The sequence below is a fragment of the Staurois parvus genome, unplaced genomic scaffold (genome assembly GCF_062004578.1).
Source record: "Staurois parvus isolate SC_StPar_1 unplaced genomic scaffold, SC_StPar_1.0 ptg000362l, whole genome shotgun sequence".
NCBI lineage: Eukaryota > Metazoa > Chordata > Amphibia > Anura > Ranidae > Staurois > Staurois parvus.
This window is the reverse complement of record NW_028318158.1, coordinates 8,356,433-8,500,611: the sequence shown is the minus strand read 5'-3', so window position 1 is coordinate 8,500,611 and position 144,179 is coordinate 8,356,433. Positions and strand designations below refer to the sequence as shown.

Here is a 144,179-nt window from a genome sequence, read left to right as displayed (position 1 = left end):
CCTCTATAGGACAGGAGGACATGGAGCGCTCCGCACTGTCAGCTTCCAGTGACGTCACATGGGGCGCAGAGCTAATGTGTGTTCATCTACTGCCATCTAGTGACAGAAAGGAGAACAACACCTGCTATAATGTATCAGTTATTGTAGTGTAACTAAACCCACAACAGTAACATCAGTCTGTATATACAGTAAAGCATGCTTGTTATACTCACTGTGGGACCTAAGGGGTTAATCCTCTGCATTGTGTAAAAAGGATGTTTGATCCTGACTTCTCTGATCAGGGCTTTTTTTCTCACAGGTGAAGGAATTCCCCCTTTCTGAATGACCCCTTGTCTCCGCCCCCTACCCACCAACGAGCACTGTCCCTTGTCTCCGCCCCCTACCCACCTCCGAGCACTGTCCCTTGTCTCTGCCCCCTACCCACCTCCAAGGAATGTCCCCTGTTTACGTCCCCTACCCACCTCCAAGGAATGTCCCCTGTTTACGCCCCCTACCCACCTCCAAGCAATGTCCCTTAAAATGTCCCCCACCCATTAAAAAAAAAATCCTGAGTTTCAACAATAATGTCCCTAATCTCCGCCCCCTACCCACCTCTGAGCAATGCCCCTTATCTCTGCCCCCTACTCACCTCTGAGCAATGTCCCTTATCTCTGCCCCCTACTCACCTCTGAGCAATGTCCCTTATCTCTGCCCCCTACTCACCTCTGAGCAATGTCCCTTATCTCTGCCCCCTACTCACCTCTGAGCAATGTCCCTTATCTCTGCCCCTACCCACCTCCGGGGAATTGTCCCCTGGTTACGCCCCCTACCCACCTCCGAGCAATGCCCTTATCTCTGCCCCCTACCCACCTCCGAGCATTGTCCCCTGGGGTTACGCCCCCTACTCACCTCTCAGCAATGTCCCTTATCTCTGCCCCCTACCCACCTCCGAGCATTGTCCCTTATATCTGCCCCCTATCCACCTTCGAGCAATGTCCCTTATCTCTGCCCCCTACCCACCTCTAAGCAATGTCCCTTATCTCTGCCCCCTAGCCACCTCCGAGCAATGTCCCTTATCTCTGCCCCCTACCCACCTCCAAGCAATGTCCCTTATCTCTGCCCCCTACCCACCTCCGAGCATTGTCCTCTGGTTACGCCCCCTACTCACCTCTGAGCAATGTCCCTTTTCTCTGCCCCCTATCCACCTCCGAGTAATGTCCCTTATCTCTGCCCCCTACCCACCTCCGAGTAATGTCCCTTATCTCTGCCCCCTAACCACCTTCGAGCAATGTCCCTTATCTCTGCCCCCTATCCACCTTCGAGCAATGTCCCTTATATCTGCCCCCTATCCACCTTCGAGCAATGTCCCTTATCTCTGCCCCCTACCCACCTCTAAGCAATGTCCCTTATCTCTGCCCCCTACCCACCTCTGAGCAATGTCTCTTATCTCTGCCCCCTATCCACCTTCGAGCAATGTCCCTTATCTCTGCCCCCTACCCACCTCCGAGCAATGTCCCTTATCTCTGCCCCCTACCCACCTCCGAGCATTGTCCTCTGGTTACGCCCCCTACTCACCTCTGAGCAATGTCCCTTATCTCTGCCCCCTATCCACCTCCGAGTAATGTCCCTTATCTCTGCCCCCTACCCACCTCCGAGTAATGTCCCTTATCTCTGCCCCCTAACCACCTTCGAGCAATGTCCCTTATCTCTGCCCCCTATCCACCTTCGAGCAATGTCCCTTATATCTGCCCCCTATCCACCTTCGAGCAATGTCCCTTATCTCTGCCCCCTACCCACCTCTAAGCAATGTCCCTTATCTCTGCCCCCTACCCACCTCTGAGCAATGTCTCTTATCTCTGCCCCCTATCCACCTTCGAGCAATGTCCCTTATCTCTGCCCCCTACCCACCTCCGAGCAATGTCCCTTATCTCTGCCCCCTACCCACCTCCGAGCAATGTCCCTTATCTCTGCCCCCTACCCACCTCCGAGCATTGTCCTCTGGTTACGCCCCCTACTCACCTCTGAGCAATGTCCCTTATCTCTGCCCCCTATCGACCTTCGAGTAATGTCCCTTATCTCTGCCCTCTACCCACCTCCGAGCAATGTCCCTTATCTCTGCCCCTATCCACCTTCAAGCAATGTCCCTTATCTCTGCCCCCTATCCACCTTCGAGCAATGTCCCTTATCTCTGCCCCTTATCCACCTTCGAGCAATGTCCCTTATCTCTGCCCCCTATCCACCTCTAAGCAATGTCCCTTATCTCTGCCCCCTATCCACCTTCGAGCAATGTCCCTTATCTCTGCCCCCTACCCACCTCTAAGCAATGTCCCTTATCTCTGCCCCCTACCCACCTCCGAGCAATGTCCCTTATCTCTGCCCCCTACCCACCTCCGAGCAATGTCTCTTATCTCTGCCTCATACCCACCTCTGAGCAATGTCCCTTATCTCTGCCCTCTACCCACCTCCAAGCACTGTTCCTTATCTCCGCCCCACCCACCTCCAAGTAATGTCCCTTATCTCCGCCCCCTTCCCACCTCCGAGCATTGTCCCCTTGTTACGCCCCCTACTCACCTCCGAGCAATGTCCCTTAAAATGTCCCCTACCCATAAAAATAAAGAATCCTGCGTTTAAACAATTTTTGGCATATAAATTCTTAATGGTTTACTTTACTGGAGGTGTGTCCATTGTCTAAATTCATTGTGCTAGAAAGTGTCTCTCTTTCTCATCTCAGAAAATTGGGAATTATGTGAACCCCAGTTCTTCCTCTCCTCTCCTCACCGTCTCTTATCTTCTCTTTTTTTTTTCTTTCTTTCTCTCTCTCTCGCCAGAACCCTAGTTCTGATTACCGTAGGAGCCCAGCACACACCTGCATCATTAGTGTACCGGTTTTATGCAAAACCTGTCCCAGACTACATTTTAGCACTGTGAAAGGACACCACACTGTCACAACATATATAAGATTTCAGTGATTAAGTTTAACCTCTTGCCTACTGGGCACTTGTACACACTTCATGCCCAGGTCAATTTTCAGCTTTCAGCACTGCAAATGACAATTGCGCGGTCATGCAACACTGTACCCATATTAACTTTTTATCAATTTTTTTCACACAAATAGAGCTTTCTTTTATTGATAATTAATCACCACTGGGTGTTGTATTTTTTGCTAAAAAAATGAAAAAAAAACCTGAAAATTTTGAAAAAAAATGTTTTTCCTAGTTTCTAGTATAACATTTTACAAACAGTTAATTTTTCTCCTTCCCTGTTTTGTGCTGATGAGGCTGCACTAATGGTTACTGATAGGCAGCACTGAAGGACACTGATGAGGCCGCACTGACAGATAGCACTGATGAGTATTGATGAGCTGCACTGATGAGGCAGCAGTGATATGCGGCACTGACAGGCACTGATAGGTGGCAATGATGGGCACTGATAGGCGGCATGGACTGACAGCACTGATAGGTGGTACTGACTGGGTACTGATAGGCAGCACCAGGGGCGGACTGACAACTCATGGGGCCCCCGGGCAATAGGGGATCATGGGGCCCCTGTGTCCTTGCCCAAACTCAAAAAAGCCTATGACAAATATACCAGGGGCATCTCATGGGGCCCCCTACTGACCCCAGGCCCTCAGGCAGTTCCAAATGGTCAGTCCGCCCCTGGGCAGCACTGATGGGCACTGATGAGGCTGCACTGATGGGCATTGATGGGCTGCACTGATGAGGCGGCAGTGATATGCGGCACTGATGGGCACTGATAGGTGGCAATGATGGGCACTGATAGGCGGCAATGACTGGCAGCACAGATTGGCAGCACTGCTTGGCACAGATTGGCAGCACTGATGGACACTTTTGAGGTTGCATTGATAATTGTCAGTGTAGATGTCCCTATTCACTCTTTCTGGTTATCGGCAATACTTTCCTCAAACTGTGACAGCATGAGGAAAGTACTTCCGATAACCAGCAAGTGTGTTTACAACGTGATCATCTGTGATTGGACACAGCTGATCACGTGGTAAAAGGCCGCTGTGATTGGCCCTTTGCCATGTCATGTGATCAACTATGTCCAAAGGACACAGCGATCACAGAGAGCACCAGGTGCGCGCTGCTGGGGGTGCACGAAAGAGCACGGTTCTGGGGGTACGTCATATGACGCCCTCCCAGAATTAGACGACCACACTGTAGGTGTCACTCAGTTAAATCTGTCTTAAAAGAACAGTGGTGTCATAAACAGTTGCCATTAGAAAAATCCTGTTTTTACTTTGTTTTTATTCTTTTTGGCATCTCATTGCTGCTATACTCCTCCAGTCTTTTTGCAGTCACTTCCTTCTGTGTGCAGGGTGGCTACTTATAGTCTCCACTGGAAGTACTTGTCACAGGGTGATAACACAGGAGCACAGTGGGGAGATGTGGACAGAATCTTGTCACCCTATTACAGAAAGTGGAATTTATTTACTAAAACTGGAGAGCGCCAAAGTTAGGTGCACTTCTGCATAGAAACCAATCAGCTTCCAGGTTTTATTGCCAAAGCTTAATTGAACAAGCTGAGGTTAGAAGATGGGTGCACCAGTTTTAGTAAATCTACCCCAGTGTCTCAACAAGGACTTTCATGGCAGGATCACCAGTGTTTTATTTTGATGAAAGATGCAGATTGAAAATATTAGAAAATTATAGGATATTTTAGCAAATGGCTACAGATCTAATTTAAAGATCTATTTTTTTTAGAATCATTACAGCTACAGAAAAATTAATAAAAGGTGAATTTTGGCTTGAAAAGCAGTCCTTGGGCTCGAGTCCAGCGGCATGACCTAGCCTGAGATGTTTTTATCAGTCTCCTGCAGGCGGGAGGAAGCATTTCATGAGTTCCTCACCTCCAGTGATCACACTGCAACATTGTAACTATTTAGACTAGTGTCAAGTTGGGAGGCTGCAGCAGGGGCTGATCTGTGTGAAGGGTAATCACTACCTGGCAGGGGTGGACTGACAACTCATGGGGCCCCTCGGACAATAGGGGATCATGGGGCCCCTGTGTCCTTGCCCAAACTCAAAAAAGCCTATGAAAAAGGTACCAGGGGCATCTCATGGGGCCCCCTACTGACCCTGGGCCCAGGGGCAGTGCCCGAGTTTCCAAATGGTCAGTCCACCCCTGCTACCTGGTATTATTTGACTCCACATTACTTGGTGTCAGAGGTGTAACTAGGTGTAACTAGAACCCTCTGGGTCCCAGTGCAAGATCCTTCCAGTTACTGAACGCCAGGGCCTGGTCGCAACCTTTGCAACCCTGATAGTTCTGCTACTGGTGTCAATAGTTTTTTATTATTGTTATTTGATTTTTTTCAGTATGTTTTACAGGTTTTTTTTAGTTTTTTTACAATATTATTTTTTAACACTTTTAGGAGCCCCATTTAAAGGCACTTTGGTGTAATATCAGGGGTCTAAACAGACCCCTGATGTCTCACTTTTGAGACAAGACTGAGGACACAATACACTCGCATTTTTTTAAGCTCCTAGAAGCTATTATGAGCATTTTTGGTTTCTGCTCCTAAAAGCTGATAGTGTTATCCTATGTGTCCATGAAAACTATTTTATGCTAGAAGCATTTTTCAAGCTTCAGCTTCTGGATGCGGAAAAAAAAATTGTTTTTGTAGAGTTTTTGGGAGCGTTTTCCCGGCAGATAAAAACACTGAACACTCCTAAATGCTTCTAAACATTACTAAAATGCTACTACAAGCCAGCACAAGAACACTATTATCAGCATTTTTCATCCAGCATTTTTCTAGTATTTTGCAAGCTTATTAAAAATGCGAATGTGCATGGAGCCTAAATCTCTACAGCTTCAGCTGCACAGAGTGAATGGTCAGCAATAGCTCTGTGCAGAGCTTCCTGTTCATTTACAAACTGAAGCACAGTGAACACAGTTTAGTATGCTTTAGTTATAAATGGACAGAGTCAGTGATCAGTACTGATCACTGACTCTGTTCGTTCAGACAAGGAAGGAGCTGGTAAATTACATATTTACTGGCCCCTTCCCCCCTTTCCATCCTGAATCATTTCCCGCAGCAGCCAGAGGGGAGGGGAGGGGGGAAGCCAGCAGACCTGCAGTAGGGGTCGCAGCAGAAGAAGGGAAGCTGGATAGGAACGGTGGCAGGGGTGGCATATAGAGGAACCCATCCCTTCCATTTTAATCCTGCAGCCACTGAATGCCAGCAAGAGGGAGAAGAGGAGAAGCAGGTTTTCAGCAGCTGCAGGAGGAAAATGGAGGGGACTGGTTCCTCGATATGCTGCGCTTCCTATCCAGGCATACAGGGGGCTGCACGGGTCCCCTGGAGCTTGGGGCCAGGTTGCAATTGTGACTCCTGTAGGTGCACCCCTGCTTAGCATGCTGCACCGAATGTGAAAACTATATGTGATAGTACATGGCTAGATAGACATCATCTAGAAAGAAAGATAAATAATTGGGAATTACTTTAATGTCAGGCCACAGGGAGAAGGGTACATCAAAGTAGTTTATTTATCCTTAAGGGCCAGTTCACACTAGGCTCTGATATGAATCACACAGGAATGTGCGTTTATGTGCGATTCATATGCTGGACAATGCCGTGCAATTTCATGCCCATTCATTTGAATGGGATGAAATCTCACTGCACCATGCTAAAAGTAGTGCATGCACTACTTTTTTAAACACACAGCAACCGCATTGCATGGTACTTTGTACCATGTAGTTTTGTGCAGGCCGGTGTGGAAAAACGCAATGTGTTTGGGACCTGCGTTCGGGGTGTCATTAACTTTAACTGACCCCCACAGCAGATCACAAGGGCATAGGAATGCAGCTCTCCTGCACTGCATTCCAGTGTGAACGAGCACTGAAATAGCACTTGTGCCTAGACTATGAACATTAAAGCCCTCACTGACCTCTGTAGCTGTTTGTACTGTGAAGTAATTTATCCTCAAAGATCCCAACAAAGTCAGTTTCAGTCAAATTCCAACAGCTTAGAAGGACCTGATGTTTCAAGACATGAGCTTCTGAAAAGGTAAATATACATACGTATTTTTTTTACAAAACAGGGCTTTATTTTATTTAGGACCATGTGGTGACAGGGTCACTTTAGGTAGCCAAAAGGGGAATATAGCATCTATTTTGGGTCAACTGTATTTAACAAATGTTTTATACTTTTTACTGATTTTTTTTTTATCTTTCTCATGATCTGGAATCAGGCTCGGAGTCCTGTCGCTGAAACAGCAGGCAAGTTTGTGGCTATAAACCAGCTCAGGACAGAAGTAGCCTACGATATCGGGTTAGTGTTGTGACAAGACAAAGCAAGTCCCTTGCGCATGCACAATAGTTACGTCATGTTGGGCTGGGCAATCAAGATGGCTGAAGGTTCCAAACATGAAAGAAGACCACATTAAGATAAAAATGCTGGTGAAGAGCACAAGCTAATCCACGTGTCCTACAAGTGTTTCAGTCCACTTATTTCTAGAGTCCCCCATCCCCCAAAGATTGGTGATCTCATGACTGGTCAGAGAATATTCAAAATGTAGCATGAGAGGTGTAGAAACATCCACAGAATAGATGAAGCAAGAGCAGGGAGATGCTTGCATTGCAGCTCCTCAGGTACAGCTTCCTTTCCAACCAGGAGAACAGTGAGCAGCACAGTAGTGACATCACCAAATCGCACTCCAAATCTGGTGAGACTGCAGTCAGAAGCTGTAGTGCTATGTATGATCTCATTCTGCAGATATACAGCGATGGGACTATAGGACATGAGTGCCTAGGCACAGGAAGTGTGCTGTTATTTTTGTTATGCAAAGTTCAAGACAAAAAATAAAATTTTCAGGGTACTACTTAGGCATATAATCTTTATAGAGGTTCCCAGTACATGGCAAATCTTCATTTTTTGAGTTCAGGTTGACTTTAAGGCCACCAACCAACACAGTTTATCAAAAACTTTTTTCTGAATTGATTTTATTATAAGAGCTGATCAGTGTTATAATAGGTCTAGTAGTGGTACAATAACTCTACAAAGCAGGAGAAAGAATGTTATGCACCTTTGTTAATTGAGATCCAAGAGGTGTGAGCCATGTAAAATATGGTATCAAAGAATAACGACCAAACAAAAAAAAATTGCTTTCTAATTTGAGCCCATTATACCTCCTAAATACCTGGAATCTCTCATTTATGACTTCACACAACTACAGTAATGGTCTCTATATAGGATTTCCAGACAATGTTAACCAGCCAACCTCAGCATGTTCCCAGAACACAAATTCTTCACCGGTGAAGTGATAACCACTTGTGAAAATGGTCAGTTGATCAGAGATTAAATATAGGGCCACAAGTATGCTGACACCCTCTAAATTGAGTTCTAATGTTTTCAGTGAAGGATACACTCAATGCTCCATCATACAAAGACATTTCAAACAATAATGGAAACAGTTCAACTGCTAGCCTACAGGACACTTATACCCCCTTCCTGCCTAGGCCAATTTCCAGCTTTCAGTGCTGTCGCACTTTGAATGACAATTGCGCGGTCATGCAACACTGTACCCATATGAAATTTTTATCATTTTTTTTTGACAGATAGAGATTTATTTTGGTGGTATTTAATCACCTCTGGTTTTTTTATTTTTTCTTAAACAAACCAAAAACCACTGAAAATTTTGAAAAAAAAAAGTTTTTTCTTAGTTTTTGTTATACAGTTTTTGTAAATAAGTGATTTTTCTCCTTCACTGATATGCGCTAATGAGGCTGCAGTGATGGGCACTGATAGGCTGCACTGATGGACACTGATAGGTGGCACTGATGGACATTGACAGGCATTACTGATGGGCACTGAAAGGCAGCACTGATACATGGCACTGATATATGGCACTGATAGGCGGCACTGACTGGCACTGATAGGCGGCACTGACTGGCACTGATAGGCGGTACTGACTGGCACTGTTAGGCAGCACTGACTGGCACTGACACGCAGCACTGACTGGCACTGATAGGCGGCACTGACTGGCACTGATAGGCGGCAATGACTGTCTCTGATAGGTGGCACTGATTGGCAGCACTGATAGGTGGCACTGATTGGCATTGATAGGTGGCACTGACTGGCACTGATGGGTGACACTGAAAGGCAGCTCAGATGGGCACTGATATGTGGCATTGATGTGCACTGGTAGGCACTGATATGTGGCATTGATGTGGCACTGATGGGCACTTGCACGAGGCACTGATGAGCACTGACACAAGGCACTGATGGACACTGACAGGTGGCGCTGCTGGGGCTACACTGATGATCAGTGCCCTGATGATCAGTGTACATGTCCCCTCCGTGGAAAGCCGATTACCGGCTCTCCTCCCGAGCTGTCAGCGTGACAGCTCGAGAGGAGAGAAATGCCGATAACCTGCATTTCCCTGTTTACATGTGATCAGCTGTGATTGGACACAGCTGATCACATGTCCGAGGGACACAGTGCACCGCCGATTGCCACGCTGCGCGCTCCCTGAGCCGCGCATGCACAGTGAGAATGGGAGTACGTCATATGACATCCTCCCAGAACTAGAGAACCACCTTGCGTCCATCATATTACTATATGGCGGGCGGGAGGTGGTTAAGGAAGCACCTGTTTCAGCCCCTGTGCACAAAATTGGCTCCATAAAGACACAGTTTAATGAGGTCTGGAGGAATTTGAGTGGCCTGCACAGGATCTGACCTCAACCCTACTGATAAATTGGAACACTAATTGTTGGCCAGGTCTTATTGGCAGATTAGTACCTCACCTCACCTCTTTTGGCTGAGTGGGCACAAATTCCTAGAGACACAATCACAAATTTAGTGGAAAACCTCCCCCGAAGGTGGAGAACCTTCCTAGAAAAGTGTAGGCAAATCTATTGTATATAACTCATGGCAACTGTGTGAGTCTGTGATTAAGGTCGGGTTTCTGCAGGTCAAGTTGGGTGACCTAACAAGTTGGGACTATATCTCTTCCACCTGGTTCTGGAGGACTATGGGAACCTTCCAGAAGCCATTAGGCAGAAGAGGTGGAGACCTAATCTGGATGTTTGTGAGAGTCTAACCAATCCCAGGTTTGGAGGCCCTAGTAGAGCGGTGAACCAGCCCATAAATATGGGATAGTCAGGCCAACTGGGGAGTCAGGTAGAAGATGGAGTGCTAAATAGACTGTCGATGACCTGGCAAGGGTTCCTAGGTCTGGGGGGGCTGGCCTCCAGGCTGGGCTCAGGCTGGCTCAAGAGGATCCATTCAGCAGTACGGCATGAACAGGATCAAGGCCTAGGAGCAGTGGGAGCAAAGAGGACAGAGTGAGTACATCAGCACGCCCTGGGATTCACAAGGGGAGAGTCTGCCAGATGTAGCAAGCTTTCAAATGACAGCACTGTTGTCAGGAAACTAGCACAATTAATGCTAATTCTTCTACAGCTAATGCTCAGCTACTGCTCTTTCCCATGTAGCTAATGCTCGTGCACGTGTACCAGCACACAGACCAGCTCAGGCTAATATCCAGCATGCACTGGAACATAGGGCATTTCTGTGCACCAGTGCACCATGCTGCCTGTTTAAAGAAGACTCTGCATACTGATCGCTAGATGTTCTTCAGCTTTGTGTGGTCTGAGTTCCTGTGTTCCTGTTTGTACTGACTGATCTTCCATTGCTGACCCAGCTTGTTCCAGACCTTGCTCTGGGGATTCTGATTTCAGCTTGCCTTAGACTATTCTCTGCCTGATCTCATGGTGCTGAGCTGCTACTGGACCTTGCTCTTCCTGCTTGCCTGGTACAGACCCCAGCCTGCCTCCTGACCAAGCTGCTGTCTCACTGTGTATGACCCTGGCTCATCTTGACTATGTCCCTGACTGTGGCAGTCACCTGCTATCAAGCTCAGCCAGTGGTGTATTTTGGTTTTGTGCTGCCCTAGGCAAGACTAAAATTGGGCACCCCCCCAATCTAAATTTGTCCCACCCCTTCCTGTTTAAGATCCACCCCTTTATCTGTAAACACCACCCCTTCCTCTTTAGACTCCACCTCTTCCTATTAGAGCTCCACCCACTGACAACAATGATGGAGCGCTATTCCTCCCACTGACAACAACGGTGGGGAGCTATTCCTCCCACTGACAACAACAGTGGGGCACTATTCCTCCCACTGACACCAATGATGGGGCACTATTCCTCCCACTGACACCAATGATGGGGCACTATTCCTCCCACTGACAACAACGATGGGGCACTATTCCTCCCACTGACAACAATGGTGGGGAGCTATTCCTCGCACTGACAACAACAGTGGGGCACTATTCTTCCCACTGACACCAATGATGGGGCACTATTCCTCCCACACTGACACCAATGATGGGGCACTATTCCTCCCACTGACATCAACAATGGTGCCCCATCATTGGTGTTAGTGTGGGAGGAATAGTGCCCCATCATTGGTGTCAGTGGGAGGAATCGTGCCCCACCGTTGTTTTCAGTGGGAGGAATAGTGCCCCACCGTTGTTGTCAGTGGGAGGAATAGCGCCCCACCATTGTTGTCAGTGGGAGGAATCGTGCCCCACCGTTGTTTTCAGTGGGAGGAATAGTGCCCCATCGTTGTTGAGCCCTTGGCCAACTTGGCCTTCAACCAAGGTTCATGACAGCTGTGCTTAATCCTTTATCCTTGTCCCGGGAGATCTTCAGAGCAGCCAGGAGGGATGGTGGTGTCTGCAGACTGTGGAGCTGGGAGAAGTTCTGCAAGGGAGAGGAGACATCTCTGAATGTAGTTTACACGAAGCTAAGATGATTTCAGAGGGGCTGTGAGCTCCTTGCCTGTAAGGGGCTGTTTCTACTGATCCACAATGATGATGGCTTTCAAGGAAAAGAACAGTCCAGGATCTGTTTCTGTAAATAGGAAGGAAGTTGTCCCCGTGCTTTGATTCAATTAAGTTGGGCATCCCATAATCCCTATTTTCCTATCCAAGTTATATTCCCCTAATAAAATAACAAAAACCAAGCTCATGGACTGTTCACTGACAGTGGATGAAAGTGTGGAAAATGCATGTTGTTTGGCTGTGCGGAGCTTAGGGGTACCAAGAAACACAGCGGCCCTCACTGGGGTAGCACTACATAAATTGTAATGCCTATGATTTTGGAATAGAATGCCCAACAAACTCAATACAGGTGAGGTTGTCAGATGGTCCAATATGGAGTTCAGAGCAGAACCTTGGGCACAGAAACGTTTATTTAAATATACTTCCCAACAGCCAGAAGGTTATAAATCTATTTTGTCTGCACCAAATGCCCTTCCAAAAACCACATATTAGCTTGTAAATGTGACATAAGCACTGTTCTGCACATAGCCAGAGCTGAACTGTTGACAGAAAACCAGAGGAGGGGCGGATACAAGACCCATCACCCTACACAAGGAGAGACAGCAGCAATGATTGGTCTTTATTACAGGAAGCCCCTCCATAGAGGTAACGTTTCACACTGGAATACTCTACAGATCTTGAGGAAATACACAAAGCACACCAAGATTAACTGCTTTCGCACTGCCCTATAGCAAAAATACTGCTACAGGGCAGCAGGGCTGCGCAAAATCACACACACACACACACACACATACATATATATATACCTGATTTTGCATTTCCAGGTAGGGGGTGCGTACCATTGGCAGCCTCAGCTGTCAATCACCAGATCCGGGCCCCCCGCCGGCAACCGGCGAATGCCAAGTATCACTGACAGGGGAGAGACCTGTATGTAAACAATACAGATCTCTCCTCTGTCAGCTCCTGCACACTGCTTTGTATGGCTCTGCAAAGCACAGCCATACAAAGCAGTGTGCTTACAGTGAAACAGAAACACAGCACACAGTAAAACAGCACACAGTTAACCCTTTGATCACCACAGATGCTAACCCCTTCCTGTCCAATGCCATTAGTACAGTGTCAGTGCTTTTTATTAGTGTCACTGGGGATGTCAGTGACAAATAGTCAGTTCCCCCCCAGTGTCAGAAGGGCTGCCGCAGTCCCGCTATAAGTCGCTGATCTCTGCCATTACTAGTATAAATTAAAAAAAAATTCCAGTATCTATACCATCATTTGTAAACGCTTTAACTTTCACATAAATTAATTAATTTACACGTATTGGGATATTTTTAGTAAAGACATGTAGCAGAATACATTTTGGCCTAAATTTATGAAGAAATTTGACTTTTAAAAAATCTTTTCATGGACATGTTTAATAGCAAAAAGTCCAAAATATTGTTTTTTTCTCAAAATTGGCACTCTTTTTTTGTTTATAGCACAAAAAATAAAAAACACACAGGTGATCAAATACCACCGAAAGAAAGCTCTATTTGTGGGTACAAAAGGACATAAATTTCATTTGGGTGCAGCGTTGCATGACCATATAACAATGGCCTGGTCAGGAAGGGGGGTAAATCCTCTGGAGGGCAAGTGGTTAAATTAGGAATACACATACCTCTTGTACTTAGAGAATATTTCTTTATCCCAGAGTTCAGCATTAGGAGGCTGGAGAGGGATATACAGGGGAACTGAAAAGATTTGTGCTGAAAGTGTAGCGTTACAGCAACACAGACAGAAAGAAATTACAAAAGCAATGAGCAAAATTGGGTATTTTTTTAGTAAGGCGTGTAATGATCCCATTACCTTCCTAAGGCCCCATTCACATTTCACATAGTGAGAACGCATTTTTTGCGATTTTGCTGTTTTTCCAAAGGTTGTGTGTAGGATAGCCCATTCACTGGAATGGGCTGCCTTTGGTGTGACGAATGAACCAGAGAAGCTCCTGCACCTTTGTGTGTCTCTTTTACGTGTTTTGCCACAATTTCTGTTTTTGTCAAGCGACAACCGTGGTAAAATCGCAGTGCATTATGAATGTATGGCACCCAAACACATATCACACATTTTGCTGTGATTGTAGCACAATCTGGAATCAGGGGCAGATTTGCGCAATTTTGCTAATGAGTACAGGGGCGGACTGACAACTCATGGGGCCCCCGGGCAATAGGGGATCATGGGGCCCCTGTGTCCTTGCCCAAACTCAAAAAAGCCTATGAAAAAGGTACCAGGGGCATCTCACGGGGCCCCCTACTGACCCCGGGCCCTCAGGCAGTGCCCCAGTTTCCAAATGGTCAGTCCGCCCCTGCGTGAGTACAGATATGAGAAATGTGAATGCAGCCTAAGATACGGTGTAGTGACCATAAATCAACACTGGAGGGAGACATTTCACAATCTGGGACTGGTTACCCATGGATGTTCAACTTCAAATTCCAGCAAATTTTCATCAGACAAATAATATTTTCTAGGCAAGCGTTTCATGAAAAGCTGATTAAACAATTCAAGTAAGGATTTCTACTGTTTTTATTGCCACCACACTCACCGACCCTTAACCACTTCAGCTGATTTTACCCCTTTCATGACCAGGCCATTTTTTGCTATTTAGCACTGCGATGCTTTAACAGGTAATTGAACTGTCATGCAATGTTGTATGTCAACAAAATGTATATCATTTTTTAACTAGAGCTTTATTTTTGTGGTATTTGATCACCACTGGGTTTTTTTATATTTTTGCTATATAAAGACCCAAAATTTTGAAAAAAAAAAACAATATTTTTTACTTTCTGCTATAAAACATATCCAATAATATTTTTTTTTTAAATTAAATTTCTTCATAATTTTAAGCCAAAATGTATTCTACCACGTCTTTGGTTAAAAAAATTCCAATAAGTGTATATTCATTGGTTTGTGTGACAGTTATATGGTCTACAAACTATGGCATATATGCTGGAATCCTTCTTTATTTTTATATTAGTAATGGTGACAAGTAGCAACTTATAGTGGGATTGTGATACAAACTGACACTGGGGGGGGGGACGACTGATCAAGTGACACTGACATCACCAGTGACACTTTACAGTGATCAGTACTAAAAATATACACTGTCACTGTACTGATGTCACTGGCTGGGAAGGGGTTAACATCTAGTGTGATCAAGGGGTTAAATGTGTGCCTAGCGATGTTTAGTGTGTACTGTGCGCTCTTCTGCTAAGCAATGTGCTGGTTTTTACATTCTGCTTTACAGGGAGGAAAAAAACAGCACATTGCTGCTGTCTGAGGAGAGCCCTGTGTTTTTTACCAATACAGGGCTCTCTTCTATCATTCTTCTGAATGCGGGGGGTCAGCAAGCCGTTAAAGTGTTTGTAAACCAAAAAAAAAAAAGGTGGTGCTATCTTTTTAAAGCAAAATATTATGGTCTGTACTAATACAATGTTAGTTACTCCTTCTTGTGTTGAATAATACCTAATTGGTCCTGCCTGTGCCTCTCTTCCTTCATGGCTGCTGATTCATGACAGCTTGGCCATTTTACATCTTTTGTCATGCCGCTGACTGTACAGGAACGCTATGGATGAGCACAATGTGTCTGTAAGGCTCCATTTACACTTGTGCAACTTCAAAATTGTGTGATTTTCAGTGCGACTTCATGCAACTTTGGTGCAACTTTGGCTTTGAATAAGGATGATTGTTTGTGCTGTAAAAGGTTGTGCAGAGGTTGCATGTATCCAGGGGCGACTTTCATGCGACTTTGGAAGGTTTACATTGAAGTCTATGGTTTCAAGTGACATGAAAGTCAGACCAAAGTAGTACAGGAACTACTTTCAAGTTGCTGTAGCTTGAAGTCACGCAGATATGAATGGTACTCATTGGGAAACATGGGGTGTGACTTGTTATGCCCATCTGTCCTGCCTTCAGCCACTCGTCCCCACCCATCAATCCTGCCCCCAGCCACTCCTCCCCACCCATCTGTTCTGCCTCCAACCTCTCCTCTCTGCCCATCTGTCCTGCCTCCAGTCACTCCTCCCAGCCTATCTGTCCTGCCTCCAGCCAATCCTCCCCGCCCATCTGTCCTGCCTCCAGCCACTCCTCCACACCCATCTGTTCTGCCTTCAGCCACTCCTGCCCGCCCATCTGCTCTGCCTCCAGCCACTCCTCCCAGCCCATCTGCCCTGCCTCCAGCCACTCCTCCCAGCCCATCTGTCCTGCCTCCAGCCACTCCTCCCAGCCCATCTGCCCTGCCTCCAGCCACTCCTCCCAGCCCATCTGCCCTGCCTCCAGCCACTCCTCCCAGCCCATCTGTCCTGCCTCCAGCCACTCCTCCCAGCCCATCTGTCCTGCCTCCAGCCACTCCTCCCAGCCCATCTGCCCTGCCTCCAGTCACTCCTCCCAGCCTATCTGCCCTGCCTCCAGCCACACCTCCCAGCGTATCTGTCCTGCCTCCATCCACTCCTCCCAGTGTATCTGTCCTGCCTCCAGCCACTCCTCCCCGCCCATCTGTCCTGCCTCCAGCCACTCCTCCCCACCCATCTGTCCTGCCTCCAGTCACTCCTCCCAGCCTATCTGCCCTGCCCCCAGCCACCAAGAGAGTTCCAAGTTGCAGGAAATCATGACTCTCCCGTAGTGGCAGCAATGGAAATACTCTGGAAAATAAAGAGTTGTCATTTCCAAGTACAATCTAAGCGGTAAGTACATTGTGCACATTATATCAAAAGATTCCATGCATGTTCCAGCTCACTTCTTCTTTAATGCACAACTAAAAAAATTGCCCAAAAAAGAAAGAAGCTTTTATTTTTTTGCAATGCGCAACTTCAGTACAGAGCTGCCACTGTAGTACTTCATTTCTGCCACTAGATGTCCTCTGTTTTCTGGGCTGTATGATATCCAGCATTATTCAAACTACTTCATCTGAGCCCAGGCTGTCATGGATCCGCCCCTAACATGTGACCAGACAGTATTGGAGAAGCAGCCAAATGATGAGCTCATCTCTCTGTCACATTTGCTTTCTCCTCCTCTCAGCATGCTTCTTATCATCTCATGAACTTCCATTTTTGGGAATGTCAAGGATACAAAAGACCTTTTCATTTGTGAAACCTGTAAACACGCTGACCCCCTAGTGAGTCCACCTCCATTATATTTTCTAGTTTTGATCATCTATCCATGCGTTAGAATATTGTGACAGGATCTAAATAAGAATATGTTAGAACTATTTTAATCCATGTTTTATTATGTCAGAAGAAAATGTTTAGCATGAAAAATATGCGAGAAAAAGTCAGTTCCACAGTCCCAGGCCTACTGCATCCAACGGTGAATCTGTCAAAGATTCTTCAAGATGTATCAATCAGCAGATCACATTAGTGCAGTGTTTCTCAACTCCAGTCCTCATGGACCCTCAACAGGTCATGTTTTCAGGATTTCCCTCAGATGAAACAGCTGTGGTAATTACTAAGGCAGTGAAACTGATCAAATCACCTGTGCAAAATAATGGAAATCCTGAAAACATGACCTGTTGGGGGTCCATGAGGACTGGAGTTGAGAAACACTGCATTAGTGTCATACTGCTGTATAGTAGGAACATACAACTCCACCAATACCATATATGGCCATAAGAGGGCAGTACAGGAACACAAATTGCATCAATTTCTTTACATTTATTTATTTCAGATACTTATATAATTTACGCAGCACTTTACATATATATATTGTACATTCACATCAATCCCTAACCCTCAAGGGGTGTACAATCTAAGGTCCCTAACTCACATTCATACATACACATACTAGGGCCAATTTGGACAGGAATCAATTAACCTACCAGCATGTCTTTGGAGTGTGGGAGGAAACCGGAGTACCTGGAGGAAACCCACGCAAGCACAGGGAGAACATGCAAACTCCATTGGAATTGACACATGTATCTGGATATTGTGGCTGTTTAAAATAAAAGTGTGCATTTTACAATTTGTATATTAATTTCCATCCATTCAAATGCCTATAATTATCAGACTCATAGTGACCCAATAAACTGTACGTTTTCAGTGAAACCGAATCCGACTTTGAAATTGTGCGACTTCACTTGAACTTGCACAATATCAAAGTCGGATGTCAGTCCAACTTCAGGTGCGACTTAGAAGATATCTGTGTGACTTCATGCGCAGATGTCTATGCAATCATACCTGGACTTGCAAAAAGTAGTGCATGAAGTCCTTTCAAAATCAGTGTGGCTCATATGGAGTTGGAATCTCAGCAATATGACCACTTCCATTGCGGACAATAGGGTGCGATTTGTCATGCGATTTGAGACTATCAAATCACATAAGTTGCACCGGTGCGACCGCGGGAATAAGGGACCAATTTTGGATTGCTCTGACTCTATAGGTATAAGCTGAACTACAAGTATGATCCTAATGGCATAGCTGCTTTCGGCCATCTTGGACCAATGTAAGTATGCATATCTAATGCCTGAAGAGCCACTAGGAAAGCTCAGCAGTATGGCCTGCATGCAAATACAGCCACTTCTCCAGACTAAGGCTCATGTACACTGCAGCTGATAAACTCACGTTTAGGAGCTTTTCTGCATTTTTTTCAGCAGCCCCTGAACTCTCCCTAATGTTTTCCTATGTGTCCATGTACATTGTGTCATTTACAGTCGTTTACAGGCAGTTGAGTTTACAGTCGTTTTTTTGAACTTGCGTTCAGGAGTAGATTTTATCAGCGTTTCAAACGCCAAATGCTTATAAACGCGGCTAACCGCGTTTATAAGCGTTTGGAAAAATGTTTTACCTTCAAATGCTGTCCAGAGCCTTTTGTCATCATGAAAAATGCATGCAAAGCGTTTTCCCGGTACTCAAATGGACCCGGTACACCATACTTTGAGGTTTTGCATGAAAGAGAATATGTTAGACACGGCTGCAATAATTTCTACACTGAAATGAGCTGGAACACATCCAAACACCACAAAAAAAAAAAAAGACAGCTAATCTCAACAAATACTGCTCTCTCTGCTTCTGCTCTCTCTATTTCTCTCAAAATGTCTGAAATAGTTAATTTTTTACTGTTTTTCAGTGCATTCTGGGCATTTTGGAAGGTCTCCTGAGGTTATCTTTAAAAAACGCTTCTAAACGCAAACGCTCATAAACGCGGTATGCAAACAGGGCTAAACAATTATTTTTAACCTACGTTTTCCAGCAGTCAGTTTCCATCGTTCAGAAGTGTCCCGTGTACATGGAGCCTAACATCCACATCCAGCTGGCCCCTCCCACCAGCCATGATCTGCTAGCATTGCATATTAAAGCACAGAGCAGGGGCGAACTGACCATTGGAACACTCGGGCACTGCCCGAGGGCCCGGGGTCAGTAGGGGGCCCCATGAAATGCCCCTGTTACCTTTTTTAAGTGTGCTTTGAGTTTGAGCAAGGACACAGGAGCCCCATGATCCCCTATTGCCCGAGAGCCCCATGAGTTGTCAGTCCGCCCCTGGCACAGAGACCCACTGTTGCCATCACTGGTTCTATAATAAGATTTGTAATGATATTATAAAGTTTTTTTCTTTTTTAATTCCTTTAGCATGTTGATGAGAGTGGAAAGGAGGAACCAGGGGTGGCAAAATATAAGCAGATTAAACGTCAGCTGTAAGAGCGGAGATGGAGGCCGTGGAGACATTAGCTAGTAAAATTCTATTTTGGTGGAATTGTATTGCAATGCGTCATTTCTCTTTGTGGATATATTTGGCCAGGGCTTACCTCACACTGTGCTGCTGGGACGGCGCTGACATTCCACCCCGAGATGTGAAGTCATTACCGCTGTAACTATTCCACATGTCTGAGCGCCAAACACAGAATGTTCCTGACCCTTCACTTAGGACACGGCAGCGGCGGCTCAGTTCCTGGGTCTAAATCGCTGGTCCAGCAGCAAATCAGATTTCTTCTGCATGAGAGATTTTTGCACGCTGAGCCGTGTATTTGGGGTCACCGTGGTCCTTGTGAATGTGTGTTTATTATTTTTGCAGCTTATAAACAGTTTACAAACCACATGTAGAGGGCTGATTGGAAAGTTCGACGTTCTAAGTTAGAAGGATATTATTTAGTTTCTGGAAACTTTTGCGCACAATGTGGAATGTGTAGCTCTTGATGCAGAGTCTGAGAATCTGATAAATCCTCTTGCATTGTCCAATAAACAATATTATCCTAAATCCAAAATTCTACATGAAGCCACACTCCAAGTTAGATGCTGGCCTAAAATGACCCCTTGCAAAACAAAATATAAAAAATTCAGACAGCGTCCAATAATTAAATTCTTCTAGATTTAGACACTAGATAATACACAAAGGCTTAGTAGTTAGAACATCTGCTTTGTAGTACTGGGGTCCTTGTTTCAAATCCTAGCCAGGATATTATCTGCATGGAGTTTGCATGTTCTCCCTCTGCTTGCATGGGTTTTCTCTGGTTACTCCAAAAACTTGCTGGTAGGTTAATTGGCTCCTGTCCAAATTGATCCTAGTATGTGAAAGCATGCACAAAGGATAGGGACCCTAAATTGTAAGCTCCTTGAGGACAGGATCTGATGTCAATGTACAATATAGGTAAATTGTTGGTACTATATAAATACCTGCAATATAATGTTCATTTGTCCGGGGGATGATTTTAAAAGAATTACTGACCTTAAAACACTCAAAAGCAAACATAATTATATTGCAGCTTACACATTCGTAGCTGTGATGGCTGCATTTGTTTTCTTTTAAGTCTTTTTTTCTTCCATTTTGTGATCTGGCCAGTAAGTCTGTTGTTTTTCACAATGCTCAAGCTCTCCAGCAGAATGCATCAATCTACAAAGAAGAGACAAAACACTTAACACTGGCAGGGGTAATTAAAATAATCCACTTTTATTTATTCATGTAACAGATTACAGACTGCGAGATGGAGTTTGGCTGACTGACAGTGCTGCTGTCTGTTGTGCCCCCTGTGCTCAGTCATCCAGAGTTGTGTCTCACTAATACAGGAGGTGTGGTTACTGGCCAGATGACCAGGTGAAAACAGAGTGAAAAAGCTTAAAAAAAAAGAAAACAAATGCAGCCACCACATCTAATGATTGTTAGGCTGCAACATAATACTTTTCTGGTTGTGGGATAAATATCGCTTTAAAGTGTATGTAAACCCTAAGAATGTACTTCTCTTATTTGGTCCCCTTTGGGTTGTTTAACCCCTTGACGCCGACGGCACACAAATATGCAGTCTCACGGAACTGGGCTTTTTTCCGTGGGGCCGCATATTTGCGTACCTGTCTTTGTGCTGGGAGCGCGACGCACGGTGTGCTCCCAGCACAGAGACCGCGGTGTCACTGAGAGCCCCAGGTCCCGTTCTAGCGATCGGGACCCAGGACTCCTGATTCCAGGTCTGGTGATCGCTATGATAGCCTCTGATTGGCTATCACAGTGACCAGTCACTGTGCAGCCCGGCACCCTTGTTTTTTCTCTCTCTATGAATGGAAAGGAGAGATACATTGTATCTATCTAACTCCTGACATAGAGAGATAAAAAGAAAAGGTTTGTAAGAAAAAAAAAAAAAGATAAATAAATATTAAAAAATAAAGAAAAATACGTAGATCAAGGTTTGATCTAGTCCAGTACCAGGGTTAGTGTTTGGGTCAAAGGTCAGGATTAAAAAAAAAAATTGGTATCAGTGTCAGTTAGCGTTAATGTCAGTGTGTTTTAGGTAAAAAAAAAAAAAGACAAAAACAAAATGCGCACTATTGTTTCTGGGCTGTACTACGGGTACAAACAACAAATAACATACACATATATGGTATTGCTGCGATCGTCAAGAGCTGGAGAATTTATTTTGGGTTGTTCTATGGAAGTAGATTATGGTCGTAACAAGAAACATACAGCTAAATAAAAAAAAACAATTTTTTTTTACTATTTTGGGCCAGTTTTCCTTTGATAATAAAAAAAATTAGGAGCTATCCATTATCATTTACCACCAAATGAAAGCCCAATTTGTCCTGAAAAAAACACGGTATAATCCACCTGGATGTACAAAGTAGTTGTGATGATATGTACAGTTTTTACTAACACATGTCAATGTTGCAGAATTGTGCTTAGGCATTTAGATTTGTTTTACCCTTAGGCATGAAGGGGTTAATATACAAAGTGTTTTGTTGTATCTGTTTGGCAGATTAATTTATTTATTTCAGGTACTTATATAGCACCATCAATTTACACAGCGCTTTACATATATATTGTACATTCACATCAGTCCCTAACCCTCAAGGGGTGTACAATCTAGGGTCCCTAACTCACATTCATATACATACTAGGGACAATTTAGACAGGAGCCAATTAACCTACCTGCATGTCTTCGGAGGTGGGAGGAAACCAGAGTACCCAGAGGAAACCCACACAGGCACAGGGAGAACATGCAAACTCCAGGCAGGTGGTGTCGTGGCTGGGATTTGAACTAGCGATCCTACTACTGCCAGGAGGAAGTGCTAACCATTTAGCCACTGTGCTGCCCATAGGTAGTCTTCTGTACCTGTAGGGTCTTTAAATGATAAAAGAATGTGCGTGAAGCTCAAAAATGTACTGCATATGTTTTGGTTATTTTGCCTTTTGTTTTGCCCAACTCTATTCCCTCAAGTTCTTCACAAGTGTTTTGAAACGACTTTTTATTGTTTATTAAAATCTTTGCTTTACATATAAAAATTGAATGCAGGGTATAATATTACTCACTTATCTTACTTATAATATTAGGTTAGTAGAGCCTAAAGCTTCGGTCCTAGATGTTTTGTAAAGCACAGTGCTCAGCATAAATGAGTACACCCCTTTTGAAAAGTAAGATTTTAATGAATATCTCAATGAACACAAGAACAATTTCCAAAATGTTGACAAAACTGAGTTGTCTAGAACATTTGTTTAATTCATTACATAAAAGTAAGTTTGATAATATAACTTAGATTACAAAATCTTCAGTTTTACTCAAATTATTTGATGCAAAAATAAGTACATTCCACAACAAGAAGTACTCCATCTAGTATGTTGTATGACCTCCATGATTTGTAAGGACAGAACCGAGTTTTCTAGGCATGGAATGAACAAGCTGGCGACATATTGCAACATCTTTCTTTTTCCATTCTTCAAGAATGACCTCTTTTAGAGCCTGGATGCTGGATGGAGAGTGATGCTCAACTTGCCTCCTCAGAATTCCCCATAGGTGTTCAATTGGGTTCAGATTGATTGGGAGCAGATCATGTTACTACATGATTTAACAAAGATGGCCACTGATTCACTTTCAGCCTGTTCTCCTTCAGAAATGCAACAGTGGCTTTAGATGTGTGTTTTGGATCATTGTCATGTTGGAAAATTGCACGATGACCAAGGGCATGGAGTGATGGTAGCATCTTCTCTTTCAATATAGAGCAGTACATCTGTGAATTCATGATACCATCAATAAAATGCAGCTCCCAACACCAGCAGCACTCATGCAGCCCCACAGAAGGACACTGCCACTACCATGTTTCACTGTAGGCACCATGCATTTTTCTTTGTACTCCTCACCTTTGCAACGCCATACGGTTTTGAAGCCATCAGGTCCAAAAACATTTATCTTGGTCTCATCACTCCAGAGTACAGAGTCCCAGTAATCTTCTTTTTCAGCTTGGGCCCTGGCAAAATATAGGTGGGCTTTTTTGTGCATGGGCTTTAGGAGAGGCTTTCTTAAACGACACCCTTGCATGCCATTCCTCTGCAGTGTATGCTGTATTGTGTCATGGGAAACAGTCATCCCAGTTTGGCTTTCTACTTCTTTATCTAACTGCAGTGAACGTGCATGGCAATTTTCTTCTCATTAGAAGACGCTCCTGTCGCGGTGTTAACTTCTGTGGACGGCCTGAATGTCTCTGTGAGATGGTTGCAATTCCATCTTTGTTAAAAGTTTTGCTACAGTATTCTGACTGAGAAGAAAAGCTTTGCTGATCTTTTTGTAGCCTTCACCTTTCTTGTGTAAAAAAATGATTTTCTTTCTTAGGCCTTGTGACATTTCTCTTCCATGTTGGTGCCATTGCTGACAGCATGAAATGGGGAGGGGTTTTCTTTGTTAAGTAACACCCTTTTATAATCAACTGTCTGCTGGACACAAGTTTAATGAATAATTAAACTCACCTGTAGTTGAATTCTTGTTAATTAGGATTTTGTGGTCTAAAATTTAGCTTTACTCCTAAGACTTTCATTGGGGTGTATTCATTTTTGCAACATGGTCTTGAATGAATTTGTAAGGAAAAATACTTTTTTTGTGTGTGCAAATGAACAAATCTTGTTTGCAATCAATGGACTGCATTTGTGGGAGTATTTTGTAGTATAGTGTCCCATAGAAACTGTTGATTCTGAAAGGAAAGCAAAGGTTTTCTGACAAATCTTTTGGGATGTACTCATTTATGCTGAGCATTGTATATGTTAACCCTCACCTTGTAAAACAACCCAGTTTAAAACAAAACTGAAATGTCAAAAATTTGTGTATAGATATAAAAAATATTATAAATACCTTTTTTTCTCTTTTCTTTACAAGTGATTACATGCCCTCTGTTCTCAGCAGCATAGAGAGTTGTGGGAGGATAAACAGCAGTATACTGGTCTTTTCAGTGAATGGCTGTGCGGGATGGGGGGGGGGTTTGATCATTGGAGGAAAGCAGACTGAGTTGAAAAGCATAGCTAAAGAACTGACCACACTGTGCTTTCCTGTGTGGTCAGTTTTTAATAGGAAAGCAGAGGAACTGGCAGGAACCTCAGGGATTTAACACAAAGGAATCAAATACAAAGAGAACAGGATACTTTTCATACAATACAAGTATATGGTACAGCAAGCACATATCAGGAATATGAAATGTTGGGCTTACATATTCTTTAATTGGACTCCCATCCAGCTGCAATACTTATCTCCTTCCTGGTGCTGTCCTTTGCAGTACTCCTTCTTCACCAGAAGATGTCCTCAGTTTTCCAGGTTAATAAAGTATCATCCAGCCCAGAAGACTGAGGATATACTGTAAGTTTGTATATTTTAAGAACGTTTGTCCGATTTTCTAATTGCTAGTAGGATCAAATCCATGTGTGTTTCTGACTGCAGTGGCAAGGAAATTCAAAGGAACAAGATGGAATTTTTTTTCTCGAACAAACACATTTCTAACAGCGTGTGTCATTTTCATTTGGGAATGTCCATTCAATTCTAAATCAATTTTTAAAAGCATACATTTTTTAAATACTTTGGAATTACATTCTTCAAGTCATCAAATGTACCGATGAAAAATTTTGGAATATTATTATTATTATTAGAGATGAGCGAATTTCTCAAAAATTCGATTCGGCTGATTCGGCGAATTCCAGTATGAAATTCGATTCGATGCGAATTAATTCGCTACGAAGTTAACGTATTAAAAGGGTTTCTAGGCTTCAGAGAGCCTTTAAATTAGTGCAGAACACTGTACCTTTAATTTAAATGCCCTTGGAGATGAGGAAGGAGAAGGAGAAGGATGAGAAGGAGAAGAAGGATGAGAAGAAGGAGAAGGAGAAGGATGAGAAGAAGGAGAAGGAGAAGGATGAGAAGAAGGAGAAGGATGAGAAGAAGGAGAAGGAGAAGGAGAAGGATGAGAAGAAGGAGAAGGAGAAGGATGAGAAGATGGAGAAGGAGAAGGATGAGAAGAAGGAGAAGGATGAGAAGAAGGAGAAGGAGAAGGATGAGAAGAAGGAGAAGGATGAGAAGAAGGAGAAGGATGAGAAGAAGTTAACTTATTAAAAGGGTTTCTAGGCTTCAGAGAGCCTTTAAATTAGTGCAGAACACTGTACCTTTAATTTAAATGCCCTTGGAGATGAGGAAGGAGAAGGAGAAGGATGAGAAGGAAAAGGAGAAGGATGAGAAGAAGGAGAAGGAGAAGGATGAGAAGAAGGAGAAGGAGAAGGAGAAGGATGAGAAGAAGGAGAAGGATGAGAAGAAGGAGAAGGAGAAGGAGAAGGAAAAGGATGAGAAGAAGGAGAAGGATGAGAAGATGGAGAAGGAGAAGGATGAGAAGAAGGAGAAGGATGAGAAGAAGGAGAAGGAGAAGGATGAGAAGAAGAAGAAGGATGAGAAGAAGGAGAAGGATGAGAAGAAGGAGAAGGATGAGAAGAAGGATGAGAAGAAGGAGAAGGATGAGAAGAAGGATGAGAAGAAGGAGAAGGATGAGAAGAAGGAGAAGGAGAAGGATGAGAAGAAGGAGAAGGATGAGAAGAAGGAGAAGGATGAGAAGAAGGAGAAGGAGAAGGAGAAGGATGAGAAGAAGGAGAAGGAGAAGGATGAGAAGAAGGATAAGGAGAAGGATGAGAAGAAGGAGAAGGATGAGAAGAAGGAGAAGGATGAGAAGAAAGAGAAGGAGAAGGAGAAGGAGAAGGATGAGAAGAAGGAGAAGGAGAAGGATGAGAAGATGGAGAAGGAGAAGGATGAGAAGAAGGAGAAGGATGAGAAGAAGGAGAAGGATGAGAAGAAGGATGAGAAGAAGGATGAGAAGAAGGAGAAGAAGGAGAAGGATGAGAAGAAGGACAGTTCTGTGACAGTTTCTGTCTATTTCTGACAGTTCTGGGACATTCACTCCATACAGCGGTTTCAACCGCTGTATGGAGGGAATGTCATAGAACTGTCAGAAATAGACTATTTCTGACAGTTCTGGGACATTCACTCCATACAGCGGTTGAAACATTGTATCTATTTGTTTCCATAAATGGATCCATTTATGGAAACAAATAGATACAATGTTTCAACCGCTGTATGGAGTGAGTGTCCCAGAACTGTCATAAATAGTCTATTTCTGACAGTTCTATGACATTCCCTCCATACAGCGGTTTCAACCGCTGTATGGAGTGAATGTCCCAGAACTGTCATAAATAGTCTATTTCTGACAGTTCTGGGACATTCACTCCATACAGCGGTTTCAACCGCTATATGGAGGGAATGTCATAGAACTGTCAGAAATAGACTATTTCTAACAGTTCTGGGACACTCACTCCATACAGCGGTTGAAACATTGTATCTATTTGTTTCCATAAATGGATCCATTTATGGAAACAAATAGATACAATGTTTCAACCGCTGTATGGAGTGAGTGTCCCAGAACTGTCATAAATAGTCTATTTCTGACAGTTCTGGGACATTCACTCCATACAGCGGTTTCAACCGCTGTATGGAGGGAATGTCATAGAACTGTCAGAAATAGACTATTTCTAACAGTTCTGGGGACATTCCTTCCATACAGCGGTTGAAACATTGTATCTATTTGTTTCCATAAATGGATCCATTTATGGAAACAAATAGATACAATGTTTCAACCGCTGTATGGAAGGAATGTCCCAGAACTGTCATAAATAGTCTATTTCTGACAGTTCTATGACATTCCCTCCATACAGCGGTTGAAACCGCTGTATGGAGTGAATGTCCCAGAACTGTCATAAATAGTCTATTTCTGACAGTTATGGAACATTCACTCCATACAGCGGTTGAAACATTGTATCTATTTTTTTCCATAAATGACATTCTGCAGATACACTTAGAGGAGCGCTGCAGATACACTTTTTGCCGGCTTGGAATTATTCTTATTTTCATCCTACTTCTTCTTCTTCATCCTCATCCTCTTCTTCTTCTTATGAGGATGAGGATGAAGAAGAAGAAGTAGGATGAAAATAAGATTAATTCCAAGCTGGCAAAAAGTGTATCTGCAGCGCTCCTCTAAGTGTATTTGCAGAATGTCATTTATGGAAACAAATAGATACAATGTTTAAACCGCTGTATGGAGTGAATGTCCCAGAACTGTCATAAATAGTCTATTTCTGACAGTTCTGGGACATTCACTCCATACAGCGGTTTCAACCGCTGTATGGAGGGAATGTCATAGAACTGTCAGAAATAGACTATTTCTAACAGTTCTGGGACACTCACTCCATACAGCGGTTGAAACATTGTATCTATTTGTTTCCATAAATGGATCATTTATGGAAACAAATAGATACAATGTTTCAACCGCTGTATGGAAGGAATGTCCCAGAACTGTCAGAAATAGTCTATTTCTGACAGTTCTGGGACATTCACTCCATACAGCGGTTTCAACCGCTGTATGGAGGGAATGTCCCAGAACTGTCAGAAATAGTCTATTTCTGACAGTTCTGGGACATTCCCTCCATACAGCGGTTTCCGGCAAAAAGTGTATGTGCAGAGTTCCTCTATTCTGCAGATACACTTAGAGGAGCTCTGCAGATACACTTAGAGGAGCTCTGCACATACACTTTTTGCCCGCTTGGAATTATTCTTATTTTCATCCTACTTCTTCTTCTTCTTCTTCATCCTCATCCTCTTCTTCTTCTTCTGAGGATGAGGATGAGGATGAAGAAGAAGAAGAAGTAGGATGAAAATAAGATTAATTCCAAGCCGGCAAAAAGTGTATCTGCAGAATAGAGAAACTCTGCACATACACTTTTTGCCGGCTTGGAATTATTCTTATTTTCATCCTACTTCTTCTTCTTCTTCTTCATCCTCATCCTCAGAAGAAGAGGATGAGGATGAAGAAGAAGAAGAAGAAGAAGTAGGATGAAAATAAGAATAATTCCAAGCCGGCAAAAAGTGTATGTGCAGAGTTCCTCTATTTCTGACAGTTCTCTGACAGCTTCTTCACATGTACAGCGGTTGAAACATCTGTATCCTAAATGGAAACTAATAGATACAATGTTTCAACCGCTAAACATGTGTTCCTTCTGTCAGAGAACTGTCAGAAATAGCGGAGCTCACTGCAGGGACACTTTTGCAGGCTGATCGGGAAATATTCGATTCGCGCACCCGAAGTAGGCAAAATTTCGGATTCGACGCGAATCGAATATTTCCTGAAATTCGACTCGAATTCCGGTTCGCCTGGTTCGATTCGCTCATCTCTAATTATTATTATACAGTATTTATATATTTGTACAAACATTCGTTTTTAATGTCAATTAGTGTATGGCCAGGTTAATGCAGCCATCACATCTAAGGACCGGTAAGCTGCAATATATTACATTTTTATTTTTGAATTTAGATATGTTCTGACTATAATAAATTAAAGAAAATGCAAAACTACTTTTTGGTCCTATAGACTTCAATGGAGACACTGCAGAAAAGCATGTAGTGCATTTTTGATGCATTTCTGTTGCATTTTGCGTTTTAATCTGCCAAGCAACAAGTTAAAAAAAACACAAAACGCATAAAAAACGCATGTGAAAAAACGCACTGCAGAAACGGCTCAAACACAAACTGCATAGGTGTGAACCTAGCCTTAGAGGGGATTTTTCTCTCACTTTCTGCTGTGGCTTCAGCAGAAAGTGATGGTAAAAAAAAGAGATGGCAAGAGATCTGTAGACCAGTACAAGAAAAATCCAATATCTGATCACAATTGTATAGGAGAAAACAACCCTCCTAAGTGGTAAAAAAAAAAAAAAATCATCAGGATTTTACAGACTTCTAACAGCGTATGTAACTTTCATTTGGGAATGTCCATTCATTCCAAAATCAAATTTTAAAAGCATAAATTTTTTAAATACTTTGGAATGATATTCTTCAAGTCATCAAATGTACCGATGAATAATTTTAGAATATTTGTACAAACATTCGTTTTAATGTCAATTGGTGTATGGCCAGGTAATGCAGCCATCACATCTAAGGACTGGCAAGCTGCAATATATTTCATTTTTATTTTTGGATTTAGATATGTTCTGACTATAATAAATTAAAGAAATTGCAAAACCACTATCCATTTTATAATGAACTCTGAATGAATAAACTAAGAATAAATATATATAATATATACACACATACAGTATATTTGCCGCAGTTCTACTTGAATCCTTGAGTATGGCCACAACATGTTGATGGGTTGTATTTATAGAAGCACACAGCTGTAGAGCACAGAGCTTCCCCTGGAGAGCAGGTGGAGGAGACAGCCGTCCTTGGTTCGGTGACAACTGTCTGGGCTTTGCGCTGGGCTCCGGGGACAGCTGTGTACACACACAGTCCTGGGGGGATACATATGCTGCCAGCACCATGACAATGAGGGGAACTGTCACTGTCAAGGGGCACATAGTACCCATGTTTCTGCGACTGACACTGCTTCCAATGCATTATACTTCCTTCTCCTGCTGTCTGCAGACTCATTCTAGGTATGCAAGAGATCTGTAGACCAGTGCAAGAAAAATCCAATATCTGATCACAATTGTATAGGAGAAAACAGCCCCCCTAAATGGGACATTATAGGCATCAGCAGAGTATATAAAAGTTTCATCAATTTTTTATTAGACATAGATAAGTGAGAACCATAAAACATTGAATAGGCAACTGTCACTACAATAATTGTAGTGACAGTTGTAGACAATATTGTTATATAAATGTCAAATCATGATACTCATGTTGTGAGTATCATGATTTGACATTTATATAACAATATTGTCTACAACTGTCACTACAATTATTGCATGACTGCAATATATGTGTTTCAGTCCCTAGAGGCCATATGTCTTATGCAGAGTTTTTTTGACCCTGAAGAAGGAATAAAGTTACTCTGAAATGCATTGGTTGCTACCTAGGAACTCTGTTTTGTCGACACAATTTTTTATGGTATGATTGTAATTAATGAATGTAAAACCACCTATTCACTGTTTTATGGTTCTCACTTATCTCTGTCTAATAAAAAATTGATGTAACTTTTATATACTCTGGTGATGCCTATAAAGTCCCATTTAGAGTGGTTGTTTTCTCCTATACAATTTTGCACTTTAGGGATGTTTGGCATCCAGTAGATATATCTCAGGTTCACCTTTCCTATATAATATCTCATCACAGAACATCTATTACACACAGTGATGGGACAGGATATTTTACCATCCAAGGCCAAAAGGCCAAAGTGCACCCCACCCCCAAAATGAGCTGTGAACAATTAGCAGTAAAGGTTGCAGTTCCTGCCTGTTTTGCACCCTAAAGTGTCCAAGGTAGTCGCCTCTTCTTTCTACCCCTACATTCTGGACCTGGCTATACGCCAAAGTAATTTCTTTCTGATTCCTTAACCCAAACTTTTCTTTTATTTAAATAGAGTGCAGAAGGGTGAGATTCCCTGTCAAGTTTTTATTGCTGCCTGTGGCCCCCGAGAGGGAAATTCACCCTCTATATTTGTCCTTTTCACCATTGTCACCAAAACTAAAAGTGAAGGAAAAATCTCAATATGTGAATTCAGACTGGAACAGAATTAGAGGTGAAAATGTTCCAGTGAGGATGCCTGTTTCAGAGATAACTAAGGGCCAGTTCACACCAGAAACACACAGGGACACAGTCTGCAATCTTGTGCGACTCCTGTGTATTCCTCGGCAGTATGATTTGGCAGCCCATTCATTTGGATGGACAGCAAATTGCACCAGAACGCTCGAAATTAGTGCAAACTGCACCACACCAAATTGCATGGTAGTGATCCAATGCCAAATTTGTTACCGTGCCATTAACAATGTATTGGCACCTGCAGCAGATTGCAAAGGTGGCGCATTTTGAAAGCCCTGCAAAAAAAAAGCACAGAATGCACCTTTCCTATACTACGTTCTGGTGTGATCCAGCCCTAAGTCGAGGTTCACACCTATGCGCTTACCGTTGCATTTTTCAGAAATGCAGAACAGTCCATTTAACATGATTTCCTATGAGACAGGTTCACATCTCCATGTTTACACCCGGTGAGTTTTTTGGAAAGGGTCAGGGACTTTTTTAAACGCAAAATGTTGCGTTTTTAGTTCTTTAGACTTCAATGGAGACACTGCAGAAAAGCATGTAGTGTGTTTTGGATGCCTTTCTGCTGCATTTTGTGCTTTAATCTGCCCAGCAACAAGTAAAAAAACCAAAACATGTGAAAAAACACAAAACGCACCGCAGAAACGGATCAAAAGCAAACTGTATAGGTGTGAACCTATCCTTAGAAGGTATTTTTCTCTCAATTTCTGCTGTGTCTTCAGGATAGTGGGAACGACATGATATGAAAAAATGATCAGGATTTTAATTTACAACCATCTGCAATATATACTGCGACCTTTTAGATTGCTTATGGTGCTGGCCAGTCAAGGTGGAAGCATCCCTGTGTCGCAGAACATGGGGCGCACGCTTTTTTGTCCTAATACCAATCCAGGTGGCTGGTAAATGTAGGGAGGAAAGGATCACTGCTACTTCCAACCAGACCATAGGGACCCTATGACTAAGCCCCAGTGGGCCAGGCGAAATGCGTCAGTATGTGTGTGGTTTGGTGGAGACATGTAAGCTGAGGCCGCTGTTTTCATTTATTCATTTGGGCTGGTTGGGAGTAGTGGCGGTCCTTTCCTCTTTACTTTTGCCATATATACATACATTTTTGGCTTTTCACGTAAATGATATAATTTAACTGATGATATAACTAAACAGTTACACCGATTTTTCTTTCTACACTGTTAGCTGTCAAACAAGCAGACAGCCACAGCTTGTATCAAATTCCAGACTTTCTGTTTCCCTGACTCTGCAAGAATCCAATATGCTATGTATGTTTGTCCGACAATAATTACAGGGCCGCACACAATTAGAGCTCAAGCGGTTTAAAGACCAAGAAGTCTGAAATAAAAACATTTTAAGTTAAAGGGGAATTCCTACTTCTGGATTCTAATGTCTGCCAGATAAGTATGATATTTTCTACAAAACTTTTTTTTTTTTTTTCAAATTAATTGTAGTTCTTTCTGTAGAACGAGCCAGCCTGATTTTCGACTGAGTGACAGATCTCCAATGTTTGTTTTATTTTTTCCCTCCTACATATCTCTGTTATTTTATTTATTTATTTCAGGTACTTATATAGCACCGTCAATTTATGCAGCACTTTACATATATATTGTACAGTCACATCAGTCCCTAACCCTCAAGGGGTGTACAATCTAAAGTCCCTAACTCACATTCATACATACAATGCAATGCCAAGCTGCGGTTTCTAAAGCGAGCAAAATCCTCTCTTGTATTAAAAGAGGTATAGACTCCAGAGAGAGAGATATCATATTACCCCGGTACAAATCATCAGTAATACCTCATCTGGAATATGCAGTTCAGTTTTGGGCACCAATTCACAAAAAGAACATTGGGGAACTGGAGAAAGTACAGAGAAGGGCAACCAAACTGATAAGAGGCATGGAGGAGCTCAGCTATGAGGAAAGATTAGAGGAACTGAATTGATTCTCTCTTGAGAAGAGCAGATTAAGGGGGATATGATCAACATGTATAAATACATCTGTGGTTCATATAGTGAACTCGGTGTAGAGTTACTCACCCTGAGCTCATCACAGAGGACAAGGGGACACTCTTTACATCTGGAGGAAAAGAAATTTAATCTTCAAACATGGAAAGGTTTCTTCACAGTGAGAGCTGTGACAATGTGGAATGGACTCCATCATGAGTTGGTTCTGGCCAGCTCAGTGGATTGCTTCAAAAAAAGGACTGGATTCTTTCCTAGATACACAGAATATAACTGGATACTAACATTTATAGGTAAAGTTGATCCAGGGAATATCCGATTGCCTCTCTGGGGATCAGGAAGGAATTTTTTTCCCTGCACGAGCAAATTGGATCATGCTTTGCTGGGTTTTTTTGCTTTCCTCTGGATCAACTGTGGGTATAGGATTATAACTTTTTTTTTTAAAGGTTGAACTGGATGGACTTTTGTCTTTTTTCAGCCAGACTAACTATGTAACATACTAGGGCTAATTTAGACAGGAGCCAATTCACCTTCCAACATATCTTTGGAGTGTGGAAGGAAACTGGAGCACTCAGAGGAAACCCACGCAGACACAGGGAGAACATGCAAACTCCAGGCAGGTGGTGCTCTGGTTGGGATTGTTCTATGGCAGTCATTCTTCTAACCTCTTTCACACCTCATACCTGACAAATTTAGGTCATGTAGGGCAAGAAAGACACCTCCTGCATGCTTGTTGGCACCCTGTTATTACTATTATTATTATTATTATACAGGATTTATATTGTGCCAACAGTTTGCTCAGCACTTTACAATAGAGCCAGAGAAGGTGACACATTTGACATAACACAGGTTAGCTGAGAAAGAATGCAGATAAACCTCCACTAGAAGGTCTTTAAATTCCTCTAAGGAGGCCTGTCTTAAATGGCCTCTCATAAACTAGTGAGCAATACACACGTGTGATGTCAAGGTCTATTTTTCTATACTGACCTACAGCTGGATTGCTAAGTTTTATAAAGCCCACATCATTTTTATTGTAATGGAGTTGCCTTCATAAAAAGCGGTTACATGAATGTAGAAGATACCAATCAGACTCCAAGGGCCAGTGGCTCGTCAGACTTAAAGTGTTACTAAACCCACAACAGTAAAATCAGTCTGTATATGCAGTAAAGCATGCTTGTTATGTTCACTGTGGAACCTAAGGGGTTAATACTCTGCATTGTGTAAATACTGCTTGATCCTGTCTTCTCTGAGCCTCCTCTCCTTTTACTGTCCCCAATCCATCTGTGATAGTACAGAGCCCTAGGGTGCACTCTGCACATGCACAGTTTGGTGTGTATTGCTGGAGAGCTTCTTTTTTTTTTGGGTGGGGATGCATGTGATCGCCACAAGGCCAATCAGCACTGTCCAGACAGAGAGTCAGCGGTCCTGGGTTTAGTAACACTTTAAGTAACATAGAATTTGGCATAGTTGTTGGTGCCAGACGGGCTGGTCTGAGTATTTCAAAAACTGCTGATCTACTGGGATTTTCACACACAACCATCTCTAGGGTCTACAGAGAATGGTCCGAGAGAGGAAAAATATCCAGTGAGTGGCAGTTGTGTGGACGAAAATACTGTGCTGATGTCAGAGGTCAGAGGAGAATGTGCAGACTGGTTCGAGATGATAGAAAGGCAACAGTAACTCATGTCAGTATGGACCAAAATCTCTGAGGAATGTTTCCAACACTTTGTTGAATCTATGCCATGAAGAATTAAGGCAGTTCTGAAGGCAAAAGGGGGTCCAACGTGATACTAGCAAGGTGTACCTAATAAAGTGGCCGGTGAGTGTAGATTGCAGTGTATAAAGTGTCAGGCCCTATATCGGGTGATGTATAGGACAGTGTGGTGCTGCAGCTGCTTTCAGAGCTGGATGAGCAGACCGTACAGACTGCGCAGGCTCCAGTTACAGTCAATGACAGAGGAGAAGGCCATGCAGCGCCATATGTTTGCCAATTAGCGAGATCCAGGTCAGATTAAGTCATAAAGCTGAGAATGTGTCTATTGTACTCTGCTCTATGCTACACTGACCCCGACTACGGCACAGGGGGGAGAGAGGAACAGCTGCTGCCCTGTACAGCCGGTTACTGGTTGTACTGGAGCCTGCTGGGGTTAAACACAACAGGTGTATCATAAGGGATGGCCCCATATGTCACCGGATTATGGCGGAATAATAATTGTCATCACCAATATGTACATGTGGCAGTGTACAATCCCTGCAAATGTCAGACTGGGCTAAGCAGAGGGAACCAAGGGCATGCAGCCAGTATAACCAGAGCAGACCTTTCGGAGAAGTGGGGCCAATACTGTGTGGGGGAATCATCATTTATTCAAGCTTGAAAACGGATATATGCCATAGTCCTAGGCTGTGTAGCGCCTGGCTTCTGTGCCAGCTGGCATCATAGTGAGGCATTGGGTTGCCACTCTGAAAAGTCTCCAATTGGTGTTTTGTTCTCCGACATCATTTCCCTAAACCTTGCCAGTGTGTTGCCATTTCTAAACCTTCCTGACCCCTTGTAGGCAATGCAACAGTGCCCCCATGCCCCTCTAGCTGTGATCAGTGTGAGGACTCGCTTGCTGCTCAGGGGTGGGACTCTACAACCCATTTCCTGTCCATAACCTCAGCAACCACGCCTTCAAGACACCTGTTTTGAGGAAAAAGAACTCTCATCAATCTAATTCTTTCCTAGCTGTCTCCCTTACATGATGTTTAGCCGAGCATAAAGGCAACCGCAGTAGTAATGATGCTGTCACTGCAGAGTTATCAACAGTGGCAGGATCACTAGTGTGTCATAATCTTTTGCACACAGCAGCTCAGTTTGTATATGATTGGAGGCAATGATTGTGACTCAAATTGGGTGTTTTTCTTTGTTTTGTTGAATTACAACCCCCTGATGAAGCCACGTGACCTATGGCGTAACGCGTAGAGGTGGGGCTACGACGTCACTCGGCACCAGAGAGCAAATGGCGAGTAGAGCATAAAGGCAACTGCAGCAGGCAGCACAGTTAGGCCTATGACAAGCTACTTGCCACCAGTGACAGGATCTCTAGAGAGGGCAAGAAAACTATTTACCTGTTTCTATGGTGTCACTTCCTTGCTGGCTCACTGGTTGAAACACTGCAGAATCGTCATTGCCTGTGAGCTGGCCCAGACCATGAGTTAGTGACCCCAAAGAACCAAATGCTTCCCAGCCCTCTATAATGATCCTGTCACTGCAGTTATCAACAGTGGCAGGATCACTAGCGTGTCATAATCTTTTGCACACAGCAGCTCAGTTTGTATATGATTTGAGGCAATGATTGCGACTCAAATTGGGTGTTTTTCTTTGTTTTGTTACTGTGGACAAACCATTGTTCAAATGACAGCAGGACTGAAATTAAACCTTAGATGAAGCGGCACTAATCGAAACAAGTCATTCCACTGCCTTATTCATTTTGTGCAATTAGCTTGAGCTACTGAGCTATGTAAACAACAAAGAAGTCAACATGTGAAATAGAGCATAATGCTTCTACCTGTGGCTGGATAGAGGCATCACCTGCAAGGCTCCCATCATCCATCCACTACACATCTGCACCAGAGGCTGGTCAGCAGCTCTGAGGAAAGGGACTCGTCCCCGAAAAGCGTCAGTTATTTGACCGCACTGACAGTTGGAACATCTTGCTTGTCGTTGTGGCCATCGTTATTATGCAAATGCTTTTTAGATACATGCTTCGTCTGTGAGTATGTTTTTACCTTTCCTTTCAATAAACCTTGGATAATGCACCAGGTGTGTGCGCCACCTGTTTATTCTCTATCTTGTGGCTAGATAGAGAACTAAGTAAATCACTGGAAAATATTTGTTAAATATTGATAGTTGTTTGTAGCCCTGACCATAGTATATTAAGACGCTAAGTGGCTTCAGTACTTTCTGAGGCCGCTGATCTAGGAGCAGGTATACAGAGCAGGAGTTCTAACATGCTAATCCGCATGCTTGTGCCAGGTCAGTGACCAGAGACAGCCAAGCAGTTAGCACTTTCAGGGGGAGATCAGCAACCCCGGTATACTCTTGGGTGAGGTTTCTTTTAAAATTAAAACTAGTTTCTTCCTCGGTACATTACAGAGAATGGCATGCAGAATTCACCAAAAGAGAAGGGGATTAGGTTAAACATTTGAGGGGTAATTTGAGCTGTGCTGTATACAAAATTCAGAATTTAATCATCGTTCTGCACATGTTTAGACGTTTGCAGGCTGGGACATTGCCAAGCTGGAGACCAGGTCAATGATTACATTAAAGGGGAAATATACTCTGTTTATAATTAACTTTGGGTTTTCCCTTAGATGGTTATTACATGAAGGAAACATTCTGCTGTGCATTAACCTTCGAACATTAGTATTAGCACCATGTATTATTCATGCTTAAAGCACAACTTTACTTCTAGTGAAGCTAGAATGTTCCTCACCCTGCAGAGAGGTAGCCACCTACCAAAATACATATCTTTAGACCTGCTCCTGACGTTTTATTGTCTGTGCGACTCTACGTGGTGCAACACAACCCTTGTAGGTATGGCTGGACCATATTCATGGCGGCCCCCAGCCATTCAGATGAGTACCGTTCCAGCCATTCAAAGAGCGAAAACAGCGCACATGTACAGTAGGACCCAGAGGTGGCCAGAATTTTTTTTTTATGAAAAGGCTGTGTGTTGTCAGGCAGGGCTGCCAGACTTTACTCTGACATTCTCGGTTGTTCCAGGCCAGTGTTTGGCAGTACTGATGCCAAAGGCCAAGCACGGGGAATGCCCCAGCATTGGCCATGCATTTAGCATTTTCAGATGTAGACTGGCATAGTAGCCTCCATATTTCGTTCAGTAAAGGCTTCCATTGGGAAGCTTTTGGGGAAGGGAATGATTTTCTGTACAATTTAAAACGTTTTACAATGAAGTGGATTTACTAAAGACAAAAAGAGTTGCACTTTTTCTTAGTAAATGTCAATGTGGTAAAGCTTCCCTAGACTATCCAACCAGGTTCTAGGAAAATTTTAAAAAAGCATGCACATGATTGGATGATGGAAATCAGAAGAGATTTACCAAATTTACCAAACTCTGGGGAAAATGAGTGCAACTTCACTGGCAAAGTACAGATTTAGCATGCAATTTGCCTTTAGTAGATCAATCCCAGTATGCCTAATACAAGATTGTTTTTTTTCCAAGTGTCCATATGTGATATAATGTAAATAGTCACGAGTGATCTGCAGCACATGCCAACATTTTTATACACTTTATGGGCTGGATTTCAACCCTTCTAATATTTGCAGGTTGACATATCCAAGTGATGATTGTGGTTCTGAACAGACACTAGATGGCACAAGTTCCTCTGTAATCAAAGCAGCCTATATGGGCAGAATCTATCCATACATTATTATTATTATACAGTATTTATATAGCGCTAAAAGGATTGCTCAGCACCGTACATTATAGTGGGGGACAGAACATGAGACAATACAGTAACAAAACAAAACACGAGGGGGTCAAGGGCCCTGCTCTTTCGAGCTTACAATCTAGGAGGGAGGAGATAGTGGTACAGGAGGAAGTGGCTGTGGGGGATGGAGTGGTAGGAGGAGTGGAGGAGGTCGGCTGTTAGGTGAGGGCGGGGTAGGCTTCCCTGAAGAGATGGGTTTTCAGGGTGCGCCTAAAGGTGAGGAGGGTAGGTGACAGTCTGATGGATTGGGGTAGTGAGTTCCAGAGGATGGGGGAAGTCCTGGAGAAGTCCTGCAGTCGGGCGTGGGTGGTGGAGACCAGGGAGCTAGAAAGTAGGAGGTCTTGTGAGAAGCGAAGAGTACGGGTTGGGTGGTATTTGGGTATCAGGTCGGTGAGGTAGTTTGGGGCAGCGTTATGAATGGCTTTGTATGTCTATGTTAGTAGTTCCCTTCCATTAAATGCACGAAAGTCCGTGACCTTAAATCCCAACACTGGGCTTTAACTCCATCTGTTCGCCCAACATACATATACACACACGCTTATACAAAATATAATGCTCATTTAGTCCAGGATTGTACTAGAGAGTAATACTAGATTGTACTAGAGAGTAATACGTACCAGGGGCAGACTGACAACTCATGGGGCCCCCGGGCAATAGGGGATCATGGGGCCCCTGTGTCCTTGCCCAAACTCAAAAAAGCCTATGAAAAAGGTACCAGGGGCATCTCATGGGGCCCCCTACTGACCCCGGGCCCTCGGGCAGTGCCCGAATTTCCAAATGGTCAGTCCGCCCGATACGTACCTTACACTTCAGCAACCTCATCACATAGAATGAACGCACATGCCTTCTACATTGTACAAGATGGTGTAGGTGAGGCCACACAAGCGGCAAGAGCAGTGGTTTCGGGGGGACTGGTCATCTAGCAGGGAAGAAGCCTGTGGGTGCCTGAGGAGTAAGTAGTATACTCAGTGAGGGCTCCCCTAGTTTAAACAAGCATTATATCCTTGCGTGTGTGTATGCTGGGGGGAAAGGGCATCATTTATGCCTGCTGACTGCCTGAAGATTCACTCTAAGTGTCCTCAAACCATAAACTGATCACATACTCTGAATTGCCATATAAGCAAATAAAGTCCTTTTTCTTCAGATATCCTACTGTGAATGTTTGCGTTAGGAGAAGTGATATGTACTGGTAGAAACCCCAGTATAGACAAAATTCTGTCAGTGTTTGCAGTTTATTAAATAACAGTTACACAGTGACTGCAGGAATGGCTGCCACGTAGTTATTAGGTACGCTCACTTTTAAAAAAAATCACAACAGCCATATGACACCTCCAAGGCCCCATGCACACAGGGAATTGCAGCCACTTTTAGGGGTGTTGGATTTGGTTTTTTTTTTTTTACAGCTTCCAAACGCCCCTCCATGGTATCCTATGTGTCCATGCACACAGAGACTTTTTGAAGTTTTTAGTGGCAGGGCCTTTTAGGAGCTGTAAAAACCCACTACCACTGCGTCCAGCAGCAGCAGCGTTTTGGCAGAAAAACCACTTGATGAGTGTGAACACGCCTGAATGCATGTTAATGCTAGGCATGTTTAGCACTTGAGTGTTAATTCATTTGAATGGCCAGAATAATTATTATTCTGGCCAATTAAATTAATTAAAGTCCAAGTGCTTGACACTTGCAAACGTGCCTAAACACCTTCGTTAAGGCATTTTTACAAGCTTCCGGTGTTTTTTCAGTCAAAACGCTGCTGCCAGCAGGAGCAGCGTTTTTAAAGCATCCTGCGTGCATGAGGCCTAAAAGTCATTAAAGTGAAACTAAAGCTTCATTTTTTTTTTTATACAATAACAAACATGTTATACTTACCTGCTCTGTGTAGTAGTTTTACACATAGCTGTCCCGATCCTCTTCTTTTCGGGTCCCCCGCCAGCGCTTCTGGCACCTCCCCCTCGGCCAGTGCCCCCAGTGAAAGCTGCTTGCCCTGGGGGCACTGCTGCCTGTTTACTCCCGAGCCATCTATAAGAACCCCCTTGCTCTCTCCTCATTGGTTCACTGACTGTGGTTGACAGCAGTGAGAGCCAATGGGTTCCCGCCGCTGTCTCATCCAAAAGTCCCCATACGGCTAAGGCTATTGTGAAAATCAAATATAAATAAATAGCCGAGCAGCCGTACCCCCCCTACAAGTAATATAAAACAAGCAGCAAAACACAGAAAAAAAAAAAGGATATCCCTTTTTCAAACTGTGTAAATATAAATGTGTTGCGCCACAGAATTATATATCAGTTTCATAAAAATATATATACACATCACAAATCAAACTGAATACAATGTGTATATAAATAAAGTCCTTATATAGCAAGAAGTCGTCCATGCGAAGAAGAGAGAACATCCCATCCACTATTCACCAGTGCAGCAATGTGAAAGAATGCAATTCCTCCAATTTGATATGAAGTGTCAGTGACCAACACCTTCACCCACAAGTGGTTATGGAATGTTCGCTTACCAGCTTGTGTTAACCAAATGGAAATGGTCAAGGAGTGATTTATGAGTTATCCTCCAATCATGGAAATACTCGTACAGCAACCCCGATAGCATATAGAAGTACCACTAATAAACAGCAGCAGATCCTCCCCTTATGAGGTTATCATGTGAGGCAAAAAAAAAGGAAGAGAGCCTCTCCACAGCGTAAAAATCCTCAAAAATAATTTATTTATTTATTACAACTGTACTCACATTAGTTAAAAACAACATGTACATGTAGATACACAAAAGCAAGCATCAATACTCCAACTCTGAGAACGCGATGACGTCAGTCCGTATCTCCAGTCAATGCATTTCATTATCAAAAGACATCTTCTTAGGGTCGCGTCTATTGAGGACGAAATATATCGGCCGGAGCTACTTTATTTCTATACACATTGTATTCAGTTTGATTTATGATGTATATTTTGTGACACTGATATATAACATTTTGAAAATCTCTGGATCGGAGGGGGCTCAGGTAAGGATTGGGGGGGGGGGGAGAGGCTGGGGGGAGCACTGCACAAAAGAAGGTTTTGTACTTTCATGCATAGGATATGCATGAAGGTGACAATCCTTGAGCCTTTAGAACCACTTTAACTTGAACCAAATTACGCCTAGGTATTTGTAATCTGAACCAATGTTCCTAAGTTATAATTATTATTATTTATTATAATAATAAATAATACGTTATAATAATAGCACAGCCTTACTTTTCAAGGATGACTTGAAGTTTGGTTATTTCCTTGGATTCTCTCTCTGTCAGAGTAAAAGTGTTGGAATGATCATTAATACCCACCCTTTTGCCACTGAACAAATGTGTTACATAGGTGGCAACAGGTTAAATAGATCTAAACCTTAGCTGGATGGTATTTAGTATGCTAAAGCACCATCATAAATAATTGCCTTTTTTCATAAAATACCGTTTTCACTGTATTTATCCTTTGTTGCCTCTCAGTGCTGATCTCCTGCTGACACCTCCTGACTACATGAACTCACTCCAGCATCAGCTCTATGTCCCTGCACTGCTTTCTTATAATGACAACAGTAAACCAGGTCAGCAAAATATGTGTCAGCATGGCTACAGGGGTACGTGTGACAGCGTGACAACACAGAAGCACAACTGAGACAGTGCGCTATCACCCTGTAGCAGAAGTGCCTGAACAAAGCACTTCATGGCAGGATCACCAAGTATTACTTTAATGGAAGCTGTAGATCTAAAAAAAAAATTGAAAACAACTATTGAAATGATATTCACACAATAAAACATATGCGATTTCAGTGATTATGTTTAATGTACTTTAAACATTTATTAAAGTTCTTCAATTACAAAAACAGAAAAAACCCCCCCCAAGAAATAAACCTCTGATGTATATACATATATTACCAAGAAATAGCAAGCAGATTCTAGAAATGTTATATATTGGTACAAAACACAACCTACTGCAGGATAAGGACTATAACATTTTCACTATAATTTCTTAAAAAAAAAAAAAAAAAAAAAAAAGCACTCGACAATATGAAAGTAATGGTTCTTCAAATAATACAGGTCCTCCTTGCACTCTGTTTCCTCTATTGCATTATTTAGGACACAGTTATTTTTGTTCCATTTTTGCTACAAATTGTTGGATATCTTTTGCCAGAATTTCTGGCTCTTCAAAGGCAGCAAAGTGGCCCCCTCGGGGCATGTGATTAAAAGAGATGATGTTGACGTACTTCTGTTTGGCCCACAGGAGAGGACAAAGCAACAGCTCGTTGGGGAACAAGGCGATGCCTGTGGGGACCTTGACGGGGACTCTGCAAGACATTAGTAGAAGAGAGAGAAAGAAAGACAGGAGGCATTCAGTGAACTGTGAAAAGCCACAATCTGTCTTATGAAAAGAGCTTACGAGTTATGGAGACAATTTTACAACGGATAGCCTTGTGCACTTCACTTGTCAAAGAACTACAAGTTGCAGCAATAACCACTTTTCTACCAGGGCATTTTTTACAATTTTTTGCACTTGTTAAAACCTGCAATTTTTACTGAAAATCATTTTAAACCCCCAGACAAATATATATATTTCCTGAAAGCAGAGACCCTAAAGAATAAAATGGTGCCATTTTTTACAGTTCTTGATATATGAGCAGCTGTTTATCAAATGCAATTTTCAAAAAAGTTACACTAAAACCCATTTTTTCATATAATAGAAAAGATGGCATTACATTATTGATTAAATAGATACCAAACATGTCAAGCCATAAAACTGCCCATGAAATCACAATAAACTACGATACCAAAAATTTTTCATAGGTGATGCTTTTAGAGCTTTTATAGGTTACCAATTTATAATTATAGCTGATCTCCAGATTTACTGCCACTTGAAATACTTTGTTTAGGTCAAGCTGGCCCAAACAATTTCCTACAGTAACAGGTGCGCCTGCTGGGCATGTCCTATAAACTGTATGCAGCCTCAGATACATACAGTATACAGCATTTTGTTCGAGCTGTGAAATGAAAACATCTTGTCCCACACCCGGAACAAACCTGAGTGGGTCTGAGCAGCTCTCAGCAATTCATAGGCAGCTTTGTATTCTCTTAATGAATACAAATTTTCCTCTGAGTGGTTGAGGCAGAAAGGCAGGTGGTTGATGTCATGATCTCGGCCTCTGCCGATCAGAGGAAGCTTTGTATTGATTCAGAGAATACAAAGTTGCCTATGAATGGCTGAGAGCCATTCTGTTCGACTCAGGTTTGTTCCGGTTGTGGAACAGGATAGCAGAAGTTACATAGAGTTCATACTGCACACTCGGTGGGCACACCTGTAAAGCCCTTAGAATATGCAACTTTCTTATCTTCCACAATAGGTGGAAGGAAAGAAAATTGCTCGCTTCCCCCATTAACACAGTCAGTGTTGATCGGGAACAACCTTTCACAGAGCAAGGGAGCCTTCCCTGCCAGCAGAACACCGTAATGATCGCTGCTGGCGGCTTTAGCTGCTGGCAGTAATCGCATGAAAAAAATCTAACAGGTCTGAGGTCGATTGATGGATGGACTTCAGTACAACCAGCCTGCCCATAGATTGATCGAATCTCGGCTGGTCCCTGCTGAACTGGCCAAGATTCCATCCATGACCAGCTTTAATGTAAATTAATTTTAGGTCGTCGATGGCCACACCTTCAGAGCCTCTTAAAAGTGTTCTAGAGCCTCCGGATCACTTTTACCTTAAAGCCCATAGTTGGCTCTGAACAAATCTGCACCAGGATCATGGCTGTAGCAGCAGCTGTGAGCTTGCTTTAACCCCTTGAATACCAGGAGTTTTTAAAATTTACCTTGGTAGACAAAGGGTTAGCTTCCCAGCACATACTCCCAGCCCCTAGCTCCTTTCAACCATCTTTAAAGCAGTAGTATATTGGAAAGTTGGGGTGACCCTCGGGTGGTAGGAGGTCAAAACCAGGTTAGTAACAAAGTGCCACGTCCCTGTATACTGTAGAATTTTGAAAGGAAAAATATGGAAATGGACTTTCTAGGCTCAAAAACTCAGTACATGAAAAGATAAAATCAATGTTTCTTTATTGACATCATATCACCTCTAAAATGTATCTTGTATAATATCATTGCACAGTTAGCCCATGGCCGCGGCCCAAGCGCCCTTCAAAGATGTTCTCGCGAGTCGTGCATACTGTCAATTACTGGCCTACAGGCCTTTCTACCTCTTACGGAGGACAAGATCCTTGGATTGTTTTCAGGGCTGTTTACTCTCTGTTCCCCGGTGAGGGACTATATACATATTAGCCCTAATGGGCCTATCCATCTACTATATTACAAGGCCTTTCCTGGTTTATTATTCTTAGCTTGTAGCCCTGTGATTCAACACGTGGAAAGTATTAGTTTTTGAGGAACCTCATGGGTCCTTCGCCCGCCCTAAGCCCAGTTTTTGCACCCCCATACCTGGCCTCTGGAGATTGCTCTCCTTGTGTTTGGCCTGGGGGGACCTGCCCTTTTCGATTTTATCTTTTCGTGTACTGAGTTTTTGAGCCTAGAAAGTTCATTTCCATATTTATCCTTTCATCTTTACAGCAGAACTTTAGTAAAAAAAAAAAAAAAAAAAGTAACAAGATAAAAATGATTAGCCCATTAAAACACAAACAAAAATAACTTTTCTTGCAACACTCAGCTTCAGTCCAGAGATTTCCTTCACAGATGCCCTCAGTCTGCAAGCCATCATTATTTGGCATACTTCCTGTGAGCCCAGGGTATCCTGGACCTGCCCCCAGTCTGTGATTGGACAGTGAAATGAGAAGCAGCAGTGATGAGCTCATCTCTCGCTCACTCTGTTCTCTCCTCCTATCAGCATTCTCCTTGTCAGCACACAAATCTATTAGCTCCTTGTACTGCTTCTTCCTCTCACACTCAATCCTGCTGTACAGGACTGTAGGAGGCTGATGCCAAGTCAAATTCTGAGACCATCACAGCTTACATTTAAATAATACATTCAATGAAGATTGATTATAGATCTGCATTCATTTGTGTCTGTTATATCTACCTTCAGCTTTTTGCATTTGTGATTTTGAAATGCCACAATAAATGAAAGGTTGTGGTGGGAAAAAGTACTTGTCAGCATAACTAATAATTTTTTTTGGCGTAATGCTTCATAGTTGGTGTAACGAGGACATGGAAGGGGTGTGCCCTTTGCCTACAAACTTTGTACGACAATGCATCAGCCTTTCCGATATCAGAAATTTGGGGGTATGCCAGTCTACTGTTCCTAGTTCCTCAGCATAGGGAGAGACAAAGCTTGACCAAACCTGAATTTCAGGTTAGTATATTGAACAAAAAGTATACCTCCAGCCAGCAGAGTGTGGAAGGGCCCTGTGCCATTTAAAGGGAACTTAATCTCTGCATGAATAAATTCCTGATATGTCACAATATAGAACTAAAATATATTCATCTAAAAAAACAAAACAAAAAACAGTCATTGAACTCCTCTGCCTAGGGTGAAATAACATTACCAGCCTGCTGCAGGCAAGACGAAGCATTTCCTCAGCCCCCTTCCCAACCCTCAATGAGCAGACTGCAGCTTGTACTTTCATAGCAGAAGTCACAAGGTAAGAGGCTGCAGCAGGAGCTGATCTGTCTCAGACAATTGTGTAGACAGCCAAGACATTCACAGGCACCAGAATTTATATAACTGGGAGCCAGCGTCTTAGTCCGGAACATAGACACTGATATTGGATGATGCTGAACAATGATGGTTCTGTCCTTCTGGATATAAACATAGATGAAGCCCTTGTCACTGTGACCTACAGTATGTGTGGCAATAAATACCCAGAAGTCTTACACACCTACATACTCACCTACTTAGCATGCTGCACTTACTGTAAAAAGATACATGGAGCTAGATTCGCTTAAATAGGGACAATATATACATTTTCTCCCGCCATCTCTACCCATCACATACTTGTCATGTTTGGCCTGGCCAATTCCTTTTCCCACATTTTCCTTGTAGAACCTCATGGAGGAGACAATGGAGCCAGACAGCCAATAAATCATGAGATTGGTCAAAAGGTCGTCCAAAGTGAATTTCCTGGAACACAGGAGAACAGTGAGTAAGAATGAATTCAAATTGTCAGACTGAGCAGAACTGGGTGTAACATATTTCAGTATAAAGTGGCTGGATGGACCTGCACAGGGTTTATAGAGTGTCAGGAATGGATTCACCACTGAAGACTCGTTCGGGAATTCTTTCAGAAGCAGCTGTCTAGGAGGGGTCGGTTGGGCATCTGGAGGCTGTCTGTAGGGGGGGGGGGGGCATGTCAGGGACTGCGGGTCTTGCAGTGGTGCACAGGTCTGCACATACACAGATTGCCTAGGTGCACTAATGTGCAGGCACTAGGACCTGGGCGGCGGCGGGGGCAATTGCACCAGAGCGCACTATTTAAACTGGCGAGATGGTGACTAGGTTGCCGCAAGGTCTAGTTCCTGCACCCGTGTTCTGAAGTGTGTTCCTGTTGCCGATCCTGCTTGTGCTGATTTGTGTTGACCTTCTCCTGCTGTGACCCCCGGCTCGTCCCTGACTACTCTCCTGCCTGTTGTTATATTACTATTGAACCTCCCATTGCTGAACCTTGGCTCGTGACCCGGCTGCTCTCTGTCTACTGTTTGGTACCTACCTGCCTCCACCATTACCGACCTGGCTAGTCTGACTACGCTCATTCCTGACTGTCATCCATCCATCCCGCTCGGGACCTGGACTTGTCAGCCTCTTCACAGCAGGCTCAACCCCCGCCCCGGCACATACCCTCGGCGGGACCCCTCTACCACAGTTGGGTGCACTCAGGGGTCGCGACCTGGTTTCAGTCTCGCACCAAGTCCATCCCCACCATCAGTGGTGAATCCATTCCTGACATAGAGCCTGGAGCAGGCCATACAGGTAGCAAGGGTCAGGCAATTTCTATCCTGTCCAAACGATAGCAAATTCAACACACAGCTGTATTCACACAAGCTTCTAGCCATGTTGCCAATCCCAGCAACAAAAATCTACCGATTCCTGTGGCTGGGACTGACGTGTGTGTGGATAGCCACCAGACCTGTACAGTGCCACGATAGGCTGAGGGCGACCCCAGATTTTCACGATTGCCTGCAGAGGCAGCGATTACCTGTGATGATTGTGGCTGCACGCAGTTTAGAACAGATTCTATCTGGTGGACTTGCAATGAGATGCGGAAATCACCAAAGCACATTTAGGAAGGAGAGCCTGCATATGCAATAATCAATAATGGCTGCCTACGTGTTTAGATAACATGTATAAATCTAGAGGGGTGTTTGAGTGGTTGTAAACCCTTACATCTACCCAGTGAAGTGACCAGCCTCAGGTGATACAGAGATGAAACAAATCCTCCTGCATAAGTTGTATCTGTCTATCCAAAGACATGCTGGTAGGTGGATTGGCTCCTGTCTAAATTGTCCCTAGTATGTGTATGTAAGAATGAAAGTTAGGGACTTTAGATTGTACGCCCCTTGAGGGTTAGGGACTGATGTGAATGTACAATATATATGTAAAGTGCTGCGTAAATTGACGGCACTATATAAGTACCTATAATTAATAAATAAATCTGTAGCCCTTTCTCCTTTATATCAATTCAAAGTACACAATTTACACAGCTTGTCTGAGTTTCAGAAGGTAGGGGACAGGATCTGATGTCACACACTCCACAGCACAAAGCAGGGAGCTGAGTGTAATCTGAATCCTGAGTGCAGAGAATAGACACGCCTCCCCTCCTACGCAGTCTCATAGGGAAACATGCACAGCTGATACTGTCAATCACCTGCTGTGTGCTGGAGATGGGGTGGAGCTGTCCCAGAATCCCTTGGTTTCTGCGTAAACTGTCAGAAGTGATTCATGCAAATAGCAGAGGAAGGAACAGAAGGCTATGCTTTGTTCATTTTGCAGTTCAGTGGTTTACAACCACTTTCATTACTCTAAAGAGACCCTGTCGGTTGCTGAAAAATACTACTGACAGTCTCCTGCAATAGAACAGACAGTATACTCAGAACCAGCAAACACAAATGCTCCTGCGCTTGGGTATGGACTCGATGAAGGCTACAACCACATTAAGAATGTCCTGGAACATGCACACCTTGCTGCCCTCAATAGACCGGGGAAATCCAAATATACTGAATGAGGAAAGAACAAACAGAGGGCACACATGCCTAAGGCATTACCATAAAAAAAGTTTAAGAAGAAATAAAAGTAGGTGTTGTACTCACAAAGGACAATAAAGTCAAGGCATGTCATAAAAGAACAGCTGGGTCAACAACGCGCTGAGTAACAGTCTGCAATAGGGAGTGTAGACAATCAATAGGTTGACGCGTTTCGAGGACTTGCCTCTTCCTCAGAGCCCTAAAGAAGAGGCAACTCCTCAAAACGCATCACCCTATTGGATAGATAGTATACTCACCCGGTTTCCTACTTCCTCTCCATTTCTGTGCTGCAACCTCCATCAGAAACTTCACAATTCTTGGGAATGTTGGAGGCCTGTCTCCCTCCCCACATGCTGAGTCTCATTCTCTGACAACTATGTCACTGCGGTGTGCTATACATGGAATGAAGCCACACTGAACCGGCTATCACAATCCTGCCAAGGCTTGCTGTGGCCAAGAAATCCTAAATAAAAAAAGGGACCAGCCTAGAGATTGGTGAGTTATGCAATTCGGGGTGAATTCCTGCCTCCCGGTTTTCTCTTAGCCCCTCCCACCACATTGGCTTTTCCATATGTACCTCTCCAGGCCTCCATCCTCATGGTCTCGGAAATCAGGATCTGTCCAAGTGGAGAACTTCTCTAGAATGTAAGCTGCCAGTCCAACAGGGGAATTATTTAGTCCACAACCTGCACAGAAACATTAGATTTAAAAACATAACTCCACTGCAGAGACATTTTTCAGGAATGACTGAATACAATTTTCACCAATGTACCTGTTCATTGTCTGTGTCTCTGATAGAAACTCTTATTCATCTGTCTGCATACAATTTACACTTTAACAGTAAATACCATACAGCCCTCCTAACACATGTATTGACATGTAAGAAAACTACTAAGTGATGAGGTATAATATCAGAATACTGCATATACAGATAAAACATGATAAAGTTGCTCTATGTATGTACTAGCAGGGCAACGGGGCATTTATTGAAATTTCTTTGGTATTTTATTCCCTTTTTTATATGTGTTTAGTTTAATTTTACTTTAGTGATCATTTGAATGATTTACATCATCATTACTATTCCATTGTTATACAGGTGTTAGCATGTCTGTTTGCTGTTTATTCATATTTATCTTTATCATGTTTTATCTATATATGTAGAAATATGATTATATACCTTTTCACTTAGTATTTTGGTTTTGCACGGTTTCATTTTGATACATGTGTTAGGAGGGCTGTATGTTATTTACTGTTAAAAAAAATTTTTAAAGTGGAGGTTCAGTCTGTAAAAAAAAAAAAAATGTAAAAAAAGTCAGTAGCTACAAATCTTATAGCTGCTGACTTTTAATAAATGGACACCTACCTGTCCCAGGATCCAGCGCCATCCTCACCCGGGCTAGTTCTTCACTAGCCTCTGGGTTCCCGGCGCCAGCATCCTAACTGTGGGCAGACGGCTGTGCGGCTTTCAGATTCACAGCCAGGTGCCCACTGCGCATGCGCGAGTCATGCTGCGCTTTGTGAATGGTCACATGACAGCTCCCAGAAGACTGCAGAGAGGGGGGCAGGAGGAGAATTTCCTCTCTGATCGCCTAGGCAAGCGGAAGTGGGAGCGGGTACCTGTCAAAACTAGGTTCCTAACCCCCACCCCCCTCCAAAATGACATGCCAAGTTAGGTAGAGGAGGGGCGCAGGAGGTCTTAAAGCAGAACTTACCCTTTTGGATGGAACTCCACTTTAAGGCTACTTTCACACTGATCCGCTGCAAAAACACAGCAAAAATGTATAGGTGTTTTTGCCGCACGGAGCGTTTTTAAAAGGACACGTGACTTAAAAATTGCAACAAAAACTCTTCTCAGAGGCATTTTTAAGGCGCTTTTCAGGCATTTTTTATTGTTTTCAATGGGAAGAGGCATTTTTGTTTTTACACCGCAAGCGCAAAGTCTCAGTGTGAAAACATACATAGATATACATACATAAAACATACATAGATATACATACATAAAACATACATAGATATACATACATAAAACATACATAGGGAAGCAGTTTTCTTGAGCTTTTCAGGCGCATTTTGTTAATGAAAAAATGCTTGAAAAACTCCTCGGTGTGAAAGCAGCCCAAGTGTGAACAGCGCAGAACTATTTTTTATTTTGATATTTGTTGATGTGAGGACACATTACGGTGCTAGAAGCAGCTCTCGCACGTTTAGTACGGAGAGTCAGGCAGTGCAAAAGAGGGTTTTTCTTTTATTATACAATTTATACTGTCATTGTATGTGTTACTTGCAGACTAGCCCATTTATCAGAAGTTTTCTATCCTCTCATAGATGCCAACTGTCCTGGATTTGCCAGCACAATCCCACATCATGCATTGGTACTGATTCTTCTTTTATCTGAACATCGGGGAACTGGAGAAAGTACAGAGAAGGGCAACTAAACTGATAAGAGGCATGGAGGAGCTCAGCTATGAGGAAAGATTAGAGGAACTGAATGTATTCTCTCTTGAGAAGAGGAGATTAAGGGGGATATGGTCAACATGTATAAATACATCAGTGGTGCATATAGTGAACTCGGTGTAGAGTTATTCACCCTGAGGTCATCACAGAACACAAGGGGGCACTCTTTACATCTGGAGGAAAAGAAATTTCATCTCCAAAACACGGAAAGGTTTCTTCACAGTAAGAGCTGTGAAAATGTGGAATAGACTCCCTCAAGAGTTGGTTCTGGCCAGCTCAGTGGATTGCTTTAAAAAAGGCCTGGATTCTTTCTTGGATACACAGAATATAACTGGATACTAACATTTATAGGTAAAGTTGATCCAGGGAATATCCGATTGCCTCTCCGGGGATCAGGAAGGAATTTTTTCCCCTGCAGGAGCAAATTGGATCATGCTTTGCTGGGGTTTTTTTTATTTCTTCCTCTTAGGGTGTAGGATTAGAACTTTTTTTTTTTAATGGTTGAACTGGATGGACTTTTGTCTTTTTTCAGCCAGACTAACTATGTAATTATATGATGTATGAAATAAAGCTACATTTTTATATTTCTGGAGAAGCTGTGGTGCTGGATTGTCACTCTCACATTGGATACCAAAACACTATAGTACTGCGGTCATCCAGGCACACTCTTCTCTATTCCATCCTGATGATTGCTGTTGGCTTTTGAGGTAGCAGCACCATCTCTGCTGTTGTATAGTCCCACATCTTGGATCTCAGTCTCTATGGGACTGTGTCTCAGGCCATGTCCCAGGATAACACTGTCACCTTTACTCCGGTTACTGCTCATGCACTTAACTCATAAAGACATTTATTACGATGACCGGGGGCTTTGAGGGGACTGTCCTCACAATTAGAAGCCAGGTTTGGGTGGACAACTCTACTAAGAAGGCAGTGTCTGGTGGGACTTCCCAATCACTGGGTGGGCCCAAGTCAGGATGAGGGCAGGGTTAACCTTGACTGAAATCTTGGTATGTTTTCTGCATATAATGGGGACCTGGCTTGAGAAATGGCCATAACTGACCCGAAATGTAGAAACTTGTGACGGAATGCCAGTCTTTATGGTTATTGGATTAGAGTGCCCTGTGTGTATCTAGTTGATTTGTATCTCAGCATGGAACATTGCACTGTAAAAAAGAACCTGTCCCCAGCTTAACAAAATGGCAGGTAAAGCATTGAAAAACCAAGCATGTTCATGCTTATTTGTAACGTTTTTCCTTTCTATAATTTTTTTTTTTCCTGTTAACTTGCAATGTGCCTTTGAACTTGCTAGGAAATTTGACTACTCCAGGAAAGGAGCCCTCTCCTCTTCTTGGAGTATCTAATTGCTGGACAGCACAGTGGCTAAATGGTTAGCACTTCTGCCTGGCAGTACTAGGGTCGCTGGTTTGAATCCCAGCCACGGCACCACCTGCCTGGAGTTTGCATGTTCTCCCTGTGCCTGCGTGGGTTTCCTTCGGGTACTCCGGTTTCCTCCCACACTCCAAAGACATGCTGGTAGGTTAATTGGATCCTGTCTAGTATGACCCTAGTATGTGTATGTATGAATGTGAGTTAGGGATCTTAGATTGTACACCCCTTGAGGGTTAGGGACTGATGAGAATGTACAATATATATGTAAAGTGCTGTGTAAACTGACAGCGCTATATAAGTACCTGAAATAAATAAATACTGTCTCTGCTGGCCCAGCTACTCCACCCTTCCATCACCTCCCTCTATAGAGGGCCCCTTGAGTGACAGTTCTGAGTCTACTGGGGCTGCTGACATCACATCCAAGATGGTGGTGCCCAGCAGCAGTCTCAGAACTTTTTGAGATCTACACAAGGGAAGCTTTTACAGGTCAAATATATGCATAAAAAATGTTAAATGCACATAACTTTATAGAAAGAATGTTGTTGAAAAGAATGGTCTGGTGACAGGGTCTCTTTTAGGAGTTATGCAATAATTTTACATCATTTTGTGCCTTTTCTATAGATCATCTGCATCCCCAGTAATTGTGGCTTTAAAGTAGCTACAAGCAAGTTAGGCACATATTTTTAAAATGGCTTTGTGGTGGTTTGTAGAGCAGATTCTGAGTAGGTGCAGACAAGTACATAAGGATACTATATGTACACATGTAGCCAACCAGTGACTTGGCTCCATGCCCTATTACTTCATTAATAATTGGCTGAAAATGTGAGCAGATGTCATTCAATGAAGAGATCAAAGTCCCAATAACCAACAGATTCCCAGTTTTGTGAAAAAGCCTTTATTAAAGCTGAAGTTTAATCCGCTTATATTTTGCCTTGTCTGGCCCATTTTTCCTTCTCATCTCCTGCTAATCAAACTGTATATAAAACCCGTTTTCATTATATACCTTTTTTTATACTGGGTCTCTGTGCTTCTCTATTCAACGCAAACAGATCAAAGCTGGTGGGAAGGGCCAGAAGGGTTGTACATAGTTTTCTGAAAACATTACGACACCCTGCCTCAGTACTCTTCTCAGCCTTGATGCAAGTAGTGGGTTGGATCTTGGGAGGAGTTATGCAAACATCATAATGCCTTGATGAGTGGATGCCAGTCTGGAAAAGTGGGCATTGCTTGTCAGGCTTTATTTGCATAGAGACTGCCATAGGTAACGCTCACATTTAATGCTGAACCCCATGACTGAAATACCTGAAATCCAATGAAGGGGTGGGTCAGGGACAGTTAGGCTTAGGCTACGTTCACACTAGCTTTGTTAGCAGGCGTTAGACAGGCGTTTGGGAAGAGTTTTTAACGCCGACAATTCTGCACATGGCAGCACACAGTGCTGTTCACACTGAAGCGTTAGTGTCGCAGCAAAATTGACGCCTCAAGTCCAGTCAGGAGGCGTCGAAGCCTCCCATTCAAGTCTATGGTGACACTCCTCAAACGCCTGGCAGGCATTTGCAGGGCGTTTGTGGAGTGTTAATACCATTAAACTTCATTATAGGAGTTTGTGGTGCGGTTTTAACACTTGACAAACACCTATGAAATGCCCCAAAAAAGCGCATAGGGTGTTTGAGGAGCGTTTGAGAAGCATTAAAAACAGTTCCCAAACACCTGCCTAACGCCTGTCAAACTCTATAGGGGTGTTTGGCAAGAGTTAGAAATTAGTCAAGTGTGAATGAGCCCTTAGGAGGAAAGGCTAAATGATGCTGGACATCCTCAAGTCAGAAATTGAGGTGGGCTCGATTTGACTGGCTGCAGCTTATATTGCATATTGTAAGAAACTCACAGTGTGCAGTAAATCAGAGTAAGCAATTTGAGTACAGGAGAGGAGCCAGTACAACTGTGCAAGACTGAAGGGAAGCTTTCAAATCTCTCTTTCAGGGTACTGCAAAGATGTACCTCATTGATCATGTGGACTAAAGTTGCTGTCAAACACTGAGCAACCCAATAAAGGAAGGAGTCCTTGCAGATCAGCCATTCAGTTGTATGTACAAATTGCAGCTTTAGCTATTGGGATCTGTAAATGACAGGCTACAATGCATTTTAGTTTTGTAGTCCGGACCATAATAAAAAGGAAGAAATTCTGTCTATAACAGAAATTAACAGAAATGCTTGCTCCCTAACCAGTGGCGTCCCGAGGCAGGTGCGGAGGGTGCATGCCTCACCGGGTGACACCTACCGCACAGGGTGACACCGGACCCGCTCCACAAGAAGGTAAGTTGTAAAGCAAGCCGATGATCCCCGCAGGATGGATCTGATCCATTCTGCGGGGATCGTTGGCTTGCTTTACAACTTACCTTTTCGTGTGGCTATTTGTGTTAGGGACAAGGGCAATCAATCTGTGTTAAAATTCCACAAACGAAGTACAATTTCTTTTTATAAAACAAGTTTAACCTCCCTAGCGGTCTGATTATGTCCATATTTCTGTGCTCAAAGCGGTACATTTTTTTGCATGGAAATATGTATTTTTTTTATTGTAGGCCTGTAATTTTTTAGGAATAACTCACTGAAATCTGTCCGAACAAGAGTCTAGTAAACATCCCGGGTAGGATAAAATTTGGAACACGAAATCATAAATTATAATTTAATAAATAATCCTAAAAAAGAATATAATAATATTAAATTTAATTCAATAATATAATCAAACCAAAAACACTGAATTTTGAAATATAGCGCCAAGTTCGCACATCACTGAGCAAATTTGCAAAATCGTTTTCAGTGTCTGATGATGAATTTCCCCACAAATCATTATCACTCAATTCTGCAAGTGGTTCTGATTTACTATCGCTGTTCTCTAGCTGGTCTAAAACCGCTTTTGACCTAAAAGGGACACTTTTTGGACGCCATAGACATTTCTCAGTTTCCAGGCAGAAAGAACGGTAAAAATGCAGGCAGGGCACAGGACAAAGCACTCGGGACAAAATGTATGTGAAATGGTTTGATACAGTAATGTTTTACTATGTGATTTTAGTGTATTTAGTGAATGTCACTTTTTGTCATTTTCAAATTTCCCGCCATTCCGTCCCCCGTACGTCCTGACGTTCACGCAGGGGACAGAACCCAGACGACAGATGCCGGCATCCGCCGGAGGACATTACAGGGGACACTGCAGGAGGGACATCGCAGGAGCGCAGGACAAGGTAAGTGAAGAACAAATCCTGGAGCAGCGCTGCATGGCAAGCCCGAGTGTAGCTCGGGGTTACCGGTTTTGGTACTGAAACTTTACCCCGAGCTACACTCGGGAATACCGCCAGGGAGGTTAATATTGAAGTCTAATTAAAGTCAGAGTTGTGACATATTTGTTAAGTAACGTGACTAAAAAAAAAAAATTTTCTCCCACTGAAAACATTACTCCCTACACTTACACTGCAATGCTCTATGCTGGCAGAGCTCAGTAACAGCCACAGCCTTCAATGTAAGGATCCTGTTGCAGATTTGTATTGCAAAAGAAGAGAGAGAGGACATGTCTGACCAGGTCCATTACTGATTACTGACGACAAAGCGCAGGGTTTAACTATTACACTGCAGTCATATTTGAACTCCCCTCACAACTACTTCAATAAGAGTAAAGGTTAGACTAGGAAAGTGAACACTGTTAGTACGACGACTATCCCAGAACACATTTACTTCTGTGACTTTATTCAGTTTTTATGATTTAATTGTTTTTTATTTTTTATAATATGTCCCCAGTTAGTTGCTTTCCCATAAGGCTGCCACCTGTTAACATTATATATGGAATATCAATACAAAATATTTCATAATTGTAGATGTAAAAAAATATAGTTAGATAATTCATATACAAGTATTGTGCAAAACACTTTTCTTCTGTCACTCCTCTAATGTAACATATGCTGGCCATACACATGTAGATTTAATTTCAAGAATATTCATTTGATTTTCTAATCGTTAGTAGGGTCAAATCGGTGTTTGTTTTTGGCAGAAAAATTCAAAGGAGCAGGAAGGAAAACTTTTCTTAGTCAAACAAATTTTCGGCCAGTGCATGTGGTTATTGTTCGAAAATCGTCTTTTGCTTTTAACTTTCGATTTTAAAACGAATGTAATTTCTGAACAACATTCGTCCATTTATCGAATGTGCAAAGAATTTTTGTACAAGTTTTCTTACGAATATTCTCAGCCGAACATCTACATGTGTAAAGCCAGCTGGTTGGTTGGTATGGGCACCACAGACAGTGCATCCTTCCGATGCTTTGCATATAATAAAACATCTGAGCTATTTTTTAAAAATGGCTTCACTGATAGAATGAACATATGCCACCTCGGAGTGTGTGCACACACAGGACGGGTGAGTTGGTGCCCACGTAGGGATTCAATGCAAAATTAAAATGTAGGATGCTTTGCAATCCAAGCACGACAGATGGTAGCAAGGAATGCACGATAGCCAGAGGTGTCATTGTAAATATAAAAACTTGGTTCTCCCTTTGGGGAAGGAGGGCTATTTGTCTTTAAACAAGTAAAATATAAGTATGTGGATTTATTTACCTGCTGTGTTAGGAATGAAAAACTTGTTCTTGAAAATGAGTAACAGCCTCGTTGCAATTACAAAGATTTGTATGATCAAGACATTTCTTGGCTCTAGTTGGAGGTAAAATAAACCTATAGTTCAGAAATCATTGTTGTTCAGGGGGGAGGGGCCTGATTATGGCACCGTAAGCAGTGTGAGCTCTAGGCGCCCTCCATACAAGAGTGAAGCCCTGTGTCTGCCCGCCCCGTACTGACCCAAGGGAGGTCCCAGCTGGTGAGGAGCTGCAGTGTGCCAGTGGTCAGACAGTCCCAGTGGTGGCTGGTAAAGGCGGGGGACCAACCTAAAGCAGGGCCCCCCCGGAGCAGCCGGATGGTTGGTGACAGGTGGCAGATATGAGGTGTGCTGCTGCCCTGGGACCCCAGCAAGCCTGGAGCAGGAGGAGGTGACTAGGAGTTCACAGGTCCAGATGACAGAGGATTGCCCAGCCCATAGGGAAGTCCCAAAGGTCCGGGGAGAGCAGGGAGGCTCTGCGGACGAAAAAAAAGATAAAGCTTTGGAGGGATTCCTTCCAGTGCCAGGACATTAACCCCAGGAGACCTGGAGACACCCCAGACCACCATTAACGTACAGAGTCCCCCCACAGGTGTGTTTGAAAGATTGACGTGGAAGCCAAGCCAGGAGCCGAAGAGCGATCAGGGACTAAAGGGCCCGGGTCGGTCGGTGAGGAAGGTGATGGTGAGTTGCCGTAGGCAACTGCAGGACTTTTAATTGTCTGTTGTACCTGATGCTTATGTGACGAACCAAAACATACCTGAATAGTGGGGGTAACAGAGAACTATATTACGGGGTGTTCTCTTAGGTTGATGGAACAGCTTACTCATCTTGGCCCCCATAGAACAGGGGCTGTAAAACCATTAGAAGTAAAAGAAAAAAAAAGGGACAAAATTATTGTACTGTAACTGTAAATCCAGTGCCGGGACTTTCATGTGATTTCCTAGGTGACAGTTATCAAAAGTCTGGAATAATAGAAAAGTAAAAAGAGAGTTGAATAGGAATGAAGAGCAAACCAGCTAAATGAGGGCGTTCAAAAGCCCCGCAACCAAATCGGAAGGCCAGTACAATCAAAAAAAATATGCCCCTACAGGAGAAAAGTCCAGAGAATCGATCGCAGGATAAACAAGAAGGAGTTAGAAAATCTTACGGAGATAAATTTAGATCGTCATCTGGGTTCCGGGAAGGGAACCTGTCTAACTAATAATAAGTCAGGATAGTGTCATGGATAAAAGCGTGTCAGAACAAGGAGCCATGTCACAAATACCTACAAAATCTGAGATGGTGGAAATGTTCGTGAAACTGGAGATGTCCATGAAAAATTAGATGGGGATGCTACACAATGACTTGGGTTGGATATTAATGTGAGTGTAAGAAGGAGAGGAGAGAATGGAGGCACACGCCCAAATAATCAATAAATTAGAAATGCAGGTGAAGGAGATGTGTAGAGAACAGAGAAAACCGAAACAGAAGAATGAATCTAAGTATCCGTGGCCTACCAGAAGAAGAACAGGGAGAAAATCTGGGAGAAAAAATAAAGAGAGTGTGTAACCCAATAATGGGAAGATAAGTGACAGAAAATCTGAAAACTGAGAGAGCATATAGGATAAGAAACCAAAAAAAAAACGGAGGAGGAAAAGAAGAAAACCAGACAGAAATATTTAAATGAAGTGGAGCTGCCAAGAATAGCAAAGAAAAATTAGAGGCCCTAGAAAGATCTATGACCCCGGAGGAAATCATCTTGGTCCTAAAAAATACGGCTAAAGGAAAGAGCCCTAGCCCGTACGGATATACTGTGGATTATTATAAAAACATTAGAGATCTTAGTCCCTAAAATGTGTGGGTATATGAATGCAATAGGGGAGGGGCTGGAAATGAGGGAGAAGTCATTGCAGGCACATATAACGATTATACTTAAAGAAGGGAAAGATAGCACACAGTGTGCCAGTTACAGGCCCATATCGTTACTAAACATTGACATCAAATTGTACGCTAAGGTGTTGGCAACCAGACTGAAGGAGTTGATGCCGGAGTGGATACATCTGGATCAGGTAGGATTCATTCCTGGAAGAGAAGGTAGGGACAATGGCCTGAGATCATTGCTCCTCCTACAAAGGGTAAAAAGAGAGAAACTGCCAACATTATTCCTGTCAATAGACGCCGAAAAGGCTTTTGACAGGGTTAACTGGGGTTTCATGATTGATATGCTAGAGGACATAGGAATAGGGCCTAAAATGTTTAGGTGGATAAAAGGGCTTTATAGCATTCCCTCAGCAGCGGTTAAGGTCAACGGATCCCTCTCTCAGTTCTTTAAAATGTATATTGGAACCAGACAAGGGTGCCCACTTTCTCCTTTGTTTTATCCCTGGAACCTGTCCTGGCGAGGGCAAGAAAGTGTGTAGACATAGCAGGAATAAAAAGATAGGGGATGTGGAGCATAAGGTGGCTGCATACGCAGAGGACATGTTATTCTATACTGTAAATCCTAGAATAATGTTGCCCAATTTATTACGACTATTAAAACATTATGGTAAGCTATCAAATTTGAAAATAAACCCTGCAAAGTCAGAGATCTTAAACATCAATATACCAAAAGTTGAGAAGCTGAGTCTACAAAAAGACTTTCCATTTACTTGGAGGGAAAAGGAAATAGGCTATATGGGAATAAAACTAACTCCTTCAATAAAAGCCCTGTACCAGGCAAATTATATCCCATTATTAAATGAAATAAAAGAGGAGCTGGGGAGATTGTCAAAAGGGGGAGCTTCCTGGTTAGGTCGTATAAAGCTGGTAAAGATGGTGATAGTACCAAAATTCCTGTACACGTTTCACATGCTTCCAGTACACCTACCAGGATTTTTCTTCAGGATAATAAAGAAGATGATACTTAAGTTTATCTGGGAAAACAAGAAATCAAGAATTAGGTATTGTGTAGGGCAAAAGGGAATGGGGGTTTGGGTATGCCTAATGTTAAGAAATATTATCAAGCGGTGATATTATCACAAATAATAGACTGGATATTTAATTCACAAGGGAAAGGTTTGGCGAATATGGAAGGGATTCTGAGTAAGGCACAGTTAGGGAAGATGGTTTGGGTATCACATAAATTCTGCACATTAGATGTGAATATTAGCCCACTGACAATGAAAGTTTTATGTGTTTAGCATAGAATGTATAAGCAAAAGAGATGGAAATATAATTCAGTTATGATTCCCTTGGCGGGAATGGAGTATTTTCCCCTAGGGAAGGATAATATTTCTGGGAAATGGATTAGATAAGAACGCACGTTTGAAGGATATACTGAATAAAGGGAAATTGCACACTTTTCAGACTTAAAGAAAAAAAAAAAAGATTTATTTTTCCACATTAGACGAGTGGCGGTATGGTCAATTAGGTCATTTTGTCTCAATGCTCCCACAACCACTGAGGACGTCGGAGGATCTGTATCCATTTCAAAAACTGTTGAATGTAACTATAGTTCCTAAACAAGGCACCTCCAGGATTTATAAGATTCTTATGGATATGGAGGGTACCGATCCTCCCCGGTTCTTGGAAAAATAGGAACAAGAGCTTGGAATAAAATTGAATAAGCAACAAAAGAATAAAATATTTAAATTAACACATAAGGTGATGAATTTGAGCACAGCTGAAATGAATTACAAATGTCTGGCTAGATCAGCAATGGGCAAACTACGGCCCGCGGGTTGTATACGGCCCGGCGGACCTTTTAATCCGGCCCGCGGAGAATGTGAGGGGAGCTAGGCTCCTCTCACAGTCCGCCCTGAAGACCGGTGCAGCATGAAAATCTGTCTCCTATGAGGATCTGTCCCCCTCGACGTATCTGCGCATGTGCCAGAGATCGCCGATCGGCTGCTAATGCCTGAAACTGGCACATGCGCAGATACGTCGAGGGGGACAGATCCTCATAGGAGACAGATTTTCATGCTACACCGGAACGGCGCGGGAACACGGCGAGAGGAACGCGCGGAGCAAAGGTAAGTGAATTGACACAGGGGGGACTTAATATGGGGGATGAATTAATATGGGGGATGAATTACTATAGGGGGGATGAATTACTATAGGGGGGATAAATTACTATGGGGGATGAATTACTATATGGGGGATGAATTACTATAGGGGGGATGAATTACTATATGGGGGATGAATTACTATGGGGGATGAATTACTATATGGGGGATGAATTACTATATGGGGGATGAATTACTATAGGGGGGCTGAATTACTATAGGGGGGATGAATTACTATGGGGGATGAATTACTATATGGGGGATGAATTACTATGGGGGATGAATTACTATATGGGGGATGAATTACTATATGGGGGATTAATTACTATATGGGGGATTAATTACTATATGGGGGATTAATTACTATATGGGGGATTAATTACTATATGGGGGATGAATTACTATGGGGGATGAATTACTATATGGGGGATGAATTACTATGGGGGATGAATTACTATATGGGGGATGAATTACTATATGGGGGATTAATTACTATATGGGGGATGAATTACTATGGGGGATGAATTACTATAGGGGGGATGAATTACTATGGGGGATGAATTACTATATGGGGATGAATTACTATATGGGGGATGAATTACTATATGGGGGATGAATTACTATATGGGGGATTAATTACTATATGGGGGATTAATTACTATATGGGGGATGAATTACTATGGGGGATGAATTACTATGGGGGATGAATTACTATATGGGGGATGAATTACTATGGGGGATGAATTACTATGGGGGATGAATTACTATATGGGGGATGAATTACTATATGGGGGATGAATTACTATATGGGGGATGAATTACTATATGGGGGATTAATGACTATGCTTACTATGGGGGAATATTACTATACTTACTATGGATGACACATACACATCATTCATCTACTCTTGGTCCGGCCCCCCGGGTCCAATATATGAACCCATTGCGGCCTTCAAGTCAAAAAGTTTGCCCACCCCTGGGCTAGATGGTATATTACACCGAGTAAGGCATACAAACAAAAAGTAGATGTTTCACCTTTATGTTGGAGAGGATGTGGCGGAAAAGGAAACAATGGTACACATATGGTGGAATTGCACGAAAATACAGGATTATTACAGGGAATATTACAATATATTCAGGAAATATGTGGGATTACTGTACAGAGAGACCCGTGGACATGTTTTTTTTACAAAATTTGAACCTTTAGTAAAACTACATAAGAACAGGGTACTATATCATCTAATCAATGCCGCTAAGGGCTTGATTACCCAAATTCTGGCTAGCCCCAGACCCATCAAGAATATATGACTGGGTTAATAGAGTGGAAAATATCTACAGGATGGAAGAGTTGTGTCATTTGGAGGAGGATAGAATAGAAACAATTAGGAAAAAGTGGAGTAGCCGGGTAATTTTCAAAACATCTAAAAGATATGTGGAACTGGCTGGAATATACGTGGAGGAGTATTACAGGGAGTTCTAATGGAGTACCCGACAGAGAGAAGGAGATAGGAGGGAAGGGATACAGATATAGAGAGATAATTATGTGAAGGGATAGAAACTAGGAATTTGGATATGGACTGGGGTAATTGGAAGGGGGGAGGGTGGGGCAGGGGATAAGACGATGCAAATGGAATTTATGTATTGGTGAAGTTCTTTTAATTTTTGTGTGCATTAGATGCTCGTTTTGTATTGTAAAAATTTAATAAAAGATACATTAAAAAAAAGAACCTATATAGTTTGTCCCAAAGACACAACAAGAAGGGAGAGAAAAGTGACGAGGAAGCCCTCATCTCTCATTCTTCTTTTGAGACAGTTTTCACTGGGACAGGTGTCTCCATTGGAATATCTCCCCTCATCTGACAACAGTCATCAGGACAATGCCAGCGTGCACCCCACTGGGTCAAGTTCACTTAAAAATGGCCCAGCTCCTAATGCTTGCTTTCCTTTTGCTCCCCTACTGTTAGCGTCCAGTGAGTGATGGCAGAGGAAAAGGCACAGCTACATGCATGGCATACAGTCAAGGTACTTTGGGAGTATGGCAAATGCCCTAAAAACGTCAACAAAGTCCACAAATGATCATTATTCCATAATGTATGTGTACAGTATGTTCAGAAAATGAAGCTGTGTTCAGAGAATGTCTACAAGCAATCACCATGGGCAGTAATCACAATTTACAAAGTTGACTGTATCACAGCCCTAGAGAGTATTTCACAGGTTGTTTTTTTTTTAATTTTACATATGATCAATTTTTTGTAACTACGCTTTTTAGTGGGAATCAATATTTTATCTAGATTACAGATAAAAAAAAAAAAAGTGTGTGTGTGGGCAACCATATTTGTTTGTTGTATATGCAGGTTTTTCATAGCATAGCAATGCAGCACAAAAATGGTACTACAAGGTTCCTCCCACTCATAGCACCCTATGGGTTGAGAACAACAGACTCTGCTAAAGCTCAGCAATCCTCAAAGTAAGCCTGCTATATGGGTAATACATGGGACTGTCATCACTGACCTCCTTCTGAACATATTAAGTTGCCTGGCCATTATCATGACACTGACTTCATTTGCCCAAAACCTAGGAGGTGCCAGCACATAGCTGCAGCACTTTTCATTGCTTTCTTTATACTCGATTACTGGGTTTTTCTAAATGGGTGAATCTCAGAGGCTTCAAGGTAGTGCACAAGCTTGCCTACACCTTCCTGCCAACAAATATTCCTACTGATTAGTAGGACACTTAATAAACCCAATAAGAATCAAGAAATCTATGGTATTTTGCCTTTGCCCCCCCCCCCCCCATCAACATCCTATTTTATAAATAAAACCTTTCCCTTTCCATTAGATACGTTACATACCTTAGCCTTTAGGACTCACTGACATCATCACTGTGTCTCTGTGCTTCTGTATGCAGTGCAGGGAGATCATGGCCTGTGCAATTGTGTATTCAGGTTTTGTGCTGCAAAAGGCAACACAAAAATCGGCTCCCCCCCCATGGAGAGACCCTGACACCAACCAACACCCTCTTCCCCCACGAAGAGAGCCTGACATTGACCAACAACAACCCAGCCCCTCCACCCCCACCCAAGAGAGCCTTCCACTACCACTGCCCCTCATACACTGGAAACCCCACCCACCCCGGCAAGAGAGAGAAGACACTCACTTTCATAGCTCCAGACATCCCCAGGGACAAGAGTCAGGCTCTTCATACACCATCAAGCAGCCCACAGCCTCTCTCAGATTCCACCTGGCCCCCATGCTGTGTGTGTCCCTTCCTCCATTCCTTCTTCCGAGGGGCAGCACTGCCCCTCTAAAAAATGTTGCTGCCCCCTAAAAATGCCACCCTATGCAAATTCCTTGTTTGCTTTGTGGTAAATACGCCCCTGGGCCTGTGGGAGGGGATGGAAGAGTACTGCACGTCACAGCACCCTGCCTCAGTATTCTCCTCAAGAGCGCTCATCCTTGATGCAAGGAGTGGTTGCTGTGTGGGTGTCAGTCTGAAAGAGTAGGCCTTCCCATGTCGGCTGCATTTGCACATAGACTTTCCTAGGTAACACCCATGTGCAATGCTTCATGACTGAAAGAACTAAAATCCAATGAATGAAAGGAGAGCTGAAGACAGTAAGGTGGGGAAGGAAAGCCCTAGATGATGCTGGATGTCCTGCAGTAGAAAATGAGGCAGGGTCTACATGACTTGCTGAGCTTCTAATACACCCTGCAGGTAGCTTACATGGTGCAGAGAAAACAATTTCAGTACAGGAGAGGAGTCCAAAGAATTGTGCAAGACTGAAGGTAAGGCAGGAGTTCAGCTATAAGAGAACAGTGCCGAGTACAAAGGACAGCTCTGGATTTCTGGCAGGATCAGCAGGTATTTTTCACTCTTATTAAACAGATATTACAAAACACTTTCCATGGTATATTATATAGACCAAAAAAGGGAGGAAACAGGGAAAGATTATTTTTAGGGTTTACATACACTTTAAAAGACACGTTTTCCCCAGTGTCTCTTTAAAATATGGAGAAGACAAGCTAGACTTCAAAATTCATTCTTAATCCCTTTAGAAGTCTTAATTGAATTATTACTGGGATATGATTCACAGGCACGCATGCTAATCAGCGTTATCCCATATAATGGGCTTCCTGGTATAAAAATGCATTTAAAAAGGCATTTGTGTGAACTGACGGTAATAATTTATGCCAGATATGAGTCACTGCTCAATGCATCGTAATATTGATGCAAGATCCTTTGTTTCTCCGATTACCGAGAAAAGGACAGCTGGATAGTATTTTTCCCGCTTTAAGCCAATCCATTAGGATATTTCATTTATTCGCTGAAATGCACAAAACATTTCTCCTCCGGCTTAGATGCCACCCCCCCAGACAAGTCAGATTCCATTTTAACATCGAGTTTGCCTTTTCTTGGCAAACTCAATGTTACAAGGCGATTTGTTAGCCAAGTGTAAATTGTGTTCCAAGGCCAGAACCAGCCAAAATTTCATTTGTACTTTTTGGGTGGTATGGGGATAAGTTGGAACCTTAGTCAGGTTTTTTTTGTCTATAAATTTATTTTCCGCATCTGGCAATGGTAATTTGAAAGAGACCCTGTTGTCAGACCACTCATTTACCAATAATCCTCTCAATAGGTTCTATCTACATTTAAGGTATGTTAGCCTCCCTTGCATAAACATCCAAAGGCCTTGACTTCTGCTGGGCACCATCATGTTGGATGTGGATTCAGCAGCTGCTGCATAATTATGTGACATCTTATAGTATTCCTCCTCTCTCCTAACCTGGCTGCTATATAAAAAGGTTAAGTATGAAGGGACAGAGGAGCTGGGCCAGCACAGACAGTGATTAAACACTTCCAGAAGAGAAAAAAAGCTATTACAATACAGGGGTGGAGGAGGAAGTGTGGCTTTGCTAGGGAAACAACTCTTTCTCTAGAAATTTCAAAAGGCATATTGCTAGTAAATCAAATATCATTTATGGAAAGGAAAAAACAGTGTAAGTAAGCATTTAACCATTTGAGCTCTGGAAGGTTTTAGCACCTTCATGACCAGGCCATTTTTTGCTATTTAGCATTGTGCTACTCTAACTGGTAATTGCGTGGTCATGCAACACTGTACCCAAAAGTAATTTGTATCAGTTTTTTTCCACACAGAGAGCTGTCTTTTGATGGTATTTGATCACCACTGGGTTTTTTATCTTTTATTATGTAACCAAAAAAGACGGACATTTTTGAAGGAAAACAAACAAAAAAAAACTATATTTTTTACTGTCTACTATAAAACATATCCAATAAAAAAATTTTAAAAATCACATTTTTTCATAAATGTGGGCCAAAATGTATTCTGCTACATGTCTTTGAAAAAATAAAATCCCAGTAAGTGTCTATTGATTGGTCTGTGTGAACGTTATAGTGTCTACAAACTATGGTACTGTATATATACTGCATTTGTTTTTTCTTTAATACTAGTAATGGTGACCTATAGTGGGACTGTGATAGTGCGGCAGGCAATCTAACTGACACTGGGTGGGAGATAGTGTTACTGGTGATGTCAGTGTCAGTTAGTCTAAGGCCTAGTTCACACAAAGCAGGCATTTGAAGGACGTTTTTAACGCTCCTCAAATACCTAAGCAAATAATACTATGGACAGCCCATAACGTGAACAGCACTATCAAAACATGAAGCGCTAGCATCGAGTCTCTTCAAAATTGAAGCTTCATGTCGAGTCTGGAGGAGTTTGAAGCATTTCAATGCCTCCCATTCAAGTCTATTGTGAAGCTCTGCAAACGCACTGGCAGGCATTTGCGGCAAGTTAATAACATTACAGTTTATTATTGGCATTTGTGGTGGAGTTTTAATGCTTGTAAAAAGCTTCAAAACTGCACATACGTTTAGGAAATATTTATAACGCTTTTAAAACGCCAGTCTAACGCCCATACTAATGTCACAGGAGTGTTTGTTCAGAGTTAGAAATTTAGTCAAGTGTGAACATGTCTTAATAGAGTGACCGGTGATAATACTATACACGGTCACTGTACTAATTACACTGACTGGGAAGGGATTAACATCTTGGGGTAATCAAGGGGTTAAGTGTGTGCCTAACAAGAGGCAATGTGTGTAATATGTGCTTCTTTTTACTACAGATTATTCCCTTTGTACACAGCCCTGTGTGTTTGTCAACACAGAGCTTTGGGCTGTGATTGGACACAATCAGCAGGTCTCAGCCATGAATCACTGGCTGAAACCTGCTGATAAAATCTCTCTGTGTGAAATCACAGTGCGAGTCAGCGGGGAAAACCCGGAAGAAGGGAGCGACATACAGTCATCAAAATACTTGATGTTACTGTGCTTTAACATGCAATTTTTTTTTAAGTTAGTGATATGATGCCTGGATAATGCCTGAACAAAGATGGTGCCGTTCTTTTGGAGAGAGCACCAGATGAAGGCATTGTCTGGGGAAGCACTGAAATCTTTGTGAAAGGGAATAAATACCTTGAAGTGTTACGATACAGTACTGAGCATATATCCACTTAACATGAACAGAACATTAAGTTGGAGGTGGAACTTGAGGGAAGACTCGCTGAGATCAATGGCAGGACAGCCAGGAGTATATTCTCTCATATGTATGGAGAATTCAACAGTTTTGGTATCCAGCCAATCATGATTCATGAACTATATCATTCTCCATAGACTACACACATGCAGGAAGGAAAGTCACAACATTTGCAATACACAGATTAACTTTATATGGAAATCAATTAGCTTATCACTATAAATGTCATCCAATGTGTGCGGGAATGTCTTCTGCACCACCCTGTACCAATATTCTTCACTTTTTTTGATCAGGGCATTGACTATAAAAAGGCTTTGTTAGCAAGGGAAGAGAATATGGAACTTTGCTTTTTACTTTTTTTTTTTTTGTGTGTGGCCTGTATGTGGCCTGCTATATCCTCGGCTGGGTCCGCCACCTGTTGGGCACCTTGCAGAATGGTTGTGGGGTACTGGGACACTTTCTAACAGGTGAAGTATTGGGCTAGGCTTGTGCCATCAAGGAGACAGAACCATGCAAATTGGTGATCAGGTAAATATACACTGAACTGGGTTAAATAACCCTGCCACTGACCACTAATGTGGGAGGTTAACAGCTTGACCACTGACCACCAGTGTAGGGGGGTTTAAATAGTACTGCCATTAACCACTAATGAAACCACTGACACCGATGCTGATGGTTATTTTTTAGGTCAGTGGTGCTAATGCTGAGGATTATTATTGCAGTCACTGACACCAATGCTGGAGGTTATTATTGCAGCCAGTGGCTGCAATAATAACCTCCAGCATTGGTGTCAGTGACTGCAATAATATCCCCCAGCATTAGTGTCAGTGGCTGCAATAATAACCTCCAGCATTGGTGTCAGTGACTGCAATAATATCCCCCAGCATTAGTGTCAGTGACTGCAATAATATCCCCCAGCATTAGTGTCAGTGACTGCAATAATATCCCCCAGCATTAGTGTCAGTGGCTGCAATAATAACCTCCAGCATTGGTGTCACTGACACTAATGCTTGGGGATATTATTGTAGTCACTGACGCCAATGCTGGAGGTTATTATTGCAGTCACTGACACCAATGCTGGAGGTTATTATTGCAGTCACTGACACTAATGCTGGGGGATATTATTGCAGTCACTGACACCAATGCTGGAGGTTATTATTGCAGTCACTGACACTAAGGCTAGAGGTTATTGATATGGTCACTGACTCCAAATGCAAAGGGGGTATTATTGCGTCCACTGAAATTAATGCTGTGGGACGCTATTGCAGCCACTGACACTGATGCTGATGGTTACTATTGCAGCCACTGACACCAGTACTGGGAGTTACTTTTATTGCCACTAACACTAATGATGGGGCTCATTTTACTTCCACTTTCTCTTTAGTGTGCATTGTGGTAAAACAACACAGCATTATCAAACTTTTTGAGTGTTGAGGGGAGTTATAGCCCATTCATTTTTAACAGGATACTTAATAATCCAATGCACTTCAATGTATGAAAATAAGTTGCTACTGTGCAGCACACTTGGAGTGTCAGGGGCCAAACATGAGGCCCTCTATCATTTTCAAATTGACCACTATTGGTATAGACATTGCAGTCATTCCACGGTTTTGCAGTTTGATTTTTGTTCAAGTTTGCTAAAATTAACAGGAGCAATGAAGACAGGAATTAAGAAATTAAAGAGGACCTGAACTGTGGGTGATTTAACCTAAAAAGGCAGATACAGAACAAATGGCTTGGCACCAGTTTTGCCTTCTTGGTTCTGTGAATCTGATCTTTTCCCAATTACTGACATCCCATGTCTTGCTCTGCATTGTGTGTAAATGAGACCATCTTAAGGAGAGGGCAGAAATTTGCTTCCTCAAGTCAGACCTCACTGATGCCTGATGAGCTGATGACTGGTAGGGGAATATTCAAGAAGCAGCACAAGAGGTGGAGGATGCACAGATCTACATAATGGATTAAATAAAAGCAGGAAGATCCCTGTACTACAGATCCCCAGGTACAGCTTCCTCTCCAGTAAGAACAATAAGCAATGAGCTGGCCAGAACCAGCTCTAAAAGAAGTCTATTCCATATTTTCACAGTTCTTACTGTGAAGAAACCTTTCCATATTTGGAAATTAAACCTCTTTTCCTCCAGACATAAAGAGTGCCCCCTTGTCCTCTGTGATGACCTCAGGGTGAATAGCTCTACACTGAGTTCACTATATGAACCACTGATGTATTTATACATGTTGATCATATCCCTCCATAATCTCCTTTTCCCAAGAGAGAATAAATTCAGTTCTAATCTTTCCTCATAGCAGAGCTCCTCCATGCCTCTTATCACTTTGGTTGCCCTTCTTTGCACTTACTCCAGTTCCCCGATATCTTTTTTTGAGAATTGGAGTGAAAAACTAAAAACTGGGGGTATGGCGGTGATCAGGGCATTGGTATGGGGTATGCCGGTGATCAGGGCATTGGTATAGGGCATGGCAGTGATCGGGACGCTGGTATGGTACATGACGGTGATCAGGACATTGGTATGGAGTATGGCAATATTATTTTGATCACTGGGACAGGCGATAGGGGCTGGCTGTGTGTTTATTATTCACTACAGTGGGCAGTGACCAGGGACAATGGCGTGGTTGGCACTGCAGCATGCGAATGTACAAGCAGTCTAGCAGGCTACTGTACACTCACAGGCTGCTGCATCGCTTCTCTCTGCTCTCACAGTGAGAGCAGCGAGAAGCAATCTTTACTTTGCTTTCAGCGATTACTATGTGATTGCTGTGATTGGTCACAGCAATCACATGGTAAAATACCGGACACAGCAGTAATGTGATACGCTGTGTCCGGGTGACATACCAATCGTTGGGCTCCTGGGTGCACACTTTGTGAGCAACGCAGGAGTTGCCAATGCAGGCTGATGGACAGGTACATTAGGCCAGATAGGCAAAGCTTCCTGTCCACCGTCTATAGGCAATGGGCAGATGAGAAGCGGTTAATATCGGAACACACAGATCCTTCTCCACCAATAATTCCCCTAGTTGTACCCCCCCCCCCCCTAGTATGTATGATGCATGCATATTCTTAGCCCCCAAAGTGCATAATTTTACATTTATCAACATTAAACCTCATTTGCCTCATAGTTGTCCAATTAAACAGTGCATTGAGGTCGATTTGTAAATTGGAGACATCCTGTAAGGACATTATTCCACTGCACAGCTTGGTGTCATCTGCCAAGACTGAAATGGTACTTTTAATCCCACACCCTATAATGTTTATAAATATATTAAACAATAAGGATCCCAACACTGAACCTTGGGGTACACCACTGACAACCCTAGACCACTCAGAGTATGAATCATTAACCACTACTCTCTGGATACAGTCTTTTAGCCAGTTTTCTATCCATTTACAAACTCCAAGTGTGGTGCCGAGGAGCAGGAAATGCACTGCTATTTTACAGGAAGAATTCCAGAAAAAAAAGGTAGATTTTTCAGGATACTGCTTAGGTAAAATTAAAATTTTTCGATACTCCCTATAATACAGCACTCTTCGCCTTTTGAGTTCAGGTTCTCTTTCACATACCCTGGATACTATTTTTAGGCTGGCACGCAAAGTGCTCTAACCTGCCCTAGAATTCACCTGTGAACCAGAAAAAGTGCATTACCTTGCATCTTTGATGTTGTCCTTTGATCTTACCTCTGCTTAATCACGCTAATGAAATCCAGGACACTTCATTTACTTATTAAAGACGTTCAAAACCATTCCTGCAGAGCTATTTTTAGCAGCTTAGAGTGATATTATGCTCAAAAGTATTCTTTGCTCGTGTCTGTTAATACCGGGAAATGAAGCTGTACACAGTCTTAGATTATCCTTCTCTAATATGGGATGATTATTAATAATAATTAGGATAATTATAGCACCATAAGAAAGCTATAGCTATAATTGACAACATACAAACATACACTAGGCCTAGCCTAAAAGAGTTTACAATGCAAAAGGAAAATGTTTAAACACAAGAAGTAAAGGAGTCTAGGTAGGAGGTGTTCCGATACATTTACTGTACAAACCAGAAGTGAAAGGAGATGTCAGGGAAAATACTGTAGATCAAGGATACTGAATTCAAATTCACAGAGGTCTGGTTGGTAACATTTTCTTTCCTCAGAGGAGGTCCAAATCTCATTTGTCTTCTATGACTCTGGGCTTTCCATCACAGACCCCCTTATATCACAACTCCCATCAGAGCCCCCAACATTAAAAACCTGCTTACATCACAGTCCTCCTTGCAATCACAACCCCCACATCACAGCTCCCCCCTCCTGACATCACAGCCCCCTTTCAATCACAGCCCTCCTCCTCACACCAGAGACCCTTCATATCATAGCTCCCCCCTCTCACATCCCAGCCCCTCCCTAATTCACAGCCCCCCATCATAGCTCCCCCTTAAATCACAGCCTCCCCCCCTCACATCACAGCCCCTCCATATCACATCTCCCCCTTACATCACAGCCCCCCATATCACAGCTCCCCTTTACATCATAGCCCCCCCCCCCACATCACAGCCCCCCCCCACATCACAGCCCCCCATATCACAGCTCCCCCCTCTCACATCACAGCCCCCCCTTACATTAAAGACCCCCATATCAGAACTGCCCCCTCACATCACAGCTCATCCAACTCACAGCTGCCTTTCTCACATCACAGCCCTCCCCCTTCTCACATCACAGCCCTCCCCCTTCTTACATCACAGCCCTCCCCCTTCTCACATCACAGCTTCCCGCATTACAGCCCCCTATATCATAGCTCCCCCTTATCACATCACAGCCCCCCATATCAGAGTTTCTCCCTCACATCACAGCCCCCAGTATTACAGCTCCCCCCCAATTACACTCCATTTCACAGCTCCCCCCTCTCACTGCCCCCCACATCACAGCCCCCCATTTTACAGCCTCCCCCTCACTTCACAGCCCCCCAAATCACAGCTTCCCCTGACATCAAAGCCCTCCCTTAGTCTTCCCCCTACCTTAATTCAATAGTGTGCAGGGCAGGAGGAATGGCAGCGTGCAATCCTCTTCTGAAAGTACTTGTCGCCATCGCTGCTGAACTCACTGCAGAGAGGAGGGTGGGAGGAATGGCAGGGTGGACTCCTGCTCTGTGTGACCTGTCCTGCCACCACTGCTGTTGAAGTCACAGTAGGGAAGAAAGCGGAAGGAATAACAGGGTGGACGCCTCTTCTGAGTGTACTCGTCACTGCCACTGCTGAACTCACTGCAGGGAGGAGGACAGGAAGCACGGAAGGTCTGCACTGAGGGCGGGAGCTGCCTAACTATTCTTGGTAAAAGGCGAGTGACCCGCTTGTTAATATTAAAGGTTGGACAGCTGCTGTTCCCCCTGTCGACCTTCCGTGCCTCCCACCCTCCTCTCTGTAGTGAGTTCAGCGGTGGCAGCAATGAGTACACTCAGAAAGGAGTCCACCCTGCCATTCCTCCTGCTTTCTTCCCTACTGTGACTTCAACAGCAGTGGTGACAGGACAGGTCACACAGAAGGAGTCCACCCTGTCATTCCTCCCACCCTCGTTGCTGCTGTGAGTTCAGCGGCGGCAGGAGAGTACATTCAGAAGAGGCGTCCACCCTGCGATTCCTCCTGCCTTTTTTCCAGCTGTGAGCTCAGCGGCGGCAGGAGAGTACATTCAGAAGAGGCATCCACCCTGTGATGCCTCCCGCCCTTTTTCCTGCTGTGAGTTCAGCAGCAGTGGCGGTAGGACAGGTCACACAGAAGAGGAGTCCACCCTGCCATTTCTCCCGTCCTCCACAATGCTGGGATTTTTAACAGCTGCAGCGGCAGGAGGAGAGGAGTCCACTCAGGCTGTTAAGTGGTACAGTCGCGGTCCGGACAGGACTGTCACTCGGTCCGTGTCTGGACTGCGATTCCGCCATTTACTGACGCCTGCTGTAGATAAATGAGGAGAGATGGCATAAATCAGAGTAGAACCTGATTTTCAAATTAGGTAGATGAACCTCTATTGGGTCATTCATAGCATTTGAGTTTTCTATATCTGATGTAAATCATAATATTTAAAAAATACGGCATTTGAGGGAGCATCCAAAGACTCATTGTTGGGGAATACTAATTACATGCAGAAAAGGGTTTCAAAGAAAGGGGACAGCACAATAGAAGTCTTAAGCCGGCCGCAAATTGAAAACTGAACTAAAACTGTCAGTTGTCGAATCGTTCATTTTTTGCATCATTAGTGTGCCAGCTGCGACATGAGATTTTGCATGCCACAATCGAAAGTGCCTGATCCAACATGCTGGTTTTGTTTTATAAAAACAAAACAAATGATGGCACAATCGTATGACCTATTTTCGTTTATTGATCAACTTAACGGTCATTTTTCGACTCATCTATGGACAGCTTTAGAGACAGCAATAAGAAGTGAAGACCAAGTCAAGAGCAGGTTATGAGAAGAAAATGCTAAATCAAAGTCTGGACAGGTATATAAAGACTTAGGCCACCTTCACACTGCAGAAATGCACAAATTAGCACAATGCACGAAAATACATATGCTGAGTGTCAGTATGCTGCAATGCCATTCATTCCTAATGACACCCCAATGAACCTTGGCGACAGCTGTGCATTGCAGCACACAATGCATGGTAATGCACTACCATGCATTGTGGTGAACGGAGTTACAAAAAAATGTAGAAGCAATATTTGGTGCATCTTGGTGCTTTAGGTAGCCTATTCAATTCAACGGGTACCATAATACAATGCATGTTAGCATGCAACATAACACACATCAATACACATGCGTTAAACACTCTGCAACAGTGTGAACCCAGTCTAAAGATGAAAAATAAAGAGCAACCAGTTTGCAGAGAGTTCTACCTATCTTGCTTTCTTTTATTTCTCATTTTTACATTGCCTTTGGCCCTTACATGAAAGAGACTGCAACTGGAATAGGCAAAGGATGCTGAAGGAACTTTTCATGTTCAAGGGCTGTATGAACAGGGCTAAAAGGTAAGTATATTACTAAAGGGTTAAATATATTGGAGTGGGGAGGAGACAGATGGAAAGTGATCTCATTCATTAAAGTGAACTTGTACTTTGCCCAAAATAATATAAAGAGCACTATGTAATATGCGGTAGCCCAGGAAATACAAACTTCCTCCATTGTGGAATCGGTTTGGCTGCTAGTACTTGTCAGCTTCTGACTATTGCCAGTATTGTTCACATAGCTTTATTAAACAAAAAATGTCATCTCAACAAAACTTGCAATAGATCTTTACATACAAGTCTTAATTTTTATATTTCTTCCCATAAACTATATTTTTTTTGCACAGAGACTGAAATCAATTTTCCTAAACATCAGTCAGATCAAAACACATATTAATTTTCTGTGAGCTTGTAGACCTGACAAACTAAAACTACACCATGCTGCAGTTAATGCCCAATTTACCTTCCTATTCTAATCAGCAAAATACAGTCCAGGCGTATCAAAACAGAAAGTTGTTCAACACCAGGGGCGGACTGACCATTTGGAAACTTGGGCACTGCTCGAGGGCCCGGGGTCAGTAGGGGGCCCCATGAGATGCCCCTGATACCTTTTTCATAGGCTTTTTTGAGTTTGGGCAAGGACACAGGGGCCCCATGATTCCCTATTGCCCGGGGGCCCCATGAGTTGTCAGTCCACCCCTGTTCAACACCTTACAGTTCTCTTTGGAAAGCAACCACATCCTGAGTTGTAAAGCCTGACCCCTATCAGCAAATAGCAGGCAGCATGGGCTTTGCTGATTGGAGAGCTGTGGCTCACCAAGAAGTGATGGACCCCAGCAGTGAGACTACCGCTTCCACACAGAGACGCTGGCAGAGGAAAGACTACATTAAAATGTGCTATATTCTCGAGTTCAACAACTGCTGCAAATTGGCAAACTCAGTGATGCTGCCCAAAGGCTTCTTACTACTGCTCTCACAAGCAGTGGGTCTAGGCCAAACAAAGGCATTTGTCCCGTCTTTCTTGAACTCTCTTGAAGTCATGCCACATGATTAAGGAGTTCAGCAAACTTCACTCATTTCAGTTTATGAACATTTAGCCAAACTCCTCAAGCTCTTTTAGAGTTTCACACTTTACTAGGGCCTAATTATAGAGTCCAGGGGAGTAATTACAGGGGTCACAATTGCTACCCAGCCCAATTCTCCAGGTAGCCGGTGTGGCTCCCCTGTATGCCTGGATATGAGGGACGGCAGGGGTGGCATATAGAGAAACCGATGCCCTCCATTTTTCTCCTTTAGTTGCTGAAAGTCCGCTTCTCCTTCTCTCCCTCCTGCAATAATTCAGTAGTTGCAGGAAGAAACGGATTTCTCTATATGCCACCCGCACCTATCCAGGTCCTGTGGCCTCCAGGCCCCTATGTACTCTACTGGCCACCCCCTTATCCCCTGCAGGTCTGCCAGCCCCCCCTCCCCCCCAAAAACAAACCCCTTCTCTCCCGCCGGCTGCTACGGGGGGCTGCTTTCAGGATGGAGAGTGGGGAAGGGACCGTTATATGTCGTTTACCGTCTCCTTCCTTTTCTGTACCAATCAATGACTCAGTGAACTGTCTGTTTAGACCCCTGATATCTCAATAAAGTCCCCCAACTGGGCTCTTAAAAGAATTGTCAAAAATAAATAAAATTAAATTGTAAAAAAAAAAAATATAAAATAAAATGGTAAAAAAAAAATAAAAAATTCAAAAGCTACTGACACCAGTGGCAAAACTACCAGGGTTGCAAAGGTCATACTTGCAACTGGGCCCTGGTGCTCCGCCACCATGGGGGCACCAAAATGACAGGAAAGGGGCCCACTGCAGAACATGTGAAGGGGCCCCACTGCTGGACTGCAATAAAGGACCCTGTGACAGGAGTAAAGGGCCCTGGCCAGAGGTCATGGGCCCCTCAAGATTCTAATTAGGCCTCTAATAGAGTCTCTACAATTAAGCCCTAGTACAGGAAACTGCACACCTCGAGATGTCTAGTGGGGTGCCCTACTGGGAAAACATTTATTGAACACCTAGGTCACATGGTAGTGTGGCTACATTGATTTTTTTAAGTGGTGGAGAAAAACAGATTAGAGGTTGGAATAAAATTTGCCTATATTCAACAAAGCTGAAGTGACAAAGGTCACATCTTACCTGCAGTATCTGGCTTGGTGGCTTGGAGATGCATGTACCCACTCTCCTTAACGCTGTGGCCAACCACGTTCTTCATAAAGGGGAACAGTCTCCTGACTTCCAGGTCACTGAAGCCAAATAGCCCTGGGAAATACTGGCCCAGCAGAATGGAGAGGAGGATCACGGGCTTAAAGCTTGACACAAATACCATGTTGAGGTGCAGACCCTTAACATTGCTGAAAGAGATTGTACAGAGATATAGATATATATATATATAATGTTTGCAGCAACAATATAAATAAGACCACTAGTTAATTGACTTGATGAAATAATGTGTTACAAAATGAGACAGTGGAAGGATAGTGTAAATAAAGGATACACAGCAAACTAGTTTTCTGCAAAGTTGACATGAAGTCAAAAAGTGAAGATTTGCTAATTTATAGGGAACATCTAAAAATGGTAAGGGTGCCAAAAACACCCTGAAAAGGAACCCTTTGCCTTGAATTCCTATTCAAAAATATCTGTGCACTTTCTGCAGTCACATTTGATGTGGAGTGACAGCTGGAGATGTTACCACTGTGCTGCTTATTGCTCACCTTGCTGGAAAGGTTACTGGAAACATGCAGAGCAAGATCTTTCTGATATTGCCTCATTCATTCTATAGATCTGTGCTTCATCAATCTCTGCTGCTGCTTCTCATACTAGCCATACACTGTTCAAATTTTGCTCAATGGTTGGCCCCACTGGTTCAGCTCTATTTGACAGAAATTGAATGTTAGATCATCTTTTGTCAAAAGAGCCTGCTGGAAAATTTTCAGCTGAACAGCGGCTGCTGCCAAAAATCCAAAATACCATAGCTGCAGTGGGAGATTTGTTCATGTGCTCTGTAGCGTGGATGGAGCAATGGCTGAAGGAGAAAAAACTGTCAGTTCACGGCCAGCTTACATCATACCCCAGCTGTCTTCAGAACTCATCATTTTCCTCATCAGTCATGAGAGGGACAGTTCTGACAAAAGGAAACAAAGCCCTGCCTCTGCCAAGATGGCCAATACCACACAGAACAAGGCAGTGCAGGAAGACCACAGGCAAAACCGGTGACTAGTCTTTTGCCTCTGCTTGAATTGTTTTAGGCGCAGCTTCCACAGTACAGGTCCTCTTTGGTGGTATAATATAGGTCTGTTTTAAGGGCCAGTTCACACTACATGCGTTTCAGTGTGCTTTTTTTTCTGCATCCAAAATGCACAGAAAGTAGGTTATATGGTTGTCAATGTCATAATTCCCATCAGTGCTTTGAGTTTCAGTGCGTTCCGGATGCAGACAAAAAAAAAGTAGAAGAGGCTGCCTTTTTCCTGCACAGAACTGTACTGGAACGTGGTAAAACGCATCAAAAACGCACCGGAACGCACCAAAACCACACTGGAATGCACATATCCCTATATATGACCGCTCCTAACCCTGGAAACCACTAAGCTACTTATTCACTCCCTTGTCATATCACGCCTCGTCTATTGTAACTCCCTCCTCATTGGCCTACCTCATCGCAGGCTATCCCCACTCCAGTCTATCATGAACGCTGCTGCCAGACTCATCCACCTTACTAAAAACGTTCTGTATCTGCCACCCCTCTCTGTCAATCCCTCCACTGGCTTCCAGTTGCCCAACAGATAAAATTCAAAACACTAAGAATGACTTTTAAAGCCATCCACAACACTGCCCCAATTTACATATCCGATCTTATCTCTAAATATCACCCAAACCATACTCTCCGCTCCTCGAAAGACCTCCTACTCACTAGCTCTCTTATCTCCTCCTCCCATGCTCGTCACAAATACTTCTCCAGGGCGTCACCCATCCTCTGGAACTCCCTACCCCAATTTATCAGACTATCACCCACTCTACTTACCTTTAGGCGATCATTGAAAACCTATCTCTTCTGGGAAGCCTATCCCACCCTCTGCTAATACTGGTATCCTCTACGCTTCCAACCACTCCATCCCCCACAGTTTTACCTATTGTACCATTCACCCCTCCCTCCTAGATTGTAAGCTCCAAGGAGCAGGGCCCTCAACTCCCTCTTGTATTGAACTGTATTGTCTCCCACTACAATGTAAAGCGCTGAGCAAACAGTTGGCGCTATATAAATCCTGTATAATATAATAATAATTTAAATTGAAGGAATAGAGGGGAAAAAATGAACCGCAACGCATCAAAAAACGCATTACAAACGTGCATGCAGAAATACATCCAGACTGCGTTTTTATAGTGTGAACCGGCCCTAAAAGGAACCTGTGAAGACAAAAATATAGAAGGGGCCATGGGCTGACTTGTTATATATGGAGCATGGCAAACCCTACACAAACATGTACTTGACAGCTTGCTTGTTCAAGATCGTGGATTCACTAAGCAGTATGGCGGTGCTGTATCCAATGCAATATTTGCCTTTTGGGAGTAATCAGAAAGTCCCAGTGTAGAGTAATGGTGATGATTGATGGGCTGCTGTTTGTTCTAAAGAACTGTGAAGATTGGACTTAAAAGTGGTATTAAACCCAAACCAAAAATATAATATACTGCAGTTTACCAATCATTAGATGTGTTGGCTGCATTCTTTTTATTTTGTAGGCTTTCTTCCATTTTTTTTCACCTGGTGATCTGGCTAGTAACAGACCTCCTGTATTTGAGTGCCCCCACTTTGCATGAAGGAGCACAAGGGGCACGTTTAGATAGCAGCATTGTCAGTGGGGTGGGAGGAGAGTATTGGATGTACCAGCAGATTTAGATGCACTAAAAAACTGAAGCCAAATTCCACATAACACATTATAATCAGTTTCAGTAACAATTTTTTTTGCTTTTGGGATAATGGTTTTAAATATATAAAAAAAGTTGATCATTGTCAGCACCCCTGTCAGTGGTAAATGGTTTGACTCATTCCCTCATTCCTATAACTGTTGCCCTCTGCAGGACAGCTTGTTCTGTTAAAAAAAAAAAACAACAACAGACTTACTGGCCAGATCATCATGTGAAATTAGAAGAAAGAAAGACTAAAAAAAGAAAACAAATGCAGCCATTACATCTAAGAACTGGTAAGCTGCAATATAATAAAGGTTTGCTTTTGGGTATAATAGTACTTTAATGTTTGTGAACAAGCAGAGCGTAAAAAGAAATTGCCAAACAGACGTGGACTTCAAACAACCTACATGCATTAAAAACAGGCAGCAGGAAAAAGAACCCCTCATCAGGGTTTTTTCAAGCGAAAATACTGTATAGTAAGGTCACTTAAAAAAGCTGCCAAAACAGCTGTCTCAATCTACATTGATTGTAAAAACATAGCAGCCCCTGGAGCTCCACCACTGTCATCCTTGCAGCCCTGAGGAGGCTTTTTTTTCTTTTCTATTTTAAACCCAAAATTCGTTGTCTCTTTGAACTGGACTTGCAGTAAAGCTTGTTGTTTGAAGTCCACATCTGTTTGCAACTACACCAACGTTTACTCTACTTGGCCACTAAGCAATGAAACAAGCATAAGGACAATGACAGCCCTCACAATATAAATCTTCAATAGCAAGCCAGCAATGGTAAATCATATACTGTATGTCTCTACCAGAAAGTTCCCTGAAAGGCTGCCCATGTCCAGCCTCGTAAAAGCAAGTGGCAATACTCAATTCTGCACAGCACAATAGGGGATTGTGATGGAAATAAAGCTTTCATTGTTCAAACTGGAAAGAATATTACAGGTGTGTGTAGGATTAGTTTGCAAGTGGGCAAAGGTGCCATCTGTCTATCCATAAAATGCAAATGAGTTCTTACCTGGGAGCGATCTGAGCGAGGTTTGTACACACCAATGATCCCCAGTCTCCACCCTGAGCATAGAACTCCCGGAATCCCAAACGCTGCATCAACTTATAGAAGATTCGAGCCACAGCAACTGAATTACATCCTATCCAGAAATAGAACAACAACATTTAAAGCACACACACTTAAACATACAAAAAACATATATTTAACCCTGTGCTGTAAAATAGGAGTGAAATAGAGGGCTGATAACGTGATTTTGGAGTGGACATCGCAGCAGTCACAGTTTCCTCCCGCTGACTGCCATGCCACTGCTTAATCAGCAAGGGGAACCTGTAAGCGCTGCCAGGGACCAAAGAGAACAACAGTCCCAGACTGCTCATTAAAGAAGTGGTCATTGAAAAGTTTAGCAGTGTGAAGGGGTTTCTTCAATAAAGCTCAAATAAAATACAAAGTAAAATGATTTTCTGGATTACAGCATCAACAAGGATTTCTGAAAAGTCTCTAGTTGATTTCCTTGGTGCTGCTCTCTGAAAGTTGAAGAGAGACAATATGGTAGTTCCATAAATGTCATATCTCAGAGAAGTTGAACTGTACCTTGTTTATGAGATGCCTCAGAAAACCCGTAGCCAGGGATGGATGGGCAGATGACCTCAAAAATATGCTCATCGCTCAGACCATGGCTGGCAGGATCAGTCAGAAGGGGGATTATCTTGTAGAACTCGTAGAAGGATCCAGGCCATCCATGGACCATAATAAGAGGCTTGGCTCTTCTGCCAGCTGGGAGGTTTTTTGGCTTTGCGTGAAGAAAATGAATGTCAAGCCCTGGAACAACAGAAAGTCATTTTAAAGAAATACATCTAATTTTATTTTAAATTGGGCAGTTTTAGAAAATCATAGTGGTTGCTGCAATTAAAAAAAGGCAATTTTTAGGAAAGTGATATTGAAAATTGGCTTATAATGTAGCAATATAGTATTTTTTTTAAAGCCCAACTCCACCCAAATATTTTTCAGTTTTGGATTGAGTTAGAAAGAGTCATAAACTCTGTTTTTTTTGTTTTGTTTAATAGCAGTTTTTGTCCCCCCTGGGGAGAATTTTTCCCAGTGACACGGTAGTATGTGAGGGGGATGTTACTTTAACTGACAATTGAGTGGTCATGCAACGCTGCCCCCAAATGAAATTTATGTCCTTTTTTCCCACAAATGGAGCTTTCTTTTGGTGGTATTTGATCACCTCTGCAATTTTTTATTTTTTGCGCTATAAACAAACAAAGAACGATTTTGAAAAAAAAACAATATGTTTGACATATCAAGTAAAAAACTTTTTTAAAACTCAAAATTTCGTCATAAATTTAGGTCAAAATGTATTCTGCTGCATGTCTGCTAAAAAAAAAAAATCCCAATACATGTAAATTTATTGGTTTTTGTGAACGTTATAGCATCTACAAATGGTGGTGTATATACTGGAATTTTTTTTTTCGTAATTTGTTTTTATACTAGTTATGGCGGCGATCAGCGACTTCTAGCGGGAATTCGGACATTGGGTGGGAACTGACCAACTGCCACTGACATCTCAATGACACTAATACAGTGATCAGTGCTAATAAAAAGCACTGACACTGTACTAATGACACTGGGCAGGAAGGGGTTAACATCTGGAGCGATTAAAGGGTAACTGTGCTGTGTTTTACTGTATGTGCTTTACTAGGGAAACCTGCAACCGTGTATTTCTCTGCTGGGCAGAGAAGTACACAGCAGCATGTTACAGCTGGCAGAAGAGAGACCCGTGTTTACACACAGGTCTCTCCCCTGTCACTGTTCCTTGGCAATTGCCGGGTACCAGCAGGGAATCTCTGGCTGGGACCCAGTGAACGACATATGTAGCCTCCATTTCCCCCTACCTAAAATGCAAAATCACGTATATATACACACACACACATGTGGTTTTGCGCAGCCCTGTCGCCTTGTAGCAGCAGTTCTGCTATAGGGCGGTAGGGAAACAGTTAATGTGAATGATCTTGTAAACTTACTTTAAGATCCCCATACATTTACATTCCTGGAATTCTGTGACACGTAGTCACTATGCCCTGTAAGTAGGCACTACTGTCACACATTTCACAGAGCCTGCATTCTGATCTACAGGAGGTGCTACGAGGAGGAGTTTCAGGAGGCGGAGTCAGTACGGAATCACTGCTTGCAGGCAGCAAGGTACCATGGGATATGTAGTAATTAGATATTGAACATAAACAGCAGCGTAGAAGCTGCAAAGCATGCAGGGAATCCAGGAAGTTGCTGACAGATATGGCGAGCAGAAATCACAGCGCTATAGAAGATATTTCAAGTAAGCTTATCCACTTTACTGACACATTTTGTTTACATGAAAAAATCAGCTTTTTTTGCTAAAAAAATTTACTTAGAACACCCAAAACATTATATATTCTATTTTAAGCAGAGGCCCTATAGAATAAAATGGTAAGTATATGCGCAGCGGTTTTTCTTCACACATCATTTTCTGGAAAAAATACACTAATGAATTTTAATGCACACAAACACAATACACTGTGTGCACGATTATTAGGCAAGTGAGTATTTTGACCAAATAATTTTTTATGCATATCGTTCAACTCCAAGCTGTATAAACTTGAATGCTTATTGGATTTAGGCATATCAGGTGATGTGTATTTGTGTAATGAGGGAGGGTGTTGCTTAAAGGAGATCAACACATTATATCAAGGTGTGCATAATTATTAGGCAGCTTCTTTTTCCTCAGTCAAAATGGACCACAAAAGAGATTTATGTGACTCTAAAAAGTCAAAAATTGTAAAAAGTCTTTCGGCGGGATGATCACAGAACCATCAAACATTTTATTGCAAATAGTCAACACGGTTGCAAGAAACATGTTGAAAAAAAAAAAAAAATCGCAAATTAACTGCCAAAGATTTGAGAAGAATCAAATGTGAAGCTACCAGGAACCCATTATCCTCCAGTGCTGTCATATTCCAGACATGCGAACTACCTGGAGTGTTCAGGAATGCAAGGTGCTCAGAGACATGGCCATGGTAAGGAAGACTGAAAACCGACCACCAAGAACAAGACAAAAGTTGAAACATCAAGACTGCGCCAAGAAATATCTGAAAACAGATTTTTCAAAGGTTTTATGGACTGATGAGATGAGAGAGACTTCTTGATTGACCAGATGGATGGGCCCGTGGCTGGATCAGTAACAGGCACAGAGCTCCACTTCGACTCAGATACCAGCAAGGTGGAGGTGGGGTTCTGGTATGGGCTGGTATTATTAAAGATGAGCTAGTTGCACCTTTTCGGATTGAAGATGGACTCAAAATCAACTCTCAAACCTACTGCTAGTTTTTAGAAGACACTTTCTTCAAGCAGTTGTACAGGAAAAAGTTTGCATCTTTCAAGAAGACCATGATATTTATACAGGACAATGTTCCATCGCATGCATCAAAGTATTCCACTGCGTGGCTTGCCAGTAAAGGCCTTAAAGATGAAAGAATAATGACATGGCCCCCTTCCTCACCTGGCTTTGTGGGCCCTTCTTAAATGGGAAATTTACAGTGAAGGAAAACAGTACACCTTACTGAACAGTGTCTGGGAGGCTGTGGTTGCTGCTGCACAAAAGGTTGATCATCAACAGATCAAGAAACTAAAACTCCATGAATGGAAGGCCTATGACTGTTATTGAAAAGAACGGTGGCTATATTGGTTTTTAAATGTCAGAAATGTTTATTTGTAAATTTTGAGTTATTTGTTTATTTTTCTCACTTTAAAAGATGAAAATAAACAAATGAGAAGGTAAAATTTCCATTTTTCATTTAGTTGCATAATAATTCGGCATACTAATAGCTGCCCACTAATTCTGTACATAGATATTCTCCTAAGAAAGCCAAAACCTCACTTTTACTTTGTTAAATATTCAGGTTTGAGGTTAATTAGCTTTTTGGATTGATCAAGTGCACTGTAGCTTAATAATAAAATGTATGCTCAAAATTACAACTTGCCTAATAATTGTGCACACAGTGTAAAATACCTAATTTTTGGTAAAATATAAAAGAAGGAGTTATGCCGAGTAACTAGAGACCCAACATGTCACACTTTACAATTTCACATGCATGTGGAATGGCGACAAACTACGGTATTTATAAAACACAGGTGAAGCTTTAAAAGCCTTTACAGGTTACCAGTTTAGAGTTACACAGGAGATCTGCTGCTAGAATTATTGCTTTCCCTCTGACGCTCATGGCAATACCTCACATGTGTGGTGCGATCTATTAGACCATAGTTGTCTCCTCTGCCCTTAACAACATCTGTTCACCCCAAGATCGGTGTGATCAGATGCTTTTCCAATTTAAAAATGGCACGGTTTACATCCGAGGAAACCAGAAGTGACAAAATACATTTTGCTGATGATTGCCAAGGATTGTGGACATTCCGGTCCATGGTCAGCTTTACAGTCAGCCAGCGGAACTTCTGGCTTCGGTGCCAAGTTCCCCACCGGCATGGAAGAGCCCAAAGAGAGGTGGCAAGAGGGGGGGGGCACCCCCCTCCACACCTGAAAAGCAATCCAGTGGCTAATTGCCAGTTGGATTGCTTTTTACAAAAAACAGAATCGCCCACAGGATAAAAACAATACTGGGGTGATGCCTGTAGCTGCCGGCATCATCCAGGTATACCACCTGAAACTGCTGACTGTTTCAAGTGGTTATATGGGATTGTCCAAAATAACTATTGTTTGTATTGTTTAATGTTTACGTTATTAAATATAGTGTATGCTGTGACCATAGATATCCTTTAATCTTGGGTTCTCCTGCATATTGATTCTAGGTCTGTATAGTAATCTAGCTGGATACAACATTTGTACTTTGACTCTGTGCAGAACTTTCCTGTAATGTAGACTAGTCACTGCTGTTCTCTCTCCTTGTGCAGGATGACTGGTCTGGATCCCCCCCACAGTTCTGCTCTCTGCACAGACTATATATGATGATGACTTTTACAAACTTATTTCTGGGTTAATAAAGACGTGGTGCACATAAAGTGGATTTTTTCTTTTGTGGCTAATGAGGATTACATTTGCAGGAATGTTTTTGTGCCCTGAACCCACAGCTTTAAAAGTGTGTACTTACCTTATTAGTTTCAAAAAAGTGTCCCACAAACAGTCCTCACAGCCCTTGCTAGACTTCTCATCACTGACATCTCAGCACCAACTGCATATGATTTGCGGTCATTGGCCTCTGATACACCCTGGCACTTACAACTGGACAGCAATTAACCTCATAACAACTGAACTGTAAGGAATGTGTGTCTGGTCTAAAATCATTCAAAAGGCGCCAGTATTTATCAGCTGCAGTTCACAGTACACAAAAATACAGTTATACAAACATTTGCGACATCCAAAACCAACAGTGAGGTTGAACTGTGGAATCACTCATATTTAATGTTTCAGTACCATAAAATGACATTTTACCAAGGCTTTCTGGGGCCCCTGGAAAACTGTTGGGGGAAAAAAACAGCAAAGCAAGAATTTTCCAAGGCCTATTGTAAAGTTAATTTAAAGGGTCAGTTCACCCAAAACAAGATGGAGAGTTAAGTGTGGATGATAACGTGTCAGGTTATTCTTTGGATTTTTATATTTGTGTATTATAATATAGGTGAGGTCTCCACAACTGTGCTCCTTGGCTTTGTCTCTGGTGTTGTAGACACTGTCATATAAATTAACTTTTTTCAAGTTTTGATTACTCTTTGTAAAGTGATTTCCCTTCACTTTAAGTCTGAAACAAAACAGGAAGTCAGAGAACATTTCTCCAAAGTGTGGAATAATATTTTAGAAAGTTATCCTTGTAACAGATGTGTCCAGTGGAACATTCACATTGTCCATTTGTTCTGTGGTCATTGTCACTCAGATGCAATGTGATGGGAAATCAAAAATGCTATTGTGTCAGGATTTGAGTGGTGGAGAGATGGACTCCAAATCTGAACAGCCAGTTTTCTAGAGTGGTCCCAAAAAGCCTGAACAGGTTCTTTTGTGAATTTAACAGATTAGAAGGCAAAGTCCTGGGAATCAATCCATCATATAGTTTCTATTTGTCACAATAAAAGAATCTATTGAGAATCAACCTTCGTGGCATTTCAAGAGTTACACAAGAGTTTTCATCAGGGCTAAAATACACTGCTCAAAAAAATTAAAGGAACACTTTTGAAAACACAGCAGATCTCAAAGGGGAAAAATATCATGCTGGATATCTATACGGATATGGACTGGGTAATATGTTAGGAATGTAAAGATGCCCCATCATTTGATGGAAATGAAAATTATCAACCTACAGAGGACTGAATTCAAAGACACCACGAAAATCAAAGTGAAAAAATGATGCAGCAGGCTAGTCCATTTTTCTGAAATTTCATTGCAGCAACTCAAAATGGTCCTCAATAGTTTGTATGGCCCCTACGTGCTTGTATGCATGCCTGACAACGTCAGGGCATGCTCCTAATGAGACGAAGGATGGTGTCCTGGGGTATTTCCTCCCAGATCTGGACCAGGGCATCGCTGAGCTCCTGGACAGTGCATCCCGATACCCTATGGCAGTCAGGGTGCCATTATCTAGCCTGTAGAGGTCTGTGTGTCCCTCCATGGATATGCCTCCCCAGACCATCACTAACCTACCACCATGCTGAACAATGTTACAGGCAGCATAAAGTTCTCCACGGCTTCTCCAGATCCTTTCATGTCTGTCACATGTGCTCAGTGTGAACCTACTCTCATCTGTGAAAAGCACAGGACGCCAGTGGTGGACCTGCCAATTCTGGTGTTCAATGGCAAATGCCAATCGAGCTCTATGGTGCCGGGCAGTGAGCACAGGGCCCACTAAAGGACGTTGGGCCCTCAGGCCACCCTCATTAAGACGGTTTCTGATTGTTTGGTCAGAGACATTCAAACCAGTGGCCTGCTGGAAGTCATTTTGTAGGGCTCTGGCAGAGCTCATCCTGTTCCTCCTTACACAAAAAGAGCAGATACTAGTCTTGCTGATGGGTTAAAGAAAGTCTACGGCCTCGTCCAGCTCTCTTAGAGTAGTGCTCTTGAGACTGTGCTGGGAGATACAGCAAACCTTCTGGCAGTGGCACGTATTGATGTACCATCCTGGAGGAGTTGGACTGCCTTTGCAACCTCTGTAGGGTCCAGGGATCGCCTCATGCTACCAGTAGTGACACTGACCCTAGCCAAATGCAAAACTAGTGAAAAACAGTTAGAAAAGATGAGTAGGGAAAACAATGTAAGTGCTGCCACCTGTAAAACCATTCCTGTTTTGGGGGTTGTCTTATTGTTGCCCATCTAGTGCACCTGTCAATTTCATTAACACCAAAGCAGCTGAAACTGATTAACAACCCCCTCTGCTACTTACCTGAACAGATCAGTATCCGAGGAGTTTAACTGACTTGATGCTATACTCTGATTAAAAAGTGTTTTTAATTTTTTTGAGCAGTGTATAACAAAATGGCTTCATATAGTACTTTACTGAGCCACACGTATGTAAAGAAATATATATTGGAGGAGATTTACTAAAACAGGTGCATACTCTGCAACTGCGCATGGCAACCAATCACTCTCTAACATTGGGGATTTAAGTGACTTTGAACGTGGCATGGTTGTTGGTGCCAGGTGGACTGGTATGAGTATTTCAAAAACTGCTGATCTACTAGGATTTTCACACACAACCATCTCCAGGGTTTACAGAGAATAGTACGAAAAAGAGAAAATATCAAGTGAGCCACAGTTGTGTGGATGTAAATGCCTTTTTGAGGTCAGAGGAGAATGGGCAGATTGGTTTGAGATGATAGTAAGGCAACAGTAACTCAAATAACCATTCATTACAATGAAGGTATGCAGAATACCATCTCTGAAGGCACAACACGTCAAACCTTGAAGCAGATAGGCTACAGCAGCAGAGGACCACACCGGGTGCCACTCCTGTCAACTAAGAACAAGAAATGGAGGCTACAATTCGTACACAGTCACCAAAATTGGACAGAAAAATTGTTAAAACGTTGCCTGGTCTGATGCGTCTCGATTTCCCTAGAGATGGTTGTGCATGAAAATCCCAGTAAATCAGCAGTTTTTGAAATACTCAGACCAGCAGAGATAATTAACAGTCACACCCCAAAGCATATGTGTCTTCACACAGAGGAAGAGAGGGGGCATGTCTGACCAGGTATGTTACTAAATACTGACTGCTGAGTGCCTATTAAGCTGGCTACACAAGGACTGAAATTCAGCCAATTCGGCAGGGACTGGCCAAATGTTAGTCAGGTGTAGACCCCCCCCCCATTAAACAGAAGCCTTTATATTCAAACACCTTGGACATCTGCTGTAACAGGAAAGTGAAGGCGAGGCAATGAAAATGAAGGCCCTGATCTGGCCTTAGGGAAAACACAGGGTTAACCAAAAGGGTGTCTTCTGAAGTGGAGCAGAGAACTTGGAGGAGGGTGAGGGGGGCTGTGGAATGGCAATATGTAAAGGTGGAAATCAACAGTTCATTTACAAATTACTATTTATACGACTGATTTGTGTCAGACATTTGTGGACACAGGCAAGAACTGCACAGGCACCAGGATTTGTATAATTGTGTCATCTCTGCACCAGCATCTCAATCTAGGAAATGAATGCCGACTCTGGCTAATGCCTGAACAAGATGGTGCCTTCCTTATTGACAGAGGAGCAGATGAAGGAACGGGCTGGGAGAAGTACTGCGAGAGGTAATAAATACCTGGAAGTGCTAGGCATAGATATTATTTAGATTGATGCACCTAACACATAAATATAAAATATATGTGAAGCTAGGTCCACTTCAAGTGTGCAGACAGCTGCCGTGTGACAAATATACACATCAAACGGAGATGACAGGAGAAGCGGCACATATTAAATGTAATTAAGCGCAATCTATTTTTATGAGTCCAGGCCATCTCTAATTCTGGCTGAATCATGTTTAATTAAATTCCTGCATATATCCCACATGTATTATCCCCCCTGGATGTGTAAGGAAAAACTAGGGCAAAAGTAACAAATGACAACGGCGAGACGTGAGAAGATCAGATTACACTCATTAACTTAAAATGTCCCGAGCTGCAGCTAATGGACAGCTTAACACAGCATCTTGGACAAAAAAAATACATTTTATTATTTTGTTAAATATTATTGAGTTAAAAATAAAAAAAATAATATATATATCAGAACAGACATCAAAATTATACACAAACCTTTGTGCAATTTAATTTGGTAAAAAAATATGTTTCACAATCTGCAGCCTGTGGCTTTTCAAACCCCCCCCCCCCTCCCAAAAAAAAAAAAATTACATTACTTTGATAGACCATGTGATTATAGTCAACCATACCACTTCAGTTTGATTAAAGAGCGGCAAGTACTACACTAGTATCTCCAGAACAAAAAAGAAGGTAAAATCTGCTATAAGTGTGTTTAAATCCTTGCAGTCGTTAGCCACCTGATTAGTGAACTATTGTAAAAAAAAAAAAAACAAACAGTAGGTTTATAAACGATGCTGCAGAAAACATTGTAGCTCAATCACAGGAAAGATGTACAGAGCCAGTCAGAGTGGCTCTTTGCCTTGTGATAGCTATGAACCAATCCCAGCCACTGATTGCATCTCTTCTATAATTAACAACACTGCTCCGACTGACCACCACTGAAAGGGGGCACACTAAGTACAAAGGGGCATACAGAGTATCAAGATAACTGACCAAGGGGCATATTGACCCTAAAGGGGCACATTTATCAATGTTATGGGCTAAAAAACACCACTGACCACCAACAGTTATGGGACACTCATCACCAACATATAAGAGCACATTACCAATGACCACTAAGTGTTAAAGGGGCACTCACACTATGCCCAAGAGTATCTAAATATTGGACATCTCTTTTAAGAGCTAAAAGTTCATTAAAATAAAAAGTATGGCCAAAGCTTTTTTGGCCGCACTTCTTTTGTGGGTCACAGGAGTGCATTTACTTTTCCTCTCCTGTGACCCAGACGTCACAGAGCTGCTCAGGGCTCTGGAAGGATCCTGACAACAATGTAGGGATCCATCTAGATGCCTGATTGGCAGCCAACTCAGGCTCTCAGTAGTGCACTACTGAGAGCCTGAGCCAGCAGCTCCTACCACCTGCACAGACTGGCTTTCCAATAGAGTTATTTACAGGGGTCAGTCCTTATTGGTGGGTGGAATGGGGAAAGATGGGGGGAGGGATATGGCAGCTGATAAGAAGGTTCCCATGTTACAAACAACCATAGGAATTGGTACCATTTGTATAAAAATTAAAAATATGCAAAATACAGGTGCACAAGGTGTCAATGAATTAAAGTGTTTGTTCACCAATGCCAGAATTCTGCCAAGCAAAATAGGCGAGTTGGAAGCTTTGGTGAAAGAAGAGAACTATGATTTAATTGGTATTGCTGAATCTTGGCTTCATTCTTCACATGACTGGGCCATTAATATTCCTGGCTAGGCTCTCTTTCGGAGAGACATTGTATAAAGGAAAGGTGGTGGTGTCTGCCTTATGTCAGAAGTGATCTCAGAGCGAGTGTGAAAGAGGATCTAGTTGATGGAGAGTGTGATGAGGCTGAAGCATTATGGGTGGAACTGCACATGGGGGTGCGTACTACAAAAGTAATCATTGGAGTTTGTTCTAGGCCTCCCAGTGTTAGTGAGAAGGTGGAGACTCAGCTCCTTGCACAGATCAAAAGGGTTGCAAGGGCTCGGACAGTGATAATAAATGGGGATTTTAACTACCCGGAAATTGACTGGAGTAATGGTACTGCAGGAACAGTTAAAGGGCAAAAATTTATAAACCTACTACAGGACAATTTTATGGTACAGTTCATAGAAGCTCCAACTAGGAATGATGCTCTGCTGGACCTGGTAATCTCAAACCATGCAGAGCTTATAACGAAAGTCCATATAAAAGAACACTGGGTAGCAGTGACCATAATATTATTTCATTTATTGCTAGCTGTAAACATCAAGCACATACGAGAAAAATAAAAACACTGAACTTTAAGAGAGCTAATTTTCCAAGGCTGAGAGCTGCTTTCCAAGGCTGAGAGTGGGAGGCAATATTGGCATCGATGAAACAACACAGAAATGGGAGTTCTTCAAAAAAAAACTGAATGTGAACACACTGCAAAATATATTCCCATTGGCAACAAGTTTAAAAGGCTAAAAAGCAAACCTATGTGGTTTATGGCCAAAGTTAAAAAAATAAAAAGAAAAGAAAAGTGCTTTTATTAAATACAAAAATGAAGGAATGCTATCATCGTTTAAACATTACAAAGAATATAACAGAATATGCAAAAAGGAAATAAAGGCCGCAAAATTGAAAACAAATGAGATTGCAAAAGATAGCAGGACAAACCCCCAAAAATTCTTCAAACACATTAATAGTAAAAAGGTCCGGTCCGAGCATGTAGGCCCTTTACAAAATAATCTAATGTGGGTGACTGGGGACAAAGAGAAGGCAAATTTATTTAATATCTTCTTTAGCTCTGTGTATACAGAGGAGCATGGGAAGCTCTTGTCCATAATGGGCATGGTATTGACACTGCTCCAGATGATCCACATTGGCTCACAATTAATATGATCCAGAAATATTTAGACAGAATAAAGGCGAATAAAAAACCTGGACCGGATGGCATACACCCACAGGGCCTTACAGAATTGAGCTCTGTCATTTCAAAGCCATTGTTTCTAATTTTTAGGGAATCTTTAATGACTGGCATAGTACCACTGGATTGGCGTAAGGCCAATGTGGTGAATTTAAACAGGGGTCAAAATCTTTAACAATTAATTATAGATCTGTTAGTTTAACATCTATAGTTGGGAAGATACTGGAGAGTTTAATAAAAGACCACATAGATGTGTTCTTGCTGGAGAAAAATATTTTAAGCAACAGACAGAATGGATTCATGAAGACAGAAGTTGTTAAACAAATCTTATTTCTTTTTATGAGGAAGTGAGCAAAACCTTGAACAGAGGGGTAGCTGTGGACGTGGTATACTTGGACAGAGAGGTGGCGGTGGACTTGGTATACTTGGATTATGCAAAAGCGTTTGACACAGTTCCCCACACACGTCTAATATGTAAGGTAAAGTCTACAGGCTTGGAAAAATCTGTATGTAAATGGTTAGAAAACTGACTAAAAGATCGTATTCAGAAAGTAGTGGTTAATGATTCATACTCTGAATAATTTAGGGTTGTCAGTGGTGTACCACAGGGTTCAGTGTTGGGACCCTTACTTTTTAATATATTTATAATCGATATAGGGTCTGGGATTAAAAATACCATTTCAGTCTTTGCAGATGACACCAAGCTGTGCAGTGGAATAACGTCCTTACAGGATGTCTCCAATTTACAAGCCAACCTCAATGCACTGTTTAATTGGGCAACTATGTGCAAACAGGGACGGACTGACAACTCATGGGGCCCCCGGGCAATAGGGGATCATGGGGCCCCTGTGTCCTTGCCCAAACTCAAAAAAGCCTATGAAAAGGGTACCAGAGGCATCTCATGGGGCCCCCTACTGACCCCGGGCCCTTGGGCAGTGCCCGAGTTTCCAAATTGTCAGTCCGCCCCTGGTGGCAAATGAGGTTTAATGTTGATAAAGTTGGTTGGTAAGGTTATGCACTTGGGGGCTAAGAATATGCATTCATCATACATACTAGGGGGAGTACAACTGGGGGAATCAATGGTGGAGAAGGATCTGGGGTTTCTGGTAGATCACAAGCTTAATAATGGCATGCAATGCCAAGCTGCAGTTTCTAAAGTGAGCAAAATCCTCTCTTGTATTAAAAGAGGTATAGACTCCAGAGAGAGAGATATCATATTATCCCGGTACAAATCATTAGTAAGACCTCATCTGGAATATGCAGTTCAGTTTTGGGCACCAATTCACAAAAAGAACATTGGGGAACTGGAGAAAGTACAGAGAAGGGCAACCAAACTGATAAGAGGCATGGAGGAGCACAGCTATGAGGAAAGATTAGAGGAACTGAATTTATTCTCTCGAGAAGAGGTGATTAAGGCGGGATATGATCAACATGTATAAATACATCAGTGGTGCTTATAGTGAACTCGGTGTAGTTATTCACCCTGAGGTCACTCTGGGTGACCTCAGGGTGCAAGGGGGCACTCTTTACGTCTGGAGGAAAAGAGAGTTCATCTCCAAATACGGAAAGGTTTCTTCACAGTAAGAACTGTGAAAATGAGTTGGTTCTGGCCAGCTCAGTGGATTGCTTTAAAAAAAAGGCATGGATTATTTCCTAGATACACAGAATATAACTGGATACTAACATAGGTAAAGTTGATCCAGGAAATATCAGATTACCTCTCGGGGGATCAGGAAGGAATTCTTTCCCCTGCAGGAGCAAATTGGATCATGCTTTACTAGGTTTTTTGCCTTCCTCTGGATCAACTGTGGGTGTAGGATTAGAACTTTTTTTTTTTTAATGGTTGAACTGGATGGATTTTTGTCTTTTTTCAGCCAAACTACCTATGTAATTATGTAATGAACGGTTGAGGGGCAGAGCACAGAGTGGTGACAGTAACTGCTGTCTGCTCTGTGAATATTGAGAACTGAGTGATTAGTGGTAATGTGATCGCTCAGTTCTCTGTCTCAGAGCTATCAATGGACAGCTGCAGTATCAGACCTATGCTGCCGCAGAAAGCCAAGTATGAATGTTTGGGTTTTTTCATATCCCCACACTTCTTTAACTTGCTTCAGCCACATCTCACACACATTGTAATGCTTCGTATTTTGGATACTTTTGATGTGATGTGTATACCAATTTTTACCACAGCAGGATTAGTACTTGCATTTACCTGTATATCATTCATTTATTGGACTTTTTATTGTACCCCTGTCTCTGAGATTCTTTTCAATAAAAATTATAATTAAGAAATAAATAACGGGGCACTTGCCATTGACCACCACCATAAGGGGGTATTAACTCCTGACCACTGAAATCTGCATTACATAGTCTTGAACCCCTACACTCCGACTTGTTGCACTGTATAACTTATGTCCTAAACTAAACATTTTTGGGGGTGTTCGAACTGTCATGGTATTTTAGGGTGTCAAGAAATGCAATACAAAGTCAGAACATCATATTTTTTTTTTTCAAATGTTTAGCCTTTTCCCTTTATATAGTAAAAAATAAAACCGTGTTCATTAAGTACCATCAAACTAAAGCTCTGTCTGCCTAAAAAAACAATATACAATTTACTTGGGTCCATTGGTGCATGACCAAGTACAGACACTCCTCGCTTAACGACCTACCTGTTTAGCGACCACTCGCACTTATGACCATCTCTTCACCGTTACGACCGCTCACACTTACGACCATCTCACCGACGGTACGTGCTAAAACGTGGTTACGCGCTAAACGTGGTAGCGGCCCTGCGTCTCAAAGTCATTCATGGCTGAAATTGTACACTATTCTGAGGTCCGTACTGCTGGTTTCTTGGTCAGTATTCACATTTCAGCAGTACTGTAAATTACTGTATTTTTTTGCGATGCAAAGAAAAAAAACTTTATAAACAGCTATACTGCACTGTACTGTATACAGTCCAGGATCTCTCTCAGGCCCACACAATACAGCACAGTAGTCTGACAATACTGTATACAGTACAGATATAGTACATTACAGTATGTACAGTACAGTGTAACTATTTATAAAGCTTTTTCTTCAAGCATACAAGTTGTGTGTGATCTGGGTGCCTTATTCTGTATTGTACTTTACCCCAGATGTCTCCAAAAAGGAAAAGCAAGGTTGCACCAGAAAATGCCAAGAAACAAAGGAAGACTATTGATCTTGAGAAGAAAATAAAGATCAAAGGATTATGAAGGTGGCAAAAAAGTCCATGAGATAGCACATGACTTGCATCTGGCACATTCAACCATTTCAACAATCCTTAAGGATAAAGATAGAGTAAAAGAGGCAGTGAAAGCATCAACAGGCTTTAAAGCCATAATAACTAGACAGCGGAAAGGCCTAATTCATGATATGGAGAAGTTACTGGCTATCTGGTTTGATGACCAGATTCAAAAAAGAATGCCATTGAACCTTTCAATAATTCAAGCCAAGGCACTCAATATCTTTGAGACTTTGCAAGCACGCAGCGGTTCAACCGAAACCTTTACAGCAAGTAACGGATGGTTTCAACGGTTTTCTCGAAGATTCAACCTGCATAATCGGAGTGTCAGTGGTGAGGCAGCAAGTGCAGATGTAGAAGCAGCAGAAAAATTTGTTGACCATTTTGATAAAATCATAGAGCAAGGTGGCTACTGTCCAGAACAGATCTTCAATGTGGATGAAACTGGAACTTTTTGGAAGAAAATGCCTGAAAGATCCTATATACACAAAGAAGCTAAGACAATGCCTGGCTTTAAGGCATTTAAGGACAGGGTCACATTGTTGTTGGGAGGAAATGTTACCGGGTTTAAGTTGAAGCCTTTGCTTATCTATTGCTCTGAAAACCCACGTGCATTGAGCAGAGTTAGAAAGAACACACTGCCTGTTTACTACCGAGCAAATAACAAGGCATGGATGACTCAAGCTTTATTTGAGGATTGGTTCACCCACTGCTTCATACCCTCAGTGAAGCATTATTGTCAAGAAAAGGGCATTCCTTTTAAAATTATCCTCCTGCTTGATAATGCTCCAGGCCATCCCCAGTATCTTGATGACCTAAACCCAGATGTAAAGATAGTATATCTACCTAAAAACACAACTTCAATCCTTCAGCCAATGGACCAGGAGGTCATAGCCACATTTAAAGCATACTATTTACGCACAACTTTTTCCAAAGCTGTAGCAGCAACAGAAAATGATGAAGTAACTCTCCGTGATTTCTGGAGATCATTTTAGACTGCATAAATAACATTGAATCCACTTGGAAGGGAGTGACAGAAAAGTGTATGCAAGGCATATGGAAAAAATGCCTAAAATGTTTTGTGAACAATGTTGCAGTTTTTGAGAAAGATGAACATGTTGATGCCATAAATAAAACAACTATGGAACTTGCTAAAGTGCTTAATTTAGAAGTTGAGGTGGAAGATATTGAGGAATTAGTGCAATACAGGGAGGGAGAGCTAACTACCGAAGATTTAATAGAGTTGGAAGCACAGCAGAACCTGGCGGAGGAGGAAGAAGAAAATGAAAACATGGAAGAAGTACCAAAGAAGTTTACTGTGAAGGGAGTAGCTGGTGTGTTCTCAAAAGTGAATGCAGCTATGTTACAACTAGAGAGTATGGATCCGAATGTTGAACGATTCACAAAGGTGGAAAGACAAATAAGTCAAGTTTTACAGTGCTATCGTGAAATATATGAAGAAAAAAAAGAAAATGACAAAGCAGACCACTCTAAGTGGATACTTTTGGAAAGTTACACCAAGCACTACCAATGCTTCAATTTCTACTCCATCGTGTACCTTACCTGGGCCTTCAGCAGCTCCTGATAATAGCTCTGATGATGACACAGATGAAGATTTTGAAGGATTCGTTGACTAAAATGATAGCCTGAATTTATTTTTTTTTTGTTTGTTTGTTTTGTTTTTTTTGTTTACTGTATTTTAAATATCCTTTTTCCTTGTTGTACACTCTACAGTACAGTACTGTGGTTTTTGGTGCTTTAATGTACCTACTGTACTTTTCTAACTTTATGTTCTGTAATACAACATTCCAGTACTGTGTGTAAATTACACAACCTATGCAAATTAAAACAAGTGGAAGTTTTCAGTTTGATCTTTCTTGTTATTTTACTTATTCAGAATACTGTATTGTCAAATACTATGCATATATTGTACTACTGTATACAGTACATGCAGTTCCTCACTTAACGACCAATTCGCTTAACGACCAAGTCGTTTAAACAGAACTCGGTCGTTAAGCGAGGAGTACCTGTAATGTCAATCAAACAAGCACACAGCACTAAAAACTGAAAATGGCCTGTTCATGAAGGGGTATTAGCAGGCTGGTACTCAAGGAGGGTAAAGCTCGCCTGGATGATATGTTTTTTCCTCATCATGACTTTAAATATAGGGGTATCACTTATATCCAAAATAACCTCCCACTCTCACTGCTGAGTCTTATTTTTTATCATGCAAAATACAACAACAGGAGAAAGAACATCTAGGAAAACCCAAATCCCCAGAGTTGGCCAGGAGGACCCAAAATCTTAAAATTGCCACGCCAAAATATTGTTAATGAAGCAAACCTCTAATGTTATGATAACAAATTACACCCAACAAATCATTGTTGTTATCTGCAGCTTTTGAACCTGACCTAATCACTGTGTCTTACTTGACTTTATCTATCCCAGCAATAGAGGATACTGTAAAGTCAGGTCAATAAATAACCACTTGCCCTCCAGAGGATTTACCCCCCTTCCTGACCAGGCCATTTTTAGCGATACAGCGCTGCGTTACTTTAATGGACAATTGCGCTGTCATGCAGCACTGTACATAAATGAAATTTACATCATTATTTTTCCCACAAGTAGAGCTTTCTTTCAGTGATATTTGATCACCCACTTTTTTGCGCAATAAACAAAAAAAAAAGAACAACAATTTTGAAGAAAACAACAATATATTTTTTACTTTTTGCTATAAAACATATCTAATTAAAAAAATAAATAAAATTTCTTTATAAATTTAGGTCAAAATGTATTCTGCTACATGTCTTTGCTAGAAAAAAAAATCCCAATAAGTATGGATTAATTGGTTTATGTGAAAGTTATAGCATCTACAAATGGCGGTATATATACTGGAATTTTTATTTCTTTAATTCTAGTAATGGCGGTGACCAGTGACTCCTAGCAGGACTGCGGCGAGCATTCTTACACTGGGTGGGAAGTGACTGCCACTGACATCCCCAGTGACACTAATACAGTGATCAGTGCTAATAAAAAAACACTGACACTGTACTAATGACACTGGGCAGGATGGGGTTAACATCTGGGGCAAAGGGTTCATTGTTTGCTGTGTGTGTGGTAAAAGCATTTCCATGTTTTGTGTACTGTGGAAGACCAGATATAGTTAATGCAGGGTCCTGGGTTTAGTAACACACTAAGCCTATGTTTACACTATGAACTGCATGTGAATTGCATGTGAATTTTGAATGGGTTTAAATTGCACTAAAGAAAGTGCAGTTACCTTTTGTTGGAGCCACACCACAACTGCATGGCGCAATCATTTTGTACCATTTGATTTGGTGTGGGAAAACCAAACTGCAATTACGATGCCTTTGGGGTGTCATTAACTTATATTGACACCCGCAGCAGATTGCAAATACAGTGCGATTCCAATGGAGGTACAGGAAACGCACAAGAGATCACTGCGCTTTCCCACGCTGCATCTGCATAAATTCTGAGAGCACAGTTTTAGTAAATCTACCCCACTGTGTGTTCCCAAGCATACAGGCAGTATCGGATTCCTTACTAGAAAGCCAAACAAGGTTTACAAATATTTTAAACTACAAATGAAAGCTCCAGTATGACATTCAAAATAGGTCTCAAATTCAAATGCTTTGTGATGAACAAGTTTTAAAAATAAAGACTTCATTTACCTCCCCTGACTGAGCCAAGTCCTCCTTTTGTGTCTCATACACCTCCCCTCGCAGACACTGCAGCTCACAGTGGGAGGGTTTCAGCAACAGAAGCAGTGCTGTCAATCCAAGATGCAGTGGGCAGGACTAAGTGTGACCAGGTGTTGATTGACAAGCTACAGGCCTGTGATAATGCTGATCTTCTGATTCTGCTGTAGCTCAAGCAGGCACAGCTTTCATGAGGTAAAAGGCTGCTTTAAATTCAGTAGCAGCGCAGCAGTATTATCCCTCCATCACAGGAAGCTGCATGAGGTGGACTTCACTGGCAGGACCAATGAGTATTTGTAACACTTTGCAAAGAGATGAAGGGAAAATGGTGCAGATGAACTTATAATTAAGTGCTGCAGCACAAAAGGATGCCATAGTTCTGCTTGAAGCTTATAAACCTTTAACAGTGTTAAATCACTTTGACCAAAAACCAAACAGTCTTACCGATTCTCAGGCTAGCTTTGTCTGCTCTTTTTCAGACTTGGCATACCTTCAATTTTGGTCTTGAAGTGTGGGTATTGGTTGAGAACTTCCAGTTGTTTCCTCCAGTCAAATTTATTTCTCCAGTAAGACACAACTTTCCGCAGGTGGGTGGTGTTGAAGCCATAGTTGAAGCGGCTGCCCTCCAGTGGCTCTGTGTAACGTGTCTGATCTATCCGTTGGAACAAGTCCTGCAGAAGACACACAGGTGCTATGAGGAGTAAAAATGCTTAATTAAGGGGGACCTATTGTCATCATACTTATTCATCCCCTATACTGAGTTAATGAATAGAGATGTAGGGCTGGAGAAGGAGGTGAAAAAGGGTTTTAAGACTGATGGAAAAAACATCAACAATATTCAGTATGATGATGACCCTACACTCATAGCTGAAAATTGAGAAGATCAAGAGGGCTTTATAAAGAAAGGTAAAGAATAATGAATAGATGGGAAGACAGAGCATTCTGGGCAACAACTTTCATTGTGGTTACTAGAAGTCAATGTCAACTTGACAGAATTGAAAGGGTAAGGATACTGTTCTATAAACTTTCCTTGCCCTTTTGCCCCCTAAAACAAATCGTTCTTATCTAGATCTCACTTAGAGAGCCGAAGCATCGTTCAAACCTCTCTGGGAACTTCTTGACCTGATGTCTACGCCTGCACAGTTCAGCCCGATAGACTTCTATGGGGCTGGGAGAGGGATAGGAGTTGATCTGTCTACCAGCCCAGAAAATGTGCAGACGAGGACCTCAGATAAAGAAGATGACAGAGGGATGTAAACAATGCCATAGAAGTAGGATAAAGATCTAGCTAGTTAAGACACTAAGTATAGCTAGTTAAGGTGGTGGTGGTGGTGGGAGGAGAGTAGGATGCGCTAGACCCATTTAGGGGGTGGGGGCAAAAGGGTAGAGAAAGTCTGCAGAAAGTTTCCTCACCCTTTAAGCATCAAGTTGACATTGAGTAAACAACATTGAAAATTTAAGGCAAAGTTTCCTTACCCTTTAATTATAATAGTTGTCTTTTTACAGTTTAGATTTGGGATTGTGCTAGCCAGTGTAGATATCAGAAGATATTTCAATCATACCTGCAGATCTAATCACCCTCTTAGTGTCTATGAATCATTCCAGTTTTAGAAAAAGTTTTTTGGTTTCCTCTTCTGAGGACACATAGAATCCCCTAACAAATATGCTGTAGATCTACACAGTGACACAGTTAAGTTTTATCTTATGCCAAAGGAATTGAGTTTAAATATCAGTAAGAAGGACACATCACTGTAATTAAAACATTTCTTTTTAGATTGGTAAGGGAAAACTAGAACCTCCACCTGTGCTCCCTTTGAAGATTTCACATCACTTCCTGTTAACGTGACAACATAGTCTACAATGTTGGAAACAAGAGAAAAACCCTGCAACTGAAACCAAAGAGCAATAAAAAGCCTTCCCCCGCTCTCTACAAAACAAAAATAAAGTTTTGGTGAAAGTTACACTTTGACACATGTACACATCCATGTCAACATACCTATCCCGTTACCTCCTGTACCTGAACCACCCAATCCTCCTAACCCAATCTATGGTGACAGTAATAGAGAGAACATTTGGATATGGCTTGGCTGCATCCTCTCCTTTCCCTGTTCCAGACCAACACAAATACACAGAAAGTAAGTCAAGTCTTGTGTGTACAGTGGACCAAACCATTTGTCATAAAGGACCTTTGCATTAATGGTCTATGACTCTGTGTCTCTGCAAAAGCACCCTTCCACCTGGTACTGTAGCAGATGAAACGCAATGACATCCACAGATACATGCTCTACTATGTACTTTTCATTAGATACAGCTTTTGTAATCAGCTTACATTCAGCTCCTCTTCTGAAGTCTCGATTTTGAAAGGATGGATATCTTCATTCTCATCATCTTGTCTCTGCCCAGGACCCCACCATCCATCTCCCATTGGTAAAGTGTCATCGTTTTTTCTGAAGATTAAATGGTAGAGGAGAGCCCCGACCACCAGAGCTGCAACAATTTCTAGAAGCATTTTACCTACAAGAAATAACAACACAGTAAGGGGACCTCAGGTCAACACGTCAAATTGTTTCCAGGGACATTGATGTTACAACTACAGTATGTGCATTAGCTAGTGACCCATATACATTTCCAACCCAATACGACATTTTTACTACATACAACATTTATTTGGAGGTTTAAAGGGCTGGGGATGTTTCTAATGCAAAAACTGTAACTGGATATTAATATTTATGCTAAATATCACTGTTGTCAGATTCTTTACAGTAAAATGGTTGTAAAAATGTAGACTAGACTTCCACAAGAGCTAGTTCTAGCCAACTCTGTAGGTTGCTTCAAAATACAAAAAAAATTTAACTGGTTATAAAGATTTATGAAAAATATCACTGTAATTCTTGGATCCAATGACCTTTGGGATTAGAAGGCAATTTTTTCAACCTGTTGGAGCCAACTGGATCATTTTTTAGAAGGGTTCTTTGCCTTACATTTTTAAAGTAGAACTATAGGCAAAACTTTGTTTATTTTAGATAGTGTAAGGAAGGGTTATAACCCCTATTTAGAGCTGTATTAATTTGTACTATTATTATTTTGAATGCAAGCAGAGCATGTTTCTGAGTTTGACATGCTGTCAGCCTGTTGCCTGCTACCCCTTGTACAGCAGAGATCAGACAAAGAGGGAGAAGCAGCACAAGGAGCCAATAAACTGTGCTGCAATACAAATGTTTAAATGTAAGTAGCATCCATACCTCCCAACTTTACAACTTCAGAATGAGGGGAATTAAAGGGAGATGTTGACTTGTAGAGAGTGCCACAGCAAAAAAAAGGGTTACACTATGCCAATATGGGGTGCGGCTCAGTAGTTTGATTAGAAAAGTGAATAAACACTATCCCTGGAAGTACACACACACACACACACACACACACACACACAAACACACACTTTGTGTGCACAGTAGCCTCCTTTTCAAATACCTATAAACTGAAAAAAAGGTTTTTTGCACTCGTAAACCTAACCTTAAAGCTGAACATAGGTGGATCGAATCTTGGCCAGTTCAGCAGGGACTGGCCAAATTTCAATTCAACTATGTACTGGCTGGTTGTACCGAAGTCGATCGATAGACTTCGGTACAACCAGCCTTGAATTTTTTGCATGCAATTACTGCCGGCGCTATATATGCTAGCAATGATCATTGTATTCTGTTGGCAGGGAAGGCTCCCCGCCTGCAGAACACAATAGCGCTACACGGGGGAATCCCCCATCAACACTGACTATGTTGATGGGGAAGGCGAACAATTTTCTCTTTCATTCCACCCATGGTGAAAAGAAAGAAAACTATATAATCTATGGCTTACCTAAGCCACTTACACCTGGTGAAAAAAACAGTAACAATTTCATTTAAAAATAGAATATTTTCTACTTCTAACAAATATGAAATGATCAATCTCAGTCATCTTTATTATACCTTAATACAGTGTTTCTCAAACTTTTTTCAGTCAAGGCACCCCTTAAAATTCTGCACAATCCTGAGGCACCCATTACAAAATGTAAAAAACTAAACTAATAGTTTTACAGAAAACCGCAATATTTGCACATGTAGGACACCCGATGTTAGAGGGGATTTATTGTTCCAAAGCAAACACGCTTTTGCACACTCATACTGACTAGCATTCCATTGTTTCTCTTCAGTTTCTCTAGTGTGACCCCAGTGCTCATGGAGAGGGAAAGGGAAAGCAAGGATGCTATGCAGGTGTCCAATGTCCTTATCAAATGATGAAATCAATGGTTGTTATGTTGCAGGCCGCTAGAAAGTTGTAATGGTGCACAATGAAAACGTGTGGTTTACGTGTAACTAAAATGCAGGCTTGAGCCACCATCTGGCTTGGAGACAATTTTTAGCCAATTTTTAGGCATTTTGTCAAGGCATCCCTGGAAAAAAAAAAAAAAAAAAAAAGAAGGAAGGCACCTCAGGGTGCTGGGCACCCTGATTGAAAAAGGCCGCCTTATATGTTACAACTCAATATATTCACTAAATAACAATGTATCTTAAATGTAACAAAGTAACTATGTAACTAAATTCAATACAAATAACATCAAACAATAATGTACATTAACACATACAGCAATAAGTGTCCTTAAAATGTTCAAACAATCAAAGTCTTCAATGTAAAAGTGTGCATTCAACCTGTACTAGACCTCTAAAGGAATCCTGTGGTATCTGGTACCAACCCGTTAGTAGCAGTTCCTTTAAGTCCTGTAAGTTGTGAGGTGGGGCTTCCAGCACATCCCACAGATGCTCGATTGGATTGAGATCTGGATAATTTGGAACCCAATTCAACACTTTAAACTCATTGTTGTGTTCCTCAAACCATTTTTGCAGTGTGGCAGGAAGCATTCAGGGGGTGTAGAATTTTTTTTTTTTTTTTTTAAAACTACTTCTCCAAGGGACTATATAGAGGTCCCAATCTACTTTTATCTCATTACAATCTACTTGTCCTGAAAAAAAAAAAAAAAATATGAAGGGTTGATGTTTTCATTAGGCAGAGGTGCTTTTAGGGAATGTCTGGGGCTTTTGAAAACAAAAAGGGGCTTTATAGTGACTTAAACCTTTAATGTTTTTTTTTGCCAGAAAATTTCTTAGAACCCCTAAATAATATACACTCAACAACCACTTTATTAGGTACACTTATTCAATTACTTGGTAACACAAATTGCTAATCAACCAATCACATGGAAGCAACTCCATGCATTTAGGCATGTAGACGTAGTGAAGACGACTTTCTGAAGCTCAAACCGAGCATCAGAATGGAGAAAAAAAAAAAAGAGGATTTAAGTGACTTTGAATGTGGTTGTTGGTGCCAGACGGGCTGGTCTGAGTATTTAAAATACTCTGATCTATTGGGATTTTTACGCACAACCGTCTCTAGGGTTTACAGAAAATGGTCTGAAAAAAGGAAATTTCCAATGAGCTTGTATGGACAAAAATGCCTTGTTGATGTCAGAGGAGAATCTGCAGACTGGTTGCTGTGACATTCTGATGGTAGTGTCAGAATTTGGCGCAATCAACATGAAAGCATGGATCCATCTTGCCTTGTATGAACGGTTCAGGCTGGTGGTGGTGGTGGTGTAATGAGGTGGGGGATATTTTTTTGGCAATAGCAAGGTGTACCTAATAAAGTGGCTGGTGAGTGATTATTTTTTTTTTAAAGTAAAGGCCCTAGAGAATAAATTGGTGGGTGTTGCTTTTTTTTTTTTACTTTCAATTTTTATTGAGATTTCAACATAACACCTATCCATCAATAGTGTCAAATCAGGCTGGTACATGACAAGTAGTAAAGTAGTAAATAACACATGAGAGTGTACAAAATCACATAATTTTGAGTTCCAAAGCAAGTCAATTCACACCCAAACACATAGAATTAGGGAGGGCAGTGCTCAATATCCCAGAACAACCGTTCAAATTACCCCCCCTAAAACAAAGACACCTCAGACAGCTCCCTGAGATATCCTTCTCAGTACTAGAAACTGATATCAGGATACCAGAGTGGAAAGAGAAAAAGGAAAGGAGAGAGAAAAAGACAGGAAGACAGGTCCAGATAGAGATGCCAAGGATGTTCCCATCCCCATCTCCCAAAAGGAGCAGTCACAAAACAACATTCATGTATTTGGCCCAGGGCTCCTACGTTGGGTGTTGCAATTTTTTAGGTCACACGGTATTTGCGCAGTGGTTTTGCAAATGCAATTTGTTTGACAAAAATACACTTTTTCTGAATTGTAATGGAAAAAAAAAACACAGTATATAGCCCAATTTTTGGTAAAATAAATAGGATGATGTTACGCCAAGTAAATAGATATCAAACGTGTCACGCTTTAAAATAGCACATGCGTGTGCAGTAGCAACAGATTACGTAAATTTTACAATTCATAGGCAACGCTTTATAAGTCTTTACAGGTTACCACTTTAGATTTAGAGGAGGTCTGGTGACAAAACAAATGCCCATTATCTGACGTTTGCAGTGATATCTTACATGTATGGGAAGATCACTGTTTGCAGGACCAACGTATGCGATTGCCTTTACGTATGAGCACGGGGGAATGGGACATCCCTCCTCTGCCAATAAAGCATTTGATCACGCCAAGATCAGTGTGATTAAATGCTTTGCTTTTTTAAAAAAATGGCGCTGTTTACATCTGGGGAAACTGGATGTGATGTATGCTCATAGCTTCCTATATCATGGAGGCAGACACAGCAGTTCGGGTCTTTGTCTACCATTATGATCAGAGAGCGTAAGCGCTGGGTGGTCGATTGGGTGTCCCAGTGGGACAGGAAAGTCCACGGAAGGCGGCAGGACGTCCCCCTCACTGCTTGTAGAAGCAATCCAGCAGCTAGTTAGCCACTCAGATTTCTTTTACAAGAGAGCCAGTATAGGTCATACTCTCAGTGGATTATATGAGGACAGATATCGGTGGAATCTCCGCTCCCTGTATGGTGGTCTCTTCCGACTCCCGGGCATCCTCCAACCTCCATAAAGCCTGAAAGGTCCAGCAAGGTCCCCCCGAGTAACAAACCGTCCGATCTGTAGAAACACTGTACATCCGGGTACATAGAGAACGGACTACAACTCCCAGCATCTGCAGGGCAACCAATGCAGTCTGTACTCCATCTCCATGGTGACCGGACCTCACCGTACAGCAGACTGCAGGCTCGGGGAGGTAAAGAGGGGGGCCACACTAGCCCAGCAGTGACATGCCGGGAGGGAGAGGATCTCTGGGGAAAGGCCCTCACTGTACAGCAGGCCATGGACCCAGGGAAGGGGAGACAAGGGGCTGCACTGCCCGGCAGTGCTGTGCCGGGGAGGAGCTCCAGGGACATGCCGGGAGGGAGAGGATCTCCGGGGAAAGGCCCTCACTGTACAGCAGGCCATGGACCCAGGGAAGGGGAGACAAGGGGCTGCACTGCCCGGCAGTGCTGTGCCGGGGAGGAGCTCCAGGGACATGCCGCACACCATAGTGGGATGGGCCAACTGGCAGAAGGCAGCTAGAGGGGGGGGGGGAAAACGTGCTTTTACAAGAGAGCCGACTGTCTAACCTCTGATGTTTGCTCAAGGCAAGGCTAGATGTAAAAAAAAAAAAAAAAAAAAGGAAGAGGAAGAAACCTCTTGCCTGGCGTCCAGACCTACATGTCCCAGGCATCAGGCAATATGAATTGCACATCCCTGGCATTATCCTGCCTGCCAGGGAATATGGTTTCCATGAAAGGATGTACTTGGTCAGCAACAATGTTTAGGTAGGTGGTACATGTCAAATAACATCCACAGGAATGGCAGGACCCAAGGGTTCCCAGCAGAACATTGCCCAAAGCATCACACTGTCACCAATGACTTGACTTCTTCCCATAGTGCATCCTGGTGCCATCTCTTCCCCAGGTAAGTTACACACACACAGCCATCCACATGATGTAAAAGAAAACGTGGTCCATCAGACCAGGCCACCTTCTTCCATTGCTCCATTTCTGATGCTGACCGATGTAGGCCCATTTTGGCTATGGACAAGGGTCAGCATGGGTACCCTGAGTGGTCTGCAGCTGCACAGCCCCATAAAACAACAAACTGCGATGCCCAATTTTTCTGCTTTCAACAACAATTAACTTCAAGGACAACATGTATGCTTGCTGCCTAATATATTCCACCCACTTTCAGATGGCATTTTTACGAGATAATCAAGGTTATTTACTTTACCTGTCAGTGGTCATAAAGTTATGGCTGATCAGTGTATGTATTTCATTTGTGTACATAGCCGATTGCCTCGAGTTCAGATTTAACAGCAAAGAGAAAAAGTATACCGACAGTCATTTGTGAAATATTTTTTACCGAAAGTCTTGTGTTCTTATTTGAAGCTATTTCTGTTTTGTTAGCATTTTGGCAATCTGCTAGAGGGAACAATGTTGGTTAAGCAGAGGATCAGTCACAATGTGGTATTTCTGCAGACTCAAAAATGAAAAGATTTGTATTCTTTATTGAACTGACTCAGTTGTTTGGCATGTGGAGGTGGGCCTTGTCTAGAAAGTGGGCACATTTGGGCATATATGGGCAGAATGTATTTGAGAAGGTTCATTCTAATAAAATATACACATAGGAAAATAGTTGCACTACAATTAACTATGTACATGAGACCAAAGCTGCCTTGTTTGATAAGCATTCATTAGGTAGCTCTTTTATTGAAGGTCATTGACGCAGCCTCTATAACAAGGGTGGTTAGTGGCAAGGCCCCTACACATTAATGGTCAGTGGCAAAGCCCCCATTTACATTGGTAGTCAGTGGCAAAGCCCCCTTTTACATTGGTAGTCATTGGCAAAGCCCCCATTTACAGTGGTAGTCAGTGGCAAAGACCCCTTTTACAGTGGTAGTCAGTGGCAAAGACCCCTTTTACAGTGGTAGTCATTGGCAAAGCCCCCATTTACAGTGGTAGTCAGTGGCAAAGACCCCTTTTACATTGGTAGTCATTGGCAAAGCCCCCATTTACAGTGGTAGTCAGTGGCAAAGCCCCCATTTACATTGGTAGTCAGTGGCAAAGCCCCCATTTACATTGGTAGTCAGTGGCAAAGCCCCCATTTACATTGGTAGTCAGTGGCAAAGCCCACTTTTACATTGGTAGTCAGTGGCAAAGCCCACTTTTACATTGGTAGTCAGTGGCAAAGCCCCCATTTACATTGGTAGTCAGTGGCAAAGCCCCCTTTTACATTGGTAGTCAGTGGCAAAGCCCCCTTTTACATTGGTAGTCATTGGCAAAGCCCCTTTGCATTGGAAGTTAGCAGCATAGCCCCTTTATATTAAAGGATAGCAGAAAGTCCTCCTTTACATTGGTGGCTACTGGCAAGATCTCCTTTACATTGAAGATTAGTGGCAAGGCCATCCTTCATTGGTGGTTAGAAAGGAAGCTTCATCACATTGGTGATTAGTGGCAAAGCCTTCCATAACATTCGAGGTGGGCAAGGTCCCCTTTACACTGGTAATAAAAGGCAAGGCCCCCATTGCATTGGTGGTCAGTGGCAAAAAACCCTCTGCACTGTTGGCAATGGAAAGGCCCCCCTTTATTTAACTGGTCAGTTGCAAGACTGCCTTTTGCATTAGTGGTCAGTGGCAAGGTCCTTTGCAAGTCCATGCAAACAGATCAGAGGCAACAAACAGGTGGGGATGGAAGCCTAGGATAAAGTGGGTGAGAGAGGGAATTACACGTGACTGACCTTTCCTAATTAGCTAACTGAGCACCCCCTCCCCCGCCACCAGGCTCCATAATAACCCTTTGGTCTGCTTGGGTAGTAGAATGCCAACATGACTGACCACTGTAGGACACTAAAGCAGAGGTTTCTGCTGCAAAGGTGACTAATTCATGGATGTTGAAGGGCCCCGTGTGGGAAGCAGTGTGCTTTATAGGACAACAGGTCCTGTTAAGGCGGGGGTCAGCAACCAGTAGATCTTGGCCAGGTGACTGGTAGATCACGTTCTGGGCTTGCTGACCCACCATCCCAGAGCATCAAACAGGGTGCAATGCAGAGGGACTACCTGTAAAGTTGGATCTGTAGTAGGGAGCAAGAGCTGCATAAGCCGATGTCTCCTCTGTAGTGCCGGCTCCTGTCTTATGCGGAGTGATACCAACTGCACTCCACCTCTTATCCCGGTTAATGGTCTCCAGAGTGGTGCCAGCAGGAGGAAAGAAGAGATCTTCAGGTCAGTGTGAAGCAATACACTGGGCATAATAGTATAGGGCTGCTTTCACACTGATGTGCTGCGGTTTACCCACACCACGGGTGCAGTGCAGTGTTCCTGCAGCTTTCCTGTGGGTTTGCTGTGCATAGCCATATAGACGTCTATTATATTCTGCGGGTTTGGTGCACTTTCTGAAAGCGCACCAAAACTCCTGAATACAGGAGTTTTTGTGTGCTTCCAGAACATACACCACCATCTGAAGGATATAAAAGTCTATGGCTAAGCACAGCAAACCCAGGAAAGTCGCAGATGCACTGTGCTGCGCCCGTGGTGTGGGTAAACCGCAGCACATCAGTGTGAAAGCAGCCTTATAGGGGGCTCAGAACAGTAAAGGTTCACTTACATTTGCAGTTTGGGAGGTGGTAAAACTCCATAGTTAAGATGTGTTTTTACTACCCGCGCCCCAACTGCACTCTCTTTAGCTGCAGTGGCCAGGGGTGTATACATGTCGCAGCCGCTCTAGATAGAGTTCTATTCCCTGTCATGGTTGGTGGGTGTAGCACCTGCCAAGCATTACCCATTCAAGTAAATGAGGTGACTCTGCAAGTGCCCTACAACCTTGTGCAGTACAGCAACCAAGGGGTTAAAGTAGGCAGAGGTGTGTTGCTTTCTCACCACCTGCTTTAACCCCTTGGACCCTGCAGAAGCATGCAGTTGAGGGGTACTTGCAGAGGGGCCCTGTTTGCATGAATGAGTCGGGACTGGCAGGCGGTAGCACCCACCAAAAGCAACAGGGGGTGCAATTACTGTTGTGGCATTTGTACACCTTTGGCTGCTGCTTCAGCAGCTAAGGGGGGAAGGGATTGGGGGTGGTAAACTGCAAGGTTTTACCACCCCCTAACTTTATGTGTGAACGAGCCCTAAGGGTGCTGCTATCAAATGAAACTAAGGGCTCATTCACAAGTGCAGTAGGCACTGCTGCTCCTCTGAAAAGCGCTCCAAGTGTGTTTGACAGGTGATGAGGAGGTGATATATTGTCTCCTCACCACCGGATTGAAACCCAAGATTGCCGTGCAATGCACGCATTTGCAACACTGTAGTACAGCAATTAGAGGTTTAAATCAGATGTGAGGAGGCAACAATGTGCCCGGTATTCTTTGACTTCTCCCATGTTGTTCAGGTAGATCTCCACCTCTTTTAGGTTGCCTACCGCTGCTCTAGCTTTTATAGGTACACAGGGAACTCACTCACTCAGTATAATCCATAACAACAGGGGTGGAAAAATATGTGAAGTCACCCTGTTCAAATTTACATACAGTAATCCAATTATCAAGGTGCCAAGACATCTGAGACCTTTTTAACCACTTCAGCTCTGGAAGGTTTTAGCTCTTTTTTGAACAGGCCATTTTTTTGCTATTCGGCTCTGCACTACTTCAAAGCCAGCCATAGACAGTTTGAATCTCGACCGTTTCAGCAGGAACCAGCCGAGATTCGAACCATGTATGGGCAAGCTGAATGTACCCAAGTTGATCGATCGATTAACTTGGGTACAACCAGCCTGCCAGGTTTTACATGCGATTATTGCTAGCAGTTGTTATAGCCGCTAGCAATATTCACTGTCTTCTCCAGGTGGGGACGGCTTCTCAAACAAAATTTATAAAAAATTTTCACACAAATAGACAATAGCTTTTGGTGGTACAGTATTTGATCACTACTAGTTTTATTTATTTTTTATTATATAAACAAAAAAAAAAAAAAGACTGAACATTTTGAAAAATAAAACATTTTTTACTTTCTGCTATAAAACAATCAAATTAATAAAAATCAAAATACCGTATTTTTCGCTCCATAAGACGCACTATTTTCCCCCCAAAAAAAAAGGGGGGGGGAATGTCAGTACGTCTTATGGAGCAAATATAAACCGTCCGGTCCGGTATTTCTGCCGCCACCATGTCAGAATATCGGGCCGGCCACTCAGCTCTTCTCTCCTGCAGGACCTTACCTGTTCCTCGCTCCAGTGGTGAACAGTCTTCCCGCGCCAGCTTCTGTGACAGCCGGGTGCCCACTGCGCATGCGCGAGAAGCGCCGCGCTTTGTGAATGGTCCGGTGTCTTCTGGGACACATGACAGGTCCCAGAAGATGCCGGACCATTCACAAAGCGCAGCGCTTCTCGCGCATGCGCAGTGGGCACCCGGCTGTCACAGAAGCCGGCGCGAGAAGAAGAGGGAAGGACAACTCCATGGAAGTGGGGGCGGGTACCTGTCAAATTCAGGTACCCGCTCCCCCTCCCTCCCCAAAGGTCCGCAGTCTCTGGTCATCTCCTTTACTGTCTGCAGTCTCTGGTCATCTGTACTATGTCCCTGGTATTTCCCCTGTACTGTGTCCGCAGTCTCTGGTCATCCCCTGTACTGTGTCCGCAGTCTCTGGTCATCCCCTGTACTGTGTCCGCAGTCTCTGGTCATCCCCTGTACTGTGTCCGCAGTCTCTGGTCATCCCCTGTACTGTGTCCGCAGTCTCTGGTCATCCCCTGTACTGTGTCCGCAGTCTCTGGTCATCCCCTGTACTGTGTCCGCAGTCTCTGGTCATCCCCTGTACTGTGTCTGCAGTCTCTGGTCATCCCCTGTACTGTGTCCGCAGTCTCTGGTCATCTCCTGTACTGTGTCCGCAGTCTCTGGTCATCTCCTGTACTGTGTCCGCAGTCTCTGGTCATCTCCTGTACTGTGTCCGCAGTCTCTGGTCATCTCCTGTACTGTGTCCGCAGTCTCTGGTCATCCCCTGTATTGTGTCCGCAGTCTCTGGTCATTCCCTGTACTGTGTCCGCAGTCTCTGGTCATCCCCTGTACTGTGTCCGCAGTCTCTGGTCATCTCCTGTACTGTGTCCGCAGTCTCTGGTCATCTCCTGTACTATATCCGCAGTCTCTGGTCATCCCTTGTACTGTGTCTGCAGTCCATTGGTTCAGAATATTTTTTTTCTTGTTTTCCGCCTCTAAAACCTAGGTGCGTCTTATGGTCAGGTGCGTCTTATGGAGCGCGAAATACGGTATCTCCATAGATTTAGGCCAAAATGTATTCTGCTACATGTCTGTGGTAAAAAAAACGAGCGCATCCTGTACCCGGAAGAGGCCAGAGACATACAGGTACATCGCTGTGCCTGTACGGGCTGCCCGTCCACAGTGCATTGCGGGCAGGTTGGTGGTCCTTAAGGCGGAGCTCCACCCAAAAGGGGAAGTTCTGCTTTAAGCCTTCGTCCCCCACTCCTCATTAAGGATTGGCACCTTTGGGGAGCGGGTACCCGAATTTGACAGGTACCCGCTCCCACTTCCGCTGTGATCACCTAGGCGATCGGAAGTGGAAGTTGTCCTTCCCCCCTCCCAGAAGACTACGAGCCATTCACAAAGCGCAGCGCAGCCGGGTGCCCACAGTAAAGATGCCAGCACTAGGGAGAGAAGATGGCCGGTGAAACCAACGGTGGTGAGGACACTGCTGGACCGAGGGACAGGTAAGTGGCTGTATATTAAAAGTCAGCAGCTACAGTTTTTGTAGCTGCTAACTTTTATTTTTTTCTTTTCAGGTGAAATTCCACTTTAAGTGGTTAAGTTGATACTAAAGCTTTTTTTATTTTTCAAAATAACAAACATGTCATACTAACCTGCTCTGTCCAGTAGTTTTGCAGAGCAGCCCTGATCCACTTTTTTTTCAGGTTCCCCGCCAGTGCTCCTGGCCCCTCCCCTTCAAGCAGTGCCCCCAGAGAAAGCCGCTTGCCCTGGGGGCACCGCTGCATGCTCTCTCCCGTGCTGCTGCTCTATGCACTCATAAGACACATAGATCCGTGGCACAGGCCGGCCCCCTGCTCTCTCCTCAGTGGCTCACTGGATGTGATTGACAGCTGCGGGAGACAATGGGTGGGGGGTTTGCTGCACACAGAAGAATGTTTTACCTTCATGCAGCCTAGAACCACTTTAATGATCACTGTTGCAGGATGATGTGGATTGCCTCTTTCACACCTCTTGCAAACCAATTGTCCTCGAGCACAGGGGGCACCTTTGGACAGCAACAAATTGAAGCCAACCTCCAGCTAATACTTTATAATCAGTTACAGCAGTTATTTTCCTTTTGGGATAAGCGTTTTACATAAATAAATAAAAGCTGATTGTAAGCACCCCTGTCGGTGTTAAATGGTTTGTCTCATCCCTGTAAGGGATACATCTATAGGACAGCTTGTTCTTTTGAAAAACAACAGACTTACTGGTTGGACCACCAGATGAAAATAAAAGAAAGAAATCCTATAAAAGAGAACTAACGCAGCCACCACATCTAAGAATTGGTGAATTGTATTATAATAAATGTTTGCTTTTGGGTTTAACACCCTAGTCACACCAAGTGCGACTTGCCTTGCCATGCCTTGCCATGCCATGCCATGCAAGCCGATATGAAATCACCTTACATTCATTAGATACATATCATTTTCTTTCACTCACAATTACTGTGCACTTCCTGGTTGATGTCGCCCTGACATCACTGCTGCATCCTGGGAAGTTCCTGTCACATGTTCCAGGAAGTAGGCCCAGAGTTATAGGCTGAATTCCAGGAAGTAAAGGGGGATGGAGTCCTCTGCCCTTAGTAAAAATGGCCACCATGAGAAGACTGGAAAACTAAAAGGTATCCAAAGAATACAAAGCCTGCAATTATCTATGAGTATTTGTTTGTAGAGTGCCATTTGTAAACATTTCAGAGTTCTTAACCACTTGATGACCAAGCTATAGCCAAAGTATGGCTACAACGCGGTCAACTAGTTCTGGGAGGGCGTCATATGATGTCCTCCAGAACCGCAGCTCCCATGCACCCCCTGGGGCATGCACTCGTTGAGCTCTGTGATTGCTGTGTCTGTTGGACACAGCTGATCACATGATATGGTAAAGGGCCAATCACAGCGCCCTTTTACCACATGATACGCTCTGTCCAATGACACAGCTGATCACAATGTAAACACATTTGCCAGTTATCAACAGCACTTTCCTCGCGCTGTCACAGCATGAGGAAAGTGAAGAGGCGGTAATCGGCAAATTTATTTAAAATTCAGAGGCAGTCCATGCAGCCCCCAGCCCCACCAGTGTCCATCAGTGCTGCCAGTGTCCATCAGTGCCACCAGTCAGTGATCATCAGTGCCGCATATCAGAGCAGCCTCCTCAGTGCAGCCTATCAGTGCTGCATATCAGTGCACATCCTAGATTGTAAGCTCTGACAAGCCGGGCCCTCTGTTTCCTCTTGTACTAAATTGTACTGTAACTGTAATGTCTACCTTCATTTTGTAAAGCGCTGCGCAAAATGTTGGCGCTATATAAATCCTGTATGATAGTAATAATAATTATAATAATCAGTGAAGGAGAAAAATTACTTGTTTGCAAAATTTTATAACCGAAAATAAAGAAAAAAAACTTTTCTTCTAAATTTTTGGTCTTTTTTCATTTGTTTAGGAAAAAAAAAAAAAAGAGTGGTGAATAAATACTACCAAAAGAAAGCTCTATAGGTCTCAAAAAAATAATAAAAATGTAATATGGGTACAGTGTTGCATGACCGCGCAATAGTCATTCAAAGTCAAAGTGCGACAACACTGAAAGCTGAAAATTGGTCTGGGCAGGAAGGAGGTGAAAGTGCCCATTAGGCAAGTGATTAAGGGCTTGTTACCCCATAATCCCCGCATTTATTGTGCAGTTCCACAAACACACACATTTACATTCATTTGAAGCGGATTTGTGGTGCATTTTAAGGGATTATATATGTATTTTTTACTGAGTTTACATGCATTTGTGGTGCATTCATTTGCAGTTTGGCATTTATGTGCAAAAGAATGAAACATGCTGTACTTTTTTTTTTTTTTTTTTTAAACGCACATAAAAGCACCACAATGGTGTAAACTAGGCTCATTGAAATACAATTATTATTTTTGCATATGCATTGCATACTACTTTCAAAACACGTCAAACAGCATCTGGTGTAAACAAGCCCTAAGGCTACGTTCACATATACAGTATGTGGGTGCAGAAGTGCATGTAAGTCACACGCATTAGCACAGCCACACCCAAAATGCAGTGCTGCACAGAAAACATGTGGGGTGCCATTACGCTTGATGACACTCCCATGCACTGAAAAATGCAGTGCAGTTTCCCACACACAGAAAGCAAGAGCATCATACAATTTCTGTGCCACGTTTTAAGCACTTGCTGGCCTTAGGAAGTACCCATGCGTCCTTCGGTAACAGTGGTCATACCGGGGCCATGGCTGCAGCTGCAGTCATGACCCCAATATAAAATTTTTCAGCCAGCAATGCTGAATCATGTAAAAGCAATTCTAGAAGCTAATAATTGCCACTGGATTGCTTTTTCATATGACCAAAAGGGGCCACCCTGCCGCCTTCCTGGGTGGGCAGCCCAGGACAGAAGCTGGTGGTTCTGGCTTACCATAGAGATGACCGAGAACTGAAACTTCTCTGATCATCTCTATGGTCTCCTAGATTGTAAGTTCAAAGGAGCAGTTCCCTAAAACCCTCATGTATGGTATTGTTACTGTACTGTCTTGTGTACTGTCTCCCATTATAATGTACAGTGCTGAGCAAACTGTTGGGGCTCTATAAATACTGTATAATAATGGTCTAAGAAACCAGAAGCAATGCATATATACTTCCGATTTTGCTCAGATCTATACTAGCTGTTACTGGTCTGCGATCTGGTTTGATCAGATGCTTTAGAGGGCAAAAGGAGGAATCCGGGGTCTAATAGACCCCCAGATGTCTCAGTAAGAGGACCTGTCATGACCCATGTCACAAGGGATGTTGTTCATCCCTTATAATTTCACAATTAACAAAAAAACAAAAACAGAACAAAAAAGAGGTAAAAATGCATCAAAAACGAGTGTGTAAAAATGCAAAGCACAATGCAAAAAGCATTACAAACCGGATCAAAAGCAAAGAGCATAGGTGTGAACCAAGACCTACCCCGTGTTGTGCCAGCAATCAAGGGGCAGAGGAAGTATATCTGCTACATGTGAAATGGATCAGTGGATTCATATTCATTCAGAACACTAACATTATCAATGTTCTGCTTGAAACAGGAAGGAAGTGAACTTTGTAAAATACTTCATGGCTTCTTCACCATTTCTGTCTATCAATGGGATGTGTGTTGTGTGCATTGCCACAGATCCGAACAGCAGCATGCTGTATAAAGTTTGTATCAATGAACTATGCCCTGGAATAAGGGTTGAGAAATTACTGACCATTGGACGATAGGAGTGTGCAGCCTTTACCCCACAGAAGTGAATCACTTTTCCATTTAGAGATGACACAGAGATTACCACCCAAGGTCAAGATTTATTGTATATTTATTACCTAAGATATATGTATCACCCAAGATCAAGATTTATTATATATCAAGGAACTAGAAAAGTGAAGATCTGAAAAGGTGGGGCTGAAATAAAACATCATTTTTTGACAGATATTCAGATGACAAACATAAAGAAGTGACATAAAAAATCTCTTTTAATCAATAATAAAATGATTTGTTCTTATAGAATAGACACCCACTCTTAAAAAAACAGACACAAATGTATATCACGGGGCCCCAGTAAAGCATCAAGATAAACATCAGGTATTCACATGCAAAAGCAATGCCATGAGGTATAAAATCCCCTCCACTTTCCCTAAATAAATGGAAATACTCTGGTTATGCACCCTTAATACCAGAGCTCACCATGTGTTCTGCCCTTCTTCCATGTATTTTTCATGCCTTTTATTGAACTGCATTATTATTGTTTTTTTGTATGCTGATACCTAGTGGCAGTTTCAGGTCACTACTTGTTTACTAATGTGATTTTACCATCTTCCTCTATCCTCCCCTCCTGTTTAGTGCTAGTTAGTTTAGTCATAGCTAGACCCTCTCCATTTCTTACATGTTCCCTCAGTTAGTGATAATTATTTAGAGACAGGCAGGGCTGCTGTTAGGTTGGCTGCATGGGGCCCCGTGATTTCCAACAGGGCTCCCCCCCAAAAAAAAAACAAACAACACAGTTATGAATGAACGAGTGATCGACACCGATCAGTTATTGTGTTCATTCAGGAATGGAAGGGCCTGGTAAATGTGACATATTTACCAGACCCTTCCCCCACCTCTCCATTGTTACGGATCCTATTGTGAGCTTGCAGCTGCCGGTGGAAAGGAGAGCTGGGAAACCAGCAGCATTGCAGGGGTGGGGGCCTGTGCAGCAGGGGAAAACGTATGGTGCACAGGGAGGGTGATCAGGTGCATCTCTCTGCATCAGCTGAAAGCCAATGGAAGGAGAAGAGAAGAAGCTGGCTCTCAGCTGCTGCAGAGAAAGCCACACAGGGGCTTTAAACTTCTCCACAACTTTATCCCTGACAGCTGTGTTCCTTGGCCTTCATGATGCTGTTTGTTCACTAATGTTCTCTAACAAACCTGAGGACTTCACAGAACAGCTGTATTTATACAGAGATTAACTTACACACAGGTGGACTCTATTTACTAATTAGGTAACTTCTGAAAGCAATTGGTTCCACTAGATTTTAGTTAGGGGTATCAGAGTAAAGGGAGCTGAATACAAATGCACATCACATTTTTCAGACATTTATTTGTAAAATAATTTTGAAAGTCATTTATCATTTTCCTTCTACTTCACAATTATGTGTCACTTCGTGTTGGTCTATTACATAAAATCCCAATAAAATACTTTTATGTGGAAAATTTTAAGGGGTATTAATATGTTTTGAAGGCACTGTATTTACCTCCATTTACTTATCTGTGAACTGGCGGCAATTCTTTTAGAATCTGTCACAGCCATAGTGACAAAGTAAAAGTGGCTGCAGTAAGAACTACTGTACCTGAATCTGGAAAACATGTCAGTACTGGTATTGTAACAGGCACACAGTTTTCATAAATAAGGTGCAGGCCATGTAAAAGGGGCCATGCTGCCCGAAAAATTATCGCTTTACTGAATTCTGCACAATGTCGGTTGTTAGTAGCAACAGCTTGTGAATCAGGTTAGTAGAACTGAAATAAAGGCCATGCAGTGTTTTAGGGCCGATTCACATCTGTGGTGTGCATTTTAGGCGCGGTTTACATACATTTTAGGCGCGGTTTACATACATTTTAGGCACATTACCATTGAACTGTGTCGGATGTGTGTTTTGATGAAAGCAGATCCTTTAAATCCTGTAAGTTGCAAGGTGGGGCCTCCATGGATTGGACTTGTTTTTACAGCACATCCCACAGATGCTCAATTGGATTGAGACCTGGAGAATTTGGAGGCCAAGTCAACACCTCAGACTTGCTGTGTTTCTCAAACCATTCTTGAACCATTTTTGCAGTGTGGCAGAGGACAATATCTTGCAGAAAGAGGCCACTGCTATCAGGGAATACTGTTTCCATTAAGGAATGTACTTGGTCAGCAACAAATGTAGGTGATACAAGGTAGGTGATACGTGTCAAATATTATCCACATGATTGGCAGGACCCGAGGTTTCCCAGCAGAAACTTGCCTTGTCTTCTTCCCATACTGCATCCTGGTGCCATCTCTTCTCCAGGTAAAAGATGCACACACACCCAGCCATCCATATGATGTAAAAGAAAATGTGATACATCTAACCAGGCCACCTTCTTCCATTGCTCCATGGTCCAGTTCTGATGCTCATGTGCCACGTGTAGATGTTTTTGGCTGTGGACTGGGTTCATCATGGGCACCCTGACCAGTATGCAGCTACGCAACCCCCATACACAACAAACTGAGATTACCAGTTTTTTGGCTTTCAACACATCAACTTCAGGGATAACATGTTTACTTGCTGCCTAATATATCCCACCGACTTTCAGATACCAATTTAACATGACCATCAATGTTATTCACTTTTACCTGTCAGTGGTTAAAGCCAAGTTATGGCTGATCAGTATATATCTTACATCATGCTCATGTACAGAGTATATAGATACCGTGTAGCCAGGACTTTTGTCTTAGAGTTACTAACTTGGTTTACAAATTGCTGCTGCTAAGTATGGACATGGAGTCATATTCCATGGATTTAGAACAAGCCGAGGGGAATTTATACCTCACGTGATTGCGCTTGCAAGTCATGTGCTTGAGATTTGCTTTTATATACGAGACATTATAATATATATATATATATATATAAAAAACATACACTGTGGCTATAGAAAAAAATCACCCCCCCCCCCTTAAAATAATCACATTTTGTTGCTTTGCAGCCTGAAATGAAGACAGACACAGTTTTTGTTTTTTCCAGCTGCATTTACTCAGTGAAACATATACCAGCCAAGTGAAAGATATAACATCAACATGTAAAAAAAAAAGAAAAAATTAAAAACAGAATCGTGCCGTTGGAAAAAAGATCACCCCTCTCCTAAAAATGACTTGTAAACTCAATCAGGTGCAGCTAATCACCTTCTCAATGGTACACAGAGCCATTTAACTTTCAGCTGTAGTCATTTTGACTAGCTCAGCATGAAAAGAGCATTTCAGTCCCTGATAGTGCAACTGAAGCAAACAATCAACTATGGGTGGCAAGGCACTGTCAAAAGGATAAAGTTGTGGACAGACATAAATCAGGAGATGGATACAAAATATTTCCAAAGGCCTAGAAGCAAAGTGAAGTGTATTATTAAGAAGTGGAAGGTATTCGGTATAACACAGACCCTCCCTGGATCAGGACGTCGCTCCAAACTGGATGAAAGAGCCAGGAGGAAACTGTTCAGAGAGGCTACCAAGAGGCCTACAGCAACTCTGAAGCAGTGGCAGGAAATGACGACGAGTGGCCATTGTGGGCATGTGACAATATCACAAATGCGGCTTGTATGGGAGGGTTGCAAGAAACAAGCCGCTCCTCAAGAAAGGCCACATGTAGTCATGACTGAGCTTTACCAACACACACCTTGAAGATTCTGAGGCCACATGGAAAAAGGTGTTATGGTCAGATGAGACTAAAATTTGATTATTTGGCCCAACACTAAATATATATATCTGGCGGAATTCCAATACAGCTCACCATCCATATAACACCATTCCTACAGTAAAGCATGGAGGTGGTAATATCTGGTTATGGGGGGTTTCTCTGCAGCAGGGACTAAAGCATTTGTCAGGATTGAAGGAAAAATGGATGGGGCAAAATACCGTCAAAGTCTTGAGGAAGATCTGCTGCCCTCTGCTAGAAAGTTGTCATTGGGAAGAAGGTTTCCCTATCAATATGACAATGACCCAAAGCTCACAGCAAAAATGACCACACTGTGTTTGAAAAATACAGCTGGATAAAACAAAAACTGTCTGTCTTCATTTCAGGCTGTTCTAAAGGGGGTGATCCTTTTCTATACCCAGTGTGTGTGTATATATTATTTTTTTGAAACATTAATTAAATTTTCTAATAGTCCGGGGTCTGGCTGCGGACCGAGTCACTATCCCATACGGTCCCGCCACTTAGGTGCCCTTTCTTCCCCCAGCATTCTCACAATCATCCGCAGAGAGCTGACATCATTGTACTCCTGGGTGTTGTCTATCAAAAGGGTAAACTTCATGTCTCCATCCCTATCTGTTTTTATTTTTGTTGATTCATTATTGGTTTTAAGGTGGCTGATAGATATGGAAATTATGTACTGAGACTTTTAGGAACCAATCATATTATTGCGTTGCAGTAAATTAAACATTTTACCGCATGGTAATACACAGACTACGTTGTGCTATGGTGACATTCATTTTGAATGGCATTTCAATGCTTTATTACAGTAGAGGGCAACACATCCGTGCTATATTGCACCACAGCTCATGCTGTACACTGTGGTGTGTTGCTTTGCAAAAAAAGGTGCAGGTAGCAAAATAAACTAGAGTTTCAGACTTCTTTTCACATTTTTCCAGGTGTAGAGAGTCAGCCTGGGGCAGGGTTAAGAGAGGGTTAACTGAAGAGGGAAGGTGCTACCTCTTCAGACCTGTTTATTAAAGAGTTCCAGCAGAAAAAAAAAAAATAGAAATCAGCAGCTACAAAAACTGTAACTGCTGACTTTTAAAATAGTCACTTACCTGTCCCTCAGTCCAGCGGTGTCCTCACCACTGCTGGTTTCACTTAACGTCTTCTCTCCCTGGTGCCGGAACCTTCACTGTGGGCACCCGGCAGTGACAGCTTGCAGCTTCACCGCCGGGTGCCCACTGCGCATGCGCAGGAAGAGCTGTGCTTTGTGAATGGCCCCGTAGTCTTCTGGGACCTGCCACGTGTCCCAGAAGACTACAGGGGGAGGATAACTTCTGCTTCCGATCGCCTTAGGCGATCGCAGCAGTAGTGGGAGCGGGTACCTATCGAATTCGGGTACCTGCTCCCCAAAGGTGCTCCAATCCTTAGTGGGGTGCGGGGGACAAAAACTTAAATCGGAACTTCCCCTTTTGGGTGGAGCTCCACTTTAAGCAGCTGGTCAGAAAGGTTGGCTGATGGCAGTTTTGCCATCTGTAGTAAGGAGACCTGGAAGCTGCTGGGAAGTCTCCATATTCTGACTTTGACCTGCTGGGTGAGCTTGCCTGTAACAGAGACTTTGAAATACTGCGTAATCTGTGGCTAGGACGCTGAAAGTTATTCATGTATTCATGTGTGGTATTGATGGGAAGATTTACCTGTTTGGTTGAACTGATTCTGAAGACAAAGAATATAATTTTTCTGTTACGTGGGAAATAAAGCGGATTTTAAGTTTGTTAAACGGTTTCTGAGGAGCCTGTTTACCCCTCTGCTTCCTACACAGGCTATCCTATCTGCTTTTAGAAATATAGGTACGGTATCACCTGCCACTAAACTAATCAAACTACCCTTTCACATACTAGAAAAAAAAAACTTTCACCTTTGAACGTGCAAATAATTGAATAGAAATCTAATATGTACACTAACCTCCACACCATAAACCCAAGTACTAAAACTCAAATAGTTATAAACTGTAAAAAATTCCAAACATAAAGTCCAATGTTCAAAAATTATTATATACGTGTAAAGTCACTCAAAAGTATTGAAATAAAGTCAATGCAACAAAAATGAGTGTCCAAAATCTAACTTGTCAAATCCTTTGGTGCTTAGCCCCTCCACTGGCTCTTAAAGGACAGAAAGCACCTCAAAAAAAGAAAAAACTAAATAGTGCATTACCTTAAACACATCACAAAAATATCATTCCTTTCCCATGAAGATATAACTCAAAATAAAGAACCAAAATTTCATATAATGCAAAATAGTGAACACTGTGCAAGGATAAGTGAGTGCGTCACTCTGTGAATACAGCAAAGACAAGTGACCACAGCAGTGTACACTTCTATGGTGAAAAAGCATATATACTCTTACCAGAACAAAAATAAAAAAGGCCTTAATCATATAGTAGGAATCATCAGCATACTTCCACTCCTTTCCTCCACTCCTGAAGTATACCTCCTAGGATGTTACCCACCATATCCTCCTGGGCATCCTCATGGTTTAAGAAGACATTTCCCAAGACTCCAGAGTGCTCTTGTAATAGAGGTATGAATAGAATATAGTGTAATTCCGTTTTAACGTTTTAGTGTACATATTAGATTTCTGTTTATCTTTATCTGCTTTGCTGATAATAAAAAAAAAAAACTTGTTTACAGAGCTGAATAGCTCAAGCAGCAGACTCCTTACCCTTTCTCTCCATAAAAGGTTTCAATCAGAGAGAGTGGCTACAATAAACAACTTGTGTCTTAAAGTATAAGTAAAAGCAACAAATTGTTTTTAGTTTTGGATACAGTGGGGATGAATTAGAACACCTATTAGTTTTTTATTGCTGACTGTTAGGGAGATTTACCTTTTTACCATTATCGAAAATAATACCCCAAATTTGTGTTGTCCTCAGCAAAGTAATAGATGGGAAATTTTCCAATGGGAACACAAGTTCTGGTGACCAAGGGTCCCCAAAGAATTTCCTTAATTTGTTTTGTAAACAGGTAGGGGGCGCGCGCGAGGCACGACACCGCCCTACCTGTCCCGCTGATCACAGCCGCGGATGTCAGTCGCCGGGTCACAGCCGGTCGTTACCGGCTATGTCCCGGCGATCGCTGACAGAGAACACAGCTGCAGTAGCTGTGCTTTCTGTCAGTTCCCTGACAGCTCCAAGACAAGCTGATCGGGACAGAAGAGTTTCTCTCTCCCGATCAGCGGTGTCCCGTGCAGTACACCCCTCGCCCCCCTAGTAAAAACACTCCCCTCACACAGTTAACGCTTTCCTCCCCAGTGCCATTAGTACAGTGTCAGTGTTTTTTTTTTTTGCACTGATCACTGTATTGGTGTCACTGGGGATGTCAGTGACCCCAAGTCAGTACCCCCCAATGTCAGAATGTCCGCCGCAGTCCCACCATAAGTCGCTGATCGCCGCCATAAGTCGCTGATCGCCGCCATTATTAATATAAAAAAAACAAAATCCCAGCATCTTTCCCGCCATTTGTAAACGCTATAACTTTCATGTAAACCAATTAATTTACACGTATTGGGTTTTTTTTTTTTTTAGCAGAGACATGTCGCAGAATGCATTTTGGCAGAAATTTATGACTAAATTTGATTTTTTAATTTTTTTTTACTGGACATGTTTTATAGCAAAAAGTCCAAAATATTGTTTTTTTTCCTCAAAATTGTCAGCCTTTTTTTTTTTATAGCGCAAAAAATAAAAACCGCACAGGCGATCAAATACCACTGAAAGAAAGCTCAATTTGTGGGGAAAAAAAAAGGATGTAAATTTCATTTATGTACCGTATTGCATGACCGCTCAATTCTCTGTTAAACTAGCGCAGTGCTGTATAGCAAAAATTGGCGTAAATTGCAGTATCTATACCATAGTTTGTAGACGCTATAACTTTCACACAAAGCAATCAATATACACTTATTGGGATTTTTTTACCAAAAACATGTAGCAGAATACATTTTGGACTAAATTTATAACCAACTTTGAGTTTACTATATATTTTTTATAGCTGAAAGTAAAAAATATTGTTTTTCTTCAAAATGTTGGGCCTTTTTTTGTTTATAGCGTGAAAAATAAAAAGCGCATGTGATTAAATACCACTGACCAAAGGACGTAAATTTCGTTTGGGTGTAGCATTGCATGACCGCGCAATTATCAGTTGAATTAGTGCAGCGCCGAGTAGCAAAAAGAGGCCTGGTCATTAAGGGGGGTAAATCCTCAGGAGGGCAAGTGGTTAATGGGACACAGATGGCAAAAATAAACTAACAGTGACTATACCCTCCCTCATTTTATCCAAAATGCAAAACAAATTTTGCCTGTAGTTTTTAAAATAACCCACAGTGCTCTGGGAATCCTGGGTCATGCTGTACCCTGTATAACATTTTTATTTATAAAACAAAGATTGTATAAATAAAATGTTAAATATATCAATTTAAATAATTTTCTACATAAAAAAAAGATACTGAACCATGATTATGTGAGTAATGTGAATAAGGTATCTTTACACAATGCTGAAATTTGAAATCGATAAAAAGGGCATGGGTTACAAGACTAGCTGCAGAGATTACAAGCAGCAAAAAGACTTTGAACTCTCAGGTCTAGTCCAGTTCTGAGTGAGATGGGCAGTCTGCCTGTCTATGAACTCACTTTTCCTGCTCAGAAAAAAGAAAGGGTTGGAGTCCACTGGCACAATAATTTTTTTCTACAGGTTTTATTGGATTTAAAAAATTCCAATGTGAAAGACATTTTGCATTTCAACAATCAAAAGCATTGATTATTGCTACTCAGGGAAACCTTTAATTCCCCAGTCCCTTCCCAGTCATCACAAATATTGCTCTACTTGGACAGTGTATACTGTAACTTACATTTTTTTAACAAGTAACTTAAAGTGGTTTTGAATGCTGAAGTTTTTTAGCTTCATGCAGTGGGAGCGGGTAGCTGTCAAATTCAGGTACCCACTCCCCAAAGGTCCCAATCCTTAATGGGGAGCGGAGGACAAAGCATTAAAGCGGAACTTCCCCTTTTGGGTGGAGCTCCACTTTAACGTCTTAGTGTCTGAAGGTAAAAGAAATCTTAACACCTGAACACAGTTTTGCAACTTTGTACATTCCATAACTACTACTTAGTGAACCCAGGTGAATTATACCGTTTTTTCAGAATACATTTCAGCTTTCATTTGGTAAATGGTAATAGATGAATGATTTTTTTTTTTTTTAATTGAAGGCCCAAAATAGTAAAAAAAAACAATGTTTTTTTAAATTATATAGTTATATATTTTTTGCTATTACCATGACCTACTACATGCAAAAAAAAAAAATTAAATACATTTTCCTACTCTTGATGTTGTTTGGCCAAGGTAGGGCCAAGAAGCAATAGTGCACATTTTTTTTGCCTGCGTAAAAACGTACTGACCCTCACTTTGACCCCGACAATAGCCTAGATCAGGGGTTTCTAAACTTTCTAAGCAAAGGGACAGTTTACTGACTTTCTGACTTTAGGAGGGCCAGACTGTGGCCACTGGGAGTAGAATAGGTACATACATTAGTGGGAAAAAACAAAACAATGCCCCATCATTGGTGTCAGTGGGAGGAATTGTGACACATCGTTGGTGTCATTGGGCCCCACTGTTGGTGTACATATGAAAATAGTGCCCCATTATAGGTGTCATTGGGAGGAATTGTGTCCCATCATTGATGTCATTGGGCCCCATTAGTGGTGTCACCGGAATAAACTGTGTCCCATCATTGGTGTCATTGGGTCCTATTGTTGGTCTCACTGGGAGGAACATTGGTGTCCTTGGGCTTCTTTATTGGTATCAATGGGAGGAATTGTGCTCCTTCACTGGTGTTAACGAGGGGAATTATACCCCATTGTTGGTATCAGTGGAAGAAATAGTGCCCAAAGAGTAGATAAAAGCAATCAAAGGGCCGCTTTTGGCCCCTGGGTCGCAGTTTGGAGACCACTGACCTAGATCAAGCGCTATTATTTTATCATTTTTTTTTTTCAATTTTCTTCTCTGGCTAGGAGAAAAAGATTGCAGAAAGAGTACAGGGGCGAGTTCCCTATTACAGCCAATCACGGGCTATCACAGCAATCATGTGACAGTTCGATCTCACTGCTGGGAGTGCACTATGGAGCGTGCTTCCATCACAAAAAACCAGTGCATGTATATGCAACATCTCAGAAGAAGGTCCACTTTGGCGATGCTGCATATATCTGTGTCACTAGCGGGGTTTTTTTTTACAGTACAACCTCTCTCATTTGAAGAGTTTCCCTTTATTTCTCTTTTGGTATCAACAATATTGGGCACATTGAAAATGATCACCAGGACAAATTCAGAGGGCAATTCTCCCCAGTGAGGAAATGAGCAGCAATAAAAACCTGACATGGGTTCTAATCTTCCACACTCCATCCACAACTACAAAAAGTGGTTTTAGATGCACTTTAAAGCTGAAGTATAATTTGCTTATATTTTGCCTTCCCTGGACCCCCTCCCCTTTCCTCCCCCATCAACATGCTAATGATTTGTTGAACTAAAACCTTTCAGGTTTCATTACATACCTTATTTTAGACCCAGTGACATCATCACTGGCTCTCTGTGCTTCTCTATGCAATGCAGGTACATTTTGATGGGAGGATTCAGGAGGGTGCTATACATACAGCTTCCTGAAAACATCACAGCTCCCTGCCTCTGTACTACTCTCAAGAGCCCTCAGTCCTGATGCAAGCAGTCTGTACTCCCCGCAAGAGCCCTCAGTCCTGATGCAAGCAGTCTGTACTCCCCGCAAGAGCCCTCAGTCCTGATGCAAGCAGTGGGCTGCCTCTTGGGAGGACTTACAAATATTAAAATGTCTTGATGGCTGGATGTCATTCTGGAGAAGTGGAAGTTCCTACTTGCATGCAGACCACCCTAGGTAATGCCCACATGTGATCCTGAGCCTCTATGATTGAAAGAACTATAATCCAATGAATGAAAGAGGCGGGACAGAGACGGTCAGGTTGTGGTGGAAGAAGCTAAATGATGCTGGATGTCATCTAGCCAGAAAATGAGACAGGCTTTATCTGGCTTGTGTTGAAAGGCAAAGGTGCAGCATCTAGTCCAACCGCCAGCAGCCTGTCAAAGTCTATGGCAGGATGAAATTCGCTGTGGATAGACAGGGCTGACAGCTGTGCTGAGTAATACTCAAATTCAGGTCTCTGTGTTCAGGGACAGGAGACCCAGAAGACAGAATACCTGCCATCCAGCTGCAGCATGTTTCATCCTGCCATAGTCTTTGACAGGCTGCAGGCAGTGGGCAATGCTCACTTAAACGTGTGCAATAACGCAGAATGCTGCTGCGCAGAGATCTAAACAAACACTATGTGACACTTCAGATAAAGACGCTCCCTGCCAGAGATGGCACTGACACTAACCTGCACATTTTCCCGTGCAGTCTAGTGTGAATGTAGCCTTAAAAAAGTGACAGCACACAAATAGCAATCAACTACACAAAAAAAAAAAAAAAAAAAAGAGAACACGAATACAAATAACACAATAAAAAAAACTAAACTACTGTACATATAACGAAAAGAACACCGTGTTATCTATTACCGTCTTTAATCAGATTCCACCTAACCAGCAGAATTGAAAATTACCCTTCGGCAAAGCATCACTAATCGGTATTTTCGCAGTGAAATGACGCCGCTGATCATATATGTGTATGCGTGTATTACAGTGTGAATAAACCAATGGCTAGGTTCACACCTATGCAGGTTGCGTTTGAGCTGTTTCCGTATTGCGTTTTTAATGTGTTTTGGGTTTTTTCATTTATAACATTTTTTTTTTGTTGCTAGTCAGATTTAAAACGCATAAAAAAAAATGTGGCATAAACGCAATACATGCTTTTCTGCAGTGTTTCCATTGAAGTTTATAGGACCAAAAACGCAATGCAAAAAAAGTCCCTGACCCTTTCCAAAAAACGCACTGGGTGAAAACGCGGAGATGTGAACGTGTCCCATAGGAAATCATGTTAAATTATTATACAGTGTTTATTATACAGTGTTTATAAATGGACTGTGGTGAGTTTCTGCAAAACGCTGCAGAAAACGCTTAGGTGTGAACCTAGGGTAAGTGTTCATTCACACCAGCAGCATTGGGCAACATTGTCCAATGTACCTTATATCTTATGCATCAGTTCATTTGTGATGAAGAAAAAAAAAAATGGGACACGTTGCAGCCTTTTGCATTGCGCTGTGCAATAATGCAACACATTGCATAGTTACATAGAAGTTTTAAACAAAAAGAGAAACAAAAAATAAATCAGGTATAGCGGTGCATTTTAACGACACATTGCAGCGCTCAGTAGCGCGTGTTCGCACCGCATACCCCTGCACATGTGTTGTGTGTACAATCACAAGCACTGCGTGGGGTGAAGGAGTCCTAAATGCCAACTCTTGATAGACGATAGAGTGGACTAGGATCTTCTGCAGCTTGCTACAATTCCTGCAAAGAACTTCAAACCAGAAGAGTGACAAAATACAAAAGACTTGAGAATGTATTGGTGTAGGAGGTGATCACCTGTCAGTCCCCTGTGCTCCTGGGCTCTGATGGATCCTGTTCCCTCTCTCCCAGGCTGGATGGTCCTCAGAAGCTCCCAGAGAAGTCTCACCTGTCCTGCAGCTTCACTCTGCCTGCACTCTATGCTCCCTTCCCCCTACACTGATAAACAGCAGGAAAGAAGAGCATGATGGGACTTCCATTGAAGCCTGGGCCTCTGGATGTGTACAAAGTTTGCAGCCGGAGTAGGGTTGGGTCTGTATGAACGTCCTCCCTCTTCTGTGTTCATGTACAGTCCTCGGAGCACGCCGCCTTCCAGCCATTTGTGCTGTATGGGATACATAGCTCCCAGCTCTGCCTCCATACTACTCACTGTCCATATTTATGTCACAACTGTCTCTGTGTGACCTCTGATGGACAGTATTTACCAACATATTAGGCCCCTTTCGCATTGGCAATGTCCATTTTGATTGGAGCAGAACAGTACGGGTGACGATTTTGTCACATTCATGTCCTGTTCAGTTTTTTTTGTCCCCCAAAACTCATGTTAGGTCTATGGGCAGCTGGATGTAAATTAATGTGTATCCAGTTACCTCCAAGATGTCCGATTATGTCCAAGAAACTGACCTAGATGGGTGTTTGGTGTGTATCAAGTGAACCTGCATGAAATGCATTGTTATAACCCATTGCAGTGCTTTTTTTTTTCTTCTGTAGCGCTACCCCCACATGAGCCGCTGAGTCTTGGGTCCCCCTTAAGCTCTGCACAGCCAGGCAACACGCATTTTCCGTTCTTGAATCCAAAGTCAGTAAACAGTCCATAAGCATGGTTTTTGTTGTTTTATTAGGGGTTAACGACTTGGATGGGGTCTGGGATGCCCAGTGGAACTGAAACAACTTGGAGGACAACTTCCTATGTACAAAAAGGCAATGATTTCAGCAAAAAGCACAAAGAATAGATCCTGGACTCTCTACTCCTTCAGGAGTGGCTCTTCTCTTTTGGAGAATTAGCACACAGTCTTTACAAGGAGCACGTGGTCCCCTTAAATTAACCTCTTCAGACCTCAGATATAAATCTCTTCATCCACCTGGTTGTCATGAGAGTATATTCCAGGGCAAAAGATTCCGAGAGCATGAGAATGAATCCAAGGGAGAACTAGCTTGGTATTGCACCTGACCGCCCTCTCCCTGGTAGACCCAGGGGGTGTAGAGGTACTCAAACTGTCCTGTAGCTTTAAAAGGTGAAGCTGCTTTTAGGCCTTAAACTGGGATGGCTACTTCCATTGCTAACAGGCTGTCCTTTCCTGGACTGTAGAACAGTGGAGGTCCCTCTTTCACGTTTTCAACCTGTAAGTAGACCCCCTCCTCCTAGTCCCCCTCCCAAGCTCCACACCAGCAGGACTTCCTCATTCTATCTTCAAACCAACTCCCTTGCTGGCCAGGCTCTCTCATACTTATGGGCTGATCAAGCCACACTACCAGGCCTGGGATTGGCCAGACTTCTATAAATATGCAGATCAGCCCCTCCTCACCACCGCCTACTGGCTTCTAGAAACTTCTCCAAGTCTCTAGAGCAGGGAGAAGTACCAGAGGACTGACCTGTAGAGCCCTCCAGCCCTAACCTAAAGTAACCTTGCTGACTCACACTCAGGCTTCTGGCAAGCTTTTAACTATACACAAAAAAATTATTTACACTGGAGGGCGTTACACTTCTATGTTAATTCTATGTGTATTCATTGTAATGCACTGCACTGTGGACAGTCATGGATTGTACGGGACTTTCCCTCATTTTGAGTCTCACTGGGTCCCAAGTAAAGGGGCGAGTCCTGCAAAGGCTCTGCCTCTCTACACTGAGCCCATGGCTAATTTATATGCAAATCACCACTGGATTTACATATGAGTGAAGGCCTATAAATAAGCAATACCAGCTCATTCATATGCTAATCCTTCTGCAGCTCATTCATATGGCAAGCTGAGGGAAGCTTTTCAGCTCCAGCCAAGGGAAGGACTTTCTAATGCTGCATCTCTCCATTCCACTGGTGAGTGAGATTAATGGGGAAAGGGGTCTGTATTGGAAGGAGGAACTCTGTACTGGTGAGGAGGGAGGGAGTCTGCAAAGATGGGGAGGAAAGAGGTCTGTACTAGAGGGGTGTGTGTACTGGTGGGATTCTCTACCGGGTAGGGATTTGGGGCTGCGAAGCGGAGATCTGTACTGAGGGAATATGGGCTGGGAGGGGAATTTGTACTGGTAGGAGGGGGTAATTTTTGGTTATACTCTGTACATTGGCCTGCACTTTACACACCCCTGACCTCTGTGCGTTACACAATTTAAGCCCTGCGCGATACTATGTTGTACATTTCTTGTTGTTCATCGCTGAATTCTCTGAAAAAGCCATTGGGTTGCCACATTATAAATAGACTACTAAAATAGCTTAGCTAGCTAAACAAATACATAAATCATTTTAACCACTTGAAGACCAAGCATTTTCTGGGACATTTTGTTTTCAAGTTTAAATCTGTATTTTTTGCTAGAAAATCACTTAGAACCCCTAAACATTACAGTCATGGCCGAAATTGTTGGCACCCTTGATATTTCTCCAGGAAATCATGTATTTCTCACGAAACGTATTGCATTAACACATGTTTTGCTATACACATGTTTATTCCCTTTGTGTGTATTGGGACAAAACAAAAAAAGGGAGGAAAGAAAGCAAATTCGACATAATGTCACACAAACCTCCAAAAATGGGCTGGACAAAAGTATTGGCACCCTTTCACAACTGCGGATAAATAAGAATGTTACAAGCATGTGATGCTCCTGTAAACTCACCTGGGGCAAGTAACAGGTGTGGGCAATATAGAAATCACACCTGAAAGCAGATAAAAAGGAGAGACGTTCACTTAACCTTTGCATTGTGTGTCTGTCTGTGCCACACTAAGCATGGACAACAGAAAGAGGAGACGAGAACTGTCTGAGGACCTGAGAACCAAAATTGTGGCAAAATATCAACAATCTCAAGGTTACAAGTCCATCTCCAGAGAACTAGATTTGCCTTTGTCCACAGTGCGCAACATTATCAAGAAGTTTGCAACCCATGGCACTGTAGCTAATCTCCCTGGTCGTGGACGGATGAGGAAAATTGATGAAAGATTGCAACGCAGAATAGTCCGGATGGTGGATAAGCAGCCCCAAACATGTTCCAAAGACATTCAAGCTGTCCTGCAGGCTCAGGGAGCATCAGTGTCAGCGTGAACTATCCGTCGACATTTAAATGAAATGAAACGCTATGGCAGGAGACCCAGGAGGACCCCACTGCTGACACAGAGACATAAAAAAGCAAGACTACAGTTTGCCAAAATGTACTTGAGTAAGCCAAAAGCCTTCTGGGAAAACGTCTTGTGGACAGATGAGACCAAGATAGAGCTTTTCGGTAAAGCACATCATTCTACTGTTTACCGAAAACGGAATGAGGCCTACAAAGAACAAAACACAGTACCTACGGTAAAATATGGTGGAGGTTCAATGATGTTTTGGGGTTGTTTTGCTGCCTCTGGCAATGGGTGCCTTGACTGTGTGCAAGGCATCATGAAATCTGAGGATTACCAAAGGATTTTGGGTCGCACTGTAGGGCCCAGTGTCAGAAAGCTGGGTTTGCGTCCAAGATCCTGGGTCTTCCAGCAGGACAATGACCCCAAACATACGTCAAAAAGCACTCAGAAATGGATGGCAAAGAAGCGCTGGAGAGTTCTGAAGTGGCCAGCAATGAGCCCAGATCTAAATCCCATTGAACACCTGTGGAGAGATCTTAAAATTGCTGTTGGGAAAAGGTGTCCTTCCAATAAGAGAGACCTGGAGCTGTTTGCAAAGGAAGAGTGGTCCAAAATTCCGGGTGAGAGGTGTCAGAAGCTTATTGATGGTTATAGGAAGCGACTGATTTCAGTTATGTTTTCCAAAGGGTGTGCAACCAAATATTAAGTTAAGGGTGCCAATACTTTTGTCCAGCCCATTTTTGGGGTTTTGTGTGACATTATGTCATATTTGCTTTTCTGCCTCTGTTTTATATTTGTTCCAATACATACAAAGGGAATAAACATGTGTATAGCAAAACATGTGTTAATGCAATACCTTTTTTGTGTGAAATACTTGATTTTCAGGAAAAATATCAAGGGTGCCAACAATTTCGGCCATGACTGTATATATTTACATTTTATTTTAGCAAAGAACCTAGAGAATGACATGGCAATCGTTGCAATTTTTTTATGTCACATGGTATTTGCGCAGCAGTTTTTTTTAAAGCAATTTTTTGGGAAAACATCCACTTTACTGAATTTTGTAAAATGTGAAAGAGGACCTTACAGCAAGTAAATAGATACCTAACATGTCATGCTTTAAAATTGTGCACGCTTATGGAATGGTAACAAACTACGGTACTTAAAAATCTCCATAAGCAACGCTTTAAAAAAATTTTACAGGTTACCTGTTTAGAGTTATAGAGGAGATCTAGCGCTAGAATTATTGCTCTCTCTAACGTTCATGGTGATACCTCACTGTCCCTTTAATTTTTTTTTCTCGTTTTTATTCCTATTACAAAGAATGTAAACATTCCTTGTAATAGAAATATATTTTTTTTTATTTTTGCTTTAAAAAAGAGAAAAAACTTGTTTACTTCCGCTGCTGACCAGATGTGATGTCATGACGTCGATCTTGTGCTCCATCGTGATTGAGGCAATCAAAGACCATACAGTCTTTTATCATTGCCATCTTGACAAGGTCGCGCGTCAGATCGTTTCTCAGGCCTGCCGGTGTTAACGGTAAGCTTGAGAAACATCGGTGAGCGGCGGGAGGGGACATCCCCTCCTGCTGTTATGGAAAGCGATCCAGCGGCTCAAGGATCACTAGGACCGCTTTCATAAGTAAGCCGGCCGTTCACTGAACAAAATGATACCGGAGTTATGGCTGATTTCTTCTAAACCACAATGTTTATATACGTATTGCAATTCTTGAATTGTATTTCTATCCTTATGATAAATATTTCAGGGCCAGGTAGGATTCCTATCAAAGCTGCTAGAGGAATATCTGTAAACCACACCCATGTGGCCATGCTCACTTTTCCCAGGTCACACTCACTATTTAGCTGTGCTGCCCTTTAAAAATTGTCCCTCTTTGTGAACCTCAAAAGTTGGGAGGTAGAGATAAAAAGTATTAATTTTGTTCTCAATGCTCACCAATGCAGTGCATTGCTGTGAACAGGATTTATACAAAGCAAGGCATCTGCATTGGAACAGTATTGGGCAATGTGGCTCAAACAGGGCTGGTGTGAATGAGCCCTAATAGAGGGGGACTCTTCCAATGGGGACACCTATTTCAGTGACAACTGTCTATAAGTAGATATCTCACTTTGGAGAGATTTGCTCTGACTTATGTTTCTGTAACATATCGGACTCATTCACAGGACGCAGTATGCATTATTCTACAAAGAGTGCTGGTGTGAACTTTCGGAATTGTTGGAACTAACGTTGTGCAGCATGTGGACTGAAGCCATAGGACATCAGGCAAATTGCCTTGTTCTTGTGTTGGGTGGGCAGCGCTGCTGGTATGAACACACCCTAGGTAAAGGGAAACCTCCCCAATGGAATACAGACAGCAAACACAACTGACATGGAATGAAACAATTCTACGATGTCTCCAAAAGAAAACAAATTCTAATAGAAGTGCAGTTTAGCCACTTGCTGCCCTGCTACAGTACATTTACTAAGGCGGGGAGCACGTGCAGGCTCAGTCATTTATATATACGTGATTGAGCATGCTGTGGTTTTGGAGCGCGCTGCACCTCCTGTGACCACTGTTACCGGTTACGGAGTATCATGTGATCGCTATCATTGGTCATAGCTATCACATGATAACAATGTAAACAACCTGTCATGAATGGCTTTCCATTCATAAACAGCTTACTTACTATTGTGATCTGTGATTGGTCACAGCAATCACATGGTACTTGGCTACTTGTACCATGTGGTTAACTTAGTCAATCAATCACAAATCACAATCAGAAGCAAGCCGTTCATGAATGGGAAAACCATTTGACAGCTGAAGCTATTGCTTGTACATCCTCACTGTATAAGCAATTACAGTGTAAGAAAAAAATCCCTGATCACCCCCAGAGTAGTACAGTGACAACAATCCGTCCAGGCCCTGAGGCAGCAAAGCAGCCCCAAACCATGGTGCTTCCTCCGCCATGTTTCACAGTGGGGATGAGGTTTTGATGTTGGTGTGCTGTGCCTTTTTTTCTCCACACATAGTGTTGTGTGTTCTTCCCAAACAACTCAATCTTGGTTTCATCTGTCCACAGTATATTTTGCCAGTAGTGCTGTGGAACATCCAGGTGCTCTTTTGCAAACTTCAAACGTGCTGCAATATTCTTTTTGGACAGCAATGGCTTCCTCCGTGGTGCCCTCCCATGTACTCCATTCTTGTTTCATGTTTTCCTTATTGTAGATGTGTCAACAAAAATGTTAGCATGTGCCAGAGATTTCTGTAGGTCTTTAGCTGACACTCTGGGATTCTTCTTTACCTCATGCAGCATTCTGTGCTGTGCTCTTGCAGTCATTTTTACAGGACGACCACGCCTAGGGAGAGTAGCAACAGTGCTAAACTTTCTCCATTTGTAGACAGTCTGTCTTACCGTGGACACATGAACATCAAGGCTCAAGGAGATACTTTTGTAACCCTTTCCAGCTTCATGCAAGTCAACAATTCTTGATCGTAGGTCTTCTGAGAGCTCTTTTCTGCGAGGCATGGTTCACATCAGACAGTGCTTCTTGAAACCAGTAAACCCAAAACAGGTGTGTGTTTTTTAAGGGCAGGAGAGCTGTCAGCAACACATCCAATATCATCACACTGATTGGAGTCAAGGTTGGCTCACTCCTGGCTCCAATTAGCTCTGGGAGAAGTCATTAAGCTAGGGCCTCACATACTTTTTCCTCCCTGCACTGTGAATGTTTACATGTTATGTGCAATTAAACCATGGCAACATCTAATGTTTGTGTAGTATTATGTTCAGCAGACGGTGTTCTTCTATTGTTGTGACTTAGATGACGTTCAGAGCACATTTTATGCCCAATTCATGCAAAACTCCACAAAATCCCAAGGGGTTCACATACTTTTTCTTGCAACTGTATATATATATGGTATAGTTTGTAGCCGCTATAACTTTCACACAAACCAATTAATATACACTTGTTGGGATTTTTTTTACCAAAGACATGTAGCAGAATACATTTTGGCATAAATACATGAAGAAACTTCATTTTATTGGAAATGTTTTATTACAGAAAGTAGAAAATATATTTGTTTTGTTTTTTCAAACTATTCTGTCTTTTTTCATTTATATTGCAAAAAAATAAAAAACCCAGTGGTGATCAAATAACAGTAAAAGAAAGCTCTATTTGTGAAAAAAAATTATAGAGATGATATAAATTTAAACTATAGAAATTTAATAGCAAAAAATGGTCTGGTCATGAAGGGGGTAAAACCTCCTGGAGCTCAAGTGGTTAATTTTGATCTTATTGTTGTGAAGTTCAACCATCTGTATATTTACTGGTCCTGTTAAAGTGATTCTAAAGCCTTAAGGTTTTTCACCTTAATGCATTAAGATAAAAAATCTTCTGTGCTGCAGGATTTCCCCTTCAGCCACTCCTTATACTTACCTAAACCCAATCCGATCCAATGCTGGGCAGATTGACACCAGCGGGAGCCATTGGCTCCCGCTGCTGTCAATCAAATGCTGTTCCAAGTCAGCGGGTGGGCAGGGCCAAGCCACCCGCTCTGTGTCAATGGGCGCACGGTTCCCCCATGGAAATCAGCTTTCCATGGGGGCACCTGCCAAAGAGCAGCCTGGAGCGTCGATAGTGAATCTCAGAAGAGGAGGATCGGGGCTCCTCTGTGCAATACCATTGCACAGAGCAGGTAAGTATGAGTAAGTTTATTTTAATTTAAAAAAAGAAGGTTTAATGTCACTTTAAAGGACACCAATACTGAGAAAATTTTAAGGCAGTCACTCAGTAGTATTAAAGTAAAGCCTAACTGAATGATGTTCAATCCTATCTTGTATTTTAGAAAATACTTTTTATACCAATCATAAAGTATATCTAAACACAAATCTAAAAATGTAATATACTGCAGCTTACTAGTCCTTAGTATGCAAATAAGACACTTTCTGAGCCTGGGTGGCTACGTTGCTCCACCACTGTATTTATGGAGGGAACCATGGTTCTCACCCCAGTCTGCTCTCCTGATATGGAGTACAAACATGGCCGTATGTCTTCACTTCCTTAACATGGGGAACAGGGCAGTTGGTAGTTTACAGAAGATAGCTAAGAAGCAAGATATTCTTCACTGCAACTGACAGGACGTGACAAGGACACAGCATTTCTGGCAAGATCAACAGGTATTTTCTTAATTTGCTGAAAAGTTTCTTAGCTTTATAAAAAAAAATTAAGGCAGCCATCACATCTAATGAGCTGCAATATATTACATTTTTGTTCTTGGATTTACTTATCCTGTAAGCCTTGTTACAGCTCAGCTACATATTTGCAGTCTACATTGCACTTCAGAGTTGGGCTTCCTGATGGTGACAACATTGGTCTATGCTTGTATAATGTGTGTTGACAAGGTTGCTTCTAGTCTCCATCATTGGCATGGTGACATTTCAGGGCACAACCGGAATAGGGGCAGAGCGTTGTCACCCCATGGTGCCAGGAAGTGCCTAAATAGGGACTTTCATGGGAGAATTATTATGAATTTTTTAATGAAGGTTGCAGATTTAAAAATATTGAAACTGGCTTTTAAAATGACATTAACACATAGGTGCCAACTGTCCTGGCAAATCTGGGACAGTCCATTTGCTTCTAGGCGTTCTATCCTGGTGATGCTGTGTCCTGGGATGTGTCCCAAGATCACAGCTTTACCCTAATTTGAGTTACAGAGCATGTGCAGAACCACCCAGAAATGATCTGGGCAGTATGGTTTGGAAAGTGGGTATGACGGGTCTGATGGGACAACTTGGAAGGTGGGTATCTTATCATGCAGGCAGTGACAGCATCCGGGGACTGAGATGAAAATATTGATGTGCATGTTAACAATCAAGAAAAGTAAGGATCCAACATGTGGAGGAAGAGTGGTGAGGAACAGAATCCAAGTTGCATGAGGTCCAGTGTGAAGTTTCCACAGTCAAATGATTTGGGAAGTCTTTTCATCTGCTGGTGTTGGTCCCACTGTGTTTTATCAAGTCCAAATCAGTGCAGCCCTCTACCAGGAAATTCTAGAGCACTTCATGCTTCCCTCTACTGACCAGCTTTATGGGGATGCTGATTTCATTTTCAAGTAGGACTTGGCAGCTACCCACACTGCCAAAAGTACCAATACCTGGTTTAATGATCATGGTATCACTGTGCTTGATTGGCCAGCAAACACACCTGACCTAAATCCCTTAGAGAATCTATGGGGTATTGTCAAGAGGAAGATGAGAGACACCAGATCCAACAATGCCGATGAGCATAAGGCCGCTATCAAAGCAACCTGGGCTTCCATAACACCTCAGCAGTGCCACAGACGGATTGCATTGATGCAGTAATTCATACAAAAGGAGCCCCTACCAAGTATTGAGTGCATACTATACTGTACATGGACATAATTATCAGTAAGCCAACATTTCTGTATTAAAAATCCTTTTTTTTAATTGGTCTTATGTAATATTCTAATTTTCTGAGATGTTGAATTTTGGGTTTTCACTAGCTGTAAGCCATAATCATCAAAACTAGAAGAAAGAAATGCTTGAAATATATCACTCTGTGTGTAATGAATCTATATAATATATGCGTTTCACTTTTTGAATCGAATTACTGAAATAAATTAACTTTTTGATGATATTCTAATTTATTGAGATGCACCTGTAGGGGGAACGTGTTCTGCAGTCCACATAAAGATCTGTTCAAAGCTGAAAAACTGTTAACACTACACAGTGCATAGGACACAGGGCAGTCTGGTGGGATCAGCTGGTATTTTCTTGCCCTTCATGCACAGAAATAAATACTTTCAGTGGTATATTTAACAGACCAAAATGGAGTGAACAGAAATTAATTGTTTGAGTTAACATTTAGAAACCTTTCAGATGTGGTCACTGAATTACTGCACTCATGGTAATGTGCGTTGCATTATGGCCGTCTGTTCATTTTGAATGGTCTGTCAATGTACCAGGATGAACAAAAGATTGCACATAAACCTTTCATTTTTAAAACAAGGTTTAGGGATCCTACAATAAAAGGTTCTTCTTATTTAATGGGAGTTAAATGTGTAAAATCTCTTTAATTGCATCAAAAATGTTGCAGTGTACCAGGGCGGACATGTCCTCCTAGAAAACTGGTACATCTGGCACAAGATAAAATGTGAAAATACCTGAGAATCTGCCAGAGATGGCAACATTCTGTACTGATTTTGTATTATCTAACATTCCAGGAGATAAAACCCACTCATAATGTCCATCCCTTGTTTGGTGTGTTGGATGCTGTTCACACTATTCTTTAATTACATATCTTAAAGTCACTCTGTCACTGAGTTAAAAAAAATGTCAGAGCATGACCTACAAACAGAAGGTTTGTACTCACTTGTCCCCCTGCTAATTCCTCTGAACTTTGATTTTGGTCTCCAAAATGATATAGTACCCGATAGAACATTACATCTAATCACTTTGAGCATCTTTATTCAAAAGCAAACAATAGTCTGTGAAGGGCCCTTGAGTAAACTAATAGTTTTGGGCCCCAGTGCCTTAACCACAGAGTAAATGGGACAGGTAACCTTGTGCACACCGATGCCATTAAATATTACACATAATTCTACTGGGCTTGTGTTTTTTACTTTACCAATCACTAATGTGAACCTGAACTCAAAGCTTAGGGCCAGGGGCGGACTGAGAACTCGAGGGGCCCCCGGGCAATAGGGGATCATGGAGCCCATGTGTCCTTCCCAAACTCAAAAAAGCCTATGAAAAAGGTACCAGGGGCATCTCATGGGGCCCCCTACTGACCCCGGGCCCTCGGGCAGTGCCCGAGTTTCCAAATGGTCAGTCCACCCCTGCTTATGGCTGTTTTAAATGATAAGGTAGCCATGTTGGTGGGTTAGGAGATTAACACCAGTGTGAACTTACCTGTTTTCTCCACCAGACCAACTGATATGCTCTAGGACTGGTAGAGAGGTCGTTTGGACACCTTACCTTCCACATGTGCACCATTTATGAGAATGCCCTGCTAAAAGGAAAAGCTAATAAGCAGGGCTGATGCCAGCAAAAGGCAGCATAGGCAGTCACCTTAAGGCGCCAGGACGGGATGGGGGCAGAAATTTTCCTCGGAGAGTCCATGGAGTTTAGGATATGGCCTCCTATGTTGATCACCGTGTCCGCGCTGCTGGAGGGAGTCTGAGTGATCATGGATGAGTGCTCAGAGGGTGGCCGGCCGCAGAGCTGTATGCTTCATCACTGATGACAACAGGCAGGTGTGGTTTCACAGCCAAACCATGCTGGCTGGGATCCAGGACCGGTACTCCATTAACCTGACCCTGCACCTCAGTGAGTCAGGCAACCCCATCTCCTCCATACATGATCCCGTACCCCAACCCATCTGTAAAATCTGAATCCTCAACCACTTGGGAATTGGGGGGAGTGTGCAGCAGTACAAGCGCTGGGTTGTTGGAGGCTGGAGGGTACAGCAGTACCAGTGAGGTGTGGCTTCAAGACGGGGGAGGGTTTAGCAGTACCAGTGCAGAGTGGCTGGAGGATGGGGGGGGACAGCAATAACAGTGTGGTGGGGTGGCTGGAGGACGGGGAGGGGGGGTTGGTAGCTAGGCAGCAGTACAGGCACAGGGTGGCAAGAAGCCAGGGAGGTACAGCAGTACAAGTACAGGGTGGCTGGAGGACGGGGGAGGGGGGGCAGCAAACCGCACCTTCGCCTGTGTAGACAAAAATCCTTGCACTGGCCCTGCTAATAAGCTAGTAAGTAGCCCAAGGCTGGGCAATGGCAGAAGCAAAAGAGGCACCAGCTGGGGTGCCATGCTGCAGGGGGCATAGCTGAATGAGAACCTCGCCTGCCACTGCATCATTCAGCTTTGTCCTGCACGGCATAGGACTGAGCTATCAAACTGAAAATTCAGTTCTTGCAGCTTTCCCTGTGTAACCAGCAGCACTCCCCTGGCAGCCACCCACTCTGTATATGGACCTCTGTAAATCCCCGATAAACACAGCACCCCCTTGTCACTGAGATCTGATATATCAATAAGTATATCAATAAGAGGGTGCAGCACTAAAGCATAGTGTGCAACATAATACGTACTAAATACAAAGATAAAACAGATAATAAATTAATAATACCTTAATGACATAAGGTGCAAAATAATTGGGTGCAAAATAAGATGTCACCATGTAGTGAACTTAGTGAGTAAATGTCCCAAATAAAACAGCCAACGTGAGGATCTTGTACGATCACAATACTCATGTGTGGAAATCTGATCCGGGGTGGCAGGTGATAAATCTGATTAAGTAAATTGCGCACTCACCAGAAGTGCGTAAATACACGCATTTGAGATATAGCCTGTCTCATCAGGTATTGCTCAGGTCATCTGCTCCCAGGTCAGGCCAGGTTCCTATACACCTTCTGGTCCCATCTGATTTCGGTGCTCAGGGTTCCTTGATGTGTATCACCATCTGGGGTCACCTTTAAAGCAGGCTCTGCGGATGACGGCACTTAAAAAGAGAGCCCAATAAGGGACACCACATAGTGTGATACTGTATAGGGAACTTTATTCCATCAAAGACAGGTGTAAACAATAGTATAAATCATAAAGGACACTGACCATATGTTATTCAGGATGGCCACCAGCGGTGGCTAGACGTCCGGTTGTTGTAGCCCCTCTGACACGTTTCGTGCTATGCACTTAATCATGGGGTGCGGGGCTTACCTGAGATCTGATAATTACACAGGAAGAGCCCTGTTCTCCCTGTGTAATCTGCACTATGACAGTTCGGGTCCTACTCTACATGCATTATTGAACAAAAGCTGCTATTGTAGTTTTCATTCAAGAATCACATTTATTTGTAAATTTAGAAAAAAATTTAAACAGTTTTCACTCCCAATTAGTAACCTTTAGTGAACCCTAATTGTTATTAACTCCTTCATTCCTCTCTTCCCTTAGTATTTTTTATTTTGCCGATTTGCTTATGCACTGTAGTCTGAAGGGACTTTAAAGCAGAGCTCCACCCAAGAGGGGAAGTTCCGCTTTAAAGACTGGTCCCCCACTCCCCATTAAGGATTGGCACCTTTCAGAGGTGGGTACCCGAATTTGACAGGTACCCGCTCCCACTTCCTCTCCGATCGCCTAGGCGATCGGAAATGCAAGGTGTCCTCCCTTCCTACCTCCCCATAGTCTTTTGGGACACGTGACAGGTCCCAGAAGACTACAGGACCATTCATGAAGCGCACTGCTACTCAAAAAGTTGGCACCCGACTGTGAAGCTGCAAGCTATCACAGCCGGGTGCCCACACTGAAGATGCCGGCGCCAGGGAGAGAAGACGGCCGGTAAAACGGGCTGCAGGGGACACACCGCGGGACCGAGGGACAGGTGAGTGTGTGTTTTTTAAAAGTCAGCAGCTACAGTTTTTGTAGCTGCTGACTTTTATTTTTTGATAATGTGAGTGGAACTCCGCTTTAAGGACCTGTCTGGCAGGGATGCCTTCATCGCAATCCTTGCTCAGGAGAATTACATACCCTTTATTAAGGTAAACTGTTCATATATGTACTGTATATTTCAATGTTGAATTTAACGTTTTGTCTTGGGTAGGACTTTATTCTGATGTAATATATTGTTTTCAGGTAGTGTTATTAGCAGTGATTGCCATTGGTAGTGATTAAGATCCCAGCGCTCCTAGCCTGGTACACTTTCCTGTTCTAAGGAAGAAAACAGACGGACATTTCCTGGCACTGTGTATTCATATTGTTTGGCAGTGGAATGAAAACTTTTCATCATGTTGCGTTTGCCAGATCTTTTTGTGCCTAGGCGTCCCCCGCATCCTCCGGGGGATCTCAGGAAAGTTTTATTGTTCTAATAAGTGTATTTTCAGGTCACTTGCATTATCCAGTATTTCTATGCAATAGCATGTTTGTTTGTACTGGTTGCAAATACGTGTTTATATATGAATCCAATGCTATCGATTTGTACTTTTTTAATAGTTAAAGTGCATGGAAACCTTAAAGTGGTTGTAAAGGCAAAAGGTTTTATACCTTCATGCATAGAACATGTGCTTCTGTGTGCCGCTTTCCCCACAGCCCCCCTAATGTTCACCTGATCCTCCTCTTGATCAAGTGGTGTGTACGAGAGCCTCGCCTGTCCCAGGACTCCCTCGCTTCATTGGCTGACAGCAGTGCGAGCCATTGGCTCCCACTGCTGTCAATCACAGATAGTGAGCCAATGAGGAGAGAGCAGAGGCAGAGCTGAGCCATGGCTCTGTGTCTTATGGACGCATAGAGCAGGGCTTGAGAACAAGCACGCACAAGTGCCCCAATAGTAAGCGGCTTGCTATTATGAGCACTAGTCCAGGGTTAGGAGCCAGGAGAGGTGGTGGGGAACCCGAGAAGAAGAGGATCAGGGCTCCTCTGTGCAAAACCACTGCACATAGCTGGAAAGTATGACTTTTTTTTAAATTCGAGCCTTTAACACCACTTTAAAGTATATGTGAACCCACACCTTGTAAAAAAACCCATTCAGTTTAAAATAGAAATGAAAAGCAAAACATCTGAGTATAGATATTAAAAAAAGGCATTTATAATTTTTTTTTTTTCATAAGTGATCACATAATCTCTGTTCTCAACTGCATAAGGAGCTTAGAGAGCTAGGGGTGGAGAAACAGCAGTACATTGATCTTCCCAGAGAATGTCTATGCAGGAGGGGAGAGTGTCAGCACAGGCCTGATCATTGGT

The 144,179-nt window shown here is 42.6% G+C and overlaps 1 protein-coding gene across 2 annotated transcripts; it reads right to left on the bottom strand.

Annotated features, from left to right (window-relative positions):
• Positions 1–42,354: 42,354 nt before the first annotated feature.
• EPHX1 (epoxide hydrolase 1) lies at positions 42,355–129,389 on the bottom strand. 2 transcript variants are annotated; one of them, XM_089685080.1, is made up of 9 exons: positions 129,185–129,389; positions 101,753–101,937; positions 99,914–100,094; positions 81,347–81,574; positions 80,765–80,894; positions 76,985–77,199; positions 49,345–49,453; positions 46,525–46,650; positions 42,355–42,880 (listed from the first exon to the last, which is right to left on the bottom strand). In XM_089685080.1, the coding sequence occupies exons 2-9, from the start codon at positions 101,930–101,932 to the stop codon at positions 42,679–42,681; spliced, it is 1,371 nt and encodes a 456-aa protein (XP_089541206.1). In that variant the 5' UTR covers positions 101,933–101,937; positions 129,185–129,389; the 3' UTR covers positions 42,355–42,678. The 2 variants fall into 2 exon arrangements, with proteins under 2 accessions (XP_089541206.1, XP_089541207.1); XM_089685081.1 differs by lacking the exon at positions 129,185–129,389 and adding an exon at positions 114,103–114,121.
• Positions 129,390–144,179: the final 14,790 nt, after the last annotated feature.

Coding starts and splice junctions, on each gene's coding strand:
- EPHX1 (XM_089685080.1), bottom strand. CDS start 101,932: ATGCTTCTAGAAATTGTTGCAGCTCTGGTGGTCGGGGCTCTCCTCTAC. Junction 100,095..101,752: donor CTTCAGAAGAGGAGCTGAAT/GTAAGCTGATTA, acceptor TGTCTTCTGCAG/GACTTGTTCCAACGGATAGA. Junction 80,895..81,346: donor TGAGGCATCTCATAAACAAG/GTACAGTTCAAC, acceptor ATTTCTGGATAG/GATGTAATTCAGTTGCTGTG.